General features: G+C 46.3%; 1 protein-coding gene across 4 annotated transcripts; it reads right to left on the bottom strand.

Annotated features, from left to right (window-relative positions):
• Positions 1-24,310: 24,310 nt before the first annotated feature.
• Positions 24,311-139,475, bottom strand: Fkbp5 (FKBP prolyl isomerase 5). Of its 4 annotated transcripts, XM_029471443.2 has the most exons (12): positions 139,357-139,475; positions 129,311-129,545; positions 64,804-64,929; positions 61,867-62,011; positions 54,742-54,884; positions 53,883-53,997; positions 41,017-41,173; positions 37,122-37,212; positions 36,324-36,407; positions 32,336-32,521; positions 27,899-28,138; positions 24,311-26,429 (listed from the first exon to the last, which is right to left on the bottom strand). In XM_029471443.2, the coding sequence occupies exons 3-12, from the start codon at positions 64,906-64,908 to the stop codon at positions 26,325-26,327; spliced, it is 1,371 nt and encodes a 456-aa protein (XP_029327303.1). In that variant the 5' UTR covers positions 64,909-64,929; positions 129,311-129,545; positions 139,357-139,475; the 3' UTR covers positions 24,311-26,324. The 4 variants fall into 4 exon arrangements, with proteins under 4 accessions (XP_029327303.1, XP_029327306.1, XP_021005468.1 ...); XM_029471446.2 differs by lacking the exons at positions 129,311-129,545; positions 139,357-139,475 and adding an exon at positions 120,790-120,811; XM_021149809.2 differs by lacking the exons at positions 129,311-129,545; positions 139,357-139,475 and adding an exon at positions 107,227-107,431.
• Between the last annotated feature and the right edge of the window lie 4,704 nt (positions 139,476-144,179).

Here is a 144,179-nt window from a genome sequence, read left to right as displayed (position 1 = left end):
GCCACCCTGACAGTGCTCCAATGCTCGGGAAGGCGCAGCCCACAGACAGGGAGATGAATCATGCAATCTGGTCATCGCCTCAGGCAGGGCTCCCTACACAGGCCATTTTAATCTAACATTAAAACAACATTAATGCTTCCCTCTGCTGGGGTTACAGGAGCAAGTGGCCATGCCCAGCTTCTAAGTAGGCGCTAGGATCCGAACTCAGGTCCTCATGTTTGAGCAGCAAGCCCTCTTACCCACTGAGTCAGCCCCAAGTCCTGAACTGGCTTTAATGACCTGAGGTCGCTGAACTGGCTGCTTGAGTCAGACACTATTGAGCCATGTCAGTTGGCCCCGGTATCCTCAGGCTTCCCTTCTTAGTGAAGCTTTGGCACGTGGCTCTCATACCTCCACCACAGGACTGATGGCGCAGCCACGCCCTGATCCTGTCATCACTCGAAACTGCCCCGCCCCTGCAATCACAATCCGCCCTCCATCCTTCTGAATGGCACCTCTTCCCATCCACCTTGTGCTGTCCCCAGCCACACCGCCTCTTTGACCTGCTTCAGACATCCTGCCCAGTGGCGCTTCCTGCCCAAGCACCTCATTTTGCCTCCAGACCAGGACCCATGGGTGCTGACTCACTAGGACTCAGTCCTCGCTCAGAGATAAGCAGGGACTCTGACAGAGCAGGAAGTTCTTGAGGACCATTCCCTAGGCTCTGGAGGAGGAGGCGTGGGTCTCCTGCTCTGGGGAATGCTGGGAGCAAGGTCGGCTCACATGCTGAAGGAGTGGGTCTCAGGGTGAGCATTTTGAGGAGATGGGATCACGAGAACCAGCTTGTCCGGCCGGAAATCGGCTAACTCCGTTTCTTTTTCCCACAAGATGACATCTGTAGCTGGACATGGACGCTTTGTGGGTTTTTCTTTCTTCCACCTTTCTCCACCCCTTCAGCCCCTTAACACTAGATAAGGAAAAAAAAAAAAAGATTTCTGAGTTCGAGGCCAGCCTGGTCTACAAAGTGAGTTCCAAGACAGCCTGGGCTATACAAAGTAACCCTGTCTCGAAAAACAAAACAAAACAAACAAACAAAAAAGGACAAGGGAAAGGCGACAATATTATCTTTTATCATTAGACACTTCCTGATGATTTGGGACGTCACGTTCTTTTTTTTTTTTTTTTTTTTTTTTTTTTTTTGGTTTTTCTAGACAGGGTTTCTCTGTATTGCCATGGTTGTCCTGGAACTCACTCTGTAGACCAGGCTGGCCTCGAACTCAGAAATCCACCTGCCTCTGCCTCCGGAGTGCTGGGATTAAAGGCGTGTGCCACCACGCCCGGCTGGGACGTCAAGTTCTTTGGGGGCAAGTTTGATCTTCATTTCTTCTCCTTGTTTCTTCTTTGCCCACAACTACTTAACAAATCGTGACCAACAGGTCATTCTTGGGGACCCTAGCACTTATCTACTTCCAGAGTCTTCCAGACTTCCAAATGTCACGCTTGCGGGAACTGTCCGCAGCTGGCAGAATCACGCCCTTGCTGGAGCATGAGGCAAATCATAGCTGCTGTGGACAGTCTGACGCAACCCCAGATCCCTATACCTGAGACTAGAACAAGAACATACTCTTCTAATATTCCTGTGTTTTTAAAGAAACCCAAATTCTCACTACAGACATCCACCAGGAGTCCCCACCAAAGATTAAACCGACAGGCTGCTTCCTATTAGATCTTCAGCCTATAAAATTGAGCCAAATAAAATGTTTTTCTTTATCAAGTTACCCAGCTTTGGACAATTTATTATACTAATAAAAGTAGACAAATACGGCTGGAGAGATGGATCAGCAGCTAAGAGGACTGACTGTTCTTCCAGAGGTCCTGAGTTCAATCCCCAGCAACCACATGGTGGCTCACAACCATGTGTAATGGGATCTGATGCCCTCCTATAGCGTGTCTGAAGACAGCGACAGTGGACTCACATACACAAAATAAATAAATAAATAGATCTTTTAAAAAATAGACAAATACACAGCTTCTTCTACAAAACTCTGGAACGTTCAGATAGGTGAGTCAGGGATTGAGATTCATGAGTCAGCTGCTTTCTGTCATCGATAGCAGACCTGAGCATTACTGCAGTAGACTCGATTGGAATCACGTTGAAGACCTTTAAAAACCAATGATATTTACCTAGCTCTGTGTGTGTGTGTGTGTATGTGTGTGTCCTGAGAGCCCGTGTACCACCTATGCATTCCAGGGCACAGCTTGTTCTCTCCCTCTACCACATGGGTCTCAGGATTTGAACTCAGGGCATCGGACTTAGTGGCAAGCCCCTTTACCTGCCGAGCCTTCTCGCTGGCCCAAGACTATCTTTCCTTTCCTTTTTTTTTTTTTTATTTTTTAAAGATTTATTTATTATATGTAAGTACACTATAGCTGTCTTCAGACACACCAGAAGAGGGTATCAGATCCCATTACAGATGGTTGTGAGCCACCATGTGGTTGTTGGGATTTGAACTCAGGACCCCTGGAAGAGCAGTCAGTGCGCTTAACTGCTGAGCCATCTCCCCAGCCCAAGACTATTTTTTCTTTAAACTCTTGTGATGTGTAGCATGCAAGCAAAAGGGCACACAAAAACCAACCAGCAAGTTCACACACAGGCATCGAGGGACCCCTTTGTCACATTATGAGAGTCTCTGTTCTCCCCTTCAAAGGGACCCTGAAACCTGACTCCCATCTGCCCCCTCAAACACGGGGTCCTAATTGTCTGTCTTGAATGATTAGATTAGTGAAATTGTGTGTTAATCTTTGTTTCATTTTAGTGTTTGGGACAGGGTCTCCTGTAGCTCAGGCTGGTCTCAAACCCACTCCATAGCTAAGGAAGACTGTGACCTCTGACCCTCCTGTTTCCACCTCCCCAGTTTGGGGGTTAGCACCATACATGTCCAGTTTTATGGGGTGAAGGTAATCATACCCAGGACTTTGTGAGAGAGTTTACCAGCTGAGCCAAATCCTCAATCTTGTGTGTGAGCGGTTTAGTTTTAATTTTAAAAGTGTTGTTTATTAGTTTTTGTTTGTTTTTGTTTTGTTTTGTTTTGAGACAGGGTTTCTCTGTGTAGCCCTGGCTGTCCTGGAACTCACTTTGTAGACCAGGCTGGCCTAGACCTCAGAAATCCACGTGTGTGCATAAGTTTCCGTGTTCCATGAATGTGCAGGTGTCCACAGAGGTTAGAGGGTGTCAGATCCCCTGGGACCGGAGCTACAGGCAGTTGGAAGCCACCTGATGTGGGTGCTGAGGACTGAACCCCTGCTTGGCAAGAGCCTCGCTCTCCTGCCTGCTGCGAGTCTCCCCAGCCCCATGGGTTACTTTTTTTTTTTGGTTTTTCGAGACAGGGTTTCTCTTTATAGCTCTGGCTGTCCTTGGAGCTCACTTTGTAGACCAGGCTGGCCTCGAACTCAGAAATCCGCCTGCCTCTGCCTCCCGAGTGCTGGGATTAAAGGCGTGCGCCACCACGCCCGGCTCATGGGTTACTTTTAACAAAGGCAAACTTGCTGGGCTTTTCATTTACGCTTGAGTTTGTGACTAGCCTGGGCTAAAAAAGTAAAGCCCCTGTCTTTAGAACAGGGAGAGGGTTGTTGGATGCTGTTCAGAAGGCACAGGCTGGAGAGGACCTGACCGTAGGACATGGAAGGTGACCAGCGTTGCTTCTGCTGTTCCTGCTGCAGGACTTGCTTCCACTCTGCCACCTTGTCCCACAGTGGGGGCTGGGCTGGGGCTCAGCTGGTAATGTACCTGCTGTAGGGGCAGGAGAACCCAAGTTTGGATCTCTGAGACTTACATAAAAGCTGAGCTTGGTGGCATGTGTAACATTATGGGTGGATGGAGGGCAGAGACGAGCAGATTCTACACCGTGCGGGTTGGCCAACATAGCCAAGTGGTTAGCGCTGGCTGGCAAGCAATTGAGGACACCTGGCATCGACCCCTGGTCTCTACATGTACAGATACACAAACTCTAACACAGCCTCTCCCATCAACATTCACATAGAAGATAAAATTAAAGGCCAGGTGTGGTAGCACACACTTCTAATCCCAGCACTTGGGAGGCAGAGGCAGGTGGATCTCTGTACATTCAAAATCAGGCCAGCCTGGTCTACACAGACAGTTCCAGAACAGTTACATGAGAGAAAGAAATCAAATATTTAAGAAACAAAGGTAGCTGAGTGTGGTGGTCAATATCTATGATCCCAGTAGCTGAGGCAGGAGGATTTCAAGTTCTAGGTCAGTTTGATTGCACTGTGTTATTCTGCTGGCACGCTGGAGTAGGAGCACCCCAGGCAGAACAGGACAAGTGACATCTCGGGGTTATTCACAGAAATAGACAAAATATCATAAAAGTTACACACACGCCGGGCAGTGGTGGCGCATGCCTCACATGCCTTTAATTCCAGCACTCGGGACGCAGAGGCAGGTGGATTTCTGAGTTCGAGGTCAGCCTGGTCTACAGAGTGAGTTCCAGGACAGCCAGGGCTATACAGAGAAACAAACAAACAAAAGTTACACACACACACACACATATATGTATGTTCGTGTCTTTGATTTGGGAGCTATGTGGTCTAAGGGGGGGGTGTCTAACCCCCAAATAACATTTACCACAACAGTAGCCCAGGCTGATCTTGAACTCACAACATAACTAAGGATGGCTTCCACCTCCTGGTTCTCCTGTTCCCACCTGTACGTTTATGTGGCTTTGGAGATGAAGCTGAGGCTTGTGTGTGTCGGGCAAGCACTTTGCCCACGGAGTCACGTGCTCAGCCACGGATTTACTCTTCCGTGGTTGTGGCAGTTTGCCTCATGGTCTTCCTGGTGGGGCAGAGGGGGAGAGGGGCTGCGCCACTTTTTGAAGGACCTCAATCTTCCAGGTCCCCCAAATAGACACCCCACCCCCAATCCCCGGCAGGAACGCTCCAATCTGGTCCAACATCTCTGAGTTACTCATCCCCCCTCAGTTTCCTGAGCGTGTTTGGAAAGGGGTCAGTGAGAGTCACCGTTCTAGAAAAAGCTATGCCCTCTAGTTTCCATGGGTCCCCGAAGAGACCCCTAATGCGTGTGGTTCTGTGGTTCTGTTGCAGAGGTCTGTAGATAAGTAGGGGTCACTGGGCTCCTGCTTCTCACAGCCCTGCCCCGTCCCCACCCTACCCCACCCCCTTGCAGTCTCCAGGACTAATCTCATTAAAGCTTTATCCTGGCTTACAAGGCCCATGGCAGCAACCTGCAGGCCTCCCTCTCTGCCCCTAATCCCCATCTGGCCCCCTCCCTGAGTCTTATCTGCCTCCCCATTCTCGGAATGAGGGAAGGACAGATGAGGATGGGTGAGGAGGGGGCTGGGGATGAGGTGAGGGGTGTGATGTCTTCTGTGATGTCTCCTCCACCTTCTTTGAGAAGAACACCCACCCCAGCTGGTGGCTGCTTCCTCTGCTCCTAACCCGGCCAGGAGAGCAGGGCATCCCCTTGTTCCAGGGCAGGACTCACCTTTCCCTCTGCCCCAAAGGTCTCAGCCTTTGCTCCACTCAAGCCTGTGCTGACCTGGGTCCTTGGGTGACCCGCCCCCCACCCCACCATCCAGTCCCACTTCTGAGGATTCTGTGTCCACACCTTGTCCCACCCCTGCCTCAGAAGAATTCTTTCTGCTGTGGCTTCATTTGCTCCTCCTATCCCCGCTAGTCCCCAGGGTCAGACATGGTGCTGACACCACCACGGGCAGGCACCTCCCCTTTAGATGGCTCTGCCCACTCTCCTGGAATCCTCCCCTGCAACCATCCTTCTCCGTATCCCCACTCTTGGCTTCCAGTGCTTTGAACCCTCACCTATTTGGGGTTTAGCCTGTTGGAGTTCAAAAGAACCCAAAACAACCAAAGCAGTCACAAGAGCCCAGTGAAGCAAGATCTGTATTTGAATTAGGCAGGACTGACTAACCAGGAATGACAGCACTGTCCCGGGAGCCGACCGTCTTTGAACATTCACCTTAGTATTCAAGCAGATGACAAAACCAAATTATCCTCAGGCCACTACTGCTCAATCACATCCGCAGAGCTGACTCAGCAACTGAAAGGCGACCCGAAGAGAAACTGTACAGCGTTTTGAAAGGCTGAAACCCCAAAACTTGGGGGAGTAAGGAGAGACTGTAGCATTGCCCAGTCACACTTTGATACGAGGTGACAGGGCCTTATCCGGGTCACCTGGCTTCAGGGTCCCCTCCTAGACTTCTGGGCATTCCTGAGAATGAAGGGCCATCTTCTGACCTGGTGTGAGGGAAAAGATAGCCGGGTTTCCTCTCTTGGACCTCGGATCTTTTTATACTCTCTCTAGAGCGCCCCAGAATGAAACTATCTTCAGCTGGCAGAATCACGCCCCTGCCAGAGCATGCACGAGGCAAATAATCTGCTATTGTGGGCAATCTGAGGCGACCATATATATATCCCACAGCTGGGATTCGAACAAAACACGGCTGCATAGCTGTCTTCGTTAGGGTTTTACTGCTGTGTACAGACACCATGACCAAGGCGACTCTTCTTATAAGGGCAACAGTTAACTGGGGCTGGCTTACAGGTCAGAGGTTCAGTCCAGTATCAAAGCAGAAGCATGGCAGCATCCAGGCAGGCATGGCACAGGAGGAGCTGAGAGTTCTACATCTTCATCTGAAGGCTGCTAGAAGACTGGCTTCCAGGCAGCTAGGGTGAGGGTCAGGGTCTTAAAGCCCATGCCCACAGTGACACACCTACTCTCACAAGGCCACACCTTCTAATAGTGCCACTTCCTGTGCTGAGCATATACAAACCATCACAATAGTATAACTGTTTTTTTTTTTTTTCAGATTTTATTTATTTATGTGAGTATACTGTAGCTGACTTCAGACACACCAGAAGAAGGCATCAGACCCCATTTCAGATGGCTGTGAGCCACCATGTGGTTGCTGGGAATTGAACTCAGGACCTCTGGAAGAACAGTAAGTGATCCTAACCTCTGAGCCATCTCTCCAGTCCTTTTTTTTTTTTTTTTTAAAGAAACCCAAACTCTCACTACATACACAGTTCTTCATCTGAGGTCTTGGGGCCACAAGATCCTAGCGAGCTGACTGGAATGCCTAGCGGCCCCTCATTCTACAGTCAACAATCCTTTTACACAGGGCCAACCTAGGTTTAAGTGGCTGGAAAAACAGACTTATCCCTGATAGGTTCTGCGATCAAGTCACAAATGGAAGGGGTGCACATGCAACAGAGTGGGGAGCGACTATGGCCAGCTTATTTAGCCACCTTCTATTACAGTAGCCTGTGTACTCCGAGGAGCTATGGCTTGGCTGATGAGTGTGACTTGGATCTAGTAATTCTGGTCAGGGGAGCTGAGATCCTACTGTGTCCCTGAGACAGCGTAGAGGAAGCCAGATTTGAAATGCATACCTGAAATTCTGGCACTGGGGAGTCTGAGGCAGGAGGATTGCTGTAAGCTGAAGATCAGCTTGGGCTATATAGTGAGTTCTAGGCCAGCCTGAGATATAGCATAACACAGAACTCAGGAGGCAGAGGAGGGGAGATCTTCAACTGTGGGGCCAGCCTGGTCTACAGAGTGAGTTCCAGGACAGTCAGGACTACATATTGAGATCACGTCTTGAAAACAAAACAAAAAACTGGGCAGTGGTGGCTCACGCCTTTAATCCCAGCACTTGGGAGGCAGAGGCAGGTGGATTTCTGAGTTAGAGGCCAGCCTGGTCTACAGAGTGAGTTCCAGGACAGCTAGGGTTACACAGAGAGACCCTGTCTCGAAAAACAAAAAACAAACAAACAAACAAACAAAAAAAACAAAAAAACAAAAAAAAAGAAAAAGAAAAAGAAAAAATTAAGAAAAAAGAAAAGAAAAGAAAAGACTCTCCCCGGGCTGGAGAGATGGCTCAGGTAAGAACACCGACTGCTCTTCCGAAGGTCCAGAGTTCAAATCCCAGCAACCACATGGTGGCTCACAACCATCTGTAACGAGATCTGGCGCCCTCTTCTGGGGTGTCTGAAGACAGCTACAGTGTACTTACATATAATAAATAAATAAATCTTTTTTAAAAAAAAAAAGACTGCTTTGAAACAAGCCAAAACACAAATGCCAAGCCCCAAACCAACAACCATACACACAGAAAAAAAAAAATCCAAGGAAGTTAAAAAGGAAAAAGTATAGTGTGAAGAGAGGCGGGGAGGATTTGTCACTTGCATGTCCCTTGCTCGTGGAATGTTCCAGAAGGCACCCAGCATTCGAGATTTGTGAAGGTTGCCCGGGGAGACGGCCCCGATGGCAGAGAGCCTCCTGTACTAACACGAGGATCTTAGCACCTCATAAAGAGCTGCGAGCAGAGGCCAGGGTGCGGGGCTCACCAGCCCAACTCTGAGTGCAAGGCTCCAGGTTCATTTAGTCACATGATGGTGTGTGACAGTGTGTGAGAAAGTATGTGTTTGTGTATGTGTGAGTGTATGAGTGTGTATGTGTGGTATGAGAGAGTGTATGAGTGTGTGTTAAGTGTGTGAGTATCTGAGTGTGAGTATATGTGTGTATGAGCATCTGTGTGTGTGTGACTGATTGTGTGTGTATGTGTGTGTATGAGTATATGTGTGTGTGTGTGTGTGTGTGTGTTTGTACGTGTAAGTGCATATGAGTATCTGTGTATGGGTGTGTGTGAGTGTGTATGTGTAGTATATGAGTGTATGTGTGTTTATGTGTGTGAGTATCTGTATGTGTAGTATATGAGTGTATGTGTGTTTATGTGTGTGAGTATCTGTATGTGGTGTGTGTGTGAGTGTGCGTGTAGGAATGTGTCTGAGTGTGTGTGAATGTATGTGTTTGTATGAGTGAGTATGAGTTTATGAATGTGTGTGAGTGTATGTGAGTATGCGTGTGTGCACACACAAGTCTTGCCCATTTTCCCAGCACAATCTTTTGAAAGCGGTGACCGCATCTCTCATCCCAGGACTGGGAGGCTGAGGCAGAGATCCAAAGGTTCCAGGTCGAAGCTGAGAGATTCTGTAGTGAACTCAGCCGGCTCTTCTAGAGGACCTGTGCTCTGTCCCCAGCACTTAAGTTGGGTGGCCTGTAACTTTAGCTCTGGGAGATTCAATACCCACCTCTGAGGATACCCGCATGTGTCACATGTGGCACACACAGAGACACATAAATAAAAATCAATGTTAAAAGAAATAGAGTTCTGGCTGAGCAGTGGTGGCACACGCCTTTAATCCCAGCACTTGGGAGGCAGAGGCAGGCGGATTTCTGAGTTCGAGGCCAGCCTGGTCTACAGAGTGAGTTCCAGGACAGCCAGGGCTACACAGAGAAACCTTGTCTTGAAAATTTAAAAAAGAAAAAAAGAAAAAGAAAGAAAGAAAGAAAGAAAGAAAGAAAGAAAGAAAGAAAGAAAGAAAGAAAGAAAGAAAGAAAGAAAGAAAACTTCTAGGTCATCCCCAGCTACAGAGAGAGTTTGAGGCCAGCCTGTTCTACATGAGACTCTGCCTTAAAACAGCAATAGGTAACCACTCCTAACTTCAGTTCTGTGGGATCTGGCGCCCTCTTCTGGCCTTCTTGGACACTTGTTTGCACATGATATACATATATACATTCAAACATACATACATACATACATACATACATACATACATACAGGCAAACACTCACACACACACAAAAGAAACCTAATAGCAACAAAGTTGAAGTTTTGGGGCCATCTCATTAAACTGTTTGGCTGGAGGCCTACTGGCCTCAAAACCAAACCGCACCTTCTACTGCACAAACACAGGGTATCCCCTTGTAGGCTCTGGACTTTACTCCCTGAGCCTGTGCTTTGCAGCTTTCTGAGAACATCTCCACACAGGGTTTTTGACTTTGAGCCTGAATATTTTATACTGTTTTTCTCCCTGTGGGCCGCAATGAACCCAAGGGCTCGCACACGCCAGGTAAATGCTCCACTGCAGAGTGCCCCATGGCCCTGAATTTCTGCATTTTATTTTTACTTTTAGCTGAAATTCTCAAGCACGTGTGTGGTATATACACGAGGTGCGGACATTTACCCACTCACGTCTGAGAATGCAGAGACCAGGGGATATTTGGGTGTCTTCCTCTATGTCTGCCACCTTCAGCCGCCAACACTGGGGTTACAGGGACATGCAGCTTAAAAAAAAACATTAAAAGAATTACTTTGAGGGGAGGCGTCCAATAGTGTGGGGTCCTAGGGATTGGACTTGAACTCATCTTACTGGCCCATGGCCACCTTTGTATTTTATCCCTCATGAAGCCAGGCTGGACTCACTTCCTCTGTGGATGGAGACAACCTTGGACTTCTCAATCCCTGCCTCCATCTCCCGGTGTGGGATTGTGGGGCTGTGATGCCACACCTGGCTCCAGAACGGTTTTGTAAATTACCTTTTCATTTTGGATTGCACGTTCCTAGCACATAGAGAACCCAGCCCTCTGCCTCCGCTCTCAGGTGCTGGGATTGGATTGCAGGTGCCACTGTGTCCAGCCTAGAGTTTTTGTTTGCATGAGACAGGGTTTCTCTCTGTAGACCTGGCTGTCCTGGAACTCACTCTGTAGACCAGGCTGGCCTCGAACTCAGAGATCCGCCTGCCTCTGCCTCCCAAGTGCTGGGATTAAAGGTGTGCGCCACCACGCTCGGCAGCCCAGAGCTTTTTTATAGTCTCTGGATATCCTGATATATATATGTATCTAATTTATTTTCTTTGTGTGCTTTGTCTGTCTATATGTATGTATGTATGCATGTACGTATGTGTAGCACATGTGTGCCTGATATAGTCATCAGATCCCCTGGAACTGGAATTATAGACAGTTATGAACTGCCATGCGGGTGCTGGGAATCAAACTTAGGTCTTCTGCAAGAACAAGTGCTCTTAACTACTGAGGAATTTCTTCAGTCCCCTCGTGGTATATTGTGGTGTATTTTTGATAGGCACATGATGACTATATATATACACAAACACACATATGTGTGTATGCATGTTATTTTACCTACATGTATATATGTGTACTATCTGCATGCCTGGTGCTCCCCACCACCACCATCCCCAGAGCCCAGAGAGGGGCATTGGGTCCTCTGGAACTAGAATTACAGACAGCCGTGAGCCACCTTGTGGGTGCTGGGAATCGAACCCAGGTCTTCTGGAAGAGCAGCTAACTTCTAATGGCTGAGCCACCTCTCCAGCTCCCAAGGTCTATTTCTAATAGGCACATGGCTAGCGTGGTACAGGCTACCCTTCCAGACCCCTGTGTAGCTGGACAGGCATAGCCTTGAAGTCTAAGCACTGAATGTGGGTCAAGGCGACTGTGCAGTTATTTGTAAGTTGCGCTGAGCGCGAGGCCGCTTGGCGGAGATCTTCCGGGTGACGCCCACCAGAGGGCAGCACTGAGTGTCTGCGGTGGAGACCCACATACCTGAAAGACTCTCTGGCCCTTCACAGAAAAAAGCGTTACCTGCTGACTTAACAGTTCTCTACCATCTTTCTGGGGTCCCCAGGGCGTGAAGCATCTCCCTTTTGGGTTCTTCATATATTACTTAATCCCCAGGCTGGCAGTGGCTGCTCCTCCCATCAAGAGCGCTTGCCGGCAACCGCAACACAATTACCGGCAGTGGTGAGGTGTCCACCCTGACCCAGACTGCTCTGCTCATCTGCATCTGAGTGCTTCAACCATCCCTGGACTCTACCAGTCACAGCCCTCTCCCCGCTGACCTGGTGCGCCTGCGTGCATGGTCTCTGTTCTCTGCTGCACGGAGATGCTCACTTCTACACGGGGGCAGTGCTTTGCACGTTGATCCAGCTCCTCACACCCTCACTCCATTGGGATTAAAAAAAACCGATCCCCTGTGTTTTGCGCTGGAGAGATGGCTCAGCTGTTAAGAGCACTGACCCAGCTTTGGTCTCTGTCACCCACGAAGCAACTATAACTCCAGGCTCAGGAGACCCTTTCCTTTTGCCTCCAAGGGCACCAGACACTTATGCAGTAAACAGACATACACGTAGGCACCCATATGTAGCCATGCATTTTTTTTGTTTGTTTGTTTTTGTTTTTCGAGACAGGGTTTCTCTGTGTAGCCCTGGCTGTCCTGGCACTCACTTTGTAGACCAGGCTGGCCTCGAACTCAGAAATCCGCCTGCCTCTGCCTCCGGAGTGCTGGGATTAAAGGCGTGCGCCACCACGCCCGGGCTGCCACGCATTGTTAATCCACTCTGAGTTCCCCGGGGGTGATCGCACTTCTTTTTTTTTTTTTTTTTTTTTTTAAGATTTATTTATTTATTATGTGTAAGTACACTGTAGTTGTCTTCAGACACTCCAGAAGAGGGGGTCAGATCTCCTTATGGATGGTTGTGAGCCACCATGTGGTTGCTGGGATTTGAACTCCCGACCTTGGGAAGAGCAGTTGGGTGCTCTTACCCACTGAGCCATCTCACCAGCCCCGTGATCACACTTCTTGACACCGCCAGACTTCTCTGGATTTGAGAATGAAACACACACACACACACACTTTATTATACCTTGACTAGCTCAATGGTTGGGCACTTCCAAACCTCCCAACAGCTAGCACACCCTCCCCTCCGGTATTCCAGGTTAACACTTTCTAAATCTCTATTTATCTTTGTGGCCCTGTTTCCTTCTGGGCAGCCCTCCCATGGGGCTGCTTTCCCTTTGCACCCACATTGCTGATTTCTCTCCTGCAGCTCTAAAATCTGATCTCTCTGCTTTCCCTCCATGGTGATCCTGCTTCTTCTCTCTTCTGCATTCCTTGCCCGGGAATCCTAAAAGCCCCCCTCTTTCCACCTGCCCTGGCCATTGCCTTCGGCTCTTTATTGGTTAATCAAAAACCAATGGGAGACAAGGACCCGCTGCGTCCAGACGTGCAGATTCCTATGTGATTTTGGAGCCAAATGAAGACAAAGCATTAGAAGCAATCCCAACATCCACACACATGAAATAAATACAATTAAAAATGAATAAAAGCTCTCTTGGGGCTGGAGAGAGGGCTCAGAGTTTAGTGGCCATTGTTTCTCTTGCAAAGAACCAAAATTTGCTTCCTAGCACCCACATCGGGTGACTCACAACCAAGCACTCCAGTGATCCAACATCTTCCTCAGGTCTACACTGGTGTGGCAGGAGCAGGTGCTGTGCGTACACACTCACACACACACACACACACACACACACACACACACACACACAGAGTTTTAAAATGGTCTCTTCCTCCAGTACTCTTTATTATTAACTGATCATCAACTATGCACAATAAATATATGTGAAAACAAAAACAAAATGTTCCTCATGTACACCAGACCACCACATACTACATCATGTATGCCGGGCAACCACATAGTCCATCCACTTGAGCAGACCTCTGCTCCCCTTCTGCCTCTGTGGCCCGGAGCCACCCACTCTTCAGGGTTCTGCCATTCTGACACCCGAGATTGGCTCACCTGCTCTTGAGCACTGCAATCGTATGTGGCCCATTCTACAGAGTATACTATTGAGCCTGTGTTCTTTCACACCAGAGAAATCTTGCATCTCAGGTGTTAGGTGTTGCACTCAGCACAGGAAGCACAGAGTGGTACGCATGCCAGTGTGGCTTTGTTTCTCCAGGCTGAGTATATTTTTAGTACTATTTATTTAGAGACGGGGTCTCACTATGTAGTCCTGGAATTTGCACTGTAAGCAGGCTGAACTTGAACTCAGTGCTGGGATTTAAGGCGAGAGCCACCATGCCAGGCTAGAAGGAGGTGTAGGATATAGTTTATAGCTGTTTTGCTGTTCACACCACTGTTCGTGCAGCTGTTCATACAGCTGTTCACCAGCTGTCCATGCAGCTGTCCAAGCAGCTGTTCATGCACCTGTTCATACAGCTGTCCAAGCAGCTGTCCACGCAGCTGTTCACGCAGCTGTCCATGCAGCTGTTCATACAGCTGTCCAAGCAGCTGTCCACGCAGCTGTCCATGCAGCTGTTCACGCAGCTGTCCATGCAGCTGTTCATACAGCTGTCCATGCAGCTGTCCATGCAGTGGTATCTTTTAAAATGCTTCTTAAAAAATAGTGCATCGGGGCTGGTGAGATGGCTCAGTGGGTAAGAGCACCCGACTGCTCTTCCAAAGGTCCAGAGTTCAAATCCCAGCAACCACATGGTGGCTCACAACCATCCGTAACGAGATCTGGCGCCCTCTTCTGGAGTGTCTGAAGACAGCTACAGTGTACTTACATATAATAAATAAATAAATCTTTAAAAAAAAATAGTGCATCTTAGTGTGTGTGTGAGCGTGCATGCATGTGTGCATACGTGTGCATGCGCTCCCATGCATGTGAAGGTCAGAAGACAACTTGCAGACTCCTTCTACCATGTGGGAAGCAGGGATCAAATACCCACTGGGTCACCCTGCCATCTCTTAGTAACTGGTATTTAGAGCGTTTGAAACCTTCTCTTCATGGGAGGAACGGGCAATGGGAAGTGTACTCCTACTGAGGTGTAACATTGCTGGCTCTACGGTGCCCATGGCATCGGTACCCGGTGCTATCCTTGTTAGTCAGCCCTGACTGACTGACTGATGCCCTTTGGCTGGTCTCCAAGACATGAGGTGTCCTCTGTCCACTGGTGGAATCCTTGGCTTTTCCATGCTGAGCCAAGCCCCTCATTTCAGCCCGAGCACTTCCTGGACCATGTCACCTCTCTTGTATGGCTCTCTGGGAGTTTCCCTTCAAATTGCTGTTCTCTGTGGTTGGCATGTCTGTGCCTGACCCCACAGGCATGACCTCCAAGCTGGGCCTCCCTCACTACAGGATGGACGACCTGCCAGGTAAGTTCTAGAACCAGGTCACTGGGGCAAGAGGCTGCAGGGCAGAGCTCAGCCTGGGGGAAAGGGAAGGCGCAAGGATCAACAGCAAATCCTCCAGGGCTGAGTTAGCTTCTATCCTCCCCCAACTGTTCCCTTCTCTTCCCTCACCTTTAGGGCAGGCCTGGGCCGGCCAGCAGGGTCCCTGCAGACCACAAAACCCATCCACCAAAATCCCGCTCAATCTTCAGCCCAGAGGGCTCCAGGTTCTGCCTCACCCTCTGCCCAACCTTTGCCCCTTTCTCACCCCCCCCAACATTGCTTCCTGTCTTGGGATTAAAGGCATGCACCCCACCCCCATGTCTGCCTTGACTTTTCTTTCTTTTCTTTTTTTTTTTTTTCCGAGACAGGGTTTCTCTGTGTAGTCCTTGATGTCCTGGAACTCACTCTGTAGACCATTCTGGCCTCGAACTCAGAAATCTGCTTGCCTCTGGGATTAAAGGCATGAAGGCATGTGCCACCACACGGGGCTGGATTTTCTTTTTTTTTTTTTTTTTGGTTTTTCGAGATAGGGTTTCTCTGTGTAGCCCTGGCTGTCCTGGCACTCACTTTGTAGACCAGGCTGGCCTCGAACTCAGAAATCCGCCTGCCTCTGCCTCCCGAGTGCTGGGATTAAAGGCGTGCGCCACCACGCCCGGCTTGGATTTTCTTTTTATAGTGATTTATTTTTGAGATGGGGTCTCAAGGCGAGCAGGCTCTAAGAAGCAATGTAGCTGAAGATGGCCACTGATTCTCCTGCCTCCACCTCCCGAGGATAGGGGTGGAAACCAGGGCTTTGTGCTTCCTGGTGGCACACTGAGAACTGAGCCACAGCCTCTGCCCTGTGTCAGGTTTTCCTCCAGAGCCCGCATCCCTGGAGGCTGATATTTATTTGTCTGTCTGTTTGTTTATGTGAATACTCTGTAGCTGTCTACAGACACACCAGAAGAGGGCATCAGACCTCTTGGCTGTGAGCCACCATGTGGGTGCTGGGATTTGAACTCAGGACCTCTGGAAGAGCAGTCGGTGCTCTTAACCGCTGAGCCATCTCTCCAGCACTATACAGCTTGAGTTTTAATTATGTAGGTGTGCGTGCCTCTGTGTGTTTCTGTGCAGGCAGATGCAGGTGCCCTCAGAGGCCGGAGTTATAGGTGCTTATGAGCCATGGGACCTAGGTGTTAGGACCTGAACTCCAGTCTTCTATAAGAGCCCTTGGCACTCAATGGCTGAGCCATTACCTCCAGCCCCTGCTGATTAAATCTTAAGGGACTGAGGCAGGCAGGATCTCAGATGCCTGCAATAATGGATAATATGGCCTGTGGAGACTTTGAGAACAAGAATCTCAATCAGCTGGGCTGGTTGGTTTTGTTTTCTTTCCTAAAGCCAGGTTCTGGTGCATCTCTGCCCTGTTGCCTTCCTGCACATGGCTGCAATGGTGTCCGAATTGAAGAGGGTGGCAGAGGTGACTCTGCATCTTCTCCGATGCTGCTCAGTGGCACCTTGCTGTGCTGAACCAAAGGGCCCAGGTTCCTTCCAGACTTTCACCCACATCCTAGCCAGTCACCAGAAGACGACGCAGCAGGCTTGCACACCGCGGCTTCCGTGGAGGGTGCTTACCTGGAATTTCGGGAAGCTGCCAGGCACGCAGGGGAGGGCAGGGAGGACTGAGCTGCAAGATACCTTAGAGCCCGGGCCTCACGTGGTGGCCACTGGTGGGCGCGCGCGTGCCGCTGCGGCAGAGGGCAGAGTGTGAAGCTGGTGGAACTGATCTCGCTGAAGGGCAGAGAGAGGTGGGGCCCCGCTTCCCTCCAGGTGGACAGTGGCTGAGGCTCCATTGACTTGGTGAAGCCTCACCAGCTGCCCAGAGGCTCATTGCTGGCAGCTGAAATCACCCTGGGAGCGGGTGGGGGTGGGGCACAGCCGCGCTTCTGAGACTCTGTGTTCCTGCATTAACTTGTTGAAGCTGACCCCATGTCTATGGCTGCCTGGGCCCTCCCTGCGGTTTCCGGAGCACGGAATCCTGGAGCAGAGGAGAGCTGCTGTAGGCAACCCATGACAGGGGAGGCAGGGTGAGCAGATGCTCCGAGAGAAACAAAGCCCTTTCCTGGTGTCCCCCAGCAAGGCCTTACGGTAATAAAACCCTCCTGCCCCCAGATCTTTTGCTAGGATCTAAACTCGATACAAAGGAGCAAATGATTTGATCACTGTTGAAATTCAGTTAAAAACACAAGGGGCCTGGAGAGATGGCTCAGAGGTTAAGAGCACTGACTGCTCTGTCCTGAGTTCAGTTCCCAGCAAGCATTTGGTGACTCACAACCATCCATAATGAGATCTGACACCCTCTTCTGGTGTGTCTGAAGACAGCTACAGTGTACTCATTAAATAAACCTTAAAAAATAAAATAAAAAACAACCCCCCCCAACCCAAAGGGGGGAAAGGAACACCAAAGACAGAAATTCAAATCCAGATGTACAGACAGAGACAGGAATAGAGCGATGGCTCATTAGCTAGGAGCTAGCTGGATGGTAGCAGCAGATGTACCCAAACAAACAAGGAAAACTATGCTCTGGCCCGTCACAGTGTCAGAAGGGGCAGAAAGGAGTAATAGAGAAATAGATTTATTTTTTTCTAAGATAGGGTTTCATGCAGCCCAGGGTGGTCTTGAAATTCTAACCCTCCTGCTTTCTTATCTGAAGGACTGGAACTTGCTACTATGTTTGGCTAACATTTTTTTTTTTTTTTTTTGATTGTTTGTTTGGTTTGGTTTGGTTTCTTCCAGACAGGGTTTCTCTGTGTGGCCCCAACTGTCCTGGAACTCACTAGACAGACCTGGCCTGGAATTCAGAGATCTGCCTACTTCTGACTCTGCAATGGGATTTAGAGCGGGGTGGTGGTGGTGCACGCCTTCAATCCCAGCACTTGGGGGCAGAGGCAGGTGGATTTCTGAGTTCGAGGCCAGCCTGGTCTACAGAGTGAGTTCCAGGACAGCCAGGGCTACACAGAGAAACCCTGTCTCTGAAAAACAAAAACAAAACAAAACAAAAAGAGCATGCACCATCATTCCATCATTGCCCCTCATGCCTGGCTATTGAAATTACATCGGTATGGGCTCAAATTATATCCTATTAAATTATGATGTTAAGGGTTGGAGAGATGGCTCAGCAGTTAGGAACACTGGCCGCTTTTTCAGAGGCCTTGAGTTCAATTCCCAGCAACCACATGGTGGCTCACAGGCATCTGTAATGGGATCTGATGTTCTCTTCTGGTGTGTCTGAAGACAGCTACAGTGTATTTACATATGTAAGATAAAAAAATCTTTAAAAAATTTAAGATGTTAAAAGATAAGGAAATTGGAATGACACACTGGGAAATATTTATGTTATGTAACACAAACTAAGGCGGTGGCCGAGAATGACAGACAGGGCAGAGCAGTGAGACAGAAAACGTGCAAACTGGAGTCGGGGAGCAGTTCAGTTGGCAGCGTAAGGCATGGATGTGGCATGCTGGGACCTGAACCTGGGCCTGCTGGAAGAGCAGCAAGCACTCTTGAAGGCTGAACCCAAGATCTCACCATGAAAAGACTCAGCGAGTAAGAGCACTGATCGCTCTTCTGAAGGTCCCGAGTTCAAATCCTAGCAACCACATGGTGGCTCACAACCATCCATAAGGAGATCTGACGCCCTCTTCTGGTGTGTCTGAAGACAGCTACAGTGTACTTATGTATAATAATAAATACATCTTTAAAAAAAAAGAAAAGAAAAAGAAATGGGTTAACCCATGAGAAAGATATTATTAGAAACACGTGTGCACACCAAGCCCCAAAATATAGGAAGCCAAGCTGGAGAATGCAAAGGTAAATGCGAGCTAGTTCATCAGTCAGGACAGAGGCTGCAAATACCATACGTCCACAAAGGAACCAGATAAGCCCGAGCCACAGGCACTGGAAACCCAGCCGACCTCACACGAGATTAATGCCACCCTGGGCCAGGGGGTGGACTCCCCAAGTTGTCCTCTGACCTCCACACGTCTGCTGACAGGCACTCCCACACATGTATACCTGCAAGCAATATAAAATGTGAAACTAAACGCTTTTTAAAATGCCAAGCAAAAACATGTACGCGATCTTCTTAAAAGCAGGACAGATTCTCGGGGGGGGGGGCGACCATATGTGGCCGCAGAAAGTCTCAATATATTTAAAATAACGTAAGTCAAACAAAGAATGTCCATGGTGTGCGCTCTCACCACAGTGGAATGAAATCAGATTAATAACAGAAGGGAGGCAGGCGGTTGGAAAAGGATACAAATATGTGGGAAGGAAGCCGACTCTTTAGCAAGCTGAGGGTCAAAGAAAAAATTATGAAGGAAATTAGAAAATACTTTGGGATGAATCAAGACAAAAAATGCAGCCTGGAGACACGGCTCATTGCTTGCAAGCACCAGCTGCTCTCGCAAAGGACGCGGGTTCAATTCCCAGCACCCATGTGGCATTTCACAACTGTCTGTGACTCCAGCTCTGGGGCATCTGACTCCCTTCTGCCCTCCACAGGCACTGGGTACACATGTGGTGCACAGACGTGGTGCACAGGCATACGTGTTAGCATTCTGTCTACACTCCACCCCACAGTTACCTGGCAATAACCAGGTAGGCCTGGCTCACTATAAAAGGGGCTGCTTGCCCCCTCCTCTCTCTTGTTCTCTTGTTTCTCTCTTGCCCTCTTAGGCGTTTCCCTCCTCTGCTCCCTTCCCTAGTCCCTTCCTCATCTGTCCATGTGTTCATGGCCGGCCTCTATTCTACTTCTCCCTATTACTCTTCTCTCCCTCTCTGCCTTTCTCTGCCTCTACTACCCTTTTAACTCCCCTCCCCATGCCCTGAATAAACCTTATTCTATACTATACCATCATGTGGCTGGTCACTCAGCTGGAAGGGATGCCTTGACATGGGCCGGAGGAGGCACCCCCTCCCCTATACCTCATCACATCTCCATAGAACATATTCCCCTCTCTCTTTATCTTTTTTTAAACACATCAATACGTGCAGTCAAAACAAAAATCACCATACCAATGCATATGTGCTGCAGCAAGCCAGAAGGGAAGTTAGAGCTGCTAAGTCTGTATTAAAAAGAGACAAGATCTTGGGGCTAGGGAACTGCTGGTCTGCGTACCTAAGTCTATCTGCAGAGATCTCTGGCCCGCAGCCACCATTGATGCGCTGCTGCTGCTGCTGCCCTGGCTGCTGCTGTTCTTCCCAGGCAGCACTACAGCAGCTCTTCTAAGACAGGTGCTCCCAGATGATGGAGTAACTCACACACACACACACACCTTTATTCCTCTGGATAGGATATTATGCACAGTTTTGGGGTGGGTTGGGGTCTGACAGCAGGGGCTTCCTATTGGCTTGGTCTGAGATATTAGGGATGCCTCATCTACATGTGGAAGGGTTTGGGGGTGCTGCCCCTATGTGACTGATGGCCATAATTCTCTCTATGGGTGGCTGTGACTATGTGACAGGGGCCTGATGTTGGGAGCAGGTGAAGCTCCTACTGTCCCTTCTGGGTCCCTGGAGCTTTAAGCCTAGCTCAACCTTACCAGACTTCCTCTCGCGGTCCACGGCCCCACAGGAAGATGGTTCAGCAGTGAAGAGCCGGTATTACTCTTTCAAAGGATCCAAATTCATTTCCCAAGCAAGCACACATGGCAGCTCACAACTGCCTGTAACCCCAGGGAATCTCATGCTCTGTTAGCCCCTGGGGACACCTGCACTCACTCGTGTGCAAGTGTGATCACGTGTGCGAGCGTTCTCTGTCTCTCTGTCTCTGGCAGCCTCTGGGATTTCAGGGAAGAAAGCTGTGCCTCCAAGGGCACAGGAAGTGCCTTTTTTTTTTTTTTTTTTTTTTTGGTTTTTCGAGACAGGGTTTCTCTGTATAGTCCTGGCTGTCCTGGAACTCACTCTGTAGATCAGGCTGGCCTCCAACTCAGAAATTCACCTGCCTCTGCCTTCCAAGTGCTGGGATTAAAGGCGTGCGCCACCACGCCCGGCTAGGAAGTGCCTTTTACACCAGGCAGCAGTATTTGCATTGAAGAAAACAGACAGGCTACTCATGTCCAATTGAAACTAACGAAAATACAGAAGTAAAGCACATCCTTGGGGACCTCCAAGCAAGATGGCTAGCTTGAGGAGCTGACTTGACAAGTTCTGGATTCAGGGTGAGAGGCTCTGTCTCCATGTATAAGCTGGGAACAAAGAAAAAGGCAGACATTTGACAGCAACGTCTAAGAGGCTTTTGTTTTATTTTGTTTTATTTTTCAGCAGCATGAACTGGACCGGAAGTGAACGGAGTGAATGAACCAGATCAACCTGAATGAACTGGAATGGTCTCGGGTGTCCAAGGACGTGAACAGGGAAGATTCACATTTTTATTTTAAAGATTTATTATTTCATTTATCTGCTTTTTTCTCTTTCCTTCCTTCTTTCTTTTCCTTCCTTCCTTTCTTCTTTTAACAATTTATTTGTTTAATGTTTGTAAGTACACTGTAGCTGTCTTCAGACACACCAGAAGAGGGCATTAGATCCCATTACAGATGGTTGTGAGCCTCCATGTGGTTGCTGGGAATTGAACTCAGGACCTCTGGAAGAGCAAACAGCCGGTGCTCTTAACAGCTGAGTCACCTTTCCAGCCCTGATGTGAACTTCTGATCTCTACTCCCAAGCACACCTGTGCAAATGCACCTCCACACCAGGCACACACACGTGTGCCAAAAAGAGAGATTATTTCTTAATTTCGAGTGCAAATGCAAAACCAAACTCAACCAAACTCAATGTATGAAGCCAAATGTGTGCTCTCTGTCCACACCAGGAGATGGAGCATCTGGCTGGGGTTCAGTACCCTATTTCCAGCAGTTCCCAACAACCATGTGCGTGTGTCTCCATTGGTTGGGGTAGTGTGGCTCGGCGATGCTTAACTGGTATGATTGTTGAGGGTAGATAGGTTTCATCTCATTATGCAAATTCTAAGCCCTTCGAGATGCCTCCCGAGAGAACCATGTGGTTTGGCAAACAGGAGGCAAAGTCTGGAGAGTGAAATTCAGACAAATGTGGAGACTGTCAAAAAGAACAGGGGAGATGGCTGGGCTGGGAAAGCTCCTACTTTACACTAGGGACCCGAGTTTGGATCCTCAGTATCCACGGCATAGTGGCACAGCCAGCTGGGTACAGAGGGCACCACATCTGGAACTGGGGAACTGGGGCTATGTAGACAGGTAGATCCCTGAACCCTATTGGCCAGACAGCCCAGCGAAATGGATGCGCTTTGGTTCAGTTGGAGAACTGGTCTGTTTGTCGGTTTATTTACTTATTGTATATGAGTACATTGTAGCTCTCTTCAGAGACAGCAGAAGAGGGCCTCAGATCCCATTACAAATGGTCGTGAGCCACCGTGTGTTTTCTGGGAATTGAACTCGGGTCCTCTGGAAGAGCAGCTAGTGCTCTTAACCGTTGCTGAGCCATCTCTCCAGCGCCCCCCAATCACATTCTTCAATCGAATTCTACTAGAGTTCTTCAACCCAACAGCTTTTCTGCATCTAAGGACCACCGCCCCTGAGGTGGTTTAAATGAGAATGGTCCCCACAGGCAAATACTTGGTCTCCAGTTGGTGGGACTGCTTGGGAAAGATTAGAAGATGTGGCTTGTTAGAGGTGTTCTTAGGAATGGGCTTCGAGGTTTGACAAACTCATGTTATTCCCAGATAGCTCTCTCTGACATTTCTTCCACTATGTCTTTGCCTGTCACCACGTACTCTTTAAGAAAAGAGAGATTATTTATTAATTATGTACACAATATTCTGCCTGCCTGCATATATGCCTTCATGCCAGAGGAGGACATCAGATCTCATTACAGATGGTTGTGAGTCACCATGTGGTTGCTGGGAATTGAACTCAGGACCTCTGGAAGAGCAGTCAGTGCTTTTAACCACTGAACCATCTCTCCAGCCCCCTACATGGGTTCTTAACTTTGAAACAGCAAGCTCCAAATAATCTTTTCCTTATATTATTACTTTGGTCATGGTGGGTTATCACAGCAATAAAACAGTGACTAAGGCCAGTCTGTTTAGCTTCTGAGATCAGTGGAGATTCAGTGGGTTTAGGGCATGATGACTGTAGACCTTTTTTTTTTTTTTTGGTTTTTCGAGACAGGGTTTCTCTGTGTAGCCCTGGCTGTCCTGAAACTCACTCTGTAGACCAGGCTGGCCTCGAACTCAGAAATCCGCCTGCCTCTGCCTCCCGAGTGCTGGGATTAAAGGCGTGCGCCACCAATGCCCGGCTCTTTTTTTCCTTTTTATACTATTTAATCAGGGGCTGCTCTTGCAGAGGATGTGGGTTCAGTTCCAAGAACCACACGGCAGCTTACAACCATCTTGTAACTCCAGTTCCATGGACTCTTCTACCTTCCCTGGGCACTACATGCACATGATGTATGTATATGCACGCAAACACCATACATATAGGGAGAATTTTGGTTTCTTAAAAAACCCAGGTATGTTATGTGACGATGTTGTGAGACAGGTGACTGCTTCACAGCTGCTGACTATGATTTGCCTCGTGTTCTTGCAGAGGCCTGGTTTTGCCGGCTGCAGACAGTTTCTGTGACCTCTGGGATTCTGGGAACTTCTCATAGGGTATAATTGCGGAGCTCTGAGAAGGGCTATCAGGTGGGAGTGCACTCTGCAGAGGAGGCTACTGCGTCTGTTGCTGCTGTGGCTTGTGATACGGCTGTGAGCAAAGAGACGAGAAGATCGGATATTCTGACAATGAAGTTTGGAGTTGACCCAAATCGATGCCCCTAATCAGCAAGAAGCAGTCTGAAAAGATCTATGCCCCCTTCCCCCTCTAACCTTCTTTCTCCCCTACCTGAGGTAGGGGGTTAGAAGGGTTCCATAGGAACTCAATAAAGCATCACAAAAAAGTGTGCATACACATAAAATAAAATCATAAAAAAATCAAGTGTTTAAGTCAAACCCAAACAATGGAGGGGTGGGAGAGGGGCAGCCCAGCAGTTAAGAGCACTTCCTGCTTTTCTTTTTTTTTTTTTTTTTTTTTTTTTTTGGTTTTTCGAGACAGGGTTTCTCTGTATAGCTCTGGCTGTCCTGGAACTCACTTTGTAGACCAGGCTGGCCTCGAACTCAGAAATCCGCCTGCCTCTGCCTCCCGAGTGCTGGGATTAAAGGCGTGCGCCACCACGCCCGGCTTCACTTCCTGCTTTTCAGAGGACTTGGGTTCAGTTCTCAACACCCACATCTGGCTAACAACTGTATCTTCATTTCAAGGAGATTCAAAGTCCCTTTCTGGTCCCCAAGGGCAGCTGGACACAAAACTCTAGCACACAGAGATAAAAGTAAACTTCAAAAATCAAATGAACAACAACAACAACAACAACAAAAAGCCATGAACAATGAAAAACCACTTTTTAAAAAATTTATTTAAGGAACACAAAATGCATCTAAATGATTTTTTGTTTTGTTTTGTTTTGAGACAGGGCCTCCCAGGTCACGGGATCAAGGGTGTGTGTCACCATTACTCCCAGCATCTAAGTGATTTTTTAAAAACCAAAATTTCAATGCATCATCTGCTTCCCCATCACTCTATCCAGTCTAAGGGTATTTGAAGACATCTTCTGATTTCCGTGTAAATTGTCTGAGATTACTGAATACAAGAGCATGTAAAATCCAGGGGTGCTGGGCACCTTCCATTTCTGGCTTGGAACCTTGACCATCCCCCCTTCCCATACCAGTCTCCTTGGCCCACAATACGCACTTGGGAGACAGCTGGAAAAAGAGCTTTCCGTAAAATCCTAACGTGTTAGGCTCAAATTCCAGCCCGGCCTCCCTGGCACTGCAAGGCTAGTGAAGAGAACTACAAACACTAGAGCGTTACACACACAGGCGGCTCATGCTCTGCACTTCCTGGTGAGACCAGGGCCCTCAAACATGGATGGGAAGAGGCGAAAGTGCCAGAGTGTGAGTTGCGAGGGCCCCAGTCACATCCCAGACTCTTTCACAACCCATCCCTCCTGCTTCGGGCAGAGCAGAACTGGAGCCTCAGAAGCGCTGTCCCGCAGGTGTGAAGGAAGGCTCTGACTCAATGCCTGACATGAGACTGTCTTACTACAGCCACACATCTTGAGCACAGTGGTCCTTAGGGCTGGAAGTGAGCTGTCCAGGCAGAGGTGCATGGGTCACTGGGTGTGGTGGGTGTGTCCCATAGGGGTTCCTTAGACTGTGGAGAAGCCAGCCACGCTCAATCATCACCTGTAGGACTAAAATCCAACTCCAAAACTATTTAAGATTTGCCCTAATTCAATGCCCACGTTTTGGAGACTTTGGCTTGATGCATGACACCGGAAGCCCGCAACCCTTACAGCTCCCACCAGAATACAGAGGCTGCGGTGCAGGATGAGGGATCTACCTCGCCTTAAGAGTAACTGCCCGTTTTAAGCCTCCTAGAGTTTGCCTTTCAAAACCCAAGCTAAAAAGTAAAAATTGAAAACTATTTTTGCATGATAGAGGAGTGTGAAGTTCCTTCCAAAAAGCAGCATACACGCTTACAAGTAGGTAACCATGATAAAAGAAAGAGCAACTCGTCAATCCTGGGTGGACATGGACGTCCGTCCACTCGAGTCTGGGACGGGAGCAAGCCTTAGGTTCTGCACAGCAAGGGTGCAGGTGGGATCACGAGGCTGAGCAGCTGCGCTGGGTGGGGATGGCTGAGCGCTAATATCGTCCTTGAGAGGGGCAGACAGCGGGAAAGATAAGCCATCTTCTGCCCACTCTCCACACCACAGAAACTCAGAGAGAAAGCTGTCACTAATGACGGGCGTTGGAGGAACGACAGAGTCTGTGGGACATGCTGGCTAGGACAGAAAGCCACACTCAAGAGTCTGAGAAAGGACTTGGAAGGCAGGCAAGGGGCCTGAGACCCAGCTGTGGACCAGGGAGCCCCTGGCTGTGGGCCTGTGTTCGTAGCAGGCCAGTCAGTCAGTGCTAAACAAATCTCATCACCCGCCCCTGCCATGCCCACCAATAGGAAAGCAGAGATCACTGAGTTTGTTTTATCAAGGGTTTCTGCAGTGTGACCCTAGTGCAGATGTAGAACCCACAGCAGCTGGGCCCTAGGTTCACAGGGACGCTGTGCTGGACACTGAAAGGTGACAAACTGAAATGGGCTGGACTGAGCTGCTGGCCTGGTCTCTTCACACTAGCGGCCTTCTCTGCTGTTTCCTGGCATGTCCCCCCCTCCCCCCGCCCCGCCCCGCAGCAGCAGGTGGTCATTTGGGAAGCTACTGGTATGCCATTTGCTTCCAGAATCACAGAGACTGTAACAAACCTTACACTAAACACTGTTCAGTCCTGAGTTGGGGGCGAGCCCAGTGAGGAGGGCCGAGTTCATTAGGACTCTCTTCCCTCCTTGGCGCGGCGTCATACATGGCCTTTGGCCTTTCCTTCTTCCATGGTCTGACTCTCGTGTTGTTTGACAGCGGCTCCTTCTACAGCCTTCTTGCTCCCAGCTTTGCTGGCTTCCTCCTGAGGTGAGAGGAGGAGAGGAGCTCAATCAAGCCCTGCCTTCCGAGATGGTCCATCAGGTCTACAGCAAGTGTGTACGCTTGGATCTGGGGTGCACATGGGCTAAGTAGGGGTGGCAGGCAATGAGGAGCTGCCTACCTCAGGCAGCTGCTGAGTAGCTCAAGTCCTTGAGCTACTCATAGCTGAAGATGGAGGACAGACCTGGGACCACAGGGTGGCCATGGGGCAGGAAGTTGACCTGTGTTCAGACACACCCACTTCTATGGAGGCTCCCGATGACAGCAGAGAATACACTAAAGGCCACCACAGGCACACCCGTTTCCAATCCAACCTGGACTTTACTAGGAAGTCTCCCCAGAGAAACAACACTGAAGGGCTTAGGGCTGTTGTCATTTTTTTCCAGACAGGGTTTCTCTGTGTGTGTAGACCTGGCTGGCCTCCCGTTCAGACAACTGCCTACCTTGTCCTCTGCTTCTCAGGCGCTGGGATCAAAGGTGTGCGCTCCCACTGCCTGGCTGCATTTATTTATTTTTAACTAATTAATTATTAGATATTTTCTTTATTTACATTTCAAATGTTATCGCCTTTCCTAGTTTCCCCTCTGAAAATTCCCTTATCCCTCTCCCCTCCCCCTGCTCCCCAACCCACCCAACTCCTATTCCTGGCCCTGGCATTCCCCTATACTGGGGCATAGAGCCTTCACAGGACCAAGGGTCTCTCCTTCCATTGATGACCCACTAGGCCATCCTCTGCTACATATGCAGCTAGAACCATGAGTCTCTCCGTGTGTTTTCTTTGATTGGTGGTTTAGTCTCAGGGAGCTCTGGGGGTACTGGTTAGTTCATATTGTTGTTCCTCCTAGGGGGCTGTAAACCCCTTCAGCTCCTTGGGTAGTTTCTCTAGCTCCTTCATTGGGGGCCCTGTGCTCCGTCTAATGGATGGCTGTGAGCATCCACTTCTGTATTAGTCAGGTACTGGCAGAGTCTCTCATGAGACAGCTATATCAGGCTCCTTGTCAGCGAGCTCTTGTTGGAATCTGCCATAGTAGGTTTGGTGGTTGTTTATGGGATGGATCCGCAAGTGGGGCAGTCTCTGGATGGTCATTCTTTCAGTCTCTGCTCCACACTTTGTCTCTGTAACTCCTTATTTATTTTTTTAAAAATAACAAGAGAATTTGGTTTGGTGGCAGATGCCTATAATCCTAACCCTCATCGCCAGAGGCAGGAGGATCTCTGAGATGAGCTAGCTGGGTCCACAAAGAGAAACCATTTTAAGAACAAAACAGAGAACAAGAAGAACACTGTTCCACCTCAGGAGTCAGCCCTCAGCTCTCAGGGACGTGTCAGGGCCTCCCACCTGTGTCTCTACCCACATGGAGTCCCTTCCTAAGTCTTATTTCTTCCAGCCCGGCTGTCCAACCTTGTCCCTAGGCTAGCGTCCTTACAAGCCTGGAGCTGTGGGCACACTACCTTTGCGTCCTGCTCTGCGAACTTCTTGAACATGTTGGCGTACACCCTGCGGTCCCGCTCGTTGTGCTCCTTCGCCTTCCTCTGGCACATGGAGATCTGCAGGCGCGCGGCCCTGTTCTGAGGATTGACTGCCAACACTTTCTCGAAGTCGCCCTTGGCCGACTCAAAGTCATTCATGAGCAGCTGGGCCTCGCCCCTTCTGTACAAGCCTTTCTCATTGGCACTGTCCAGTCCAAGGGCCTAAGAACAGAAGGACAGGTGGGTAGGTCACAGGTTGGAAGGGACAACTGCTGCTCCTGTCACCTCAGTGCTGAGGCAGCACAATCACATGGAGGTGAGCAGAACAAGGGTCACGCAACAATCAGACCACGGCCCACCCACTTGTCAGTATTTGAGTATAAAATGTCTCCAGCTCAGGGGTGAAGCTTGAGCCCCTGATGGTGCTGAGAGCTTTGACTGGAACCCACTCTGTAGACCAGGCTGGCGTTGAATTCAGAAATCCGCCTGCCTCTGCCTCCCAAGTGCTGGGATTAAAGGCGTGCGCCACCACGCCTAGCTCAGATGTTTACACTATGATTCGTAACAGTAGCAAAGTCAGTTATGAAGCAGCCATGAAATCATTGTATGGTGGGGGTCACCACAACGTGAGGAGCTGTATTAAAGGGTCTCAGCATTACAAGGTTGAGAACCACTTAGAGGAAGGTACCAGGAGTGTACCTTTTTTATTTTTTTCAAACAGGGTCTTACTATGTAGACCAGGCTGGCCTCTCACTCAGTGATCCACTTGTCCCTGCCATTGGAGTGCCTGGCCCTAGAGGTATGCTTTAAAAGGCACATCTTCTCCCTGGGTCTCTCTGCGTCCTGGGTTCTAGGAAGCAAGAGGTCTGCTCTGTTCTGTCCTTCTGCACCATTCTCTGCTCACAGCACCAGCCAGCCAAACCAGAATTGAATCCTTTGAACTAACTATAAGCCAAGCAGTCCCCACCCAGTGTGTGTGTGTGTGTGTGTGTGTGTGTGTGTGTGTGTGTGTTCGTGTGTAAGTAGGGCAGATATCCATCCATCTCTGATGTCATTCTTTAGGAGATGTCCACCTTGTTTTTTGAGACTAGGCTAACCCCTAACTAGCCTGGGGTTTGCTGAATAGGGTGGGCTGGCCACCTAGTGAGCCAACACTGATATTACCATCACGGGCAGCCTGGAATGTGTGTGTGTGTGTGTGTGTGTGTGTGTGTATTTTGTTGGCATATATCTCTGTGCACTGCTTAGAAAGGTAGTTGGATTCCCTGGAACTTGAGTACAGACGACTATAAGCCACTATGTGCCCTTAACCACTGAGCCAGCTTTCCAGCTCCTCATACAGCTTTAGTGGGCGCCAGAGACAAAGCTTGGGTCCTCACACTCGCACCACAGGCACTTTACCCTCCGAGTCATTTTTCTTAACCCCTCAAGTTTTAAATGTGCTCATCTCTAGCACTTCTAGTAATTTATCCTGTGGAAACACCCCAAAAGCATGTGTAGAGAAACACTGGATAGCCTTTCTTACAACTCTTAGAATTATTATGACCCTTATAATAAAACCAAGCCCTGAAAATCTTCCTGTGAGGATCAGTTAAGTAAAACTCCATGGTTCATAGAATGGATCTTTCTCTATTTAGTTTATATATATATTTTGTGTGTGTGTGTGTGTGTGTGTGTGTATGTGTGTGTTGTGTATTATACATGTATAAGATGCATCTGCGAGAGCGCACACACACACACACACACACACACACACACACACACACACACGCACGACAGGTATCTTCCCTTTTATTCTCTGCTTTATTTCTTTTGAACCTAGAGCTCACAATTTTCAAGTTTTCAGAGAGACTGGCAGCCAGCGAGCACTAGTGATCCTCTATCCTGATCCACTCAGTGCTCCCAGAGAGCCCTAGTGATCCTCTATCCTGATCCACTCAGTGCTCCCAGTGAGCCCTAGTGATCCTCCATCTTGATCCACTCAGTGCTCCCAGTGAGCCCTAATGATACTCTATCCTGATCCACTTAGTGCTCCCATTTTCTGTGGGTTAGGCCAGGCTTGTATGTTGAGTGCCAAGATCTGAACTCGGGCCCTATATACTTGCACAGTGAGTACTCTTTGCACAGTGAGCCTCTGAGCCACCTTTCCAGTCCTAAATCTACATATTTTAATTTAAGAATACATATGCAAAGTCTGGGGTTTATCTTAGCTTGCCTAGTATATACAAAATACTGAATTTTATCCCTATCTTTTTTCCTTTTTTTTTTTTTTTTTTTTTCGAGACAGGGTTTTTCTGTATAGCTCTGGCTGTCCTGGAACTCACTTTGTAGACCAGGCTGGCCTTGAACTCAGAAATCCGCCTGCCTCTGCCTCCCAAGTGCTGGGATTAAAGACGTGCGTCACCACGCCCGGCATATCCCTATCTTAAAAACAAACAGCTGGGCAGTGGGCAGAGGCAGAGGCAGGTGAATTTCTGAGTTTGTTCCAGGATAGCCAGGACTACACAGAGAAACCCTGTCTCAAAAAACTAACAACAAAACAAACAAACAAATAAACAAAACAAACCACCAACAGGAGGTGGAGGCAGGAGGACCAGAAGTTCAGCTACAAAGCAAGTCTTAAGTCAAATTGGGATATGAGAGTTTGACTGAAAAAAATAAAGCAGTTATTCTTCATTTGGAAAAACTAGGACTCTATAGAGAAGGATGCTCTGGGAGGGGAGTGAGACACTCAGTGGGAAGGGCACCTGCTGATGAGCTTCAGTGAGCTTGATCCTTCCGCATGGGGGAAGGAGAACTGACCCCAGGCCGCCCATGTGTGTACCATGTGCACACGCACACGCAGACAGCCTCTCCCACCATAGTAAATGTCTAAAGGATTGGAGAAGCCATTCCCGGGCTAAGACCATGGCTCTTGCAGAAGCCTCGAGTTCAGTTCCCAGCAGCCCAGCAACCTTATCATAGCTGCCTGGGACTCAAGCTCTAACAATCAGACTCCCTCCGCCGGACTCAGGGAGCACCTGCGCATACACACACACACACACCACATACAGATAACACACATGTATAAATATTTTAAAGATAAAGTAAATCTTTAAATGAGTGGCTTTGGGAGAGAAAGTTGATGGGAATTTTATAGCTGGGCTTTTTTTCTTTTTCTTTGTTTTTTCGAGTCAGGGTTTCTCTGTGTAGCCCTGGCTGTCCTCGAACTCAGAAATCTGCCTGCCTCTGCCTCCCAAGTGCTGGGATTAAAAGCATGAGCCACAACTGCCTGGATTTTTTTTTTTTGGATAGCTGGGCTTTCTTGTGTGCTTAAATTCTGAACTTTGTAACAGCTATATATTTAAAAAAAACAGCACAAACTTTAAAAAGCATAATTAACAATAATATTCCTCTCTCAAGGCAAAAATTTAGTCTAATGTGATAAAAACAAAATAAACAAGCCAACTAAACTCATATAAAATGTCTTTTCTGCCACTTTTTATCTATTTTTTGTTGTTTTTAAAAAATGTATTATTGTGCTAGAAAGATGGCGCAGCAGTTAAGAGCACTGACTGCTCTTCCAGGGATTCTGAGTTCAAGTCCCAGCAACCACATGATGGCTCAGAACCATCTGTAATGAGGTCTGCTGCCCTCTTCTGGTGGGCAGGTACAGCATCCTCATACACATAAAATCAATAAATCTCTAAAATAATATGTTATTATTACCTTTATGTATGCACATGTAATACTATGAAGAAGGGAAGAGGCCAGAGGACATATGACAAAGTTGCTCTTTCTTTCCCATGTAGGTCCTAGGAATCAAACTCCTGTCATCAGGCTTGAGAGCAAGTACCCTTACCAGCTGAGCTATCTTGACAATATTTATTTTTTGAGACAAGAACTCATGTAGCCCAGGCCAGCCTTGAACTCTCAATTCTTCTGTTTTGCCTCTCAAATGCTGAGACCATAGGCATTAACCATTGTGGTAAATGCTCTGAATAAGAATGCCCCCACCCCCAATAGGCTTATATATTTGAACACATCATCACCAGGGAATGGAACTGTTTCAAAGGATTAGAAGGATTAGAAATGAGGAAGTGTGGCGTCACTGGGGGTAGGCTGTATGGCTCAGTGGTAAAGTGTTTGCCTAGCAAGCACAGTGCCCTGGGTTCAATCCCCAGCCTTGCAAACAAAACAATAAAGAGGGAACCTCAAGGCTCTTTGTCTCCTCTCCCACAAAGGACCAGGGTAAGGAAGACCACAGATGAAGACTCTTATCAATTCTGTTAATGGCTTTATGTAAAATGCAGGATAAAAGTAGTGCACAGAAAGCCCCATCCTTTATGGCGTCCCAGCTCATGCTGACCACAGAGAAATAGCCTGAAGGGGGCAGAGGTGCCATACAGATAAACGGAGAGTGAAGTACGGCTCACCCACCTTGTTGCAGCACTCCACGACTTTGTTGTACTCTTGCAGCTTCAGGTAGCACATAGCCAGGTTCAGGAAGGCTGCGAGGAGGAACGACTCTGAGGCTTTGGACTCCTTCTCTGACAGGCCATATTCCATCTCCAGCCAGGACACTATCTTCCTGTACTGAATCACGGCCTGTGTGTACTTGCCTCCCTAGGAGAAAAAAGCCCCAAACAACTTGTATCCATCTGGAAAGGATGCAGTGAAGTGTGAGCGTGGCCTGCCTCAGCCGGGTGCTCACACGGAATAGTTCTGCACGTCAGCCCCACTCTATCTCCTGTCCCTCCCTAGTTCTGCAGAAGCTCTGCTGGCCTGTGAGGTGGTCTGGACCAGGGTAATGCCACCGCACGGCTGCTTCGGTGCTCTTTCAGCCTGGCAGCAGGAGGTTACACTGTTTGGAACCAACATTCCTCAGTCTTTCAAAAGGATGGTGAGCCATTTGGCTTATGGAAGAGGAGGTGACTTTCCTCTTTTCTCTTGGCATTCAGCACTGATAGTAAATATTGCAATATGGTAACTGGCAGTCCCCACACAGCAGGCCCGTCTAAAGCAGATTGTGCAAACGCTCCGCTCTCAGTAGCAGTGAAAGCAGCAGGCAGCACAGCAGAGCTGCAGTGCTGGGGTTCTACCCTGGCACCATGTGATTGTTAAGAGTGGGTGGGCCAGAGTGCCCTGTGCTGACCACGGCCATTGGTAGCACACAGTGTACATAACCCTAAAGAGCAAGCTTACCGTGTGAGAGACTGTCCTGCTCTTGTCTGGTCTAGCAGCTTCCTCCGCCGTACCAAGGCCTCATGCATACTAAGCAAGCACCATCCCTGCTCTATTTCCAGGCTGATGTTTTTATTTCACACAGAAAAGGCCTTGCTAAATTGACAAGTCTAGTGCCAAACTCAGTCTTCCTGCCTCAGCTCCCAGGCAGTGCTTCTCAGCCTTCCTAACACTGTGACCCCTTAAGACAGTTTTTCATAACCATAAAACTCCCAACCATAAAACGATTTTTGATGCTACTTCATAACTGTAATTTTGCTACTGTTATGAATCATAACGTAGACACCTGATATCTGATATGTGACCCCTGTGAGGCGCTGTTTCAGAGAAACCAGACTCTAGATATGGTCCTGCTGACTAATGAGTTCTGAGAGTTGTAAACACTGAATGCTGTACATAGCACATGCCCTAAACAACAAATTGTGGGGTGGAGACAGCGTGCTGACTACTGTAGGTACAGCTGCACCACAGAATGGCAGCTTGTAACAACACGAGTAAACCTGGAATATAGGTGACGGTTCTTTTCTGCACAGTAATTACAAGCTTGAATACAGAGGACCCTTCCTGTACGACTGTACAAGGGCAGCCAGACCTGACTGCACTTGGGAGAGGGAGCCATGACGCTGCAGAGCTCTTCCTATAACACTCCAGCTCTCAAGCACAATCAGCCAGCCGCGGCCACACTTCCTTCCCAAGGAGCACTAGGGGGCGCAAGATGCCCGCACACAGCAGAGCGTCCTTAGCCTTCCCTTGTGCAGTGACAGTGCAACCAGTGCCCGGGACAGTGACTTTCAGAACCGGATGAGGACAGTGCTTTCTGTGTCTCTGCATGAGTGTTTGGAGGTTGAAAGGATGTTTCAACGTCAGTCTAAATACCACATTCAGTCCCTCTCTGCCCACAGCTGAAGTGGGCCCGGCAGGTGAATAGATCATGCAGATGTTATGGGACACAGAACTGTAGTCCAGCCTGTCCCTACAGTCACCCACACTCTGCACACTGCACATGGCACACATCACGTCAGAAACTCTGGGAAGATGATGCTGGCCAGAGCAGCACAGCCAAAAGAAAGGCTCCTTAAACTTTGAAGGGAGAAGGGACAGCAGACAGAGGCAGTCCTCCAGCCTCTGAAGCAGGCAGCCTGACTAGCGGGGCGGGGGGGGGGCGGTGCCCTGCTCCTCACCTAGAATAGGAAGGTGCCTCCAGGAAGTGCTTGGTGAGACAAAATGTTCAGAGACATTCTGGGGTAAGTCTTAGGTCAGTGATTTTGAACCTTTCATTAATTTTTTTTCTCCAACAGACTGATGTTTTGAAAGATCCTGTCTATCAAATTACATGTTAAAAATAATGTGTTCCGTATGTGTGACTGGTGATCCAGATTTTATCCAGATTGGTCATTTTAGGGAAACATGTTGAAATATACTTATCACCCCTGAAAGGCTCCCTGCAACACAGGTGAGTAGCCTCAATGACATGGAAGGGACAGCTCCATCTCCAGATCCCTGCTCAGGGCTCCTATCGCCATCTGCTTGGCTGCCCATGAGTCATACGTTAGTTTATAACTTTGTTACAAATACACTCTGTCTCTGCCAGTGTTTCTTTTGAGGTGACTATGGCCCCACAGTTCTGCAGTCGTCCCACATGGTGTTCTTGTTCCAACCCTCTAATGTAAGTCAGCAGTAGATGTGACAGCATTTCTAAGTACAGAGGCTCATGAAGAGGCCTCAGGCCTCTGCTTTATAGTACTATAAAAAACCCAACAACAAACAAAACCCCCAACAATTGTGTTTAAAGAAAGAAAAAGCAAAGAAAACTTGGGTTCCCTCCAAGTCCTTTTTTTTTTTTGAGGCAGGGACTCACTGTATTGCCCTAGCTGTTTGGAATTTGCTCTGTAGGCCAGGCTGGCCTCAAACTCACATACATACACTTGCCTCCAGAGCCCTGTGCTTAAAGGTGTGCCAACAAAGCTGGCTTCTGGCTTGGGTCTCCACACTACAAGGCAGAGACAGGAGTCAGCCACTTGCACAGCATCACTTGGCCCAGCAGAAGACTGCCCGCTCTGAACACTCATTGAGAAGCCCTTCACTTGATGTGGAGACAGCGGGAATTTGGAAGTGGGCTGGCAAGCAATGGGCACAGCACTCCGAAATTTCACTTAATGAGTGTGGGTGTCAGCCCTGCGGGGATAAAGCACTGGTTCCTGGGTCCTGAGGACAGGGCTCTGGAGAAGCAGTAATTCCCCGGGGCAGCTGTAAGTGACATCATATCACTGTGGCTACCACAAGGCTCAGTGTTTTCTCTTCATCAGGTTCTTGGGAAGGCCGAGCCTGGTCATCCCTGGATGCTATACCATCCATGTCGGTCTGCAGGGCCTTTTTGGTACCCAGCCAGTATCATTAATGGCATCTTTATCTTGTTGCTCAGTTAATAGTGGTACTGATAAGTAATATATATTTCTTGATAAAACCTTAAATATTAAACATTTATTTTGAGGATATTTGCTGTGAAAGCTGCTGTTTTAATTTAAAGAGCAAAAATGTTTTAAGACATTTTTAAGATGTTTTTATTTTTTGTTTACTTATTTTATGTATGAGTACTCTGCACAAGCGCACGTGCATGTCAGAAGAGAGCATCAGATCCCTGTACAGATGGCTGTGAGCCGCCATGTAGGTGCTGGGAATTTAACTCAGAACCTCTGGAAAAGCAGCCAATGCTCTTAACTGCTGAGCCATCTCTCCAACCTAAAAAATTTTTCAATTGAAAATTGTAATTAAAACAATCAGGAGGAGGCTTGCCTTCATTGCAATTGCACAGAAACAGGCACAGCACGGTGACCTGAGAGAGGTCATCCAAAGTGACCTGAGGACCTGCAAGTCCTTTCCTGTCTCACCCGTCAGGGGAGCGGGCTGGAGCCCGCCCCTGTGAACTCTGACCTGTGACACACACACTCAGTGAGCCAGATCTGGTCCACCTCGCCTGCTCCTGAGGAAGCTCCACCTGCTCACAGCACACAGAGCACACAGAAGAGGCCCTGCATGACCTCCTGCACACGACCTCACTCTGCTCACTAACCCTCCTACAGAGCACAGCAGGCCTATAAGAACTGAGGGGGTGGCTCAGCACAGGGTGTTGATGGATACTGGGTAGGTATCCCCACATGGAAAGGACTTAGAGAGACTCACACACCTTGAAGTACACAGTTCCCTTCTCTTTCACGATGGCAGCCTGCGCCAGCTTTTCTTTGGTGTCCATCTCCCAGGATTCTTTGGCCTGTGTAGAGATTTGTGGCGTCAGTTAGCTGAGGAGAGGAGGAAACGCAGCAGCTCATGCCTGGGGGACAAACAGCAGCGGTCTCTACGAGACCCCAGCAACTGTGGGCCGCTGCCGGGATACCGGCAGGCCAATGCACTGGTGTTCCACTAAGAGCACGTGCCACAGCAAGCTGTGCTCTGACCCGTGTTGTCCAAGGAACACAAGCATGGAGCACTCTCACAGACTGCATTTTGAGGGTGACAAAGCAAGCCTCTCTCCCTAGAGACATTGGGATTGTAACCTGGAGCCCCAGCGGAGGCCTCTTTGTAACTCCCGTGGAGTGTGCAATTCCTTCAGCACTGAAAGGCTGCACCCCAACTCCCCTAAGGAGCTGCTTGGCAGTACGTGAACTTTTTTGTCCTCAACTCAGGAAAAAAGAACAAAAAGAAAAAGCCTAGGAGCAAATACAGGAACAAGCCTTGGATTCTACCCACAAGTGAAAGAAAAAAAAAGGCTAACACACAGTAAAAAATAAGAACACCAGCTCCTCTCCTGCATCAGCTGTGTTGTGTCAGCTTCCCATGCTCGCAGCAGAAGTGTGGGGGACAAGAGTCACGGATGAAGACAAGCAAGCACAGAAATAAACACTCTGTAGCCAAGCCATCTACCGCACCGTTCCCGCACAGGATGAGAAGACCCCACCATGGCTTTAGAGAAGTTGGGTTTGCTCACCTTCTCGAAGCTCTTAAGGGTGACCTCGTACATAAGCTCAGCATTGGGGTCAATGCCAAACTTAGGCTTCCCGGCTTCTCCAAAACCATAGCTGAAACGGAGAGGAAAAAACAAGACTCAGGAGGACTGGTATACTTTGATTTTCTGAGGTGTGGAATCCCTGCTGTGGTTTCCTGAGACCTGCTGCATCGTGTTCTCGTAGCACGTGTTCTCCTAGCGCAGGCGCACAATTCCTGTACTCCCTGGGACAGTGTGCTTAGCATTCTGTTCAATATCGATGCCTGGTTTTAGACTTTATTCTTTTCTGTTTGGTTACAAGGACTTTTTTCTTTAAGCTTTATGAGCAGAAAGGACAGAAGAGTCCATTACTATAATTATTATAGTAGTAAAAATCACTATAATTCCATCTGAATACTTTTAACAGTTTTTGCTATTTTATTACAATTGTGTTTGCTGTTCTGTTACAGTTTCGTACTTGTATATAGCATTTCTCATTTTACCCCAGCTCCCTCACCACTCCCTCCCCCACAGGAACCCTTTCCCACCTTAAAGCTTTTCACTTTAAGGAAGGGTCAACTTCCAAGAGTACTACCTCCAATCAGAAAAGCTGCAGGGGGCAACACATTAGCCAAGACAACTGCTCTCGTGTTCCTAAAGTCTGTGGCATTAAAGACTTTAAAAGGCACATGTGCATGGTGGCACGCATCTTTGATCCCAGCACTTGGGGGACAGAGGCAGATAGATGGATCTCTGTGAGTTCAAGGCCAGCCTGGTCTACAAAGTGAGTTCCAGGACAGCCAGGGCTATACAGAGAAACCCTGTCTCGGAAAAAAAGAAAGAAAGAAAGAAAGAAAGAAAGAAAGAAAGAAAGAAAGAAAGAGAAAAGAAAAGAAAAGAAAAGAAAAGAAAAGAAAAGAAAAGAAAAGAAAAGAAAAGAAAAGAAAAGAAAAGGCGCAGCTGGAGCAGAGGCACACAGAGCTGGGGAAGAACTGGGTGTGGCAGCCTTAACACCGTGCAGAGGGCATCACTCCCAAAGGGAGCAATGCCCAGTGGCAATGTTGGAAATGTAGCCAGGTTTTCTCCCTGGAGTATGTGTGAGTGTGTGTGTGTTGCCTGTGGTAAATAAGGACTGTTCCTCTCTTCGCTGCAAAGGAGGCATACAGATGGGTACTTCTCAAGTCTGTTGCTGAGAGCATGCTATGATTGGCAGTCTTTACCAGGGAGGAAAGAATATGATAGATGAACTGGCATCACTCTGGAACCATGTCACTTACGTGGATTGATTTTTAACCCTTCTTTGTCAGAGGAACATTAAGCAATGCCTAGAGTTGCTATTGGATGGCAGGTAGGAGTCAGACATATTACTGCACACCTTATGGGACAAGGACAACCCTCTTCTGCCACAACTGGGATCCACCACAAAACATCCATAGTACTGAGGGCATGAAAACCTGTCTAAAAGAAGCTGGAGAGATGGGTCAGTTGTTAAGAGCAGACTGCTCTTCCAGAGGTCCTGAGTTCAATTCCCAGCAACCACACGGTGGCTCACAACCATCAGAAATGGAAGTCCAGAGTCAAGGCCTCTGAACGGCAGCTGCCTTGGAAGGAAGATACACTAAGGGCGTGGAGGGACAGCTAGCCCTGCAGAACACAGCATCGTGAATGCCTTCGCCAGCTACTTCTTACAGATGAGAAAGCTGAGGCCAGAGACATGTGCTTTCTGAGAGATGATATAGAGGCAGAACCACATTGAGACCTTCCTGTCCTAAGATAACTAAGGCTGACACACACAGTTCCTGACACACACTGACCACTCTCAACAGCCTATGGTTTGTCTGGGACGGTTACAAAACAGGTATAAAGAAAAAGGAAGGAAAAAGTTAGTTATCTATACTTAGCCTACATAGAAATCAGTCACAATATTTAATTATCTATTTGAGGAGAACAGCAAATTTTTAAAAATTGAGAAAAAAAATCTGAGGGTGCAATGTCTCACCCTTGCCACAATATTTTAAAGAACACTACCAAGAAAAGATAGTGTTCCAGTGAGAGAGGAACTTGAATGCTTTATTAGTTTCTTATGAAAACGCCCTGCCAAGGAGTCCACAGATGTCAAGGTGGGGGTGAGGTTTGGGGGAGGGTACAAGGGAAATGCAGAAGACACTGAGTACCAATTCCATCTGCATTTTATAGCAACCCAGACTCGGTGGACTCTGACTAGGACAAGCCAATCTGCAGAGGGATGCTCTACCTACATGGGCAGTGTGACGCACACACATGGAGACAGTATGGAGAGCATTGCATAGAATGTATTGGCAGAACTCCATGTACCGGCAAACGCCCTGGAGATGTACTAACATATGCACTCACACCCCCACCCCCAATGAGGGGAGGAACCCCTTTATACACAACGTAGGAGAACTTGACGTTCTTTTTATGCCTGAAAAGATTTGAAAACTACCATTTGTGTTCCAGATATTTCTATTTTCTTGTGGTCTAAGGGGAAAATGAATGAAAGCCATTGCTAAGGCAGTAACAGCTAATGGGCAGGGTGGGGCGGTGTGCTAAGTGATCTGCCTTATTACTCCATGTGGGCCTCTGCAATTTTGCAAGGCTTGGGGGAGTTAAGTGACTTGCCCAGGTGCCACCACTGGTAGGCTGCAGAGAGTCGTTCAGCCAGGAACTGTATACCTGCAGAGAACTAGCTGCACTAATAAACAGAGGCACTTTGATTCACTCTGCTGTTAAGTTAGGTAAGTCTGCTCTCCAAAGCATCTACCAGCAAGGTTAAGACTTAGATCTGGGCTATGTGTTTCTGAATGCTCAGACTTTACAGAGCCATCTTTAAAGAACTGAACTGTAAGACCATACCTGAGATACCTAAGTGTAGAGCTACTATAATTTTGGAATGGTAGATTAATCATAATCAGAGAACTTTAATCCCAGCACTTGGGAGCCAGAAGGAGGTGGATCTCTGTGAGTTCAAGGCCAGCTTGGTCTACATACTGAGTTTTAGGGCAGTCAGGGCTACATAGTAAGAATACATCTCAAAAACAAATGAACATGAAACAGATTAGTGACTGTAGGTTATGAAGAACCTACTCTGTAAGGGGAAAAGCTCTTTCAATAAAAATGAAATAGCTTCATTGGAGAGTGAATTACAACAAAACCCCTCCAAGGCAAGAGACAGGACAAAAGCACTGTGTTCCCTTTGGTGAGGGCAGCCCACAGAGTCTCAGTCTTAGCAGTGGCAACAAGCAGATGCGATTGCACACAGGCAGCACTCCTGCATCCTCAGGGGCCCATTTCTCAAGATAGAAGAGATGAATTTATGGTATAATTTTAGATCTAAAAATAATAGGAAGCATGTTTTCACAGGAGACTGTCATGCCGGAGGTTCTAAGCTTGGCAGTGCTAATGGCTATCCTTATGACGGGAAAAAGTTAGGCAAAAATGAGTCATCTCCGCTGCCTTTAGATCCAGGAAGAACAAGCTGGCTCTTTCTTCCTTCAGGGACTCCATAGAAGAACGTGGCATGGAGTCAAGTGGTAGTAAATCATGCACTACTGCAGTTCCCAAAACCCTCGCTGAATTCAGAGAAAAGCGGAGCAGGAGAGCCACAGGATCGAGTCAATCTTTGCTGATGTGGCATCCTGGCAGCTGAACAAATCAAAACCAAGGCTACACTGATAGTCCTGTTCTTAGATACACTCCAGCTGAGCCAACTCACTCGCAAACTTCTATGGTGGTGTGAGGCCCCAAGTTTCACCCAACTCAATGCAATGGCTTCCCTGCACCAACAAGGCACTGAGAGAGTGAGAACGAGAGTGAGTGAGTGAGCAGTCCTTGGTCTTCAGACAGCCGCACTGCACTGAAACGGGCACTCACGTCTTACCGTGGTCCAAGATATAGAATACACTGTTCTTCTCTCTGCATCTTCACCAAGGCTTTGTCAATCCCAATCGGAATGTCGTGGTCTTCTCCTTCCCCAACAATGAACACCACGTCTCGGCAATCAAACGTCCTTCCACCACAGCAGCCTTCCAGGTGGACTGAGGGTGAGGACACAGGACAGTCACAAGCCACCCCTCAGCACTGCCTGCCAAGTGACTGGCCCATAGTGCAGTAACACTACTTCCTCTGCAGTTCATAAGACACACACTGTCTTCTGGAAGCTTTGCCCACCTAGTCTGAAAGTTTAAGAACAAAAGTTTTTCCATTTTAAGTTAAATGTATACTTATTTTCTTATCTTTGACACAGAGTCAAGATATGCTGGCTCATTTAAACACACCGTTAGGAGAATGCCATGTATCTAGTATTGAATACATACAATGGCTTAACCATCTGTGACAGTATTTTGGTTTGAGATGCTTGGGCAAAAGTACATAAACAAGAAATAAAGCCTAGGACTCCATGGTAGCTCTCCAATACTGTACACATGTTAGATGAAGGTCTCCATGCTAGCTCTCCAATACTGCATACATGTTAGATGAAGGTCACATGCTCTTTCTACATAGCAGCTCAGGCTGGCCTGAAACTCTTCTTGCCCCTGTATTCCAAGCGCATTAGTACTATAGGCAGGTACCACATCTTGCTCCAGTTCTCTTGTGTGGTCATGGAGACTCCAGGGCTTGTGTAATAAGGCTATCACTCAAGTACTGAGTGACCCCCAGCTCAACTACTTGTAATACTAATGCTACATGCCTTTTCTTTTCTTTTTTTTTTTTTGGTTTTGTTTTTTGAGACAGGGTTTCTCTGTGTAGCCTTGGCTGTCCTGGAACTCACTTTGTAGACCAGGCTGGCCTCGAACTCAGAAATCCGCCTGCCTCTGCGTCCCGAGTGCTGGGATTAAAGGCCTGTGCAACCACGCCCGGCTGCTACGTGCCTTTTCAATTAGGCCTTTTACTCAGTAAGAAAAGCGGATGGCTTGTGAGACAGTTGGATAGGCGCCATGATCTCTCTCTGACAAGAAGAGTAGTTTCTACCTCAAATCTAGTAATTTCCTAAGATATTTCTTGACAAGGCCGCTTAACTTATTTTGGGCCAGTAATTTGCCTTAGTCTTGAGAAACCACCTTCTCTTAAACATTAGTTCCATGTCCTGTGGCTACTATCATCTTCCAAGCAAGCCAATTACAACTTACTCCACTTTTACTATCTGATCTCAACAGTCTGTTAAAAGCCCTCAAAGTCTATGACTCTGTTTCGTCCTGGAAACTAGCTTCAAAGCTAATTCCACATTAATTAATCATCTGATCAGATCACCATTAGTCTAGGCCTGAGAAATGAGAGAAAATTTGGAAGATAAACAGCTGCAAGCTATACATCAGGACCTCAGAGTCACACTAAAGCTAGGAAAGACACCATCTTGGCTGCTCTTACTGCTGTCAAGTCAAATCCTAAGTCAGTTCCTACGAGACAAAGGCTACAGCAGCCTAGCTCTCAGATGCCGCCTACTGCCTCTTGTTTTATAGCCATACTCATTTATATGATGGCTTCTATATATTATATTAACTTTTGGAATGTTCTAGATAAAACAGCTAACTTACAGACCCGCCCCCCTTTTTAGTGCACATACAACATAGGAAAAATAAAAAACAAAACCAAGGCAGGCTGCATACAGCACAGAGGCACCCAGGTGGGTGGCAGCAGATGCAGTCAACAGCATCTTCTAGTTTAAACAAAGAATTAACCATATTGTAAAGTGTGAGCATCAGAGGCTTGGGCACACCCTGAGGCTTATGGGGTTCTCTGTGGAGAAGAGGTGGTGTCTCCTGGTTCTTAGGTAAGGTGTCTAAGCTGAGCTTGACTCAGGCCTGTAGGCCCAGGTCTTCAGACAGCTATAGCCTACCTAAGGATGAGAGGTAAACAGAGAGGCAGGGAAAGAGGTATAGCTTGGTGCTAGGGACCTGCCTAACAGGTACAGAGCCTGAGCTCCGTCCCAACAACCATAATAAATATACATGGAAGAACCAATCAAACAAAACTATAAGTTCATGTCACTATAGTTTTAAAATTTGTCCAAATAACTGAATTTAGACTAATGGATGGTGCTGTCCGTGAGTGCAGGAACTCCTGCCAAGCCACGGAAGAACCTCTTTAGTGCTGAGATTTATCAGTCTGGGCACTCCCAACTTAACAGACTTTTGAGGGAAGAGAATTGAGGTCTACTGTCACACCATCACCTTCCTCCCTACAATGGAGTGCCTTTAGCGCGTTGGAAATTATAACTACATTTGTTGTGGCTTTTGGTTGATCAAATCTGAATGTGTTTTCAAAACAGGAAATCCAGAGACTTCTGCAAAGGATCCCCAATCAGTTTCCTCGACTGATTTGCAGAGTGGAATGTCTCACCTCTATGTACAAGCTTATCTACATAATATATAAAAGTGTAATTAAAAATCTTAAGTGAGGGGGGGCTGTTGCGGTAAATATCTCTAACCCAAATATGCCCCGGCAATGGAAACACAACTCAATTAATATGAATACATGATGTGTGCCTAGATTGGGCAGATCTACTGCTACACTGCCATCTTCTCCATCTAAGAGACCCCTTAGAACTTGCGGTTTCTCCAGACCATGTGCTTCTACTCCGCTTTTCTTCTTTTTTCTCCTCCTCTGCATCCTCTCTCTCTTCCATTTTCTCCTTCTTCTCTTCTCACCTTCCTCTCCACCTTCCCTTTTATCTGCCCAATCATCAGCTCTCCTTTATTTTACAAATTAAGGTGGGAAGCAGGTTTACAGGAAATCACCTGAGTGCTGACTCATTCCTTGTTCTAAACTACTCACAGGAGAACAGAATTATCAAATATAATTAGCCCCAGGGCTATCCACAACAAGGGGCTGGAGAGATGGCTCAGCAGACTGACTGACTGCTCTTCCAGAGGTCCTGAGTTCAATTCCCAGCAACCACATGGTGGTTCACAACCATCTGTAATGGGATCCCATGCCCTCTTCTGGTGTGTCTGAAAACAGCTGCATATAATAAATAAATCTTAAAAAAAAAGACCTAAGTGAGATTCCCACAGTCTGTAAATCATTTCAGACATTCTTTTTCCGTGTGCTAAGCATTGCTGTGTGCAGGAAAGATGAATGAATGTCAGAAGAAAGCAAAAAGTAACCAGAAAGCCAGGGTGTGACAAAGGCAGGGCAGGAAGGCAATTGCTGGGGCTGGAGACAGCTCAGTGGGGAAGAGAACCTGCTGCTTATGCCACAGACCTGGGGTTCCATTCCTAGCATCTGTATGGAAGCCAGTAACTGTAATAACTGTCTGTACCTCCAGCTCCTGGGGTCTAATGCCCTCTTTGGCTTCCATGGGCACTGCATGGATACATACAGACAAAAAAAGGTATACACATAAAATCTAAAAAGGAAAAAAAAAAGGTTTTATTAATTTACATATGTGTGTGTTTGACTATATACTATGTATGTATAGGTGCCTACAGAGGTCAGAAGAGGGCATCAGAACCTTAGAACATGGAGTTACATGGATTTTTTAAGTTGTCCAATTGTGTCTGGAAGATCAGCAGCTAGCCCAAGGCTGCCTGCCTCCACCTGATGTCCCAATCTTATTACCTGGGCGTCAGTGGTAGAAGAGGAAAATCATTTCCCCTCACACTACGTGCACACTTACATACATAATAATACAAATTAGAAATCTTAGGTGACATCCCTGATAAGCTTCTCCTCACACATACATGCATACACCACTTCTCCTCACACATACATGCATACACCACTTCTCCTCACACATACATGCATACACCACTTTTTTCCTCACACATACATGCATACATCACTTCAGGACATGATGGAATGTTAAGTCAGGAAAAATGAAGGGTCAGAGCTGGTAAACACAGCCCATGATTGTCTCCATGCACATGGAGAAAGGTCACCACAGGCTGGATTGTTTGGCTTCTGAACACTGGTGTGACAAGTCCTGCAAGGTTGCTGACAAGAGCTCGCAGCAGCAGGGCCCTGGCAGGCCTCTACACAGTAAGGACTTGCTCTGAGCTGATCTTTGCGGAGGCGCCCAGTTCCTAGTAATCCCACTTCCTCTGCTCTGTCTCTGGAAGACCTGTGGGTGCTTTTGACTTTGTATTCCATAGCACAAATACTCACTTCATAAATATTTAATACAAGCCACCATGACTCACTTGGGAGCTCAGCCTCTAGGGCTCAGGAGGTCTGCTGCTAATCTCATCCAGCATGATTTACAGGAAGCAAATGATCTACAATGCTCTCCAAGTGAACACAAGTGCACACAGGAGGCTTTTTCTTAGGGTTTTTTTTTTTTTTTTTCTTTTTGGTAAAGAGAAACAAACAAGTTTAAAAGTGGCAATATTTTCTCTTGACTTAAAAGTCTATGTAACCTGCAAGGGGGGTACTCCAACAAACCCCACAAAGTCAAACCAAACCAAATTAGCCAAGTTCAGCTGCGCAATCCAGAGTGTAACCACATCAAGTGAGTCTGGTCACTGCAGACATCACTTAAACTGAAGCTCTGACTTATTGTTCTCTTACTGCCCTAGAGCAATTTTGTTTTGAAGAGCACAGAACACCCTGTTCTGAATGTGGCTGGCACATGAACTCGGTGTGCTGACAGCAATTTGTTCTCCGATTAAAATGGGGGTGGGGAACACACAGCAGTAACAAAAACTGGAATGTGAGAACCCCAAAACTACACAGCTTGTATTTCAGGAAGCAAAACTGAGGAAGAGGCTGCAACTTTTTTAAAAAGTGCTGTAAAAGCCCCAGCCTAAGATGTGAGCTTGGTGAGTGTCTGCTTTCCCTTTTCTAATTATAGTAGCTGGTGTCTGATAGCTCTGCACTCGTCCCCAGTGACTGGGTGATGGGCTCTGAACGGCAGTGTTGTAATGGCATCACTACTAGGAAAGACTGGTCATCTGGCTAGCAGAACCCAGGGTGGGACCAGTCAATGACACCGGGCAAGGGTTCCCAGGAGAGTGGATGTTATTACGCCCCACGAAGGCAAGCCGGGACTCTTCTAAAGCAGCGAGGTACATTAACCACTGACCACAAGGACATCGTTCCTGTCAGGCAGGCATGGTGCGGTGCTCAGATTCCCCCCATACAGCCTCCCTTCCTGCTCTAACTCAGGGGAAGGATGCACTGCGAGCCAGACCCTAGCCCAGGGCGGGCACGGGCCCTGACTACTGGAATGGCTTTTATGATCTTAACTGCTCTTCCTTTTACAACAGCATAGGACTTGAGCACACCTCGACACTAGCCAGTGTCATTCTGCCACCTAACAACTCTCTCTGCCTGTGGTCTCTCCACCTTTGGTGAGATGACCCTGGCTAGCCTGAAACTGCTAGCAGAAGCGAAGCATTCCAAAGCTAAGTGTAGTGGCATCTGGCAGGCAGAGGCAAGAGGATCCCAGCCCGTTTGAGAGCAGCTAGGGCTTCAGAAAGAGTTGGGAGGTTGAGAGCTACCTGGTGAGACCTGTTCTCAAGCAAACACATAGAACAGCAACAACAACAGGGAGTTTTAAGTACTGAGGAGCTTGGTGATAGGACTCGGGGTAGAGTGCTTATTCCGCACTCTTAAAGCATGAGGTATGAGTCTCAGACCCACACAAAGTAAATAACTAAGAATTTAGAGTGGGCATAGTGGCACGGGCACTTTGGGGGATTATCACTCAACTCAAGAGGCAGAGAGAGGCAAGAGGACCAGTATTTCAAGGCCAGCCTTAGTGACAGGAGACCTTGTCTCTGAAGAACACAAAGGGGCTGGACAGATGGCTTGGCTGTTGGCTGTTAGCACTTGTTGCTCTTGTAGAAAGGGCCTGGGTTCAGTTCCTAGCAGTCACAAGTGGCTCACAACTACCCATCACTCCAGTTCCAGTGGATAGGATGCCCTCTTCTGCCCTCCTCAGGCACCAGTCATACATATGGTACACAGACATACACGCAGGTAAAACATGCATAAGCATACAACCAATTTTTTTTTTAATTGTAAAAGAGAAAAAAGAAGACAGGCGCTACATTAAAGCATTTGAACAGAGCTGGCATTCATTCATCTGTTCATAGGCAAGCAGTGCATTACGTGTGGGTGTGGAGATGAACTCAGGGAACAACATACATTAGTAGGGACGTGCCCTCCAATGAACACTTTAGGATCCCTGTAAGAATGCACTTTTGTCCCACACAGTTGTCAAGTACAAGGAAGAGTCCCAGCAGGCCAGCCCAGAACTCCACACTGCCTTTGTATGCATGCTGCAACACTCAGCACACAGCTCAGGACCCCTAAATAAGTACTTACTTAATGACTAATCTGAAAACAGAGGAAACACTGGCAATTTACACCAATTTATAGGATTTTTCCTTTCTGAATCTATCAGTCAACATCCTTATTTATTTACTTATTTATTTACTTTTGGTTTCTTGAGACAGGGTTTCTCTGTATAGTCCTTCCTGTCCTGGAACGCCCTCTGTAAACCAGGTTAGCCTCAAATTTGTGATCCAGCAGCCTCTGCTTCTGAGCGCTGGGCCGAAATGTGTGCACTACCACACTGGCTTTTGTTTTGTTTGTCCAGTACTCTGATTTTAACAAGCTCCAGGAGGCTGTCAATGCAGCACTGATCCAGAGCTTTTATCCTGTACGAAATCCTAAAATGAATACTTCATTAGTGGCTTGGTTTTTTGTTTATTTGTTTTGTTTTGCTTTCTTTCTTAAAAAAAAAAAAAGACTATTTTCTATTATGATTCACTCTACCTTAAGACCTGGAGATACTTTCTAGAAAAAGGAGCTATCTACCTCTAAAACACCTGAAAAGAATATACTGCTATTTTCTGAGACACAATGAAATAGTTTTAAAAACCTGTGATTTTGCTGGGCAGTGGTGTCACACACCTTTAATCCCAGTGTTCAGGAGGCGGAGGTGGAGGCAGAGGCGGAGGCATCTCTGTGAGTTTGAGGACAGCTGGTTTACAGAGTGAGTTCCAGGATGGCCAGGGCTATACACAGGAACCTTGTCTTAAAACAAAACAAAACCAAACCTAAGTTAAAAAGCAAAGAAAATCCTGTGCTTTCTTCCTGTGGTCATTTGCTAGCCATCACTCAATGTTTGAAAGGCATGTGAACAACACACAGCTCACTCATACGTTAGCATGAACATACATGAAGCCTTTACTCTATTTTCAATTTTAGATATGTTTTTCTTACTTCATGTACAAGGAATAAATAGCCTGACCATGTTGACATTCTGAGTCCTGGTTCCTTTGGCAGCTGTCATGCATTCATCCATGCATTCATCCATGCATCCATCCATGCATGCATGTCATGTGAAGGCCAGTGGTTGATGCTGGGTACTTTCCTCAGTGGTTCTCCACCTTTTGTTTGAGACAGGGTTTCTCTGTGTAGCCCTGGCTGTTCCTGGAACTCACTCTGTAGATCAGGCTGGCCTCAAACTCACAGAGCTCCACCTGCCTCTGCCTCCCAAGTGCTGGCATTAAAGATGGATGCCACTATGCTAGGCTCTACCTTGTTTTTTTTAAAACAGGGTCTGTCACAGGACCTAAAATTTATTGATTTGACTAGACTGGATGGCCAATGAACTCCAAAGGTCTCTCTCCCCTGTTCTACCACCCCACCCCAAGTCAGCTTTAAACAAAGACCGTGTGTGCAGTCAGTGTATGTGTATGTGCACATATGTACAGATGCCTTAGGGGCCTAAGAGGGCATCAGATGTCCTGCAACTGGAGTTGTGGTTGTGTGTCACCCAACATGGGTGTCAGGCATTGGGCTCCAGCCCTCAAGTGTTCTTTTGCTGGCCTGGATATTTTTCTAGCAAATTCTACTATATTTTGTAAGAATTTAGCAATTTCATCAGAGTATAACTGAATGAAAAGCTACTTCTTCCTGCTTGTCACTGTCACCTGCCCTTTCTAAGTCTTAACACACTTTTCTGCTCTGCATACTTTCTGTCTGTGACTAATGAGATGAACCCTTATTTTCCTCCTTCCTTATTCTTCTTCATCCCCACTTCTTGCCTTGCTCCCTTGCCCACTGCTCAGATCACCAGTCTGGACTAGAGGACCTGCCCGCGCACTCCTCTCCTCTTACTCTGGAGGTCAATGGTTTTTTTGTTGTTGTTGTTGTTGTTTTTTTGGTTTTTAGAGACAGGGTTTCTCTGTATAGCCCTGGCTGTCCTGGAACTCACTTTGTAGACCAGGCTGGCCTCGAACTCAGAAATCCACCTGCCTCTGCCTCCCAAGTGCTGGGATTAAAGGCGTAAGTCAATTTCCAGACTTATCCTCCCCAATTTCAGAAGTATGGATGGGTTTTTGGTTTTGTTAGTTCTGAATTGTCTCTTAAACTACTTCTGAGTTTTCTGTTCATCTCCCTTACACCTTCTCATACTTGCTGACCAATGCTCACCATCTGCACACATACACCTAAAGATGTTCAAATGACTGCAGCTACCTGTCACTGATATCTAAGCAGGCCACATGACAGTCCATTCCCAACAGGGTGACTGTGAAGGATATAGGTGCAGGTTCCTTATGTATTATTAGGCAGCTATACATAAAAGGTTGGGGATGCCCTGCCTTACTGTTGATGTATGGAAAAGATTCCTTTTAGAGAAAGAACCCTTCACAACATTACTATTGTGGGGTGCTGCCACGCCCAGTACATAATTAAGAATTTCCAAGACACTGCATACTCCTCTGCTCTGCAGTCTACCTCTGACTCCTGTAGCCTCTGAGGATCCCTGCTGCACTCTAGAACTAGGCTTTAGCTTTTGAGCAGAGATCACAGTGAGATAGACCCTCAGGCAGTCCATTTTCAGACCTTGGCTGCATACTTGAGTCACTGGGGAGTTTAAAAACTATTTGCCTCTGCCAGTTTCTCCCCTGAGACGTATTTAATGGGTTGGAGGCTTGGGCACTGAGATCGTCCCCACTAGCCAAGACTGAGAGTTCCCGCAGTAGAGGCTTCCTGGTGCGGCTGGCTGCCCCATATTGCTTTATAGCAGGTCTGCTGATTGCCCCAGAGCCTGCTGTGGCTCCCTTGCAGCGCTGACTGCGAGCTTGGAGTTCTGCCAGAGCTGGTTGGGAAGAACGGTATGTGCCTCTGCAGAGGTCTTCTCAACACCTGCGTTGAGTTAGATTTACAGAATCCGGTTTCCGTCTACTTTATGTATTTCATAAGTTCATGTTTCTAATCCATCTCTCTCTGTCTCTCTCTTCTTTTTATTTTTTGAGACAGGGTCTCACTATGTAGCTCTAGCTACCCTGGAACTCGCTAGTAGACCAGGCTGGCCTTGAACTCACAGAGGTCCTCCTACTGCTGCCTCCAGAGTGCTAGGTTCTAAGGTGTGTACCACCACGACCTTCTCTTTTTACAGAGTAAATCTCTCCCTTCTCCACCTATATCACGGTATCAGGTTAGGAGGTGAGAGGGAAGAGAAATTCCCAGAACAGGAACCTGGAGATTATAGGAACCTGGAGATTACAGTTGGAGCTGCACCACGCACTGCAGCTACATTCAAATGAAGCAGAAAAGCCTGGGGCAAAGGAGCCCACAAGCCTTTGCTCCCATAGTCAGTTCCCATCACCAACACTAACAAGCTGAAACCCAAAATACAAGGTTATACCAGAGGGATGGGGGCTACTCAGAGCCCTACTTCAGGGCAATAGGACTGCCCATGACAGCAAAGCTTTCAAGTTGCAATGCAGCCAGGGCTAGCACCTAAGCTCAAGTGTGAAGACTAAAGCGTCAGTCACCATAATCACCCTAACCCTCAGCACACACTGATTCTCTATACGATGGAAAAAGGACAACACTGAAATACAAACGACAAGACAGTCATTTTATCTGGCAAGAAAAAGCACAGGAGAACCCATGACTGATTTGTAAGAGTGAGAATTCTGATAAGAGTAAATAGCACACTGTTTTGAGAAAAAGATAATTTTCAAATATAAAAGCAGCACAGAAGATTATGATGTAGCAGGCCTTCCATGTAGCCCACTCACTCAGAACAAAGCCTACCACTAATAAGATATAAAATCAAAATGAAGACTGTCACTAGAGACAAATTAACCAAGGATTAGGTGTAGGAAATGAAGAGTCAAGAACTTCTTCCTTAGATCCAGGTAAAGGAAGCAAAACAAGTTATGTAAACACAGCAGAGAGGGTTAGAAGGGAAAGCCCATTGTATAAGAGGGACCCCTGCCTGTGCCACAACTATCACAACTCAAACAGGAAAAATCAGCCCCATTTATACACAAGAAAGCTAGATGCTCAAGGGTGTTAAAGTTGTCTGAAGATGTAAGTTAGGCAATAATTGCAAGATTCAATAGTTGAGACTAAGACCTCCAAAGTCCCTATGTACCCCATGTCTTACCATCCACTGTACCTAGACACTCTTAGGTGTTTAGCAGAACGTGTGGCCTGATGCAGTCTAGGACTGCAGACATAAACACACTGTGGCTGTATGGGAAAGAGAAGTTCCAGATGAGGGAAGGAGAACAAACTTGTGGTGCTGTACGACACCGTGTGTACTCACGGCTTTTAAGAAGTTGTTATGTGCATGGGTCGTTTGCTTGCGTGTATGTCTATGGACCACATGTGTGCCTGTTGCCCTCAGAGGCCAGAACAGGGCTTGAGATTCCCTGGGAGTGGAGTTATAGACAATTGTGGGCTGCCATGTACAAGCTGAGAACTGAACCTATGTCCTCTGAGAAAGCAAGCAGTGCTTTTACCTGCTATGCCTAGTATTCATGTTTTAAATACAAACGTGGGGCTAGTGAGATGGCTTAGTGGTTAAAAGCACTGACTGCTCTTCTGAAGGTTCTGAGTTCAAATCCCAGCAACCACATGGTGGCTCACAATCATCTGTAATGAGGTCTGATGCCCTCTTCTGGAGTGTCTGAAGACAGCTACAGTGTACTTACATATAATAATAAATAAATCTTTAAATACAAATGTGTCTGACACAGAGATCCATGTAGATGCAGATGTCTATACTTTGGAAGCTTCCTACCAAGCCATCTGCTAAGATGCTCTAGGAACATGAAGTCCCGTCACACACACACATGAGCATGCGACACTGTTTCTAGATGCTATTTTCCAGTGGAAGGGAACAGAGCTCGTTGGAAACTGCATGATCCCAGAACATCTCACAGCACCATAAAGTGAGGAAGACAAAGCAAAAACAGTTAAGGATTCTCAACAACAACAAAGCACAGGCAGCTATGTGGTAAACCCCCGGGAAGGAAGGCGTTCCAGCCAGTCAACACTGGGGCAATCTGAGCAGCAAGGGAAAGCATCTTATGGGAGGGGACAATACCCCTAGGTAATTGGTGACAAAGTAAAAGTCTGAATCAACACAGGGAAGAGAGACAGATCTTCCTTGCAGTGGAATTCCAACTAATGAATGTAAAATGAGAAAGTTACCACTAATCACACAGGACAGTGGTAACTGCTGTCCAGAAACCTCACCAGTGCATGCACTGTGGACAATGTGGAGAAACTAGGGGCTTCCCAGCATTCCGTTTCTGAAGCACTCAGCACTCACAACAAAGAATAACTTGACAAAAGAGAAACATGGGAGGCTCTACTCTAGCCCTGCAGTCATCAGTGCCAAGTCACCACGTGCCTCTTGACAGGGATGGTGATGATGGTGGTGATGATGATAATGATGAGCTAAAGAGGGCATAGCGCCACGCACAGGGCATTTTCTAATAGCTCAATCTAGTCCTTGCGGGCATAAGACAAAAACTATGGGATTCTCTAGCAAACAGAAAGTTGTCTTCAAAAATGTCAAAGTCGCTGGGCAATGGTGACACACGCCTTTAATCCCAGCACTCAGGAGGCAGAGGCAGGCGGATTTCTGAGTTCGAGGCCAGCCTGGTCTACAAAGTGAGTTCCAGGACAGCCAGGGCTACACAGAGAAACCCTGTCTTGAAAAACAAACAAACAACAGCAAAAAAGTGTCAAAGTCACAGGAAACAAAGATGGAAGACTAATTCATTGGAATAGAATAAAGCCATGAGGGCTAAATGCAGCTCCAGGTTTTGAATTTGTATCCAGACTAGAAAAGAAGTTAGTATGGTAACGAGAGTGGGACCGGGGATGGCCCTATTAACTTCCTGGTCTCAACAAATGCCCTGTCTCAAAAACTAAATCAAAACAAAACAAGTTGTTATGAATCACTGACTCTGGAGGAGTTCCCATAGCACAGGAAAAACCCTGGTGTATAGACTTGAATTTTTCATAATAAAAGATGAAAACATGTTATGAGTAAGCTTTTAAGTGGCTGTGTCACAGCTGTCTCTAGCCCTTACGACTTTCATAAGCATGACACCCAATGTGGGTTTTTGGGGCTCGCAGAGCCTTTGAAACCAAGAAGTCCAGCACAGCCTCAGTCTTGGAAGAAGTGAGGGCACAGGAGAGGCCCAGAGGTCCAGAGCCAGCCTTAGACCCCAATTTCCTGCTCCTGGCTGAGATCTTCTTTGCTTAGAACAAATCCTGAATGACATGTTACCTATAACACTGCAACTGCTATATTCGTAACTGTTCGCAATAAGAAAATAACTAAACCCAAACTAATTTTGTTAGACTTGTGTTATAAAATATTGGTCTAAATATTATATACATGCTAAAATCAAGAAAATCGTTCTAGTTGTTTTAGATAGATTTTCCTCTTCTTCTAGACAGTTTAATGACTGTTTTTCTTAGAAGCATGTCTCCTTCCTCAGGGAAGGCTGGCTCCCAGCAGCACTCACTACTCACCTTTGACCGTTGCTCCTTCGTTTGGGTTTGAGTATCCCTCGCCTTTCCGTTTGATTCTACGGATAACGCCTGAATCTTCAAATAAATCCTCACCTTTGAAATCAAGGAGCTCAATCTAGAATGGAAAAGATGAAAGCCAGTTTAACAGTTATTTTATAAAACTTTAAGCTACATCTTTATCTATACAGCTTAGATAAGGGACATGAGAGTGCTGTACTCTGCAGTTCTTGGAAGGAACTCCGTGTAATGACACCGTCTAGGACTGCATCCTGTGGGCTGCCGTGCAAAGACAGACAGGAAATAGTAGGACAACTGCCTTGTGGGCAAAAGGCCAGAAGGACAAGGTGCTGGCGCAGAACAGTCTTGGCTGACTCTGAGGACACCCACTTCCCACCCCAGATTTGTGACCTTGCCACCTTAAGATTTAAGAAACTGGCCTTCAACTGACTTGAGAAGTGCTTTCACCATGTTAGATAAAGATCCAGTTTGGCCAATTATGTGTAATTAATTCAGCGCAGTAAACAATGAACCAGGACTCCCGGCTCCTGACGGCCATGAGGAGACAGTCGGAAGCCTTCACAGCTTTACACTCCCCACCACCATTCCCAGCCTGTCGGGGTACACACGACTGATTTCCTCTACTCACCACAACTTTTACTTCCACATCTGCGACTTCTGTTTGTTTGGATATGCCCACTTTGTGCCAGACACATTTCTAAGAAAGCACTGGCACACCCCCTGGATGTGTGGGAAACAATTCAAGAAGCCAAGCTCCAAAATAAATAAGCTGGAGCAGGCTCCCAGCGGCCAGCTCAGCTCCATGTCATGGCCGCACATGCACAGCATTACAAATACTTGCCTCAAAAAAGAGAGTTGCGTTCGATGGAATTTTTTGGAGGTGGCCAGCCGAGCCATAAGCATATTCTGGTTTACATAATAAATGGCAGATCTCGCCTTTCTTCATAGTAGACACCCCAATGTCCCAGGCTTTGATAACCTGGCCTAAGAGAAAACAAGAAAACAAAAACAAAAACCAAATCTGTCAAAGAAAATCTTCAAACAAACCCCAGATCTGCCAAATCATAACAACTGTAAATTTGGGAAGTTTCCTTTCTTGCCAACTTGAGAAACTCAGCTTTGCTGCTCTCCTATGGTCCTGGAGCAGGTAACCTGCTCAGCGTCAATATTTACAAGCCTTTGTTCTGAAAGTTTAAGTCAGCCTCATAGTGCAGCACAAGGTGGCCTAGAACTCTGAATTCTGGCAGGTGGTGTCTGGGTCTAGGACTCCTGGATGACAGACAGGTGTGTGCACCATGCTTGAGTAATACTCTTATCATGTGCAGCATGAACTATGTCTCATTTAGGGGCTGGAGACATGGCTCAGTGGTGGAGAGCACTGGCCACTCTTCCCGAGGACCTAGGTTCAGTTCCCAGCAACCACCTGGCAGTTCACAGCTGTCTGTAACTTCAGTTCTAGGGGATTGATCCCAGCACTTGGGAGGCAGAGGTGGGTAGATCAAGGCCAGCCTGGTCCACATAGAGAGCGCCAAGACAGCCAGGACTACATAGTGAGACCCTGTCTTGAAAAACCTAAACAAAACAATACAAACCGACACACCAATAAATGGCAGCATATCATCATTCAATTCTGAACTCCTTTTCATTTAATAGATTCACTTTCTTTCTTGATTACTAAAGGGAGGATTATGCAGTGTAGGGGTTCAAAGTACCAGATTCCAACCTTAGGTTTGCTTTGCAAACCTGTGAAAGTTTAATCTGTTTCCTGACCTAGACAACATAATAACAGCCCCCATCCCAAATGCACGGCACAGTATATACACACACAGAGTCTGGTATTTAGTACAGTTCAATAGAGAAAAGCTGCTGCCTTCACAGTCACCACCACATATAAGTCCCTCTCTTTTGGCCTTTTGAGACAAGGTCTTATTACACAGTCCAGCTAGTCTCAACTCATAATCTTCTGCCTCATCTTCAGAAATGAGCCAGCGCTCGCTCCTCTGTCTCACTCCTTATGGTGTGCATGCGTGATGGATGTATGGCCTGTGTATGACGTGTGCCTGTGCCCTGGTGCACATGTGGAGGTCACCAGAAGACAACTTGGTAGAGTTGGTTTCTCCTTCCATCGTCACATGGCTCCAGGGGTCATGGCTGAGGTCACCGAGCTACCTTACCAGCCCCGTCTATTTGACTCTTCTTTTAAAATGGACTACTTTACTTATTGTGTGTGTGCATGTGACAGTCACAAGAACTGGTAGGAAATGATACTTTAATATAAAAGTACACCCTTCTCTTGTCCCTTCCAGGAGCCTGTAGTGCACAAGTGCTGCTGCAGAAGGGCCTGGCATCGTTACTGCTGTCATTATTGAGACAATCTTATGTGCTCCAAGGCTGACCTCCAATTCCTTTGTCGCCAAGGCCAACCCTGACCTCCTTCTCCTTTGCTCTCCCCCGTCTCCCCTTCTAGTACTGGAATTATAGGTGGGGACCACCTTACCAGTTCCCCGATCAAATTTCTGAAAAGCAACACCAAGAAAACATTGAAACATAGAGAACACCATTTGAAAACTTCTGAATCCTTGCAACCAAGGAAATTGTCAATTTCCTGGTTAATTTCCTTTAAATTATACACATAATTTTTGTTTGTTATATTTTAAACCTTTACACGCCTATTCTTAGAACTGAGATGATTCATTATTTGGCTCTGTAGCTTCTCAACATAGTTTACGTTATAAAAGCCCCTTTCTTGACTTTGTCTGAACACGTGCTCTTTATTAACCACAGTATTCCAGCTCTAGTCCAGGTCGCTGCTTTCCTGTGCTACCATCAAAGTCCAGCGAACAATCGTGTGTCTAACATTCTTTGTATAGTGAAAGCCTGTAACTGATAGGACCAGGTCTGGCTAGTACATTAATTTAAACTGAAAGCGAGGAATCATGCAAAACAACATATACCTCATTTTAAAATTTAAAATATTGCCAGCTTATTAATTCATAGTATGTTATTGGCCAAGGCTCTGTCAGTGAGTATGGTCAATCCTGGTTACAGAAAAACTCCTTTAATGTGGAACAAGATCCGAACAATGCAGGTGATCAATATGCAGGCTCTCCTGGTGACGGGCTCTGAAGGCCACCTACTTTAACTGTTTATCCACCTCTCACTCAATGGCATTTCAAGAATGCTTTTAGCACTGCTCGTAACAAGTCTCTATGAGTATCCTACAAGTCTCTCAGACAGCTCCTCTTCCTTTTTACCATTAATCTTGATGTTTTCTAAGTCTACTGAAACAAAATATTTGGAAAAAGTATACGTGGGTAGTTAGGTTAAAGACTCTTCCTAAGAGAAATAAAGTATAGTCCTTGGCCATGGCCAGGTGCTGACACTCGCTACGGGCTCCATTGTCTGGGGCGAGCCTGGGCTCGGAGCAAGGCCACGTCAGTCTCTCACTGCACACAGTCAAGCTTATAAAACACCAACAGCAGACAAGGTCACTGCATAACCATCAGAAACTCAGACAAAACAAGAACACTTCAAAATTTCATCTAAGCTTGGATAAAAGATAAGGTCACTGTGCACCCTACAAAATATCAAAGAGCCCCCTCTCCTGGCTGCTCTGGGCAACTGTTGCACCTCACCATAGATTAATACTGTCTCACTCTGCCCTAGGCACAAATCTTCATTCTCCAGCACAGGATTACTCAATATCCTTTCTACTCCAGAGCAAACTTCTGCTTCTTCAGAACTCTCCCAGACCACACGAGAGGCCACAACACTACCAACAGGAGGATCTGTGAGTTTGATGCCAGCCTGGTCTACAGAGTAAGTTCCAGGACAGCCAGGGCTACACAGAGAAACCTTGTTTCAAAAACCAAAGGAGGAGTGCGAGGCGAAGACTTGCGTAATAATCCACCATGTGGCCATATCACATTTTGTTTCAGTCAGGTGCTGAAGAACACTTGAGTTGCTTCACCTTTGGATCACCGTGGCCAACACTTGCTGTGAGTGTGTGTATAAACACGAGACCCTTTACACAGTTCTTTTTCATCACCATCCAGAAGTGGACTGCTGGATCATAGCTGAGTCTTGTGTTTAAATTCATTTTTCTCTAACTTTTTATTTATTTATTTATTCTTATTTTATGTGCATCAGTGTTTTGCCTGCTTGGTGGTTGCTGGGGATTAAAACTGGGGTCCTGAGGGAAGCAGCCTGTGTTTTTAGCTGCTGAGCCGTCTCTCCAGCTCTAATATTTCTTTTGTGTTTCTTTTGAGACAGGGTTTCTCTGTGTAGCCTTGGCTGTCCTGGAACTCAGAGATCCTCCTGCCTCTGCCTCTGCCTCCCAAGTGGAGGATTAAAGGCGTGCGCCACCATCAACAAGCTTCAGTACTTTTAATAAGTGTATTAAGTGTGATGTAAAATGTCTTTTAGGTTTAGTATTATGAGAAAGTATAACACTTCTTTTAAAGTACACATTAACTTCACAATTTCATCAAGCAAGAACATGCATTCTGAGTCTATAAATCCTACAAACAACAATACAATACATCACTGCAAAAAGGAAAGCAGCTGGTGTGAGCAGGCTTCGGCTGTTCTTAGACCTGGACTGGACTGTTTCACACCTTGGGAATGACGAAACTTCAGGAACACAACCTGGGGTGTGAGTCCTGGCTGACTCACTGTGCACAAGTGAGCAGACACTGTGACCCTCTGTACCTCTGCCTCCTCAGGTACAAACAAAATACTTTCAAGCTGTCAGACTCTAAACATACTCAGAGTTTAAATGTAAGCATATATTTAAAAGCTGTATACTCAGTAATTTTCAGCAAGGGAGATAAGAGACATCCTTAGAAAAGGAAAACTGGACATTGAAGTTTTCTATCTCCAAGAATGATGGAGATAGACAGCAACTTGAAGAAAGGACTTCTGTTTCATTTAGTACTTCACAATCAAGGAAGGGTGCTTTAGAGAAAAAAAATCAATTTGGACAATGGCACCACAAACAAAAGTAACATAAGCACAGGAGGAAACTCTCCTGTTTCTATCCTGGGACACAGTCCACTGTGCTAACAACCAGGTCTTAGACTGATTCCGTTTCTCTTTCCCAACTTCCTCAGACAAAAAAAAAAAGACTGGCTAAGCATTGTTTCAAAAGGTTTATATGACTGCTCAGTAAGGAGAGTTACGACACAAGAAGTTACAATCGTTTTTACTGTGACTGCAGTAAAAACTTTCAAGCCACCCGTAATCTTTTGCTGTAACAACAATAACACCCAGGTGTGCACTATGCTGGGCTGATGTACATAGTGGTGTGTGCTATCTTCACCCAACACTGCACAGCGGTTGGTAGTAAGAGCAGTCATTTACAGTGTAGGGGATGAGCTCAGAGTCAGTATAGGAAGGCAGTGGGCACACAGCAGGGGGAGGGGCAGTGCTCCACTGTATGTGTGTTTTTTCAATAAAGTTTTTATAGTCAGGCTCATAATAGTCCTATTTAAAATACTAAAATCGGGGCTGGCGAGATGGCTCAGTGGGTAAGAGCACCCGACTGCTCTTCCGAAGGTCCAGAGTTCAAATCCCAGCAACCACATGGTGGCTCACAACCATCCGTACTGAGATCTGACACCCTCTTCTGGTGCATCTGAAGACAGCTACAGTGTACTTACATATAATAAATAAATAAATAAATAAATCTTTAAAAATAAAATAAAATAAAATACTAAAATCAGGCCAGGTGTGGTGTTGCTATCTTTAGCTCCGGCACTCAGGAGATACAGGCAGGTAGGTCTCTTTTGAGTTCAAGGCCAGCCTACTCTACATCGTGAGTTCCAAGATAGGCAGGGCACACAGAGAAGACTATATCTTAAAACAAAACAAAACACTGAAGTCATAGTAGAATCCCAAAATTAGCCTGGAGCGTCTCTTTGGAATATCTCTATATACTCCTTTGGGAGACAAATACTATAAGGGACTAGAGAGCTCAAGAGACAGTATTTATACTACTTCCTTTTTAAAATTTTTTATTTATTTATTTATTTATTTTAAGATTTTATTTATTTATTATATGTAAGTACACTGTATCTGTCTTCAGATCTCATTAAGGATGGTTGTGAGCCACCATGTGGTTGCTGGGAATTGAACTCAGGACCTCTGGAAGAGTAGTCAGTGCTCTTAACTGCTGAGCCATCTCTCCAGCCCCCCCCCCTTTTTTTTATTTTGATGAAGCAGCAACTGTTATAATATTAATATAAAATCTAAATGGCCTAGCTAATTTTTTTTCTCTTTTCCTCAGACAGGGTCTTGCTGTGAAGTACAACACAGCTTTGAACTTGGCTCTCTCCTTTGCCTCTGTGGTGGCTAGTTTATATCAACTTGAGGAGAGCACTCAACAGGAAAATGCATCCGTAAATCTAGCTGTAGGCATTTTCTTAATTAGTGGTTAATTGGGGAGGACCATTGTGGATGCTGCCATCCCTGGGCTAGTGATCCTGGGTTCTATAAGAAAGCTGGCTGAGCAGCCATGAGGAGCAAGCCAGTAAGCAGCACTCCTCCCTGACCTCTGCATCAGCTCCTGCCTGCAGCTTCCTGCCCTGTTTGAGTTCCTGTCCTGACTTCTTTCAATGATGAACAGTGCTGTGGAAGTGTAAGCCAAATAAACCTTTTCCTCCCCAACTTGCCTTGGGTCATGGTGTTTCATCACAGCAATAGAAACCCTAACTAGGACACCTCCCAACTGCTGAGATGATAGGTGTGTGCCATTAGGCTGGCTTATGTTTCTCTGTTCTGTGGTCAACTGAACACCTCTGTGCTTCTGACCCCACTGCCTCCAATCTGCCAAGTGCTGGCATTACAGACGGAGACTGCACCTGAGGCTCAAACTCACTCAGTGGATGCCAGGGAAGCACTCTAACTACAGAACACCACCCCAGTCAGTCCTTAGCTGTCATTTTTAATTTTACAAAAGTGAAATGTTTGACTTAATATAAGCCAAGAGGAAGTCATTTGCTTGCTTCTGACTGAAGATGTAGAAAAGAACAAACTCACAAGGACCTGGGAAAAGGCAGGAGGGCAGCGTCACAGAATTCTTAGGTGACTATCAAAAGTGGACGAGAGGTTCAGCAGGTCATCTGCATCAAAGGGCTTCTCACACTGTATTCCGCTACAGCACTGGTCTAGCCTGAATGGACTGCTTGTCCACACTTGACGACGGTGTATGTATTGCACTGGTCCCTGGGAAAATACTGGCTAATTGAGTTAGGCAGACACTCTAACAGTGGCGAACCTCACTGTCCAGAAGTCAAGTCAGACTCATTAGTACCCACCGCTCTCACAGAGAAGTCTTAGGGCTCAGGAAGCTGTTAAGCATGGGACAGCCACAAATATTTTAAAACTGGTTTTCCACCTGAAGCTGCAACGATAACAACGTCTGTCGGGTGTTTTCCTTGAAGTGACAGGTTTATCTCATTCTCCTTCAGGAAATACCTCTCAAGTCTGAACAGTCATCGTCTGCCTTTGCAAGGAAGAATGGTGTTCACGGCAACACTGAGCTAGCTCAGTTCCCAACTGAAAGTGCAGCAGGCTTCCTGACGGCGTGGGAGCACAGAAGGGCTGTGCTCAGGACCCCAGCGCCTCCTGGCAGCCGCACTGTGTGTAATAATGTGCCGACTTTGGAAGCACTGAGATGACAGCCAACAGGAGAGGCAGTGACAACACAATGGGCTCCAGAGATGACTGTCACTGATGCCCACGAGGGTCCCTGCAGTTTGTGCCTCTGCAGATTTTAGGTTGCCAGTGTGAGCGTCAGCAAGTGAAAATGGCATCACCTTCACACTGCTACAGAAAGAAGTGACACTATGGTCCCAAAAGGACCACAGAGACACCTAGGGATCCATGGACCATGTTTGCCATGTTTATTGTGGCATATAAAAACAGAATCAAACCTAAACAAACCCTGAAAATATTGTCCTCTTACCTTGGCCAAGGCTAAAGGCAAATGGCTTCTTTCTGTCATGACTGGAATCAAACTTCTTTCCATCTGACAACATCCCTTTGTAGTGGACATAAACTTTGTCACCAAACATTGGGGCCTCGTCACTAGTCCCCACTCTTTTGACAATCTGAAAGACAAACATAAGAAAAAAAATGTAAAGCTTTGTACTTGTAAAAGGATACAAAGGCCACAAGGGCTACTCCCCGGCATCCAGACAGATGGGCAGATTCACCGCCATTCCTCACGGCTTTCTTTGTCCTGCTCTCAGAAAAGTGTCTTTCACTAACCCTTTGTGTTATGACTATTATTACAGCTCACCACAATATTTAGTCTCTCAAAATAGAAAGCCAGAGCAAGGCAAAAGGATCACTGCGGAGACAGCCTGGTCTACACAGTAAGTTCCAGGCCAGCTAGATAATCCTATGAAACCCTATCTCCACCAAGGTAAAACAGAATTAGCCAGTAAACCTCACTTGGTTGGTTGAAAGTCAAGATGCTAAAATCTCTCAAAACACAGATTCATGAGCAGGCAAAGGTACACAAACTGAACTAGCCAAAGGACTGCTGGACTTCTTAAACAGCAAAGAGTCAAGGTGGCATATTTACTTTCCTCCTTTGCTAAAGATAGGCTCCAAATGCTCTGCTATATGCTCTGATGTAACAGTTTAAACATCCATTATTTGAATAATCTGTAAAATATAGACTTAGACGATACCAAGTAGCTTGTTTTCTAGTAAAGAAAAATGAAAAGGGAAAAAAAGAAGAAAAGAACTTCAAAATGAAAAATATTTATCCACTGTAAAATCCAGACTACTTCTTTTATTCTTGGCAGAGCAAGATTCTAATGCAGTTGGTCAATTCTTGGAAAAGAAAATGTAACCCAGGCGTGTGGTGGTGCAATTCGGTCTGTCAATCATCTGTGCCAGTGGGACCATTTCAGTGGTGCAGAAGACAGCAGCTAACATGTGATAGTGACCTCTTATGTGTGTGTCTATCTTCCCAGCAAGATGAAACTTGTGCTTAAATTTTAACTTGCCTCAAAGATAAAAGTCTAATTTTAATTTATATGAAAAATGTAAAACCAACTTATACTTTATTATTATTATTATTATTATTATTACTACTACTACTACTATACATTTTATAAACAGAAACCTTAACCCAGAGAGGCTGACAAATCTCCGGGCCACAGCTGTGAAACATACTGACTCTTTACCAAAGGCCCTGAGGTGACTTGAAGGTTCTAGACAGTAACAGGTGTCATAACCTAAAGAGCTTCAAACCACACAGTTATAATAAGCCTAACTGTTGTTGTTCTTAGACTTACTCCCTAGGACAAAGGAGACTATAGCGTACTGCCTATCCGAGAGCTCTGAGCAGGCTTAGCAGCGATGGAAGGATACTGTGGTCTGAGTGAGGGTTGAATATGACCTGTCTGCTTGAAAGCTTACACTGGATCAACTGCTACCAGGACAGTGCTGGGATATGAGGCCTTTAGGAGGGAAGTTAGGTGGAATCAAGGTCTTGCCTCTGTGAACTCCCTGTGGAGGGACCAGGCTCACCGCACAAGTTGTACAAAGCTGTCCACGCCTCCTTGTGCCTCTCAGATCTTCCTGCCTGCCTGCCTGTCTGCCTGCCTTCTGCTTTCACTCTACAGTGAGTCCTTACTAGAAGCAAAGTGATGCAGGAATGCCCTGTTCCTGGACTTCTCAGACTATAGCACTGTGAGCCTCAATAAACTTTTCCCTCATGAATCACTCAGTACTTGGTTACAGAATACACAGGGTCTGAGGACCTGGGAGGCCAGTTCTCTGAACACAGCACACTGAAAAAGATGAGGTAAGAGATGCTGCGGACAGCCTGAAGAATCTCCACTGTCTTGAGAAGCTTCCAGGCTAAGAAGCTGCAGGAAAAAGAGATCTCAATGGACTGACAGCACAGAGCAAGGTAAGAGGAATACATGGAGATTCAGAACAGAACCACAGGCGAGAACCTGGCCCATCCTGGGGACACAATCCTGTAATCCCAACTACTCAGGAGACTAAGGGAGGAGGATGGCAGGTTCAAGACCTGCCTGGGTTACACTGTAATTCAAGACCAGCCTGGCAACTTAGTGAGACCCTAGGAACCATACCCAGTCCCACCATCATCAAAAGGTACTATCTCATAACACTATTGCTAAGATGCAAATTTAAAAAATGTCTATGGAGCTGGTTCAAGGAGACTCCGAGCTTAGATTCCTTAGACCCATGTAAAACCATAATCAGGACAGAGTGTGTCTCCAACCCCAGTGCTGGAGGACAGAGACAAATGGATCCCAGAGGCTTGCTGGCTACCCAGTCTTACTCAAACAGGCTTCCTTCTAGGTTTGGTGAAAGACTCTGTCTCACAGAGAAATAAGGTAGAAAAGTGATTGAGGAAGATATCCTGACAGAGGAGCAAGTATACATGCATATGTGTACACAAATACATCACACACACACTTTAAATAAACAGGAAAGATGATCCAAATATATATTGTGTGTCCTTACATCATGACACATAGAAAGAGTACTTGTATATAAAAACTAAGCCCTCTCCTTTTTCTCTACAGACTCTTGCAGTCACTGCCTAGCTTTAGCACACTAAGATGGCGCATTCAAACTGCAGTCTATGTGCACCCTCTGAAACAAGGACGGATTCTTTTGAGGGAAAGCAGAACTGGAACTTGTTCTGCAGGGCCTAAGATGTGAGTTAATTTACATAGCCCAGCCGAAGCTGCACCACCTATAATCTGAGATTACGCCCAGCTATGAAGCTGGATGGGAAGTGAGCTGTAGTGTTTGCTACTTAACCCTATCCCGTCCACAAGACAGGCTGCATAAAGCACCCACAAGCTCCCACACAGAGACCTCCCTGCTTCACACTCTGTGGCCTTACCTTTAATACTCCTCTGTCTTTCTTCGTAGTGATGTCTTCACCCTGCTCAGTCACGGTGGCTGCCGGGTTCTCTCCATTCTTACTGGTGCCCTCATCAGTAGTCATTGTCCTTTGTAAGAGGAAGACCTGCCAAGAAAAAGACATTTCCTTCAATCAGAGTATCACGCCTTAACATACCTGAAAAGTCCCTGAGAACTAAGCTCACATAAGACTAATAGAGTTAAAACACAGAAACAATAACAAAAGCATTTGCTGTGGGCATGCATTGATGCCATCAGACAAGGAAACAAAGCATCACCCACTTCCTCAATTTCCCGTCTAGTCACGGTCCTAGATGAGAGCAGTATAAGTCAGGCCTGCCGGTAATTATATTCCTTAACAGGACAACACAGGGAGAAGCTGCCCTCTCAGAACCATAAAACAAGTCTCCTACAGCCATATTGTTGAGAGAGAACAGAGGCCTCTGGTGTTCTGCCACTTCACTGGTCAAACCGACCAGCTCCCTTTCCATAACCAGCCACACCCATTTGATTACTCTCTCTTCTTTCTCTCACGAGCCAGATCCACAATGCCCATGCAAGTTGTTTTGCTATTATACCCTTCCTTAGCTCTTCTCAGCTGGATGTGGACATTTATGAAGCACTCCTGGTAGATAAAGGGTCTTGTAGAACACGGGGTGTGTGCTTTGCATATTACAGTCTTCAGCAGGGAACTCTGGAGGGTTGCCTTTTGCTCCTACTTCAGGCACTCTAAACCGTTACTCAGAGCAGTGTACTCAGAATACAAACTCTGCTTCACAGAGATCCATGTCCTGAACTCAATGTGTCGACTGGCCTGGCCTCGAACTAACAGATCCACCTGTCTGCCTCCTGAGTGCTGTTACCTGACCTTCTCTCCAAGCCAATCTGCATATCAGTGATCAATAGGCTAAACGAAACACACTTGTCTACTGCCGGGATTATCTTATACTGCTCCTTGACTGAGCAGGGAAATGAAGAATTAATAACAATGCCAATTACTTTCTGAATCAGGTTCTTATGTAGCCCAGGCTGGCTTCAAACTGGACATTTCTCTCTCCTCAGCGTTCCGAGTACTGAGGTTAAGGACATTATCCAAACCGGCTAACTATGGGCCGCTTCTAAAGCTATTCCACACTAGGGTAAGAACAGACTCCAGGCTCAGTCAAGTCACCTTCTGGGCCCTCTGCTTACAGTCAAAACCAAACACAAAACAACTTCCAGTATTGTAAAGAACCCGCTTTACTGATAGAACTGAGAATTGGGCAACTAAAATATGAGTGTTTTAACTCATTTCCAAACAAGCTAAGTTTTCTTCAGGTTGAGCAGTTTGTTGTGCTGAAAGATTTTCAAAGAGAGCAGTACAACCCCAGGGCCCAGCCCCTGTGTGGATTTCCTAGCACAGTTTATACCAGAATAAAAGGTCCACATGTTTGGCTCAGGGTAGGGGAAAGCCTAGAACAAGCTGTTCTCAAACAAACAACTAAAGTTAAGTACCTAGCTCAGCACAATGCTGGACTAGATAATCAGGGAAACTAGACCAGGAGGCCGACCCCAGCTTCTAGGACTTGCTGACACATATCGATCGGGTGCATGAGCTTATAGGAAGCGCTTAAACATCTGGAGGGAGCTGCTCATTGACTTATCCTTGGGAAAGGTTCTGTAGGTTTTCAGAGACACGTGGGCCTCTAGCAACAGAACAAGACGGAAGCACTAAGCACATTAAAACTACTAGGTGAAAAGTTCTTGAGAAATATTCACCAACACCACCCCAAAGATTACCCACCAGAAAAGGTGAAAGGGCCTTCCCAACAAAGCAATATAAACCTTTAGCAGGTGATGTATACCATAACTAAAGAGTAAGTGGTGAGCCCACAAGGGGGGGGGTGGTGGTGGACCAACTGAGCAGCAGCAATGCTTTCTGAATACACACTGGCCCCAAACCCAAACAAAAATAAATTCACAAGGAATCCATGGTGTGCTGGCAGTGCTGGCCATGCCACAGTGTGGAACTCGGCTGAGCACACACATGCAATTCAACATGCATGCCACTGCATCATGCAATGCTAAATGGCGCTGTTCACAGCCCCTCAGCTTACACCAAAGGCTATTGTGAGCTACGCAGTGTTTCTGCTGCATGCACACACAACGGTTTCTGCTCTTATAGAAACACCATGGTTTAGGGACATACAACAAGGACCTAATATTTCCTACTGCCATCTCTCTGCAGGTAATATCAAAACACAGTCTATCTTTGGACTCAACTGTACTAGACAAACGAGCATATCCATCTTTTGGTATGCATATTTGCTTATCTCGAATAAATGGTAAAAATATCTGCACAGCAAAGATTGTTTTAAAATAAACTATGACTTATTATCAATAAATGTTCTCCTTGTATGTCTATTTTATATGCCCACATGTCTGGGATTGCTTAGGAATTTCTTGGGCAAAAAGAAGACATGAGTAGGAACATTTAAGAAACTGGATCTAGGGCTGGGTGTGGTGGCGCACGCCTCTAATCCCAGCACTTGGGAGGCAGAGGCAGGCAGATTTCTGAGTTTGAGGCCAGCCTAGTCACAGGAAAAACCCTGTCTCAAAAACTCCAAGGGTGTGGAAGCGGCTGATCTAATAGCTATCCTTCTAACAGGCACTGTGCACCATAACCAAACCTGTGACAGCAGCAATTAGACAAACTGCCTCATGGCGATGTAAGGGAAGGTGGACTTCATCTATGTGCTATTTCTTCCAAAAATACTTAATGGGAAAGCTGGAGAGATGACTCCATGGTTAAGAGCATGCAGAGAACTGATGTTTGATACCCAGCACCCACATGGAGGCTCACGACTGTCTGTTACACAGTTCTAGAAGATCTGATACCTTCTTCTGCCCTCTGTATGCAGATGATTCGAAGACATCCATGCAGACAACACAAAATTAATTTTTAAAAAAGAGAAAAAACAGTTTTTTTCAGCCAGGCCCATGCTGGTGACAGCAGCATATGCTGCCTGCAATACGAGCGAGCACTCAGGAGGTGGAGGCAGGAGGATCAGGGGTGAGCATTAACCTCAGCTACACAAGACCCTCTCTACACCCGTACAAGTAAAACTATAAGACTTCAACAGGCTGTATTCATAGGTATACACACACACACACACACACACACACGCCCAAGTGTATGAATGCACACACATGTAACAATAATCAACAAATAAGAAGGCACAAATTTGAGAAGGTGATATGGGAGGAATTAAAGGAGAAATGATGTAAAATCAGTATTCATATATTAAATTCTCAAAAGATAAATAAATTAAAAATAAAGATGAAGAAAAGAACAACTTGGCTTGCTATTCATGTAAGTCTTAACTCCCTTCAACCCATTTGCCGCTTCTGCTTAAGTGTCAACTTGACCAAGGAACATCATCAACTTAAGGATGCGAGCGTGCAGATCTGAGACTGACTTGGAACAGTACGGCCGAGCCCACAGTAAGAGAAGTACCGGGAATCTGGAAAACCAGAAAACAACCTTTTTTTTTTTTTCCAGGTTCAAAGCCATTTAAATCTCAAGGAATAAAGAAATAAACTAAGTTGGTCAGTGGTCCTGCACACCTTTAATCCCAGCACTTGGTTGGCAGAGGCAGGCAGATTTCTGTGAGTTCTAGTGCAACCTGGTCTACAGAGCAAGTTCTAAGACAGCCATGGCTAGACACAGAGAAACTATTTTGAAAAAAAAAAAAACAAAAACTAAGCAGCCAAACAAAGAAAATACAAACAAATAAACAAACAAAAACCAAAGCAACTCCCTTCCCAAATCCTTTAATTTTCTAAACATTTCCCCTTAATTTCTTGTAGGTCACTAGAAGTATAAATTCTTATAAATAAACAAACAAAATAAGTAGCCTTTTTGCTTTATGGTATTATATAAAAAAGACAATTCTTAAAAAGCTTTAGGACAAACTAGGGAGATGTCAGTATTTTTCTAACAGAGTCTTGTTTCCTCTGGTCACTTTTACCTAAGGCTATTACTAACCCATGAGAAAATGTACTGTACTGCACCAGCTAAGGGAGGGAAATTGCACCCCAGTGCTCCAGAAAGGGAACACCCAGTGCTCCTGTTATGGACATGGCAGAGAGGCACTCACCCTCCAAAGTGCCAGTCGGCGATGACCCAAGACACAACAGAGAAGACACGAGAAGACAGTGTCTCATCAACAGGTGCTGACAACTTCAGGTAACGACGGTCTCTCACGTGAGAAGCTACCCTGAGCTTTGCAGAGTCTGTGCATATGTCCGGTGCTTTTCTTACTCCACGGTGTCCCATCAGACATCCCTAGCTTCTTTGTTAGAAGCACTGAGGAACCACAGCAAGTGTTTCTAAGCCCCACCAACTCCTGGCCTTGTTGTCTATAGCTTTCAGCTCCACACAACAGAAAAGACACAGCAAAGAAGCACCCCTCAACCTCAGAACACAGGGCCTGCTAAGTGGACCTCAATTCTGACATTTTCTTATAAGAATGCACTGGAAAATCCTCATTAAATTTCAACCTCTGACCTCTCTCAGACATTCCAACCTAGAGCTAGAGATAGTAATAGTTATTTATTGGCAGACAAGAAATACACTTTAAAAAAGAAAAAAAAAAGAGCTAACTACACAGGTAGAGGAAACAACTACACAGCTCCGTGAAATTACACACTACAATTATTCAGCTACTTTTCCCAAAGAAATGTCTTTCTTCTATATTGGTGGGATTGGACAGACAGACAGACACACACACACACAATCTCTCAATATATATATATATATATATATATATATATATATATATACACATACATATTCATGCAGAAAATGACAAGATGTTTCACATCAACTGTGACCAGGTAAAGGGAAAGAAACACTGTAAGAGATTCCAGTTTCTACCCATCAGAATGGATATCATGGGAAAATAAGAGTGTAAGTGTTGGGATTCTACGGTAATTGCTCAGTGTCAAAGCACAAGCTGAACATGTGAGGACCCGAGTTTGCAGCCCAGTGCAGTGGTGCATGTTGGGTGAGGGTAGCAGGGGCTGACACAGAAGGATCTTAGGGGCTTGCTGGCCATACAGTCTAGAGTTGGTGCAGGATTGGAGAGATGGCTTAGCGAGTCAAAGCGCTTGCTACACATGCCTGAGATCTGGAGTTTGATCCCTGGATTCCACATGGAAGGAAAGAGCCATATCCTAAAAGTATCCTCTGGCCTCCTCACAAACGCTGTGGCGTATACATGCATTCACACCAGTCATAAATAAAATACGAAGACATTTTACAACACTGGATGCTGACCCCAGGCCTGTACACAAGTGCAGACACATGCCAACACATACACGTGTATACAACACATACAGAGTCAAACTCAGAATCAAAGTAGGTTAAAGGTTACTAGGGGGTGTTGTAAGGTACAGAGTTTCTGTTTGGGGTGATGAAAAGAATGACCGGTGATGGTTTCACAATATTGGGAGGGAGTGTACTTAATGCCACTTAGGAACATTTAAATGTCTAAAGCAGTGTATTTTATCATACACATATGCATGTATACTTTTATAAGAAGTGAAAAATCAACAGAAACAGCTTGATCAGACAGATGCATCGGAGCGGCCAGCCAGCCGAGGGCAGTCAGCCAGCTGGAGTCACCATCCCGAGTCCCAAGTCCCTCTGAGGTCTTCCTCCCTTCCTCAGTTGCAGTGTCCTTCCTCGATCCTCAGCTGGATTTCTGGGAGTGATTCCATCAGCCTCTCAGCCAAGGGCTCTGAGAGGTCCAGTAAGGTGACAGTTTAAGAAAGAGGCTCTGCCACCTCACAGCCTAAAACTACTCAGTCTAGTCTTCAATATACACAATGCTTTGGAGGACTCATTCTTCATTCACTCGCCTTGGATGTAAGGTGATGTGGCTCCATCTGTCACTCCTTTGTCTGTCAGTCACACTTGTGAGGGCTGACCTGCTGAGCTGGCTGGCAAGGGAAGCAGCCTCCCTTTCCCTCGCAGTTCCATGTCCTCCACAGCAGAGTTGAGCAACACAGGACTGTTCTCCTGGGAAGGGATAAAGTAGCTGCGCTCCTTGCCTAGAAACCCCAACACATTCTCACAGTGCAGGTTTGCTTTGCTGGGGCGGTTTAGCCAGATGAATTATTGTTGCCTCATTTCCTATTTTGTTTTGAGATAGGGTCTCTCTATGTAGCGTAGGCTGTCCTAGAACTCACAGAGATCCTCCTGCCTCTGATTCCTGAGCAGTAGGATTAAAGGTGTGCGTCACCGTTTTGGTCTGAATGATTAAGTAAGCAGGAGGCACAGGGTTGTATTGCTAGCAAAACAAAAAAACCATAGAAAATATTACACTACCCAGTGATAACACTATGCGATAAAGCAGAACCTGAATCAAGTATTTTACCTCTTAATATTTTACCCTACTGGGCTTTAAGCAGGTTGAAGCTTTCGCTTCTCAAGGTTATACTACAAAAGCTGTTTTGTGCAGTGAAGGGACATGACAAGCTCATGTCCAGTAAGTCTGTAAAACTCCTAAGAGTCCAGAAAACAACAACAAAAGGTAGGCATGCAGCACTGATTGTGAGAAGTCGGGGAATAGAAAGCAGACGAGATCAATGGATCCAACAGAGAAGCAAACCACTTCCCTGGTGTCAGCTGATGCCTCTCCGTGGCAGTGCCCTGACCATGGAGTAGAGCATGACAAGTGCAGCGCTAGACTTGGGGTTCACTAGAGAACTCAGGGGCCAAGAGCAGGACCTATGTTGGGTCCCATAGACCAGACCAGTCAGGTTCCTCTTGCTCCTAGTGTGGCTCCTGTATTTTCCCTATGGAAAGTACAAAAGTATTTTTGCTTCTCAGAATTACAGTAAGCAGAGAGGTACCCAGGTGTTATCGTCTTCCCTCAGCCCCGATGGGTCTCCCATCCTTAGGTCTCCCTGCACAGACACTGCAGTAATCTGGCCCTCTGCCCTGAAGTCTGGTTGGAGAGATGTCAGACCTGTCTTACCGTTCAGGTTTCTTAGTAATTTTTGAACATTGCCAGCATTAGGATCACCCACAGAGCTTTTAAAATGCTGTAGGTGCCTGACTCCAACCAGAGGGCCAGGATGAGTCAGCACCCAGGCACCAGGAGTCAGAGCACATTGCACGGTCTCCCAAGCAGCAGATGTGGCTGGAGCCACCGCTTCTCTCCTTTCCATCACCGCTCTACGTTGGGAGAGATTTTTGTTGATGGAATTTCTAGGTCATTATTTGGTCAGCAGCTATGGCCAATATTTTTAGTGTGTTACCTTTTAAACATTAGTAGTGTTTTTCACTACTATATTATATCTTTTATTATGTGATTGCTCACTTCCCTGAGTACTTTGTCTGTAATTTTGTGACTATAACTTCAAACTTTTCTGCAGATACCTCTTAGAGTAAGAGAGGACATTTCTGAAGAATGAGTATTTGGCTAAAGGTTGTTTTGAAACGACGGACATGAAGTGCTGAGTCTGCGTGTTCGCTAGTGTCTTTCAGAGGCACGGGGCAACAGTAAAGATTGGGAGAGAGAGAATGGCAGTGTGTCCTGAGTTTCAAAGTGAAGCAGAAGAGGGGTCGATAGAGATGCCAAGGTGACAGGTGGAAAGTCTGACGTTTGCAGCTGGGTTTAGAGGGAAACATGAAATGCTTTGGCAGAGGGAAGGAAAGGTTTAAGTGTACAAAGAACCAGTCATGCTTCACTTCATAAGGGAAACCACCAGAGGGAATGAAAAGTCTCTATCAGAAAGGGAAACGCACAGGTCTCCCTGTTAATCAAATATCCACAGGCTGCATAATGTAGAGCTAAATTAACAGTGTGGCTAAATCAAAATGTTTCTTTTAAAAAATATGCTCTTATTTTAAAAAATGATTTTATTTTATATGCATAGGTGTTTGCCTGATGTATATATGCATACCAGATGCATACCTGGTGCCTACAAAGGCCAGAGAAGGGTATAAGATCCTCTAAGACTGGAGTTACAGATAGTTGTGGGCACTAGGAACCGAACCTGGATCCTTTGAAAGAGCAGTCAGTGCTCTCAATTATTGAGCAATCTCTCCAGGCACAAATAAAACCAATTCCTCAAGTGAAAGATCATGAAAGTGCAAACATCTGGCAATGCGTACTATAGGAATGTCACAGCTGTGGAAAAGATGAGCTAAATCTATGTCCAGTTGAAGATTATTTTACCTCTAACAGTAAAAACACGTAAGTTACCTAACTAGGGAAGAAATCTGTAAATGTTTATTCAAAAAGAACACTGTTGCTTTCATTAAAGTGCATTACGAAGAATGCCATTATCCAGCGTGTCCCTATGGCCTGAGTGAGATGACTTGGCCCCCTAGACACTAAAGAGGTACGGATGAGAAGGCATGCATCAGAATGTGTCATTATGACTGCAGTTGACACAGTTTGTACCTGATTACAACTGCACAGGCTGACACCTAAATGTCAAATGTCTGTTCTCATTACCATCTCCCCCTTAGGATTAAGACAGCTACAAACCCCATTTGCCTGGAACAAGTGAAACATTACCCATTGCAGATAAACAACCTTGTAATACTGACAAGCAAAACAAACAAAAACTAGAAAGCTGCCAAACCGCCCCCACCCCATACACTAATACACAGGGTTTCTCTGTACATAGCCCTGGATGTCCTGGAACTCACTATGTAGAATAGGCTGGCCTCAAATTCACCAGAGATCTGCCTGCTTTAAAGGGATGTGTGCCAGACACCAGGCACCAACAAATCCTCTTAGAAAAGATAATGGCACATGTAGATCAATTTGTGCCATGATTCTGTTTTTGGAAGAAATGTGTATGTATTTGCTTATATGTATTCTAAAATGTCTGCAAAGATCCTCAGCAGGCAGAGCCCCACTACACTGGTAAGACAGATGAGAAGCACTGAGAACAAGACTGGCAGCTACACAGAGAAACCCTGTCTCAAAACCAAACCAACCCAAACCCAAATCACAGCCGGTTTACGAATGGGGAAGGAGGGGATCCTGCTCCGGACGGCATAGATGTGCTGGTCGGGACAGTTGCCAGGAGTCTGGTCTCCCTCCACCATGGGCCCAGGGAACACCTGCAGAGCCTTCTTGCTAGCCTAACTTAGCCTCAGCAGTGCCTTCCAAAGACAAAGGGAACTCCAGCTGGGACGTGTGGAGCAAGAGGTGCTCTCAAAATATATGGAAAGAAAAGTCTTGCTAACAGTTATATATTAGGAAGTTTAATGGTAATTAAGATAAAAATATTGTCCCAACTACTACGTAAGTCAGACTAGTTCTCGAATGAACCTCTTCGTTTTGGTGCTAGGGGCTGAACATAGGGTCTGTGCGTGCTAGCAGCACTGCCCGCACTACACCGAGCTTGTTCTCAGACCATCATGCCCAGGCTGCACTGCTGGCTGCTAGTACTTTCTGCAGCATGAATGGAACACTGCTGCTGAAGAAGCCAAGCACCCACTGCACTGATGTCACTGCTCTCCTACCCTCCACCTCCACCCGGTCACGTACCCCTGGCACTCACCTGACAGGTGAGGCAGGCAGTCCAGTCACTAACAAACTCCACAGAGCTCCCCACAAGTCACAAGCCCCCAGCTTAAAGGTGCATCTGGTAGGCATAGCTGTAAATGCTGTAGAGAGATGAGTACTCTCAGTGCTCTCCTTCCTAACTCAAACTTCCTTCAGGGCTAGAGAGATGACTGCATGGTTAGCAGCACTGGCTGCTCTTCCAGAGGGCCCGGATCCAATCCCAAGCACCCATCTGGAACTCCAGGTCTAGGGGATCCTTCCACCTTTCCTGGCCATCTGGGGTCTCAGGGATGCCCTGGTTTACATGCAGGAAAAATATCCACTCACATAAAATTACAAAACTCCACTTGCCTATTATTTATTTATTTTTGAGATGTTTAAGTCCCTGGAAGGGACTCCAGTAAACATCTGTGCTGCTTTAGGCACTGTTCTAGAAAATGTGTCTTCATAAAAATACACTTGGTAAGGGCCGAGACAAAGGAATGAATCTATAACTTTAGGCCATATTGTTGTTTGGGTTTGTTTTATTTTGTTTTAAATTGGATTTATTTATTTCATGTATGTGAGTACACTGTCACTGTCTTCAGACACACCAGAAGAGGGCATCAGATCCCATTACAGATGGTTGTGAGCCATCATGTGGGAATTGAACTCAGGACCTCTGGAAGAGCGGTCAATACTCTTAACCACTGAGCTATCTCTCCAGCCCTGGTTTTGTTTTTGAGACAGTTTCACTATGTAGTAGTCCTGGATGTTGTAGAACTTGCTAATTTAACCTCAAGTTCTGAGAGTAGCCTGCCTCTGCCTCCCAAGTGCTGTGATTAAAAGAATGTGCTACCATACCACACCTGGCTCCATGTTCTTAATCTTGAGAAAAAAAAGGGTGGGGGTACAGGGAACTTTGGGGATAGCATTTGAAATGTAAATAAAGAAAATATCTAATAAAAGAAAAATCAAATGTCTACTTGGTACTAGAGTGGTAGATTATTAACCTGAGGTGACTCATTAACGCCTAATAATTTAGTTCCAAGTCTACAGTGGTTTCTAAGAACAGACCAACAGAAGCCAGTAAATAAATACCCCACAGTGTTGAACGTGTTGTTTTTTTCTTTTCTTAAATCTCCACCCCTTGGTTTAAGTGAAGGACATATAAGCAGTACTTGACATGACATTTTCAAAAGTAGTCAGAACAAAGACAATAAGATACCAGGCAGTATGCAGAACCAGGGTTAAGGGGCAGTGACACAGAGATGACGTCTCTAAATTAAACATGAAAAAACTCTGCTGTACACACTCCTAACTTAAAATTAAAAACAAGGTTTGTTTCTCCTCAGGAGTGGTAACTAAAACGCCTGGGCATAATGAAGCATGGAGGTCTGAGGTGCACTGGAAGCACATCTGTGTATTCACAGCACACAGCAAACCTTCTACCTACCTTCTAACTAGTCTAACAGCAAAGAGTCAACAACAGAGTACAACCGGTACACATTAACCAGCAGTTGAAGGAAGGATGGTGAGTTGGGAGATGAGGAAGGAACCTGGAACCAAGGCTTTATGTACTATCATTTCCCTGGGCAGGAGCACTGTCTGCTCCAACAGAGGACCCACACACCATCATCTGTAATGATTGTGCTCAGGCATACATGCAGCGAAACATACATACACATAAATAAAATACTGCATTCCCTTGTAACTTACAACTGACTCATTATAACATTTCAACATATACCAAGCAGATGTTAAAAACAGAGCTGCCTTGTGTTGTGTGGTTTTTTTTTTTTTTTTTTTTTTTGGTTTTTCGAGACAGGGTTTCTCTGTATAGCCCTGGCTGTCCTGGAACTCATTTTGTAGACCAGGCTGGCCTCGAACTCAGAAATCCACCTGCCTCTGCCTCCCAAGTGCTGGGATTAAAGGCGTGCGCCACCATGCCCGGCTTTGTGTTGTTTCTTAAGGAACCTCCGAGCAGGAACAGCATTCTGTAACAAGGTGAAGACAAAAAGGACGAGTTCCTTAGAGCATAAAGAGCACACTAATGAATGCTTCCTGAGTTAGCTCTAAAAATAAATCCCCTGGACTTTAAAGAGAAATTACAGCAAAATTTAATGTGTAACATCTGTTTTGGAGTTTGTATACCTTTTTAATTTCTGGAGACTTGAAGGTTTGTGAGCACCTGGAATAAATCAGTTTCTAAAATAGCATTATGGGCTGTGAGCGGTGAGTCTTCCTAATGTGAAAAGAACAAAAGCCTTGCTCACCTTGAACGCCCATTGTGAAAGCAGGAGGCTGAGCAGCCAGAAGGCACAGACCCTCATCTGCAGGCATCAACATTACATTTCTCCAGCTATGAATTGCAAGGGTTTAGACTGAAGTCACACACTGGCTGTAAGACTTTATATTTAGAATACCTTAATGAATAAATCTATGTCTTTATAGCAAGTCAGATTTGAAAGCTGGAAAGAGAAAATTTCCCAAGGAATAAAAAGTTCTGTTAGTATTACAGAGCTCGCCTTTCCACTCTAGCCCTCTGGACAAAGAGTTAATTCTGAGCTGCCTCAGACAGGGCCCTAGTTTTCTGTAGCTGCTGTAACACGTGACTACAGACTCACAGGCTGCAACCATGGACATTTATAACCCTGCAGTTCTGAAGGTGAGGCATGGAGAAGCAGCAGGGCAAGTGGGGTGTACTCTGCCTGTGGACGGGGAGGAGGCTGCTCCCTGGCCTTCTCCCTACAAGGTCTCTGCAGTGCTGGAGGCGGTTCCCTTCCTCCATCCTCAAATGTTGCATGTCTCTGTTCTTTCCTACATCAATTTTACCTGTTACTGTGTATTCTTGTGTGCATGCCTGTGGAGACTGGAAGTGGACAGATGGCAGGAGCCTTCCTGAGTTGCTCTCCATCTTATTTCTTAGGACATTGTCTCACTAAATCTACACCTGGAAGATGTGGCCAGACTGGACACCAAGGCTCCTTCATCCCATACTTGGGGTTCTCCTTTTGTTCTGTCCTTTCTTTCTCTCCATCATCCAGTTGGAAAACCATGTTCTAATCTGACAGATAAGTAAAATCTAACATTGCTCTGAAAATGCCTTCAGCATGTCAGAGAACATACTGGGGTACTTACTTCATTTGCCTTCCTCTTCCTCCTTTTTTTAAAATTTATTTTTATACTTATTTATTTATTTATTTTTGGTTTTTCAAAACAGCATTTCTCTGTGTAACCCTGAACTCACTTTGTAGATCAGGCTGGTTTTGAGCTCACAGAGATGGACCTGTCTCTGTCTCTCAAGTACTGGAAATCAAAGGTGTGTACTACTACACCCGGCTACCTGGCTTTTTAATTCCATAACACATTAAAACTGCAAGAAAATAATATGCACAGCACACTTTCTTTGTCCTCGAGAATCACTGAAAAGTTCTCTCTAAAATGACAGTAAGGCTTTGAAACTGTGAGCAGCACGCTATAAATGCTGAAGACTGTGCAGGCATCATGTTCCTTAGCAGACAGTGCACAAATGCACAGTGACTTCCACAGACTCTAACATACACTACGTAAGGTGTGCTCTCCCCACCCATAAAGCTGCCACGATGCTCCAGATAATGAATAAACGCATCGTCCACAAAGCTCTCCGCACGTTCACTTAGAATTCCTTCTTTCCCAGCTCAGGACTCCAGGCAGTCTCTGATCTGCTTGCTGTGTGGCTTAGGCTGCCTACTTTCAAGCTCCATTGACTCCTGTCTCGTCTCTTATGCAGGAGTGTCACAACTAGTCCCACTGTTTTCTTTTATTTACTTTACTTCACAAAAATTTGCTGCATCCAAAGCTACAAAGATTTTCTTCCAAAATTTTCACTCATTTGTGTTTTACAGCTAGTTCTATCTATGATCGCCCGGGCTGGCTTTTGAGAGCCCATGCGAGTCTTTGTGCTCACAGATGCAGTAGAGGAACCCAGACTGTTATGTTGTTGTTAAGGGTTGTTCCTGCAAGGGAAAGAATGCAAAACCCATTTTCTACCCAGAAGACTGCAGTGCATTTGCTTTCTAGGCTGATGACCTCTGTCTATCGGTGGGGCTGTTAGCACTCGTGGACACCCTCATGAACTTGTCTTCTCAGTTAGTTAGAGGACCTCACTTCATGGAAGGTGGCACATGTACTTTAGAAAGAGCTTCAACGTAGTCGCACCTGATCAGTGCTTAGTCTGGTCCCCAGAGATCTAATTATGCTCTGTTATCCACGTGGGGTTGAATTAATCATCATAAGAATAATGTTCACCAGATTGTGCTATGCTTAAATAAGCCTAAAATAAACCTCTCGGGGTCAGACTCCCCAAATCTGAACCAATGTGTGCTACTGAGCCATCCTGCACCAAACTGCCTTGCTTCCCGAGGCTCTTTCCTCTTTCCTGCCCTCTGCTGGTGGGATTAGTCCTCAAGGGTTAAAGAATCTAGTGCTGTTTGGCAACCAGGAATTACTCATATCTCACAACTGAGACGATTAAAGTACAACCATGTATGGCTGATACGTTTTCTAATATGATTATTGCTCCTGCTCACAAGGGTAAACCACCTCAGATGTCTTTAATAATCTGTTAAACATCTCCTTTCTAGGACTCTCACTACAACTAAACTTTTATTGGCTGGGCAGTGGTGGTGCAGGCCTTTAATCCCAGCACTCTGGAGGGAGAGGCAGGCAGATCTCTGTGAGTTTGAGGCCAGCCTAGGTCAAGTCAAGGACAGCCAGGGCTACACAGAGAAATCTTGTCAAAAAAAAAAAAGCAAGACAAAAACAAACAAAAAATAAAAATTTGAGATTGGTCTTACTTATTAACAATAACACTTTAAGGATTTTTGCAATTTATGGGATATTAATTATGTTCCTGGAGTCCCCTGTAACCCACAGGAGGAAGCTACTGTGGAATGATGACATCAAATATGTAAGCAATAATTTTTTTAAAAGGCGGTATATACACCCACATAGCAATATACATAGTATAAACACAGATTATTTTTTAAATTAGGAAGATCAATTTGCTCCACAACTTTTGTTTGTGAAAAGACATAAAAGATTTTAAGGGTTTATTTATCATTTTCTGTATGTTAGTTTGCTTAACTGTATGTCTGTGAACTGTGTGTATGCCTGGTGGCTGCAGGTCAGACTCCAAGGCTGCAATTATGGACAGTTGAAGCCACCATGTACATACACTATGTTCGCTCGTTCATTCTTCGTTCCTTCTTTTCCTTCCTTCCTTCCTTTCTTCCTTCCTTCCTTCCTCTTCTTCCTCCACCTTTCTTCTTCTTTGCTTTTTTGAGACAGGGTTTCTCTGTGCATTCCTGGCTGTCCTGAAACTCATTCTGGAGACCAGGCTGGCCTCAAACTTAGTGATCTGCCTGCCTCTGCCTCCCCAGTGCTGGGATTAAAGATGTGTGTCACCAGAGCCTGGTACACTATGCTCTTAAGGGTTATTATTTCTACTTTTTTAAAATTTGCAATCTATTCAAGTTTGAAATTATGATAATGTTGGCATCACACCACGAGTTAAGAAATACTCTCTCGCTGGGCTGTGGTGTTCAGGATGTTCACTGCTTCTGAAGTAAGCTTTGGTCTCTTAACTCATTGTCTACTTGTTTGTGTAGAGTAACTCATAATATCATCTTCTTCTTAAAATGTGTGCTCTGAGCCTTTGTTACTTTCACTCCAAGCAGAAATGTGCATCCTCTCCCTCCTTGCTCACTCAGGCTGGAGCTTCACAGACATGTCCCATTGGCAGTTTCCGAGCCACAGCTTTTTATTTCATTGGCTTGTGCTATTTTTCTGTGTTGTTGTTTTTACTGACTTATGCTTTTGTCTTTGACCTGTTTCTTCTGTTTAGTTTTTGTTTTTCACTCTCTAGTTTCTTTCTTTTAAGAAAAGAATTATTTACTTATTGTATGTACCATTTGTATACTGCAGCTGTCTTCAGACACACCAGAAGAGGGCATCAGATCTCATTAAGGATGGTCGTGAGCCCCCATGTGTGGCTGGGATTTGAGCTCAGGACCTCTGGAAGAGCAGTCAGTGCTCTCACCTGTGAGCCGTCTCCAGCCACACTCTCTGGTTTCTTAAGAGTCTGGTACAAAGCCGGGCGTGGTGGCGCACGCCTTTAATCCCAGCACTCGGGAGGCAGAGGCAGGCGGATTTCTGAGTTCGAGGCCAGCCTGGTCTACAAAGTGAGTTCCAGGACAGCCAGGGCTACACAGAGAAACCCGGTCTCGAAAAACCAAAAAGAGTCTGGTACAGACACTGTTTATCACCTACTCTTTTGGATTTCTCCTTTGGGTATTTCTAGAAACTATAAACCATTTGGATGACTTAGTTATTAAAATTGTTTTCTAAATTCAAGGATTTTTTTTTTCTAACCTTTGATTTTCTTGGAAGTGTGTTTATGATTTTTCCAGGTATCTTTCACCATTTTTTTTTTTTAAGACAGACTCTTACTATTTAGCTTTTTGGCTGGCCTCAAACTCTAAGATCTACTTGCCTCTTGCCTCCCAAAGTGCTGGTTTAAAGGTGTGCACCACTATACCTAGTGTTTTTGTTTTGTTTTTCTCCATTTTATTTTACACATATGGGTGTTTTGCCTGCATGTATATCTGTGTATCACATGTGTACCTAGTGTTCTCAGAGACTGGAAGATCTCCTGGCACTGGAATTACAGATGGTTATGAGCCACCATGTGGTTGCTGGGAATTGAACCCAGGTCCTCTGGAAGGCTCATCTTAACTGATGAGCCACTCCCCACTGCCCAGCACTGATTTTATTTTTCTCTTGAGACAGGTTCTCATTATGTAGCTCTGGCTGTGCTGGAACTCACCATGTAGACCAAGATGGCCTGGAAACTCACCCAGATCTGCTTGCCTCTGCCTCCCAAGTGCTAGTATTAAAGGCGTGGCCACTGTGCCCAGACTCAGCTTTACTTTTTAATTCCTTTTGGTCTGAATAAAATTTGAGTATTAAGTCACACAAATCCTTGACACTATCTTAGACTAAAAATATGGTCTCTTTTAGTCAGTATCTTTATTTTCAGTATGTGAACTGAAAATAAAGTATATTTGGCTTATAATGGATAGGATATCATACAACTGTCAATTCAGGAAGAAATTGGCTGACACTGTAAGTCTTCTAAATCGCCTCTGATGTATACCCAACCTGGGGAAACAGGGAGGTCATCTTCTGTGCTATCAGCTAATAAGAAAGAGGTGGTAGCTGAAGACCCCATTCTTCAGCTTATCACATTCTGATTCATGTATTTTGAAGTTCTACTTATAGGTACTTAAATATTTCAAACAAATACTTAGGACTGATGACCCCCTTTAATATGAGGTCTTTGTTCTTGATGATCTTTTTGTTGTTATTGTTTTTTACATTTATGTGCAATTATATGTGCATGTGAGTGTTGGCAGAAGCCAGAAGAGATCATCAGCTAGGGCAAAGGTGGGTGGAGAGCCGCCCAGTATGGGTGCTGGGAACTGAACTCAGCTTACCTGGAAGAGCAGTAAGTACTTTTAACTATTAAGCCATTTCTTTAGCTCCTCATATTGGTAATCTTGTTGGCTCTAAAATCTAATCTGTGTAAAATCAGTACAATTATTTCAGTTTTCTTAAACAGTATTAGCATGGAGTATCCTTTTGTCTTATGTTCTTATTCATACAACACAGTTAATTTCTTCTAGGTAGCCCATAACAAGTTATTGTTCAACTTGTAAGGCTGCCTTTTAACTGAATATTTTTAGGCCATTTATATTTAATGTGGCCGCTAATATTGTTTATATGTGAATCTACCTTCTTAATGTGTATCTCCTCTCCTATTAATCACATCTTTTTTATATTTCCTCCCTTTTCTTGCCAAATTTAGAAACTCCTGGCTTTTTGGGTTTTGTTGTTTGTTGTTTTGTTTCTTGCCTTCAGAGTTTTCTGTAATCCCCTTTCTCTTCAAAACTGTAATTATATACACATTATATCTTCATGATTGTCCCATAGCTAAATGATTCCTTTTTCCCAGGCCTTTAAAAAAAAGAACAAAAACAAACAAACCGGGAAAAAAAAAATCTCTAAGTTTACTCTGGATAATCTGCACTGCTAAGACATTAAGTTTTCTTATCTTCCTCCTGCACTGTTTGGGCTGCCCCTACTCCCATACTGTGAGCTATTACACTCACCCTCTGTAGGTTTCACTCCAATGAACCGTATTCAACGCTCTCAACCTTTCCTGTACTTTCTTAAACAAATGGATTATAGTTATAACAACTTCAGTGTATACTAATTTCATCATCAGTCATTTCTGGGTCTGTTGCTATTGACTAATTTTTCCCGTTTCTGGGCAAGCCTGATATATTTCACCAGAGGCTAACTGAATTTGGCCCTGGTGAGGGATAGGTATTTTTGCATTCCTCTAGATGTGAAACTTTGTCCTAGTTAAGTTACCTAGAAACAATCTGATCCTTTCCAGGCTTGTTTTGGAACTTTGTTGGGAGGATAGAAGTCTTCAGTGGAGGGCTGCATTCGCCCACCATTAAGGCAATTGCTTCTAAGTACTCTCCCTGATGTTCTGTGACTTATAAGGCTTTCCTATTCGGGTGGCAGAACTCAAAAACATTTTTTGACACAGAATCTTGTTGCTGAGTAGCCCAGGTTGGCTTTGAATTCACCTCTGCTTCCTTAGTGCTGAGATGACAGGCATTTGCCACTATACCTGGCTCTGAAAAGAAAGACACAGGGCTTTCTTTCCCTTTAACCTTTTGGGTGGTTGTTTCTCTGATGGAGTGGTTTCTACACAACTCAGTAGAGCTCATCTGAAGAGCAAATGAGATTCTGGCGTTCCTTCCCCCCACCTACACCCCCGTGGAGCTCCTTCCTTTCAAAGGCCATCTGTCTGCCCTCCCTGGACTCCAGCAGACAAGAACTCTGGGAGTCAGATGGGATAATTAAGGCTTTACCTGCTGGTTTCTATTTCCTCAGAGATCACTTTCCCCTTGCGGTCAGCTTTCTGGTGTGTCAAGCTGTTGCCTCACATATTTTGTCTAGGGATTTCTGTTTGCTTTGTGACTATAGCCAACAGAGTCAACCAGAAGTGCAAGGCCACAGACTCCATTTTTAAGCCAGAAAAAGATATGGCTAGGACAGGACAGTGGCACTTCCACCGTGTAAAGTCTTACACGATAGGCCCTGCTGGGCAAATCTCAGTGCTCTCAGATTTGAAAGTTTTCCCCCAGGACACTATAAAGTCTACTACGTTAACTGATAATAAAATAAAATCTTTCTTCCAAAATGTCAGGTATTTTTATTTTAAAATGCTTATTAAAACTGTGACATTGGGAATCTAGATAACTGAAGCATCATATTTTGTTTTTTTTTCTGTCTTTTGGCTTTTTGAGATAAGGTCTCACTGTACATCCTGGCTGGCATCACATTCTGAGTGACACTTTGCCTCTCGGGTGCTAAGATAACAGGAGTACAACATCACACCTAGCTCTTTTTATTTATTTATTTTTGTTTTGTTTTCAAGACAGGAGTTCTCTGTGTAGCCCTAGATGTCCTAGAGTTGACTCTGTAGCCCAGGCTGGCCTCGAACTCAGAAATCCGCCTGCCTCAGCCTCCCAAGTGCTGGGTTTAAAGGTGTGCGCCACCACGCCCAGCTCAGACACTGCTTTTACTTTGATCTTTAATATATGTAAGAAATGGTTGTAGAAAGAACAAAAATTGATTTTTCTATTCCAAAGAACCATTACTAATTATAATTTTAAGATTCTTAAACATGGAGTTAAAAAATAAAAGCTCTATTTTATGTTGCTTGAGACAGCTGTGTCATGCTACATATAGTTCAGAGTAGAACTGGAGCTGTCCATCCTCCTGCCCCAGCCTCCTGAGTGCTAGAACTAGAAGTGTGTGCACCACCCAGGCAGCAGCTGCTCATGAATCAACTGAAAAGCATAGAGGAAAGCAAAGCATGCCAAGTCCTGGGACTGTATAGGCTAGCTTTGGTTGGGACTGTATAGGCTAGCTTTGGTTGGGACTGTATAGGCTAGCTTTGGTTGGGACTGTATAGGCTAGCTTTGGTTGGGACGGTATAGGCTAGCTTTGGTTGGGACGGTATAGGCTAGCTTTGGTTGGGACGGTATAGGCTAGCTTTGGTTGGGACTGTATAGGCTAGCTTTGGTTGGGACTGTATAGGCTAGCTTTGGTTGCTGTTAATGCTAACAGAGTTTAACAGAACTTTAAGTTTAGATTCTATTCTACAGAAAACTTCAAATATTTGCCTAATATATACAAAATCTATGGATTATTTTAGAATGTTGAGTTTTTAAATTCCATTGGGACTGGGCTCCACGATTCTGCATTTTGGTTGGTTATGGTTTTCTGTAGTAGTCTCCTAAGAGACGTTCCCTTGATGGGTGGTGATGTACTTATCTGTGAGCAGATGTTTAGATTAGTGTTAGGGATGTTCATGTAGTAACACAACAGCTGTAGGTTTTCCTCCAATAAGCATGATTTCCCCAATACTGAGTATCTAGCCAGGTTTCCAGTACCAGACATAGTGTCCCTCTTGTTAAGCAGGTCTCGGGTCCAATTAGAGAGCTACTACTTTTTTTTTTTTTTTTTTTTTTTAGTTTATAGGTTTTTTTTTTAAAAGATTTATTTATTTATTTTATTTATTTATACACTGTAGCTGTCTTAAGACACACCAGAAGAGGGCATCAGATCTCATTACGGGTGGTTGTGAGCCACCATGTGGTTGCTGGGATTTGAACTTTGGACCTTCGGAAGAGCAGTCGGGTGCTCTTACCCACTGAGCCATCTCGCCAGCCCGAGAGCTACTACTTACTGACAAGTATGCACAACACTACCGCACTCCTAAGGTTACTGTGCCACGATGGTCACTGATGTTGGTTCATAGGCTTCAAAGCTGGGTAGGACTTTGTTGGTTGCCTCTCACTATCAACAACTCAAAGGAGGGCCCCTCATGTAAACTATTAGGGTTTTGTTAAGTTGTCTTTAGCTTTTAGAGGAAGTACTGTTAGCACACTGTGTATCTTCTTTCCTGAGATGTCTGCTCAAAAAAGTTTCTTTTGCACTGAGTGGTGGCAGTACACACCTTTAATCCCAGCACTCGAGAGGCAGAAACCTCTGGACTTCTGTGAGTTTGAGACCAGACTGGTCTATATAGTAAATTCCAGGACAGCCCAGTCTACATAGAGAAAACACACACACCCCTACCTTCTTAGGGAGGGGTATATTTTTCAACTGTGTAATATTCTTACTGTTTTTGGTGGTGTCAATGATGCTAATGGTTGATGCTATACAATCAAACTATTGAATTGTACTAGTTCTTTGTTTATTACAGATTTTTTCACTATAGTTTTTACAGCTGATTTACAGCTTGCACTCTTTCTTTGCTTAGAGTTTTTGTTTTAAACTAGGTATGGCAGTTCCTGTCTGCAATCCCAGCACTGGGGAGGCAGAGACAAGAGGCTTGCTGTGAATTCAAGGCTAGATTGGACTACAGAGTGAGGTCATCTCCAAATCCCAAAAGAGGGACAGAAGAGACCCGAGCAGCACCCTCACTCCCTAGCTCCTGCACTGTGTTCAACTACTGTTCCAAACAAGGAAAACTACATCAAAAAAGAAAACAAGGTTCTCTCTTCCTACCATTCCATTTTCTTTTTTTTTTTTTTTTTTTTTTTTTTTGGTTTTTCGAGACAGGGTTTCTCTGTGTAGCCCTGGCTGTCCTGGAACTCACTTTGTAGACCAGGCTGGCCTCGAACTCAGAAATCCGCCTGCCTCTGCCTCCCGAGTGCTGGGATTAAAGGCATGCGCCACCACGCCCGGCTCCTACCATTTTCATACCAAATCTTAGTGTGTAGTATACAACTGGAATATTTAAGTGTGACAGTTGTCCTCACAACCACAGTTTTAAATGGCTACGTTGTATCTTACTGAGTCTTCCTCCAACTGGCCACAGAGCAACTAGCACCAGCTAAGTTCACTGTGTTACAAAAGTTAGCAAGCTGATTCTAAAATTCAGAGAGCTACCTAAAGGATTCAAAATAACTCAAATTACCCTGAAAAAAACAAAACTGCAAGATTCAGGGACCTCACTTTTAATTGACACTTAGGACAAAACATACTGAAGACAGTGTGGCCAATGCTTAAGACAAAGAGTACTCAAGTGTGGTCTGCTATTAGGACACACCCAGGAACTGAGGGACCATGAGGACTGAGAGCCAAGAATATTAATACATTCTCATTAATCTGCTTTCAGGAAAGGTACCGTGAAACTGGAGGTAGAAAAGAACACTTCCCACTAAGCAGTGCAGGGCAACTCTACCTTCACATATAAAGATTGTAACTGGATACCTGGCTTCAGGTTACATACATAAGACATAAAACTAAATCAGGGTGGCAGTACACACTAGAAACCCCATCACTCATTAGGCTGAGACAGGAGGATCACAATTTTAAGACCAGCTGGGCTACATAACAAGAACTTGTCTCAAAAATCAAGCGAAGGGGGCTGATGGGGAGGTTGCTCAATACATTAAGGACTTGCCTCACAGGCATGAGGGTCTTTGTTAGCAGCGATTTCAGAATTTCATATGGAAACTAAAAGCAAGTCATGGGGGGGGGGGAGTCTGTAGGGCAGAGGGCTCAGTGTAAGATCACCACAGTAAAGTACTTCAGAGGGAAAACACAGCAAGCAGTTACAGGCGGTAACAGCAGGGTGGGCTTTCCAGTCAGCACAGGTGTAGTGAGAATAGTTAGGGCAGGTGGAGGACACATGACACTCCAAGATCACCATCTGCTAGAGCAGAAAGGGACTGGGGAGGGATGGCTAGATGACAAGAGCAGTACAGACTCTCCAAAACCAAGCCAGTGACCGAAGCAGGCAGAGGGGAGGGCTTCCTGCAGGCCAGCAGCATACAGGAAGATGCAAAGACATGAATCACCAATGACCCATCCAGGAACTGCTTGTGATCCAATTTGGCTAAAGTGAAGGGTACATGTGGGAAAGACGCAGACGATGCTAAATAAATAGGCACAAACTTGACTGAAGGACCTTGTGTACCAGAATACAGCATTTGAACTTTATTCCAAAGGAAATGGGAACTGAAGCATTTGTAAGGAAAGTGACAATCAGACTGGCTTAAAACAACTTACTCTGGCAACCCTCCAACGGCTTCCCATCACAAACTGCACGGCGTCCAAAGCCCTCCACCGATCACTGGCCGACCTCTGCTTGAGTGCTCAGCAAAGCCCGAGTCCCTTGTGCCCTCCCCAGGGCTCTGCACCTGTCGGCCCCTCTACTAGGAACTTCACAGTGCGCTCTCTCATATTCTCCTAACTCTTCGTGAGGGGCTTTCTCTGCTGTTACTCTGAGAGAGCAAGAAATTACTGTACTTGGCTCCACCATTCGTCTCCTCCACAAACTACAGGGCACACACACACCCTGGGCTGCACACTGCTGTCCCACCTGAGGAGAATATAGGTCCACAGCTGAGTCTCTCAGTGACTCCAGATGCTGGAACTTCCTCCATACAGACAAAGTAAGGAATGGCGAAGGCCCTGAGGCACAGATGATTAGCTAGGGAAGAGCAGAGACCCCGAATCTGTCCATGAATGAAACTTTGCATATTCACCAAAACATAGTACTTTATATTTGTGATGAGAATGCAAGCATGGCAAGGTGTTCTGAAGGGCAAATTTGCCAATATCTACAAAAAGTTTAATATCCTTTAGCCCAGCAACATCATGTCCAGAAAACTGACTGCAGAGATTCTCAGAAACAAGCATCTGGTGGCACACAATCCTAGGAGAAGAAAGAAATGCCTTTGTGTATATGTGAGTGGATTTGGGTGTGTGCACACAGGCATGTGTGGGCCAGAGGTGAATGTGGGGTGTCAGCATTCTCTTTGAGGCATCTCTCACTGAACATAGCTATGTTCTGAGTTCTGCTAGGCGGACTGGCTAGCAAGCTCCAGGGATCCACACCATGTACATGAATTTTCACAAGGACGCCAGGGATCCAAACTCAGGATCCCATGGTTGCACAGCAAGCATTTTACTGAGTCATCTCAGCAATCACAGGGGAAAAAAAATAACAAACTATTACTGTAAATCTCAACAATGAAACATTATGCAGCAGTTAAAAATAAGGAGCTGGGCATGGAGGCACACGCCTTTAATCCCAGCACTTGGGAGGCACAGGCAGGCGGATTTCTGAGTTCGAGGCCAGTCTGGTCTACAAACTGAGTTCCAGGACAACCAGGGATATACAGAGAAACCCTGTCTCAAAAAACAAAAAAACAAACAAACAAACAAAAAAAGGAAACAGTTATAAAGCTATTGATGAGGAAAGATGTTTAAGAATGACATTAAAGAAAAAAGGCAACTTATAGAACAGAACCTACCTTTCCTGAGGGTCAAGAATATAGTTCAGTGATAGAGCACTTGCTGAGCACACACAAGACCTTTGGCCTGACCACTATTATCACAGAATAATATACATACTTGCATTAAAGTACTGCTTTGAAAACAACAACAACAACAACAACAAAACCATACATATTTGTAAGTGCAGAGAAAATATTTAAGAAATACACAAAACCATTCTAAATCACAGGATTCAATGGAAAACAAAACAAAATGAAAAACAAGACATTTATATATATATATATATTTTTTTTTAATATGTAAACAGCCACATCTTAAAAAACAATCCACCAGTTAAATTTTAATTCTCAGGACTGGAGAGATGGCACTGTGGCTAAGAGCACAGGCTGTTCTCCCAGGGGTTCCAGGTTCAATTCTCAGCAACCCCCATGGCAGCTCCCAGCTATCTGTAACTCCAGTTCCAGGAGACCTGACACCCTCACACAGACATACATGTGGTCAAAACACCAATGCACATTAAATAAAAACAAATAAACTACATTAAAAAATAAAATAAATTAAAAACATTTTAATTGTCACTAATGAGGGAAAAGACTGAGTATACGAAGGTACTTTAGATGAACATAATTGGTCTTGACCTGACCCCACAGTGTGGAAAATGTGAATTATTGCAAGTATTTAATCAGAAACTCGTCATTCATAAGTATTTATGGAACACTCACTCTGCTTGAGGATTCCAACAAAGTGGTGAACAAGAAGCACCTATTCCCTGCTCCCAAAGAGCTCACGGGGGGGGGGGGGGGGGCTTTTGGTCCCCGCTTCCCCTGTTAAGAACTACTGGTTATAAATCTGTTTTCATTCTATTATGCTGATGGCTTTTACTAAAATACATATTAGCTAGCAGAATCAGCAGACTAAACAGAAATAAAAGATTTGTAAGTTTTAATCTGTTTCTTTCATGAGTAATTTTCCACCCTTTGGTTTTCTAACAGTCTTGCTACATAGCCTAAATGGGCCACATGATGCTGCGTCTGCCTCCCAAGTGCTGAGATTTAAAGTATGCGGTTGTTCTTGAAGAGACACCTCCCTGCAATGGGAGATCAGCTACCGCATAAAGTGCAACATCTTCCCACCACATCAGCTCCCTGTCAACCCAGGGCCCAGTCCCTTCTACTAGAAAGGACACTCCAGAGCCCCTTAGGAAAGCACTATTTCTCACCTCCCGGACCCATCTTTTCTAGTCAGGGCCTTCAATCCTCTTGGTCACTAGAGTAGTTTAGAGACAAACATAAATAACCCTAACAGATCCAAAGCAAACTCAGTCCTGACAAGAGCAGCTTCAACTGAGCTGTGGAAACAATGACTCCAACACAGCCGACGTTCCTCAAAGGTCCACGGGAAGACAAAGCTCATTTACTGGAACACTTAAGTATTCTGTGTGACTGATCCCACAATTTACCACTTTTGTTAAAATATACCACAGTGAGATAGGTGTGGAGGCACGCCCCTATAATTCTGGCACTCTAGAGACAAAGGTAGGAGGACCAAGAGTTTCAGGCCAGCCTGGGCTACTTAGCCTCAAAACAAAAGAATAATGCATTTGCATGTACATATAACAATGAACAAGAAAAACTGCAGTATTAGAAACTTCCCCCTCTAAAGCTGGCAGTGGTGGTGCACACCGTTAATTCCAGCACTTCGGAGGCAGAGGTAGAGGCAGGCAGATCTCTGTGAGTTCAAGGCCAGCCTGGTCTATGTAGTGAGTTTCAGGACAGCCAGGGCTCTGTAGAGAGAGCTTGTCTCAAAAAAATAGAATTCTACAGACTTTGTGCATCTCCTACAATACTACAGTAATTAGAAAATATTTGGGACACAGCTAACCTTTAAGATAATATTGATAATCTTAACACTAAGAAAACTATTAAGTATATTAATAAAATGGAGAAAAATATAATCCAACATAAAAAGATATAATGTGACCATCAGGACTTGCTGAGTGAAACAGGACATCATGTAAGACAGGAGGCTCCTGTTCCTTAGAACCAAACTAAAACTAATTCTTTTTTCTTTTTCTTTTCTTTTTTTTTTTTTTTTGTTTGTTTGGGCTTTTTGTTTTTGTTTTTGTTTTTTCAAGACAGGGTTTCTCTGTACATCCCTGGCTGTCCTGGAACTCACTTTGTAGACCAGGCTGGCCTCGAACTCAGAAATCCGCCTGCCTCTGCCTCCCAAGTGCTGGGATTTCAGGCGTGCACCACGACGCCCGGCCTAAAACTAATTTTTTTTTTAAAAGATTTATTTATTTATTTATTATATGTAAGTACACTGTAGCTGTCTTCAGACACACCAGAAGAGGGCATCAGATCTCATTACGGGTGGTTGTGAGCCACCATGTGGTTGCTGGGATTTGAACTTCGGACCTTTGGAAGAGCAGTCGGTGCTCTTACCCACTGAGCTATCTCACCAGCCCCTAAAACTAATTCTTAAAGACAAAATATCCTCGAACAATTCACTGAGCTGCCGGTTGTGCTGAGCTGCCGGCTGTGCCGCTTCCTGCAAGAGTAAGCAGAGCATATGTCATCTGCTCCATGATTTCTCTCCGCTGCACAACCGACACTGCCTCAAGCACGACTGCATCCAGTATCATGTTTAAGCATCTGGGGTACGGTTGTCAGAATCCTCAATGGCCATCTCTAAACACATCAGAACAAGTTTCAGTCTTGAAATGATCATGGACTTCAGTAGCTAAGCACTATATATATATATATACATATATATATATATATATATATATATATATATATATATATATTCTCCACATACTCTAAACACAATACATTTCCTGAACTTTTAGCTTTCAGTTTCCTGTTCGTCAATGCCTTCAACTCCAGAGGCAATCCATAAACACACCCCAGCCAGGGAATTTCCACTTTTGACAACAGTGGACATGAATTTAATTTGATCAAATATAACTACAGCAGTAAAAACAGCAACAGCAGAAGTTTAGTCATTTATAAAGGAGGAGATAGGAAGTTCATTTCTTGAATATGGATTTGGCTTTATAACCCAGGACTTTAAGTGTTTCTCTAGTGAAAATCTGATAAGTTTCTTTCTCAGACACTGACCCTGAAAACCCACCCAGTTTCCCCTTTCTCACTTGCTTGCCAGGAAGCCTGGAGCTAAAATGATTGTTCAAACACACACTGTCTCACCTTATTGCTGTTGAATTTTTCTCCCTTCCCATTCTCTCATCCTGTTCATTACTTCTCAAGTAATTTATATTCATTTTCCTTTGTTTTAATTATCTTTGCCTTTTAAGTTTTTAATTACCAAATCCTTTTCAATAAGTTACAAAATTAAGAGAAAATTCATGACTAAAAGTTCTTATCTTCAAATCACTGTGTATTTATTAACCCATTTAATCCAGAATAGGTTCTAAAATGAATCTTTATTTTCCTATTTAAAAGTTAATAATTCCATATAATTATGATTGGCTTTTAGAAAAGCCTCACACTTCTAATCCCAGCACCCGGGAGGCAGAGGCAGGCGGATTTCTGAGTTTGAGGCCAGCCTGGTCTACAGAGTGAGTTCCAGGACAGCCAGGGCTGCACAGGGTTTCCCTTTGTGTCTGGTATGAGAGTCTCAGGATTAATTATTATTAACTATTAAAAGCAACATAAGAATGAAGCTAACAAAAACTGTTACTATATAAATTTAGAAGGCTAAAAAGAAAAACTGGAAGAAAGAAAGAAAGAAGAGAGAGAGAGAGAGAGAGAGAGAGAAAGGAAGGAAGGAAGGAAGGAAGGAAGGAAGGAAGGAAGGAAGGAAGGAAGGGAGATGAAGTGAAGAAAAAGAAGTCAAAGTATAGTCCATAAGAGACAGGATACCCACGAATGAAGACATGGGTAGAACTGTGTACAATTGTAGGCTATACGATTCAATCTCAAGGGTGCTTAATAAAGAAAAGAATCAGTATCTTAGTAAGACTGAATGTGGTGCAGAAGCCTCCTCTTCTGGAAAGAATCTGAGGCCCTGCCGTGGTCTGAGGCATCTCTCTGTAACCCAGGTCGTTTTCTTTCTCTAACCGTGAGAAAGAATAGGGAACACAAACAACTGCCAATTGCAAAATGATTTCATGGTAAAATTATGCTTATAGTGACTAAGAAGTATTGTTTGCTACACTACGCACATTTTCTTTCAAAATGCAAACCGAGTGTCTCACTTAAGTTAAAACAATACATTTCAAGGGAGAACAGCCTGTGAATCGGGTGGCTGGAATCTGGCTCTGATAAAGGAAGGGGACATCTCTTGGGCAACTGGCACAGCTAGACACAAAGCAGCCCAGACCCTTGTCACAGAAGAAACCGAGGCTTAAGTACAGTCCGTGCCATTCTGCCTGAGCCTAGGGTGGTCAGATGTAACTCGACAGTACAGCTCCTCATGCTGGCACCAGCACATATGTGCAGCTCTGAGGGCATGTGTTCTACCACAACAAGACAGTTTACTGAGAAAGACAGAGAACATTGAGGCTTAAAGCACACATAAATGACAACTTCAAAAACTAAAAAGGAACTGAATTTTTTTTACCTCAAAAAACTGATTTTGTACCAATTCCCAAAAGTTGTCCTCTGCCCTCCACAGGTGAGCCACAACATAGCGTATGCACACTCACCCACACACTAAATACAAGTTTAATTTTAAATAAAAGACCAGTGCTGCTCAGTGAAGTACACAACCGTGACCTTCTCATAATGGGTGAATTGCTACCATGCAGTTCCTGATAGGAAACCACTTTCTACCTCGATTTTGAAAAGCGGCAGAATTGGTGCTACTATAATTCCACCCAGATGGCCGAGAACCACAGCAATGAAAACAAGCCAGCCCTGTCCAGTCCTGAGATGCATAAGCCATGCAGTAATCAGCGGTGGCTCATGAACCTGAGGCTCTCTCCTCCAGTCTCAGCTTCCATGTCTGTAAAACATCGCAACTGGAGAGAATGGCTTCCTCCCTTTCCTTCCCCTTCTGGCTGGTCCCTTCCACTGTGGGGCTGGGACTTAAAATCTAGGCTGTCGAGAGGACAGGGAGGAAACCAGTCATAAAAACCCATCAAACTTTTGAGACAAAATATAAGGGTTATATAAACAACTGAAAATATAAAGAAAAAGAGAAAGCCAAAAACAAATGGACAAATTAAAGATGCATAAAAGTTCACTACAGACAGCCATCAGCTTCACAGTTGAAATTAGTTTTAAAGTTTCAAGTGGTTTTGTTTGTTTTTGAAACTGGGTCTCACAATACAGTAGTTCCTGCTAGCCTCAAACGCAGAGCCTACTACTACCTCTTCAACATTGGGATTAAAGATGTGACACACACCTTTAAAGATTTGTTTATGTGCATGTGTGCCTGCATACATTTATCTGTGCATTAGGTGCATGCCTGGTGCCCGTGGAAGCCAGAAGATAGCATTGGATCTCCTGTAACTGGAGTTACAGGTGGTTGTGAGCTGCTATGTGGCTGCTGGGAATTGGGTGGAGCCTCTGCAAGAAAAACGGGTGATTACTGAGCTATCTCTCCAGCAGTTTTGTTTATCTATTTTGGTTTTGGGGGACAGTGTTTTACTATGACTGAGCAGGGCCAACTCCCTCTGTGCCCTTTGTCTGAAGTTTTGAATTTTTGTTTGCTTGTTGTTTTCCGAGACAGGGTTTCTCTGTGTAGCACTGGCTGCCCTAGAACTGGCCCTGTAGACCAGGCTGGCCTCGAACTCACAGAGATCCCCGTGCCTTTGCCTCCTGAATGCTGGGATCAGGGGTCTACACCACCACTGCTTTGGTTATTTATAAATCAGGAAGACAGTGAGCAATGTCAGACGCTGACTCACAAGTGTGGTCTTGACTACTCAAGATCTTTTGACAAAGAGTGCAAGAGCTCTTTTCATGTGTGCTAGTTACTATGTCACTACTGTGAGAAAAGCCTGACAAAGCCAAGGAAAAAGGGCTTATTCTGCTTGAAGGTCAAGGGTGCAGCTCATCATGGAGGCTGAGGCGTAACAGCACGAGCATAGGGCTGCTGGCTGCACTGTATGTATCCAGTCAGAAACTGGAGAGGCATGATGCTGGTGCTGACCACATTAGGGTGAGTCTTCCCACCTCAAATTAACCTGACCTGGATGTCCCTGCAGGCACACCTAGGGGCATGTTTCTCCAAGGACTGTAGACCCTGTCCAGTTAATAACTGATGCCAAGCCCCGAATCAGCCTTCCTCAGCACACATGGGAAGGATGCCATGCTCCCAGTGGGTGTCACCTGATCACTCCATCCACTTCAAACACCAAGGCCTCTCCTGTCTTCCCACTTGGTGTTCCACCTCAAGTGCATTCTTCCCTCGTTCTGATGGTGCTGGAGACAATGCTCTGAACATCTCAGCTGTATAAACTCACCTCATTTTCAGTAACTTCAGAGGGAAGGAAGAGCAGACTCAACCGCCCGCCAACCTGTTAACTAGGCCTGCAGCGTTCCGGTCAAGTCCTGACACTTCTTTAAGTTGCTGTCTTCTTGGCAATTATTCCTGCCTCTTCACCTCTGAAGAAATCTGCCAGTTACACTGGGATCTGGGCTGCTATTTATCTTGTGTGCATATATGCTCTCCTTTCTGAGAGGACAGTGTCTTGTTTTATAACATTACTTAGAACACAATGGAAGGTGAAACACCAGACCTCAGCGGTGCTTACTAATGCAAACTGCTGGAGTTTGTGAGTCCTAAGGACAGAGCCCTGACCAAAGCACTCGGCAGCTGTTGTCTCATTTAGCCCTGGAACCACTGGCAGCTGTTCATTCATTTTGCCCCTGAATCTTACAGATAAAGAAACTGAGCCCAGGAAACGAACATTTCGCCCAGTGTCTTGTCTCATTGCAAGTGTTAATGACGAGATTCAGATTCCAGCAGTACAATTAAGAATCTCTACCAGGGTGGGGCATGGTCAAGCTCCGACATCGGGCTGCTTGGCTAGCATGCACAGAGGCTTAAGTTCTGTCCCAGCAGCACATAAAACTGAGCATGGTAACAAACACCTGTAATCCCAACACCTGGGAGGTGGAAGCAGGAGGCTCAGAAGTTCGGCTACAGGGCGAGGTCAAGTTCAGCACAGGCTATATAAAAACATCTCTAAAAAAAAAAGTGTGTGTGACATTAAATCTATGTATTAGTCTCTTTATTCCCAGCCAGCCACAAAACACCATGAAGGAAGTCTGTCCCAATCAGTGTCAACCTGTGAGACAACACTTCTGAATGCTGAACAGTTCAAACAAACAAACAAGAGGTAGAGAGACTGCTTCCATTAAACTCACAGTTGATGAAGATGTCAGGACTGGTAGGGCATGGGGGTGCAGATCTATAAACTGTAACTCAAACTCTTAAGTAATATCACTGGCAGAATCCATACGATTTTAATACAGTTCAGATGCAAAGCCATCTTGGTTTAAATATTATTACTGACCCTTGTAAGTTATGGGCCTAGAAGTTTAGAAGTAGAGCACATTAACTAGCCGCACAAGGCCCAGAGTTTAATCTCATTAGAGCTTAACAATGCTCACTAAAGGCAACTTTTCAAAGCACTCTGGAGATTCAGGTCAGAGGATCAAGAATCTGCAGACACTTTCGGCTAAAGAGGGAGACCCCAGCTCCAAGAGCAAAATACAAGACAAGGCTTCTCTGGAAGGGAAGAAAATTCCGTTATGTATTTACTTCATAAGCAAGTCTTAATTTTTATATGGATAAGTTTGTAACAGATAGGGATACTTTTGCTTGTTAATCAAACATGTTAATCAAACTAGGACTAGTGGAAATCAAAGGAAAATATTAAAAGGAGGCATTAAGTCAGAAACAAAGGAATTTAGTGAGTCACCAGCTTTTAAGAAACAGTCAAAAATGACCAGTAAGAATAATGGGGTTGGCTGGGCGTGGTGGCGCATGCCTGTAATCCCAGCACTTGGGAGGCAGAGACAGGCGGATTTCTGAGTTCGAGGCCAGCCTGATCTACAGAATGAGTTCCAGGACAACCAGAGCTACAGAGAGAAACCCTGTCTCAAAAACAAAAACAAAACAAAACAAAAGAATAATGGAGTCATTAATAGCTAAAGAGGCAGCCAACGAGAACTGCTCTGGCTGGAAGGGGAAAGGGTGGGGATGCCGCTGAGGGCAGCTACAGAGATGCTAGTCCACATGTCCACGTCCAAAGCCCAGCACGGCCTTGGACATGGGAAGGTGTGTCAGGACGGCACAACTGAGATGTTCGATTTTGTTTCTGAGTACACACATGTATGGCATGTGACACCCACAGGTAGGTGACTTCCTTGATTGCTTTCCACATTAAATAGAGGCAGGGTCTCTCAGGTGAACCCAGAGTTCACTGATTCGGCTAGTCCAGCCACCCAGCTTAGTCTTAGGATTGTATGCCGGCCTTCCAAGTACTGAATTACAGGTGGGCTGCCATGCCACCCAGCTTGTATGTGACACTGGGGATCAGAACTCCAGTCTTCATGCTCGCATGACAACCGCTTTACCCACTGAACCATCTTCTCAGCCCCCAGTGTCTAGAGTTTCAGTGATGAATGGTACATTTAGATAGCTACTAACACTAAAGATAATCTAAGGCTCCAGGTGGACAGCTGGTTAGACTAAGTAACATAAAAATAATGTACTAAGAAGCATAAAAATCAATCTTTGTTTTCTAATCGATAACCCAAGAAAAAAAGCTAAAGACAAAACAGTCTCACAGTTCCCACATGTCCAAAGCCAGATCTGTGATGTACAGCATACTCCCTTCTTTTATAACAAAAATCTAGCACACCAATACTACCACTATTTTACCATATGTGTACAAAGTTAACACGTTTTAAATATTGTTAAAGTTCAGTAATGTGTGCATTTACATCTGACTGGGACTGTGCTCATTGTGCGCTGGCACCCTCAGAGGTCAGGTGTTTGCAGGCTGCTCGGCACAGGTGCTGCTGGGAAGCCATCTCTGGTCCTCTGGGAGAAGTATGTGCTCTAATTGCTGAGCCAGATCTCAAGCCATAGAACTTAACAAATTTTAAAGACTTAACTTATTTACTTTATGGGCTTATGCCTGAGCCTATGTCTATGTACCATGTGTGCATTGCTCATGGTGGCCAGAAGAAGGCACCAGATCCCCTGGAACTGGAGTTACAGACAGTTGTGAGCCACCATGTGGTTGCTGGGAACTGAACTCTGCAAGAGCAATCAGAGCTCTTAACTGACTCCTGAGCCATCTTTCCATTACAAATTTATGAAGTTTTAAAAGCACCCAGAAGGCTGAGTCAAGATCACAAGTTTAAAGCCAATCTGGGCTAAAACATGAGACTTTCATCTCAAAAACAGCTAAACCAACCTAAATAAAACAAAAGGATCATCAATCAAAATGTCACTGAGCAATGAATGACTCTGGAGAACGGGCATGTGAAGCTCACTACAGTCCTCTCTCCAGCTGTACATATGTGGATGACGTATAACAAAACAAGACAGGGCTGGTGTAACCCACTGCTATTTTTAAAATTCTACCTCTAGTTAAGGCTGACAAAACCAAATTCTAGCAGACTGGACTAGGTGAATCACTACAGTGGTATTATAACACTTGCCTAATGTAAGAAAGACCTTGAATTTAATCCTTAGCACAGGAAATATAAAATTCTAACACATTTCTAAAACCTAAAGAAAATTACTATACATAAACAGTCTGCTGCTTCAGAGAATCATGAACATGTTCTTAAGGAAAAAATGTCATCCCTTTGTCTGCGCTGACAGCAGACAACTATCACCTTCTGTCTAATGTACCTTTGAGTCTGTTGAAAATACATAAAACCAGGCCGGGCGTGGTGGCGCACGCCCTTAATCCCAGCACTCAGGCAGAGGCAGGCGGATTTCTGAGTTCGAGGTCTACAAAGTGAGTTCCAGGACAGCCAGGACTATACAGAGAAACCCTGTCTCGAAAAAAAAAAAAAAAAAAAAAAAAAAAGAAAATACATAAAACCAAATAACTATATGGTTTTGATTAATAAAGATGAAATACATATTTCCATGGATATCAGTGGTTAATCTATTGAAGCTTCTGGTTAGCCCTTGTATTACTTTAGTATCTCCTCATCTAGGAAACAACCAAAACTTTGATACAGGTGTTTAAAAAAATAAACTAATACCTATAAACTACAGCTAATCTTAATTGCAATGAACACATACTGAAAACCATACAAAACACTATGAGGGGAAATGTTTTAACCCACAACTTAAACAGGCTTAGTTTCAGTCAGTTGGGCAAGGCTATGGAGAGAGACACAACTCACTCGGACCAATGTCCTAAGTGCTTGTGTGCTTTGTAGACACCAAGCTCACCTCCCTCGGACAGAGAGGCTTTCTGGCCTCCTCTTGCTTGGTCTAGTGTCCAGAACACTGCAGTAGGCACACATCTGTGCAGAACCTAGCACACTGTAGGTGTACTGCTCTTTCGTAAGAATGAACACTACCTGCAATCTCAGGAGAGTTACTGCTAGGTATCACCCCGGGGTGGCACGAACAGGAGAATAAAATACAGCAGCCCTCCTCACTGCACTTAAACTTTGATCATCTCTGGATCAGGTTTCTTCCAACAAACACAAGAAACTTCAGTGAAAAGCAAATGACAGACACAGAGACACTGACAGACAGTTGTCTGCTTTCTTTCACGGTCATGAATGGGTCAGCTAATGTTAGTCCCCCCGCCCGCCCGCCCCAGGTAAGACCATCTCTCACTTTCAACACATTTTAAAGCTTTCTTTCCTTCTCTAAAACTACAGTTGACATGCCATACAACGCACAGCTTAGTAAGGCGGAACACATGGAAGCAATTAGGAAATTTGGACAAATCCTTAATATTAATCTTGCAGTTTTTCTGGAAGTTAAAAATGAAAGAGAGGCTGGGAGGTGGCTCCGTGGGTAAAGTGCTTGCTGTGGAAGCATGAGGAGCACAGCTCGATCCCCAGCACTGATGTAAGTGCCGGGTGTGGTGATGCAGGCCTTAACCACCTGTCTGAGAGTGCAGACAGCCCAGCCAGTCTCCAGGTTCAGTGAGAGGAGACCCTGTCTCAAAAACTAAGGCTGATGAGCAACAGTGAAAGAATGCTGACTTCTGGCCTACACACACACGAGCAGGGAAACCTAAACCTGCACAAGTGCACACATTCACACCAAAAATAAGAAAAATCACATTACCTAAAAAATTTTCATCATCCAAGCAAGCTGTAGAATATTTCTATTGTTCCAGAAAGGTCCTCTGAACCCCTCCTGTGAACCACAGCCCTACCTAGAAGCAATCCTCATTTCTACCATGTCTTGGTTTTGCCTGTTCCTGTGTTTTTCATAAAATAAGTATTGTGTCTAGCGTCTCCTGAAACTATTTCTGAGTTCCCTCTGTTCTGCCGTGGGAATCAGCAGTTTATTTCTATTGCAGAGGAGCTGCTATGAACATCCTGTACCAGCCTCTTCCTGAACATATACTTTGTTCGTCTCAGTACAGCCTGCTTCACTGAAAAGGAAAAAAAGGGAGAGAGCTCCACGTTTAAATAAACTAGAATAACTAAACACACACAGCAATTATCTGTGTGCATATTCATGCATGCATATTCATATACATACACTTATGTAGTTATATGTAACATAGATGATAATCTGGTATTTATATATAACATATGTGTGTTTATATATGAACCTAAAATTATTTTGTGAAAAATTATTTTATGTGTATGAGTGATTTGTCTGTCTGTAAATATACCAGGTGCCCACAGAGGTTATAAGAAGGTATCAAATCCTCTGGAACTGGAGTTATAGGTTATAAGCCACCATTATTGATGCTGAAGCCAAACCTGGGTCCTCTACAAGAGCAGTAACCATTTTTTTAAATTAATTAATCTGTTTTTTGTTTGTTTGTTTAATGCAGGAGTACTCTGTCTGCATGTACACCTACATTCAAGAAGATAGCATCAAATCCCTTTTATAGATGGCTGTGAGCAACCACGTGGTTGCTGCGAATTGACCTCAGAATCTCTAGAAAAGCAGCCAATGTTCTTAACTGCCAAGCCCCATCCTGCCAGCCTTTTCTCCCCCAATGTGTGTGTGTATGTATTTATGTATTGCAATGAGTATTCTTTTAAAGATTTATTTATTTTTTATTTATCTGAGTATACTGTCACTGTCTTCAGACACACCAGAAGAGGGCATTGGATCCCATTATGGATGGTTGTGAGCCACCATGTGGTTGTTGGGAATTGAACTCAGGACCTCTGGCAGAGCAGTCAGTGCTCTTAACCACTGAACCATCTAACCATTGAGCTATCTCTCCAGCCCGCCATGAGTATTCTTAACCATTCCCACACAAAAAATAATTCTGGAGGAAGTTCCTGGGGTCCCAGTGGAGCTAGCCCTAAGATAGGAAGGTGAGCACCTCAGCCTTTCTAATCTTCATCCTACTTAGGCGCACAGAAGAGAGAGAGCGCTCTCTCCCACTTACACTGCTGTTACACGCCAGTGAAGCAAACACGTCCTCACGAATCTCTTCCCAAAACAAATACTGACTGGGGTCTTACCATCTACTACATAATATTTTTACACTAAAGACAAAACCCTAAATCTGCTGAAGATTACAAGACTTTTATTGTATTACATTGTCAAAAATACACGTGGAAATAATTTTACCCATTAATAAGTAACATAGATAAAGAATATTCCATGCTTATTCAAATGTATATTGATAATGACTCCATCTTGGGGCTGGAGAGATGGCTCAGAGCACTGACTGCTCTTCCAGAGGTCCTTATGTATAATAATAAATAAATCTTAAAAAAAAAAAAACCACAAAACTAAACAAACAAAAACCCCTCCATCTCTAAGGTATTTTTCTCCCATCCAAAAAGTAGCTCACTACAACATTAAACCCATGATAAGGAGATATTTTGACTCAATTTCTACTGTTTAATTTCAAGTGACAATAGAGAAAAGACTTCATTTTCAAGGACATCAACATTAAGAAACACAAATCTATTTTTTTTTAAATAAAAAGATTCCACTTCATCACTCAAACTTAAGCCAACTCTCCAAATCTTTGGCGCTCCTCCAACATGACTGAGTGTTAAAGGTGAAGAGTGAGCGTCTTACTGGCTTCTTTAGAGAACTCACTTGCCACTACAATCCCCATTATAGCAGTGTTCTTAACCACTCACCCATCTCATTTTTACTATGCTTAGCCAAAGAAAAATAGGATACTACCACCTTCAAGCTTGAATTCACTAATTTGTTTCTCTTTTAAAACAAATCTGAGCCGGGCATGGTGGCTCACGCCTTTAATCCCAGCACTCGAGAGGCAGAGGCAGGCGGATTTCTGAGTTCAAGGCCAGCCTGGTCTACAAAGTGAGTTCCAGGACAGCCAGGGCTATACAGAGAAACCCTGTCTCAAAAAAAAACCAAACAAACAAACAAACAAAAAATTTCCTTCCAAACCAAGGATAAAAAACCAGACATGCCAAATGTGTAGCCCTACACTCCCTCTGGTGGTCCATTACTCACATTAATCCAGTGTTTCCTAGAAGACCTGCAGTAAACACTAATGTAGGCACACACTGGTGGGTTTCGTTAGTGGTACTGTTTTGGGACAGGGCCTACTATGGACCTACTGCACATGGCCTTAACTCCATATGTGCATCTGGCTGCTTCTGCCTCCTGGGGGTTGGGATTAAAAAGGCATATACCACCACAGCCAAAATCAGTTCTCTTTAACAAACTGTAAGAAGTACTAATTGTTTTGAATAGTGGAAATTTAGTGCTCTATCTAAATATTACTATACTATTCTTAGTAATCTATCAGGTATAACTGCTAGAAACCTGTTAATTCATGTGCTCTCTAATAATTTTATTTAGCCTGTCTCCTTGACAGAACTGGCTTTTAGACAAAGTAAACATCTTATTTGCAAATTAACTCACACATAAGCAGTTCTTGTTCTAATCAATACTTACAGGACCTACAGATCATTATCCATCCAGTCCTCCGGGCAAATCGATTCAATGCTTTAAATGTTTAAGGAGGCACATGTGGCAATGCAGTGGATTTAAAATGCACTAGAGGGGACTGAAGAGACGGCTTGGTGGCTGGGAGCACCAGCTATTCTTCCCAAGGACCCAAGATCAGTACCCAGTGCCCACATGGCAGCCAGCTCCCAACAGTCTGTAATTCTAGTTCTAGAGGGTCCAACCGTCTCACAGACATGTACACAGGCAAAGCACTAGTGCACATGAAATAGAAATAGATTTAAAAACACAAAAAACGGTAAAGGGCTGGCACTGTAACTAAATGGTAGATCAGTGCATAGGCCCTGAACTCAATCCCCAGGGTAGCAAAGATTTAAAAAAAAAAAAAAAAACTTTAAAATGTACTGCAGAGAATTTCAGAAATATAAAATAACAAAAAAGTCTAATTACTGATTGGTTAGCTTAGAAAGCTCAAAATCTTGAGAATTACAAAATGGAGACATTTGCACAGTGTGCATGAATTACAGAACTTAGAGTGTCCAAACCAGGAGGATCTGAGGGAATCACAGCCCGGAGAGCAGGTTCTTAGTGTCACTTAAGGGCACAGCACTCAACTCAGCGCTCACAGGCCCTGGGTTCAATCCTAGGATAGAAAAAACAGAAGAAGGGAGGAAGGGAGGGGGAGGGGAGGAGAAAAGGAAGACAGGGAGGAGGGAAGAGCAGAGTAAAGAAATTTCCGGGCAATGTCTAGACTCAAAAGGAGCTGCACTTGAGGGTAAGTGCCCTAGCAGCAGCAACAGCCCAATCTTTCTGTGTGTATACAAGAAGTGATTTGTGCTTAATTCTGACAGAAAAATGAGGCTGGTAACTAACTCTATTATGGGGTTACCACAGACAGACAAAGTAAACAAGCACCAGTAATTAAAATACCTGAAAACTCAGCTTTAAAATGGGCTTTCAATCAAAGGTACTTCCTAGTTCAAGCGCACACCACGTGCCTTTGTGTAGCTACATGCAATGACCTATGAAGAGCCGGGAGATGGCTGGGCATCAGGGTCAGGCTTTGGTTCCCAGCACTCACACTTCAGCTCCTGACCTTCCGTGTCCTCTTCTGGCCTCCGCTGCTGCCAGCACCATGCACATAAATGGCATGTGTGCATGTACAGACATACATTCTGGCAAGATACCCAAATGCATAAATAAATCTTAAAAACAAAAAATTTAAAAGTAATAAACGTATGGCATTTGGCACATTTATGCAGCACCATAGGATAAAAGATTATAAACCCTCCAATTTCATGCAGTCGTACACTAAAGTAGAATTAAATCATCTAAAGCAATGAAAGTCCCTTTGGTAGGGTGAGCCAGCTCTGCATGGGGAAGAGCCCCTCCATCAGCTTTCAGGTATCAGGGCTTTCAGCAGACTGGAGCTCTACAAAGCACACCACAGGGTGTTCCTACTGTGTATTCCTAAGCTGAATCCCCTTTAGGAACTAACAACACAATACATGTTCTTTTCCAATCCAAAAATAAAGAAAATTCTCAAAATTAACTAACAACTCATCCCAAATTCTAGGCTTTTCATGTTTAAGTGATTTAAACTGTCTTTAAAAAGAAATGCTGGCTGGTGATATTGCTCAGCAGATAAAAGAACCTGCCAATAAACTAAGCCACCTGAAGCCGGGCGTGGTGGCGCACGCCTTTAATCCCAGCACTCGGGAGGCAGAGGCAGGCGGATTTCTGAGTTCGAGGCCAGCCTGGTCTACAAAGTGAGTTCCAGGACAGCCAAGGCTACACAGAGAAACCCTGTCTCGAAAAAAACCAAAAAAAAAAAAAAAAAAAAAACTAAGCCACCTGAATTTGAAGTCCAGGACTTACACAGGGCAAGAAGAAAAAAAACCCCGAAGTTGTCCTCTGACAACCACACCAGTGCCAAGTACTCTCACAAACGACAGATAGAGCTATCTATCACAGAGGATAGATAGATGGATATAAAAACTAAAAAGTAAATAGAGAAACATCCTTTTGTGAAATGTTGGAATGACAAAAGCCCCCACTGATGAACTTTTGTTTTAAAACAACTTGCAGAAAATATTCCTAGATTAATTTTAAATGATCTCAAGTGGCTGGACAGTGGTGGCGCACGCTTTTAATCTCAGGCACTGGGAGGCAGAGGCAGTTGGATCTCTGAGTTCGGAGGCCAGCATGGTCTACAGAGTGAATTCCAGGACAGCCAGAGCTACACAGGGAAACCCTGTCTCAAAATAAATAATAAATAAATAAATAAATAAATAAATAAATAAAGTAAAAAAATAAAAATAATCTCAAGTGGTCCCAACTCATAGCTAGCTCAAACTAGCTAGATGAATAAAATGATTGTTCAATTAATTAGTGTAATTAAATAAAAACGAACTGTGCTCTGAAGTTCAACATTTCTGAAGTATAGATTGCACCCAAGGCAGTTGCCACACAAGACACATCAGAAGGAAAACAAAGGGGAAGAAAGCTAAACACACAGTGCTTCTAACAAACAACGAGTGTCATTATTAACCTTTGCATTTAAAATAGTTAAGCCGGGTATGGTGGCACGCCTTTAATCCCAGCACTCGGAAGGCAGAGGCAGGCTTATTTCTGAGTTCGAGGCCAGCCTGGTCTAGTTCCAGGACAGCCAGGGCTACACAGAAAAACCCTGTCTCGAAAAACCAAAATAAAATAAATAAATAAATAAATAGTTAAAATACACCATTTCTGTAGAACTCCAAAGCGAAAGCTGTGTGGAGAGTGTTAGGTTATAGAAATTTATCCGTGCTTTAATTGAATAGTAAACTCCGGATAACAAAGGAATAAAACTTTGATGTTTCAACTATCAAACAAAACAAAAAAATACCCGCCCCCAAAAGTCAGGCAAATGAGGATCAGCTGGGAGAGTAACAGAAAACGGTTAAGATTTTTTTCCAAGTCATTTCTTGAATTGATTGAGACACCAAGAGGAAAAGCTACAATTTTTTAACAACATTTAAAGCTAACAGCAAGAAGTGGGGAGTAAGAGACAAAATGCTTAACCCAAACACACCTTAACTTTTCCCTTGTCCACAGCCCTAAGAAAATAGGATGACAATAGAAATAAACACTCTCTCCTTCCCCTAAAGGAAGCAAAGAAAGTGCCTATTCAACACCCTGGTCCGCCGGAATACACACTCCTGAAAGAAGAAGGAAAAAAAAAAAAATCCCCAAACCACCAGCTCCCAACTACCGCATGCAGAATTTACTGAATGGCGGCCAAGCGCTGTACACCCTGTCCCGAGCCCCGCCGAGGGCTGTCCCAAGTTCTGCACGCTCTGCTTACGATCTGTACCTTCCAACGCTTTCGCCATGGCTGCAGACACCAATTATTTAAAAAATGAGGCGCAAGCGCTCCACCTGGATCATCCACAGGGGAAGATGAGGAGGAAGATGGTCATAATGCAACGCGCTCCCTTAGATTCATCACCCCCACCCCCACCCCCACCCCCACCCCGACACACACACACACACACACACACACACACACACACACACACACACAAAATACTGGGTTTGGAGTCATGGACTATGGCCGGAACAGGAGTGGTGATGCCGCTGGGGCGAAGGGAATGAAGATTCCTAAAATAACTTTTATTTCCTTAGTATTATTGAAAGCGGGGGTGAGAGATGAGGATGTGTATCGGAGCCGGTGGTGTTTGTGTTGTGTACACATGGAGGTCAGAGGACAACTCGCGGTTGGAGTCGGTTCCCCTACCACCATGTCGGTTCCCGGGATCGAACCCAGGTCGCCACGCTTGGCTGCAAGCGCCTGTACCCGCTCAGCCACCTCCGAGACAACTTTTAATTAGCCCTTCCTCCTCAGTACCTCCGAGGCCCTCCGGTCACCTGCCTGCCCGGTGCGAGCCGGCTCGGGAGCGGCAGGTGAGGGCGGTGCCCGGCCGGCACGCCCATCGCGCGGCCCCGCGGACGCGGCGGAGCACTCCGTTATCCGCGGGGCTTGCAGGGCTCCGGAAGGCCAAGTTTCCTCTGCGTCCGGAGGGCGGCGTGGCGGAGCGACACGGGGTTCCCCGGACCTGTGGGCTGCGCGGGAAACAAAAGCCGCGCGCAGGCGAGCGAGCCGCCGCCGCGCTGAGGGAGACGCTGGAGAGGAGCGCCGGCCGCTCCGCCTCCCACGCGGGGCCCAGGCCTCCCGCGCGTCCCGTCCACGCCATCCCGGGGAAGCCGCGCGAGGGGCGGCAGAAGCGGGACCGCGAGCACGGGGCTGGCTCCGGGGTCCGCCGCGTGCGCGCGCCCTATTCCCGCGGCCATGGCGCCCGTACCTGTCGCCGCGTCCGCCGCCGCCGCGTCCCTCGCTCCGCGTCTCTCCGCCGCCGCGCGCGCCGCTCAGCCCGCCCAGCAGGCCGCCGCTCCGTCCGCACGCTCGGTCGCTCAGCCGCGCGCCGGACACCGCCGCCGGAGACTGGCAGCGCCCGCAAGCCGGCTAGTGCGCCGGGCAGCGCCCGCCGTCGTCCCGCCCCCGCCGGCCGCAGGACCCACCTCCCATAGGGCCACGGGGCTGCCAATCCGCCCCCAAAAGGCGCGCGGGCTATCGCTCCGCCCGTCCCGATTGGTGGCCGTGCACTGTCTATGCAAATGAGGCTCCGCCCCGTTCGTTTGCATCCCCGCCTCTTCACCGCTGCCCACGTGTCTGGCCCTTGCCCTTTGTGGGGGCCGGAGAAGAGGGATGGAGGAAGCTGACTGACACCTCGCCTCGTCGTCCACTGCCTCCAGACTAAATACTGACCAGACAAGCGTCTGCCTTGCCTGTCTGTCCACCCAGCCTGCCCTTCACGAGCTGCAGAGGTCGGGCCATGCTGACCCCGGAAAATAACCTCATGAACTTAAAGATGCTCCTTAGAGACTGGGAAAATTCGATGTAACACCTAGCACCTCTCTCTCTGGACACCCAGTGGGCGTCAAGACGCTTTCCCTTTGGGTTTCTGCCTCTCCAACACAGCAAGCAGCCCAGGTGATGTGGTCAAAAAGGAACCCAAAGGATAGCTGTTGAGCTAGGTCAGCTTTGAGATGGCACCCCCTCCCCCAACCACTTGCCACGACTGGGTGACTCCTATAGACGCTCAGGAGCTGCACCTGGGGACTTGAGCTTTTTTTTTTTTTTTTTTTTTTTTTTTTTTTTTTTTTTTTAGATTTATTTATTATATATAAGTACACTGTAGCTGTCTTCAGACACTCCAGAAGAGGGCGCCAGATCTCGTTGTGGATGGTTGTGAGCCACCATGTGGTTGCTGGGATTTGAACTCTGAACCTTCGGAAGAGCAGTCGGGTGCTCTTACCCACTGAGCCATCTCACCAGCCCGGGGACTTGAGCTTTAACTGTTCAGTTTTTTAAGAAGATTTTTAGAAGAACGTTTATGATGAGTGTTTCGCCTGCTGTGTGTGTGTGTGTGTGTGTTTACCATGTGAGTGCAGAACCCAACAAAGGTCAGAAGAGGGCATCGGATCCCCTGTCACTGGAGTTGGAAGCATCCCAGCCTCTGGGAGAACAACTGCTCATAACAGCTAGGGGATCTCCCCAGACCCTTGGTTTGTTTGTTTTTGAGAGGAGGAGAAATTATAAAAGTCCCAATTACCTATGGAATATTTTGTAGCCACAGGAAAATTCCATGTTTCCTGGTTCCATGTCTGCTTTTATTTTAGTTTTGGTTTTTTGTTTTGTTTTTTAAGATTTATTTATTTATTATTATATCCAAGTACACTGTAGCTGTCTTTCAGACTCACCAGAAGAGGGCGTCAGATTTCATTTCAGGTGGTTGTGAGCCACTAAGTGGTTGCTGGGATTTGAACTCAGGATCTCTGTAAGAGCAGTCAGAGCTCTTAACCGCTGAGCCTTCTCTCCAGCCCCTAGTTTTGGTTTCTTTTGTCTTCTCTCACTTTAAAACTTATGAAGATACATGTCACCATGTATAGTGATATATATCGATGTCTATATGATATATATGATATATATCAATGTCTATCACCCACATGTCATTCCTTCCCTATCCTCAAAGACCCCTACAGAAAAGACAAAACTGATATAAAAGATACCCCACCCACCCACTCCTCTTGGACAGGGGTCCTTCTCAGTTGCTTGTCTTTCCTCAGTGATTGGAAACCTCCCTTAACCAGCCTCCAGGGAGTGGCCGCATGAATTCAACAACACGCTGTGGGTGGCAACTGTTCTGTTCGCTAATGCCAGTCGGTTAAGCATCTACTTTGCTTACTGAAAGCAAGAGGTATGTGTGGGGGAGAGTACATGGAGGTGAGAAGGCAACTGTACCAGTTCCCACAGCCTCCAAGCTAACAGACAAGGACAGCCACACCTCAGAAATGTTCCGGGGATTGTGGCACATGTCCACAGAGGAGGAGGAAGGGCTCTTACCAGGGAAGAGAACCAGCATCCCCCTTCCGGAGGCTTCACGAAGAGCTCACATCGAACCCACTCTTTGAAGATGGAAAAAGGCTTTGGCCAGACCAAGAGCTGTGGATAAGGGCCAATCATGGACTCCGCACCACGTGGCAAGGGATAGTAGCACTTGAGCTCATGAGGCCCGCAGACCTGGAATGGCATGAGGAAGTGATCGAACAGCTAGTGGCAGTGTGGGCCAATCAGCAGGGCTGTGTGGACTTGTCACAAGTTCTGAGACGAGACTCTCCCCGGAGGACTGGGGGGGGGGGGGGGGGGGGAGGGAAGAAAATCCCAGGAGACAGCCAGGCTGTGTTGTAAGGCACCACCAGGAATATCAACAGGGGCTGTAGATACAGCTGTAGGCTTCCCCCCCTTCTAGGCCCGACTAGTGGGGAGTCTGTGGGGAACAGTCAGTTCTTCAGTTTTGACTACAACCTAGCTAGCTCCACCCACTCCTCCAGAAAAACCACTCTGGCCACCAAATCCACCTTCCCCCCCCCCCAGCATTTCCCCTAAGCATTGATGCCCTTAGAATACAAAGACACCTGGCTGTGGGGAGAGGGGCCCTGACCTACCACAAGGAGCAGTTCTTTGTAGGTCCCCGTCATCACGGCTGGCTTCGTGGGTGTGTCACCTTCCTCAGTGACACACACTGAGAAAGGCCCCATGCTCTGTTTAAAGTGCTGCAGTGGTCATCTTGACATAGGAAGCTTTCAACAAGGGGCTCTGTGTGTTCTTTTTTGCACCGACTGTTGCAAATTACACAGCCACTGCTTAGAGTCTTTTTGTGCCCAGGTTTGCCTGTGATAGAATTCAAACCACATCTCCATCTTAAAGCACTTGGTGTCTGAAGAGTTTGTTCCCACAGCATGGGTAACTCGATGCTCACAGCTGTAATGTGACATTGATTTTTTTTTTTTTTTTTTTTTTTTTGGCTCTTGCTTATTCATTGAGGGAGCTGCAGATTGGGGGCCAGTGAGATGGCTCAGCAGGTAAGGGGTCTGCGGCCAAGCCTGGCGACCTGAATTTGATCCCTGGATTTCATATAATGAAAGAAGAGAAAGAACTCTCGAAAATTGGCCTCTGACCTCCATAAACTCACCATATGGGACACCCATCACCCCCCAAACACACACACACACTTCATACACACACTCCGTACACACAAAGAAATAAGAGAAAGACAGACACAGAGAGCAGCACACTGGAACCTTCTCCAGGAGGCCTGGCTAGGAGTTGGGCAGAGGTTATATTCAAACCTAGCCCAGTCAAACCCTCCTTCTTCCCAGCACAGATCCCTAGCTTGAGAGGAGAACCTTTTCCCAAGGCAGCAGTGCACATGGAGGAGTCGGAACCCGTGGCGAACTCGGTCTCTGCCATGGCATGGCTACCCTTTTAAATGGTTTGTCCTCCATGTTGTAAAGGTCTTAATCATAGCTTGTGTGATTGCTCTCCCCTTCTCCCTCCCTCCCTCCCCTCCTCCTCCCCTTCCCCCCTCCCTCCCCTTCCCCCCTCCCTCCCCTTCCCCCCTCCCCCCCTCCCCTCCTCCTCCCCTTTCCCCCTTACTCTCTCCCTTCCCCTCCCTGCTTCTGGGACTCCAGTTAAAGCACAGGGTTAATCTCCCTACACCCCTTTTCTCCTGTGCTTTCTGTCTTTTCTCCTCTCTTGCCTTTCTCTGTTTCAGCTCACAAATCCCCTTTCTAGTTTTGTGGGAATTTTTTTTGGCCGGGTCAGGGGTAGGGCAGTCAAGGTCTCACTGTTTAGGACAGGCTAGACAAAAACCCATGGCCCTCTTTTTTAAAAAGATTTTTTTAGATTCATTTATTTTAGTATATATATATATATATATATATATATATACATTACATCACATATATATTATTCCACAGGATAAAATATATATTATTGTAGATATGTGTGTGTATATATGTACATTTAGTATGTGTATGTATATATATTAGTGTATATAAAATACACTAAAAATATACATGTATGTATACATATGCATATATATGTTTTATTTGCATCTATTCCTATGTACCACATGCATACCTGGTGCCCACAAAAAGTCAGAAGAAGTCATGGGATCCTCCAGAACTGGAATTGTATGCAGTCACGGACCGCTGTGTGGATGCTGGGAACCAAACCCAGGTTCTCTGAACCCCTGAACTATCTCTCCAACCCTGTATTTACTGTTTTTAAGGTTGCTACTTAATGTAGGTGTCTGGAGTTGGTGGCCCATGAATACAGGTACCCGTAGAACCCAGAAGAGACCATGGAATCCTCTGGGGCTGGAGTTGGAGGTAGTTCTATGCTGGACACAGGTGCAGCGAACCAAATTCAGATCCGCAGGTCAAGCAGTTCATGCTGTCAACTGCTCAGACATCTCTCTTGGTCCCATGATGCTCCTTTTAATTTTTATTACATGCATACTTGTGTGTGGGTGTGTGGGTGTGCCATGGTGTGTGTGCACTTGGCAATCAGAGGCCACTATAGGGAGTTCTCTCCTTCTACCATGTGGGTCCTGGGGTTCAAACTCTGCTAGTTAGGCTCAACAACTCCTTACCCACTGAGCCACCTCTCCAGCCGCTGTCAGAGGTTTGTTCTGGTGTTGTTTGTTTGCTTTTGATTTTGTTTCTTTTTATTAAATGACACAGCTTTTAAAGCCTCAGCCCAAGACTAGAAGTTTTTTTCATGATATATTGCTTCTTAGCAAACTAACCCCAAATTTTAAAAAATACTCCAGTGGTCTTCCTAAAGGGCCAAATAGAAATATTTTAAGCTTAAAAACCATATATCTTTATCACACTGCGTCAACTGCAATTGTAGCCAAGACTACATGTAAATGAACAATCGCATGGCTGTGTTTGAATAAAACTTTATTTATAAAAACAGCCAAAGGGGGCTGGCAAGATGACTCAGCGGGTAAGAGAGCCCTGACTGCTCTTCCAAAGGTCCTGAGTTCAAATCCCAGCAACCACATGGTGGCTCACAACCACCCATAATGAAAGCTGATGTGCCCTAGTCTAGTGCGTCTGAAGACAGCTACAGTGTAGTTATGTATAATAATAAATAAATCTAAAAAAAAAAAAAAAAAAAAAAAAAAAAACAGCCAAAGGTATCTATGGAAGCCCAGAGCTAACAGCACAAAAATGAAAGACTGGGTGCAAGCCAAGTGAAGGAGCACAGGATAAGGATGTCCAATCTGGACACTTTTAACCTTTACTTTGTTTTGAGGGGACAGATGTTCATGCAATTCAGGCTGGCCTCAGACTTGCTGTGTAGAGGAAGACGACCTTAAGTTCCTGGTCCTCTAGCCTCCCAAGTGTCATCATCATCATGCCTGGTTAGCCATGTCTGTTTCATATTGGACGGAATGTTCTAGTCAGGGCAGTTAAGCAAGAAACACATAAAGAGGGATAGAGACTAAAAGGCAAAAGCAAGGCTAAACCTGGGCCGGTGTCCCAACCTGCAGGCTTTTGGCCTGACTGGGGTGAAGGGAAATGAAAAGACGCGCATACAAGCTGGAACGAGCTGGGGCCGAGTGAGCGGGAGGCAGAGCGAGCAAGGGGCAAAACGAGCGGGAGAAAGGAAAGGGGGACATAAATAAATATAAATCTAAAAAGAAAAGAAAAGGACATACATACATACATACATACATACATACATACATACCAGCTGGAGTGGGGCGGTCCGTGCGCGCTGACAGACATGCAGCAGCAGCCCAGAAACTCGTGTTCATTATATACAGCTGAATGAGGCTTATTATACACAGCTGGTTTGCTATTGACAGCTGAGCAAGGAGATGTGCTCTCTGGGGGAAGGGGCGGGGGGTGGGGGGAGGGAGAAGGCTGTGGTTGATGCTTTCTGCACATGCACAGTCAACATTGGGACTTTAACCAGGGGAAGGCTTTACCAATCCCTTGGGTCTGAGGCCCCAGGGTCCTTTCTATGAGTGTGCTTATTGTCATTAATATACGTTCGTGCAGGTCTGCCAAACAGACTGTGTGTGACCGTGCGGGTCACTGAGCAGAAGGCCTGTCTGCTATGCACAGAGCCCTGAGTTTGCTTCACGGCATTGAATAAATCAGGTGTGGTGGCACTCGTCTGTAATACCAGGACTAGGGAGTAGTAGAGCCGGAAGGATTGGAAGTTCAAGGTCATCCTGGGCTATTCAGTAAGTTAAAGCCAGTCTGAGTTATTTCCATAAAAGAAGTGAAAGGAAGGAAGAAGCAGGGACGGGGAAGAAGGGTGTAGAAAGATACTCTCTTTTTCCATCTATATGATATTCCGTGCACCATGAATCAAACAAGTACTGGAATGGATAAACTCAACAAAGCCTCAGGCTACAAACTCAGTAACGACCAGCAGTTGTAGTTCTGTATCCCTGAATCAAATAACCCAGAGTGAAATTTAAGATTTTTTTAAACTCTCATTTATGATGCATACATAAATAAATAAATAACATTTTGTGTAGTTGCATGGGACTCCAGACCTCATCCGCCCACATACTCTTTACCAGCTCAGCCAAACCCTAAAAATGCATGCAACAGAGGAAGTCGAAAACTTTTTCCATGAACACAAAGGATTGTCAAAAGACATCGGAGACCTAGAGGGTGATACTACAGCGATAGAAGTCCTGCCTTATGGGGACCAAGTTCTGTGCTGCATCCCCAAGAGCGTGTATACACACACACACACAACACACACTCACACACACACATACACACACACACAACACAATACACAACACACACACAAACACATACACAGACATACATACACAACATACACACATATACACACACACAACACACACACAACACACACATACACACAACACAATACACAACACACAAACACATAAACAGACATACATACACAACACACACACATATACACACACAACACATATACATACACTCACACACACATACATACTCACACACAACACACACACACACATACACTCTGAACAAATAAGCAAAATGTTAGTGTTGCTAGGATGACCACAGTGATGGTTCACAGATGTAAACATCCCTAAAGACCATTTAATTCTATAGGAATTGGACCTCCAATTAACAGGGCATCAACTCTGCCACTCCAGTCTGGTTAAAGCAGACAGGGTTCAAGGGACAGGAGTAAACAGGGTGACAGTACTCGAACACGGGTCTCATCAGGGGAATCCAGTAACCACCTAGCGCAGTCTAACCTATCTCTTTATGACTCTGTGGCTCATTGTCCCAAGGCCCAGTATTTCGATACCAGGTTGAACCTGAGACCCACAGTTTCCACGTTTGAACCTGACCAAGATCAAAGCAAGTCATCTCAAGTGACATTCATCATTCACTGCGGACATCTAGTGTGAAGAAGCAACTACCAGGGGAATCGGCCACCTCCACCGCTCCGCACTGTGACACAGTGACTAGCTGGGTTTCTTTGGCTATGACCCAGTACCCAACAAGAAGCAACCTAAGGGAGGAAGGATTTCCTTTGGTCCACGGTTACAAAGGAGAGTGGGTCCAGTTCATACTCAAACAAGTGGTTTGTCAGGTTCTCTAGGCTGGAAAAACCAAGAAGATTCAAGGCCCTCCACCCTGCCTCTGATATGAAGAGCCTCTCTCATGAGCCAGCGCTCTGTTACCAAAGCCAGCCCAAGTGCTGCGCTCATCTCTGGGAAAGTTGCTTGCTTAGAGACATGCAGTTAGCTTTGAATTTCAGATAACCAGCATGTAATTTCTTAGCATAGATATGTCCCAAATCTCGCATGAGTATTTTTATGCTAAAAAATAAGTTGTCTTTCTGAAATTCAGATTTAACTGGGAAATTCATACACACACAAGAAAGTACCTTTGTTGGCATGAGAGGCAGAGGAGAATTTAGACTGTATTTAACCTAAGATAATCTCTGTGAACTTCGAATTTTCACAAAGTTGGTCCCGTAATCCCTTACTATCTCATTAGGACCTGAACTTGGGTCCTCTGTAAGAGCAACAAGGACTTGTAACCCCAGACATACCTCTCCAGCTCTAAAATACTGGCAGTTTATACATGCTCGTGCCGAACTATTTTAGTAATGATGGTAGCTCAGGAAACTCACAAACCTTAGCAAGATTCAGGATGCTCAGAAAGTCTCAGGATTCATACATAGGTCTGGTCTCCAAGGCAGAAAAAGCCTTAGGCAATCTCTGCAGAGAGTAGACTCTACAATCCTGTGAGTAACCCCAAAACACTTGTGGGGTTAGCAGGCCACACTTCAGTGAAGTATTTGTTTGTGTCTCTACAGCAAAAGTCGTACAAGCATATCTTCCACCATTCATGACCCTTGACAGTCTTTGGAGACTACTGCAAGCCCAGTAGTGGTATGGTAATATTAGTAATATGGTAAGTTACCATTCATTCTGTGAAATATAAATATGTAGAAGTGAAGAAAACTGAAAAAGAACAACAGAGTGCTGCCAGATGGTAAAGTGTACTGCAGGACAGTCACTAACACAGGCTAGAGCAGACATGTAAAGCAAACCTATGTTTTGGAGCTAGAGAGCTGGCTCAGTGGTTAAGAGCACTGGCTGCTCTTCAAGGGGACCAAGGTTTAATTCCCAGCACCCACACGGCAGCTCACAAGTGTGTGTAACTAGAAATCCAGGGGATCCAACACCCTCTTCTGATCTCCTCAGGCACATGGTGCACAGACATACGCACAGGCAAAACATCCATACACTTAAGACAAAGATAAATAAATTGTTTAAAATACACATATATGTATTTTATCCCATATGTTGGGTGTGGCGGGACGTACCTTTAATGCCTGTACTGAGGAAGCAGAGGCAGGTGGATAGATCTCTTTGAGTTCCAGGCCAGCCTGGTCTACACAGTGAGATCCAAGCCAGCCTGGTCTACACAGTGAGTTCCAGGCTAGCCAATACTACACAATGAGACACTGTCTCAAAAACAAACAAACAAACAAAAAACTACAGTTTAATAGAAAATATAGACATAGCCCTAATTTGCCTATACACATTTCGGAACAATATCAAGAACAGGTGTGTATTCGGCAGGCGACGTTGGGAAAGCTGATTAGCTTTTGGGGAGTGAGGTGAAGAAAGCCAGATCCTTATCTTACTTCTGGGAACTGAACTCAGGTCCTCTGCAAGAGCAGTGCACACCTTGAACCTCCGTGCCATCTTTCCAGCCCAAAGATTTTTTTTTTTTTTAAGACAGGGTTTCTCTGTGTAGCCCTGGCTGTCCTGACACTCACTCTGTAGATCAGGCTGGCCTCAAACTCACAGATCTGCTTACCTCTGCCTCCCAAATGCTGGAATTAAAGGTATGTGCCACCACCACCCACCTTATTCTTATATTAAATTTTATGTGTGTGTGTGTCACATGTGTTTGTCATATGCCTGTGACATACAAGTGTGGGCATGTAAACGTGAATGCAGGTACCCAATTACGCCACAAGTGTTGGATCCCCTGGAACTGGTGTCACAGGCAGTTATGAACTCTCCAGTGTGGGGGTCTATGAACTCAGCTCAGGTCCTCCCCTTCCTAAACGCCCTCCAATCCCCACCCCCACACAAACTCCAGACTAGGACTAGAGAGATGGCTCCCGTTGGTAAAGTGCTTGATTTTGATCCCCGGAATTCATGTTTAAAAGAGCTGAGCACAGTGTAAGATTGAAATCTCAGTGCCGAGCAGGCAGAGACAGTCAGATTTCTGGGACTTACTGGCACTACGTTGCTTGGTGAATCCCAGCCCAGTGAGAGCCCCTGTCTCCAGAACACTAGGACTGGAGTGCCAAGGGGTAAGAATCCCCAACTAAAACCACACACAAATGCATAGATACCCAACCCACACACGCCCCAAATTCTTAGAAACATCAGTCAATCATTAAAACACTTAAAAGACATTTAAGCTGACTCATAAAAACAGAAACATAAACCATACGCCCTGCGTTTATCAGAATGATATCCTTTTCCTACCTAAGGCTGCCAATGTTTTGTAACGCGGCACATGGTCAGGGTGTGGGAAAGATATTATTGGTGAGTAGAGATTGATGGAACTTCTTCAAAGAGATGTTTGGCAATAAGTAACACAGTCTTTGGCCTAGCGCTTCCCCTTCTGAGAAGTCACCCAGCAGAAATTGTCCCCTGGTGCCAAGGAAGGGATATGCAGCATATAGCCTATTGCAGTATCACAAGGTCCACCACCTGCTTAAGTAAAAGATGGCACCTTTCTCTGTGGAGTTCTATAGGATGTGTGAGTGTGTGTGTGTGTGTGTGTGTGTGTGTGTGTGTGTGTGTGGTGGGGTGGACAGAGACAGAGAGAGACAGAGAGAGTGAGACAGAGACAGAGACAGGGGAGAGACAGAGAGACTCACATACCCCAGGCTGGCCTTGAATGCAATTTATAGTCAAGGATGACCCTGAACACCTGACCCTCTTGCCTCTACCCTAAGTGCTGGAGTTTCAGGATCACACCATCACCATCACATCCAGAGGAGGAGACAGTAATGGCAATGGCTTCTCCCCTGCCACCTTCTTTTTCTAATATATATATATTAGAACTGGAGTTACAGACGCTTGTAAGTCACCATGTGGGTACTGAGTAACTAGGATCATCTAGAAGCATATCTTTTCACCCTGAGCCATCGCTCCAGCCCCTTCTTTTTCTTTTCAATGAAGTAAATTTCCATGTAATGTAGAAAAAAATCCTATTCACCCTCCATTATTCATTTTCCTCTTCCCCTAATGGTTTCATAGGTATGTGGTTACCTGGAAAAGGGATACATTTGCCAGCCTCCCTTGCAGCTAGATATGAGCTCATCTCTGGGCTAATGAGAGGAGAAAAGATGTTCAAAGATTTTACAAAGAGAGGGTTGGGTGGGAGAGAGGCTACCTTCTCAGAGGCAAAAGGGGAGTGGGAGCCTGAAGGGAGCAGCATTTGGGATGTAATTAATTAGTTAATTAATTAACTAATTAAAAATGAAAGAGAGGCTTACATCGCTTTCTTCTCACCTTTCTGCTAGATAAATGCAGATGCAATGGCAGGAGCCCAGATACCACACAGGATCATGAGGTCAAAGTGCTTGTTGAAGACAGCAAAGACAAAGGCAGGGAGACTCTGGGTCTCTGATCATTGTAGAGTCCTGTGTGAATGCTTACCTCTGGACATCACTGGACAGAGATGGGAAAGTCTAATTTTGATATTATTTTATACTTTCTGTCACTTGCACCCAAACCTGTTTCTACCCACTCACCCTACCCCACCTGGGGGAATTTTTTTTTTTTTGATTAATGATTGACATGGAAGGACCCAGCCCACTGTGGGTGGTGCCATCCCCTAGGCAGATGGTCTTATATGGTTTAAGAAAGCAAGCTGAACAAGCCATGAGGAGCAAGCCAGTCAGCAGCACCCTTCTACAGTCTTTGCCTTATCTCCTGCCTCCTGGTCCCTGCCTTGCATTTCTGCCCTGATGTCTCTTCATGAAGCTGTGGTTGGGATAGGCAAGCTATATACACCATTTCCTATTCAATCTGGTTTTGGTTCCGGTGTTTTATCACAACAATAGAAAGCAAACTAAAGTTGGGTGTGCTGATGCATGCCTTTAAGCCCAGCACTGGGGAGGCAGAGGCAGGTGGTTCTCTGTGAGTTTGAGGCCAGCCTAGTCTATAAAGTGAGTTCTAAGACAGCCAGGACTACATAATTCAGACCTCTTTTTCATTTTTCCTCAGCCTCCTGAGGAAATTACAGATTGCAGGCATGCACCATCATGTTGGATGAGTTGGTAGGTTTTTGTTGTTATTGTTATTTGTTTGTTTAAGGTTTATTTTGATTTCTTGTGTATGAGTGCGTACTTACAGGTCTATATGCACACCCAACAGATGCAGTGCCCTTGGAGGCTGTCAGGTCCTAGAATCTGTAAGCCACCATATGGGTGCTAGGAATCAAACCCCGGTCCTCTAGAAGAGCAGCTGGTGTTCCTAACTGCTGAGCCATCTCTTCATTTTTAACTTTGATCATTTGGTGGACCTATGGTTGGCTTTCTCTCCTGTCTTGTTCCATGTGCTTTTAGCCACAAGAGATAGCAAAACCTGGTAAATCTAGGTCATGTCTTGAATATTTCTGCTTTGATGCTTCATGTGCCATGGCTGGGACTCTTAAGATCAATGCCCTGAGTGCCTACTAGGACATCTCTGTCAGCAGATACCAAGCACTTGTTGGCATAAAGAAATCAAACCGGTTGATTTTGTTTGTGGAACTGATGTTCCCACAGGGCTGAAAGAGTAACTTGATAAGAAGTGTAATCCAGGCCAACCTGGGCTACGAAACAAGACCTTGTCTCAAAGAACAAACAAATGGGAATTCTAGGAAATGCTCGGTGAGTGAGGAGAAGGAGGAGGAGAAGGGACAGAAAAGCCTGCAGGGATGGTGAGCAAGGTGTACTCCAGTGAGAGATTGCCACACACCCATTTCAGGTCACTCTGTGTGGCTGCATACTCAAAAGCATGGGGAGAGAGAGAGAGAGAGAGAGAGAGAGAGAGAGAGAGAGAGAGAGAGAGAGAGAGAGAGAGAGAGAGAGCAGACAGACACATTGAGAGAACACACAGTACATACTCCTTTTATCTAAAATTTTAGAAATATAACTCCAGAGGCTATGAGATAGTTCAGCAGAGCTAAAGGCCCTAGGTACTCAGTGATGTATAAACCTAGTGATGTCATCCATAAAATCCAAATAAAGACAGAAGAAAAGCCTTGACTCTACAGAGTTGTCTCCCGACCTCCCCTCATGGGGCAGTGGCACGAGTGGCTGTGTTCTCGGATGTGCACAAACACACACACACACACATGCCTAACACACACACATATGCCTAACACACATGTGGCTGCACACATACACACACACATGCCTAACACACGTGTGGCTGCACATACACACATGTCTGACACATGTATCACTGCACACACACATACATACACATGCCTAACACATGTGTGGCTGTGGCTGCACACACACATACATACACATATGCCTAACACACGTGTGGCTGCACACACACACATGCCTAACATACACACATATGCCTAACACACGTGTGGCTGCACATACACACACACATACACATGCCTAACATATGTGTGACTGTGGCTGTGCATACACACACACTCACACACATACCTAACACACACAATACAGCAGCAATAAATACAGAGCTAATTCTCGGTGGCAGAAAAGAGACTGGGGTGGCTCAGACCAAGCACAAACTGGTTGGAGAAAAATCAAAGAAAGGTTTGGAATGAAGGCCCTGATCTGTATGTAGGGTGGCAGAGCAGTGTTAAGTAGACAAACACATTTGTCAAAAGGCATCAAACTGGGGATGAAGAGATGACTCAGCAATTAAGAACACCTGCCCAGCACCTACGGGGTGACTCACCCTCAGCAGTTCCAGTTCTAGGGCGTCCAAGGCCGCCTTCTGACTTGCAGTACCTACAGAGGCCAGAAGAAGATGTCACGTCCCTTGGAACTGGTTCTAAGACAGTTGTGAGCAGCCATGTTGGGGCTAGGAACTGAACTCAAGTCCTTTGCAAGAGCAGCCAGTGTTCTCAATCAGTGAGCCTTCTCTCCAGCCCCCCCCCCCTCTGGATTTGCTTATAAATTCTTTTTTTTTTAAAAAACCAGTTCACTTGGGTTTTTTGGGGGGGTGGGTTGTTTTCTTCTTTCATTTAACCTCTTCCCCAAATGGCATTAGGCCAGTCCCCACAGATGTCTAACTTCTGCTCTGCAACTGACATCCTGGTCCCCAACCTCTCTCCATCTTCCAGGGATCCAAGTAGATCCAAGTATGGCCTTTGTTTTTTAAATTGAGATTTATTTTATTCTTAAGTATGCACATGAACATGTGTGTATAATATCTGAAGAGGGTATGAGATCCCCTGGAGATGGAATTTCAGGTGGTTCAGAACCACAATACATGGGTTTTGGAACCAAACTCTGGTCCTTTGCAAGGGCAGTCCACCGAAGCATCTCTGAGGAGCATCTCCACTGAACACCTCTCCAGCTGTGAGGCATCACTTTGGGAGGAAAAAAAAAAAAAAACTTGCAAAGTCGAAAGAAGAATGCTGTGATTGCTGTGATTGGACTTGAAATGTCCCCCACTTGGTTCCCAAATAATGGGGCTAATTTGGAAAGTCAAGGAACCATTAAGTGTTAGAGCCTCAGTGGAGAAAGAGAGCCACTGACTGACGGCAAGACCTGAGGTTTTTTTTTTTTTTTTTTTTTTTTTGGTTTTTCGAGACAGGGTTTCTCTGTGTAGCCCTGGCTGTCCTGGAACTCACTTTGTAGACCAGGCTGGCCTCGAACTCAGAAATTCGCCTGCCTCTGCCTCCCGAGTGCTGGGACTAAAGGCGTGCGCCACCACGCCCGGCAACCTGAGGTTTTTTTAAGCCCTGTTTAACTTCCTTCCACTTGGCTTGGTGATGGAGATACAATGTGACCAGCTGCCTCACTGTCCTGCTGAAATGACTTCCCTATAGTGATAGACTGTATCTCTTCCAACTGTGAGCCAGGGCACCCCGGGTCTCCCCTAAATTGCTTCTTGTCAGGCACGTGGTCACAGTAATGAGAAAAGAAACCCAACAACCAAGCCCGGTGTGGTGGCCCACGCCTTTAATCCCAGCACTCGGGAGGCAGAGGCAGGCGGATTTCTGAGTTCAAGGCCAGCCTGGTCTACAAAGTGAGTTCCAGGACAGCCAGGGCTACAGAGAAAACCTGTCTCGAAAAACCAAAAAAAAAAAAAAGAAACCCAATAACCAGTACAAAGGGAAGATGAAGGGACAGTGAAGTGGCTCAGCAGATAAGTGTGCTTGTCACTAAGCCTGATGACCTGAAACCAATTCCTGACACCCACATGGACATTCCTGACTCCTGTGTGTTGTCCTCTGACCACACACATACATGCATATGCTCGTATAAGTGAGTAACAATGTGAAAGTAAAACCAAAGGGTGGGCTGGAGAGATGGCTCAGCAGTTAAGGTTAAGAGCACTGACTGCTCTTCCGAAGGTCGTGAGTTCAAATCCCAGCAACCACATGGTGGCTCACAACCATCTGTAATGAGATCTGGCGCTCTCTTCTGGTGTGTCTGAAGACTGCTACAGTGTACTTAGATATACTAATAAATAAATCTTAAAAAAAAAAAAAAAACAGAAACAAAAACAAAGGGCAAGATGGGGGTGGGGCTAGGGTGGGGGAGGGGTGAAACTTGTCTCTGAAAGAGAGCATCCATAGTCTTGTGGCGGTTCCCTAAGAGGCAGCTGGTTGAACCTGACACTGGCCCAGCACCCAGGCTCTGTTTTGCTTTCTTTCTTTGTAATGCTGAGAATTAGGTTCAGAGCTAGCTAATGCTTTACTGCCAAGCTGCAGCCCTGTACACGGTTGCCCAGGCTGGCCCCACAAGCATCTACCTTTCCACCTTAGCTTCTTGAGTGGCTCTGAGCCATAGGCTCTGTTGCTTCGCCTGCAACAACAGGTCCAATTTATATCCCACCCCAGCTGAGTTTACAGAGATTTTCATTTTTCTCTAGCTAGACAAAGTCCTCGAAGTCACAGAGCAACTAACAGGTATTTCCTACGCCAGAGAAAAGGAGAACCAAGCTAGGCATGATAGTGTATGCTCCTCATCCCAGCATGTGGGAGACAGAGGCATACAGATGTGTGTGAGTTCCAGCCTAGCCTGGTCTACACAGAGAGTTCACCCCGGCCTGGTTTACATAGAGTGTTCCAGACCAACCAAACCTGCGTAGTGAGACCCTGCCTTGAAAGAGACCAAAAAAGAATATCATCTCCAACAACCGTCTCCATAGGTAGATGCCTACTCCTTGTGGCCAGTAGGGAAACGGAGGCACAAGGCAGTTAAACGAGTTGCCTAACCAGGGAGTGGCAGAGCCACTGCGGACGCTTTAAGCCTCTCACAGGGAGTGAGAGCATAGTGCAGGTCAGTACATTCTCCAGCCTGGTGGGTTGCCACTCAAGCTTGTTCCAGGTTTAAACTCAGATACGGGGTAGCTGAGAACAAATGTGTAAAGAAAATCAGCCATGTGCCTAGAACCATAGGGTCAGGACAGGAGAGATGGCTCAGCCCTTGAGAGCACTGGCTGCTCCTTTAGAGGACCTGGGTTTGGTTCCCCGCACTCACATGGCAGCTCTCAACCATCTCTAACTACAGTTCCAAGGGATCCGACACTTTCTTTTCTTTTCTTTTTAAAATTTATTCAGTTTATTTATATGAGTACATTGTAGCTGTCTTTAGACATCCAGACGACATCAGATCCCCTTACAGATGATTGTGAGCCACCATGTGGTTGCTGGGAATTGAACTCAGGACCTCTGGAAGTGCAGTCAGTGCTCTTAACCACTGAGTCATCTCTCCAGACCCTTTCTTCGGGCTTTCTTCAGGTTCCAAAGACACTGTATGCATGTGGTGCACATACATACATACAACCCATACATACACACAAACACCCATACAATAAAATAAAGGAATCTTTCAAAAAACAAAACTCCATCAAACAAAACAACCCATCTACATATTCCCCAAGGTGGGAGAGAAGGTTATGTCAATCCCTACTGCTTCCCATGTACTGGACATGATCCCAGTCCCCAAGTCCCCCAGCCTCCCTGCCTCCCTGCCTCCCTGCCTCCCTGCCTCCCTGCCTCCCTGCCTCCCTGCCTCCCTGCCTCCCTGCCTGCCCTGCTTCCCTGCCTCCCAGTCCCCCAGCCTCCCTGGCTTCCTGGCTTCTCACATCCTCTCTCCCCCTGCCTTCCCGTGCTGCCTTTCCTACTACCCAGTGTTTGTGGGTCCAAACATGTGTGGGGCCTCCCTGCCCTTCTTCCTTCCCTTAATCATCCACATCTTCCAAGAGTCAGCCAAGCCCTCACCCACGCCAGCAGCCCTCACAGACAGCCCTGGAGGACATGACTGTCCCTGGCCCAGGCCCTGAGATGTGATGTGCCAAAGGCCACGCCTCCGTGGGTCTGTCTCCCTGGGGCTGTAACCACAGAGACCAGTCAGGAGTAGCTACCACTTATCACCAGGGAAATGGGTCATTAGGAGGTCGATTTTTCTTCCTTCTTTCGGTTTGTTTTTGAGATAGGATTTTGTGGTGCTACATGGTGCTGGCTGACCTCTCTTTTACAGGGTTTCTCCTGCTTTGCCTGCCAAGTGTCGCAATGATGGGCAAACACCCCACCTGCAAGCCCTAGCAACAAGGCCATCTCTCTTGACCAACTAGAAGAAAACTTAGGTTTGAGACTCTTTTGAATCCCATTCAAAAACCAGGAGGAGCTAGGTGTGGTGGCACTTGCCTGTCATCCAACTTTTGGGTTATCCTTGGCTATATGTCAAGTTCAATTCCAGCCTGTGCTACACAAGACTCTGTCACTAGATAGATAGATAGATAGATAGATAGATAGATAGATACAGATAGATACAGATAGATCATGGGATTTTACTCTCAAACTTTTATCTCTCTTAAATATGCTATGGTCAATAAAAAAATTAGTTTTGTTGACAGGGTGGCGATGGTGCACTTTGATCCCAGCACTTGAGAGGCAGAGGTAAGCAGATCTCTGTGAACTGGAGGCCAGCCTGGTCTACAGAGTGAGTTCTAGAAGAGCCAGGGCTACACAGAGAAACCCTGTCCCAGAAAAAAAAAGGGGGGGCGGTTGTCCAGAGAGAAATCTGACATAAATAAAAACGAACCATACTTTCTCATTCCACTAAATCTGAATAATTGTACTCATTCGTTTATTACCAGTCAACCGGAGGCGTCTAAAGCCACTGCAGTCAGGGGGTGCTCCGTCTGTGGGGGAGGGGTTAACGGATGGGCCTTCCTACTGGACCACTGGCTCTGATCAGTGGGGGTGGGGCGATGGACAAGATAGACTGTGGCTTCTGTCACTGCTTTTGTGACACCAGGGATGGAACAGGTGGCTTGGTGAATGCTTAGCCAGCTGCTCTTCCTCTGTCACAAGACTTTGGCTTTTTTTTTTAATGCGTATTTGTATGTGGCGTGTGCATGTGTGTGCATTCGTGTGTGAGTGTGTGCCTGCATGTGTGTGTGCATGTGTGCAAGTGCACATGTATGTGTTTACATGTGTGTGCATATATGTGTTTCTGCATGGGTTTGTGTTTGTGTGCACATACATGTGTTTGCGTGCATGTTTGTGTGTATGTGTACATGTGTGTGTTTGCATGTGTGTGCGTGTGTGTGTGCCTATATGTGTGTTCAGATGCCTGTGGAGGGTCAGAGGTTGATGATCTGTGTCTTCCTCAATCGCTCCTTACCTTGTGTGATGAGGCGCCTAAGTCTCCTGTAGATCCCAGAGCTGCCAGTCAGCTGCTTTAGCCAGAGCTTCCTCTGAGCATCCCTACCTCAAACTCCCCAGGTCTAGGTTTACAGCTGGGCCCCAGGGGCCTAGAGTTTACACAAGCATTGACTCTCACCCTCCTCACCTTTGGAAGCAAGTGCTCTACCAACTGAGCAACCTGCCCAGCACCACCCACTACTGTTTCCTTTCTGGCTTTTGTTTTGTTTTGTTTTGAGGCAGGGTCTTTGTGTGGTGTAGTCTGGCCTGAGACACTCAGCTTTCTTGTCTCAACTGGGGTTCTATAGAAGGATGACAAAGTGTCTGTCACTGAGTGTGACTCTGAGGCTCCACTAGAGTCTTGTAACTGCCACCGTCTCCATCCCGCCAGCCCCGGGCACACGCTCTGGGCACAGTGTCCACAGCTGAACAAGAATGAATCAACTCCAAACTTCCTCCCTGTTTGGCCCTTCAGATCTGGTAGGTTTGTGTCCCCTCTCCCTGGGTGGCCACGGGTTAAGGCCACAATGCCTGGAGGAGTCAGAGAGAGAGCATCCACCCGCGTAAAGCAGTAGGCACCGTGTTTCATAACCAGAACCCGGTCCTCTCTAAGAGGCCCCTCCAGCAAGAGTCCAGGCCTAGTGTAATCCCAGCACACAGAAAGTAGAGGCAGAAGATAAGGAGTTTCAGGGACACGGAGCCAGCAGATAGCTCAGCAGGGAAAGAAGGTTGCTGGCCAGCATGGTGGTCTGAGCTCAGTCTCCAAGACCTCAGAGGTGGTAGAAGAGAACCAGCTCCCACGGGTTGTCCTTTGACCTACACTTGCACACAGTAGCATGTGGTGACACAATGCACTCCCCCCCACACACACACCCCACAAACACATAAGTGAAACGAAGGTTTTTCATCTGTTTTGGGAACATAATCCGAATGCCAGGCCACGACACCTGAACTGTGACAACCGGTAAACCACAGGCTTGGAGAGAGCAGGTGACAGTCCCTGAGAATGGCTCCAAGCATAAGTTTTTGTTGAATCAAAGATCGGACACAAGTTGTCCCTCCAAGGTGAGGGAGTCAAAGAAGCAGAGCTACAGAGATGCCCTGAGAGCCACACCCCAGCCCCACCCAGTTCCACAATCCTCTTATGAGCACACCTCAGTACCCACCTGCCCACACTCATACAAAACTAAATTAATTAATTTTTTTAAAGGTCATAACTTCAGGCAAAGACGTGCTAACCCAGTCTCTGCTCAGGCCTCTGCCTCAGCTGAAGCAGAGAAAAAGTTGTCTTTCAACACGGAAGCTACAAATCTGTAATTCCAGCACTCAGTGGGGTAGAGGTGAGAGGGTCAGAAGGCAAGGTCATCCTGGCTACAGAGCTAATTTGCATTCTGGCTGAGCTAAATGAAGCCAGTTTCACAGCAACGAAGCCAACCTGTATGCACAAAGCAGGGTAGGACAGTGAAGCAATGTGACTGGAAGGAACTGGAGAGATGGCCCAGCAGCTCAGCCCATTGGCTGAAAGAATCCAGGTTCAGTTCTCAGAACATACATGGTGGTTCACAACCACCTCATGACTCAAGTTCAAGGGAATTCAAAACACCCTCTTCTCACCTTCTCAACCCCAGACCTGTGTGTGGTACACATTTGTGCACTCAGGCAAAACATAACAAAAACAGAAGTCTAATAAGAAAAAAAACAAGGGATGGAGAGATAGCTCACAACCAAAAAAATAAGAAAAAACGAGAGCTCAGCATTAGTACATTGGTCCTGCAAACCACAGTGCCTTAGAGACTTCTGTGTACTGAAAGGACAGAGTCCTTACCCAGCTGCTTACCTGCCCTCCCTCTCTCTGTAGCCCCATTCCTGCCTGCCACTCAAGCAGGGTGCCCCAAGGTGAACCCCCAGCACTGGATGCTTCCTCTACTTCACACTAGACACAAGGAGAAAGAACATAAATGATACCGGATGGCTATGAACCCAGTCAGTCAGGGGCAAGCGGGGCTCTGTGCTGGCAGGTTCCTGAGTTCCCTTCATGGTACAGGTGAGAACCCGGAGGCTAGGGGGGAACAGCCGTGCTCTAGATTATCAGGAAGGGTGTGAAGAGTGAAACCCCATGGACATGTGTGTCCATGTGCTCCTGTATGTGTATGTATGCGTTTGATGTGTGTGTGTGGGGGGGGGGGATACTGCATGCTCATGTAAATATGTCGGTGTCTCTGCTTATGCCTGTGTATCTGTGAGTATAAGGGTGATACCCTCTAACTGGTACACGGGAAACATTTTTGTAAACTGGTTGGTGTGTTGTCAGACAGGCAAGAGGGTGTGGGCTTGGGTGAGGCTGTGGGAGCCATATTTGGTTTTGCTGTTGCTGTTGCTGTTGCTGTTTGAGACAGTCTCATGGTATATTGGGCCTCTTGTCTCCTGAGGATTAAAGGCATACACCACTAGGCCTGACATAGAAGCGGTGCATTTTGTTGTTGTGTTTATGCTTTTTTGGTGTGTGTGTGTGTTTGTGTGTGTGTGCCAGAGATGGACATTAAGTGGCAATGGTTACCCACCTTTTTTTTGTTTTGTTTTGTTTTGTTTTTTGAGACAAGGTTTCTCTGTGTTTCCCTGGCTGTCCTGGAACTCACTCTGTAGACCAGGCTGGCCTCGAACTCAGAAATTCGCCTGCCTCTGCCTCCTGAGTGCTGGGATTAAAGGCGTGGGCCACCATGCCCAGCGGTTACCCACCTTTATTTTTTGAGACAGACAGAGTCTCTCACTAAACCTGAAGCAAACTGACTCAACAAGGTTGTCCAGGCAATGGCCTTTGTGGGTCCCCCCACCCTGCCTCTCCTGTCTCCCCAGTATTGGTATTGCAGACACACAGCACCACCACCATGCCTAGCTTTTAAAGTGGGTTCTGGGGATCCTACTCACTGAGCCATCTGCCCAGCACTTGGGAGGGACAGGGTTTCAAGTAGCTCAGGCTGGCTTCAACCTCACTAGGTAGCCAAGGCCAACCTGGAAAGCCTGCTTCTCAGGGCCTGGAATTACAGGTGTGTGTCACCACACCCAGCTCCTGTGTTTGTTGAGGGATACGGTCTCCCTGGGTGTCTGTGACTGTCTTCTTCCTGGGGCCCTTCTCAAAGCATGCAGCTTTGCCCAAAGTGCCCCAGGACTCCAGGCTGACGCTCAGACCTGGCTGCTTGCTGCTCAGTGGGAAGGTGTGAAATCAATCCCAGCATTCCAGGGGGCAGACATAACTCAAGCAAAGGAGCTAGGGGCAGGGAAAAGGAAATCTGACAAGAGTTGAGGGTCAAAGACCGCTTCCTTCTTGTTCGCTGGAGACCACTGCCCCGGGGAGAGAAAGCGCGTGAGAACCCTAGAGCCGGAAGTGAGGGCTCCCGACTCCAGGTCAATGCTCTCTCTTCCCTTCCAGGGCCTTGCAGGAGACAAAGCCCAGAGAAGAAGCACTGCTGTGTGTGCCTAGAGTGTTCAAGGGAGTCTCCCTCCCCTGCCTCCCTTTGCCCGCAGCTCACTGTTTCTTCCTAAACCGCCTCTCTGGGGCCTCATCTGGAGATGAGATTAGAGCCCTCTTCTCACCTGGGAATGCCAACTCTGATGTCACAGCCAGTAGAATGTTTCTCAGTCATCCTCTGGTCCCCCGCAGCTGGCGGGAGTTATGGCACAGGGCGGCCGCAGTTTCAGATCTGTGTTTTAGAGAGAGGGCAGGGAGCACCGAGGTCCCCTCTGGACCCTCTCCCGCCTCTTTAGTAAGCTCAGTTCTCTCCTCTCCAGACAGGACAAAAGGATGGGGGAAGCCCAGAATCCTAAGGACCTTGAAAGGGAAGAGGAAAAGAAATCAGCTCACCACAAAGCCCCCACTTCTGCCTGACCCTGGCTGGATGGCCTTGAGAAAGTCTTGGCCTTGCCACCCCCTACCCCCACCTCACCCCACTCCCGACTCCCCGCTAAGCTTGGTGAGGGGTTCTAGGAGGGGGAGGGGCTGCTGTCTCACTAGGGACCGACAGCTAGGAAAAGAGCCACGCTGACCCTCTTCCTCACCCAGCCCCCTTCACTCAAGGCTTCTCTGGGTCTAATCTCAAGGCTGACTCCCACTTCCTGTGGTGTCCAAGTTAAAGTAAGTCCCTAGTGGAGGCCTTTCTACCTGTTACTGTCCACGGGCTGGAGATAGGGCTAAACTGCCTAGCATGCATGAATGCTCCGGTTCTATCCCCAGCACCTTAAAAGCTGGGCATGGTGGTGCATGCCTGGAACCCTAGCACTGGGGTGGGTGGAGACAGCAAGATCTTCAAGGCCAGCCTCAAAAGTTAATTTTGGCTGTGCTTGGTGGGGCACACGTCATATCACTGAGGAGGCAGAGACGGATGAGTTCAAGGCCAGCCAGGACTACACAGAGAAAGCAATCTAAAAATTCTACAACCACCGCCATCTTGCTGTCCGCTCCCCTCTCCAGTAATAGCAGCTAAATGTATTTGGGTTTTTTTTTTTAAGGATTTATTTTTAAAAAAGGAAAAATAGCTGGGCGATGGTAGTGCAATGCCTTTAGTCCCAGCAAGTGGGAGGCAGAGGCAGGTGGATCTCTGTGAGTTCAAAGTCAGCCTGGTTTACAGATCGAGTTCCAGGACAGCCAAGGCTGTTACATAGAAAGACCGTATCTCAAAAAACAAAAATAAATAAATTAAATAACAACAACAATAATAATAATGGAAACAAATAATGAAAATAATTTTGGGTTTTCTTTTAAATTTGTTTTGTTTTTCTCTGTGTAGCAGCACTGGCTGTCCTGGACTCAATTTGTAGACCAGGCTTGTCTCAACATCACAGAGATCAGCCTGCCTCTGACTCCAGAGTGCTAGGATTAAAGGCATGTACCACCATGCCCAGCCAAAAATGATTGTTTTATGTGTGTGTGGGGGGGGGGGGCACCTGTCTGTCATGTACATGGGAACCCACAAAGGACAGGAAAGCCTGTGCTCTCTGGAGCTGGACTTACAGGCCTGTGGTACTGGGAACCACACCCAAGTCCTATGGAAAGGGAATACAGACTCTGAACTCCTGAGCCATCCCTTCGGCCCTCTTTTTAGTGTGAATGTGTTGTGCACACAAGTGAGTGTCCAGATTGTATCTATCAGGTGTGTCTATCAATTTTACACTTTCTTTTTTTTTTTTACTTTATTTATTTATTTATTTATTATATGTAAGTACACTGTAGCTGTCTTCAGACACTCCAGAAGAGAGCATCAGATTTCGTTACAGATGGTTGTGAGCCACCATGTGGTTGCTGGGATTTGAACTCAGAACCTTTGGAAGAGCAGTTGGTGCTCTTAACCACTGAGCCATCTCTCCAGCCCCCAATTTTACACTTTCTTTGTTGAGACAGGATCTCTCTCTGAACACGATGAGCTTGGGTCAGGCTAGGCTGGTTAGCCAGTAATTGCCTGGGATCCACCCCTGATATTGGGCTCACACAGATCTGAGCTCTGGAGATTTGAACTCAGGTTGTCTTGCTTTCAGAGTAAGCACACAAACCTGCTAAGCATCTCCTCAGGCTCAGCTATAATTTGTGTGTGTCTGTGTCTGTGTTTATTATGTGAGTGTGTGGTGTGTGAGTGTATATATGTGTGGTATGTGTGAATGTGTGTCATGTGTTTGAGTGTGTACATGAGTGTATGTGGTGTATGTATACGGTCTGTGTGTGTATGGTGTGTATAGTATGTGAATGTGTGCATGAGTGTGAGTGCATATATGTATGCTGTGTGTATGAGTGTATGTTATGTGAGTGTATGTGGCATGCGTGAGTGTCCTGTATTTGTTGAGTATGAGCGTATGAGTGTGTGTGGTATGTGTGTGAGTGTGTGATCTGTGTGTATAGTGTGTGCTGTGTGTGTGTGCATGGGTGTGTATGTGTGTTTGTGAGTCCTGTGTGTAGTGTGTGTGTTTGTGTGTGTGTGTGAGTCCTGTGTGTGTATGGTGTGTGTGAGTGTGCATGTGTGTGGGTTTGTGAGTGTATGTGTATATAGGAGTATTGTGTGTTTTCAAGGACTTGTGATGTGTGTGGTATGTGTATGTACTGTGTGTGAGAGTGTGTGCATGGGTGTATATGCATGTCTGAGTCCTGTGTGGTGGTGGTGGTGCTGTGTGGTGTGGGGGAGAATCTGTGTGTGTGTGTGTGTGAGTCCTGTGTATAGTGTGTGTGCATGGGTGTATATACATGTCTGAGTCATGTGTGTGTGCGTGTGTCTGTGAGTCCTGTGTGGTGTGGAGGGGGGCCTGTGTGGTGTGTGGGAGAGAGTGTGTGTGTGGTCTGTGTGTGTATAGTGTGTGTAGTATATGAGTGTGCATGAGTGTACTTATGTGTGATATGTGTGTATGGATGTGTATGTGTATGTGAGTTCTATGTATGTGTGTGAGTCCTATGTGTAGTCTGTGTGTGTGAGTATGTATGAGTGTATGTATGTGTGCTGTGTGTGCATGGGTATGTATGTGTATGTGTGAATCCTCTGTGTGTGTGTGTTTTTGCATTGTATGTCCATGCAACAATATACAGATCAGAGGAGAACCTTTAGAGTCAGTTCTCCCATGCCACCATTTGGGTCTCAGAACCGAGTCAAGCCATCAAGCTGGGCAGCAAGTACCTTTACCAACTGAGCTAGCTACCTCACCAGCCCCAGCAAAATGTAATTTTTAAAAATTTCTGTAAAAGGCTGGGTGTGGTGGCTCACACCTTTGATCTTATCACTCAAGAGTCAGGGGCAGACAAATCACTATTTCTGCCTGGCTAGTCTGTCTACACAGCAGCTTCCAGGCCAGTCAGGGCTAGTGAAGACCCTATATCAAAAAAAAAAAAAAAAAAAAAAAAACCAAAAAACAAAAAAGAAGACCATAAAATCAGCCTCTGTGGAAACTCCTAGAAGTCCCTGACAATAACCCAGTGGTCCGTTGGGCCTCCAGTTCCTAACGCTGAGGACTCTGACTCCACACTACATCTCCTTTGCTCCCCAAATTTATGAGACACAGAGACAGACCAGGAATGAGGTAGAACTTCCCCATCCGTGCAGTGCAGCCCCACGTCTGCCTGCCACTCCGGGTCCTGAGAATTAACTGCAAAGCAGAATGCACCGGTTTCCTCTTCCTAGGAGGGGCTTTCCCAGCCGGTCTCCTCGGGCCAGTCTAGGGCTGGGGGTTTAGGAAGTGGCGTCCAGTGAAAATCAAGAAGAAAAGTGCCTTTCTCGAATCCCCGAGCCGATCAGATCCGCCCCCCAGCAGCGAAGGACAGAATGGTGTTCTGCTTGAGACCTGGGGGCGCGGGAAAGGGTGGAGAGCCTGCTGAGGCTCTGTGACCCTGACAGGGCCAGAATCCCCCAGTTGCAACTGGTCCTCTCAGGGTGCCTGGGAGGGGCCCCAGTATCTGTGAGCCAGTGTGCTGTGGTGACTGTGCCTCTCAGCAGCAAGGGCAGGAAGCAGGAGAAGTCAGGACATCGGAGGGAAGAGGTCTCTGTCCTAACTGCAGCTGGAAGGGCCAGAGTCTCGTATTCCACGAGGTCCCCACCTCTTCTCCGAAACACTTGGACCCTGAAGCTCAAGCCAAGCTCTGGATGTTGGGGAGCTACCCCCTTGCCCCTTGAAGGCTTTTGGCGCACACCCAGCAGGGGGCTGGGGGTGTTCGCCTCACAATCCAGGTTCCTGTCTGGCTTCTGCTCTACCCAAAGAGATGGCAGGTCCTCAAGGGCGGGTGTGGTCGAGTGGGCAAGGAATTTCCCTGGAAACGGGAAGTACAAGATGTGTCAGTGTGGGATCCCAACTGAGCAAACCGAGGCGGAGGGGAGCCGGGAATGGGGAGGGGAGGGGGAAAGAGGAGAGCGACGGGGAGGGGAGGAGGATGGTAGAGATGGAGGGGTGGGAACAGGGAGGGAAGTGGGGGGATTGGGAAGGAGAGGAGAGGATCAGAGAGGAAGGAAGAAATGGAGGAGAGAGTAGAGGGAGGAGAAAGGGGGGGATAAAAGGGAAGGTGGGGGAGACGACGGGAGAGGAGGAGGATGGGAAGAGGGAGAAAAGAGGGGAGAGGGGAGGAAAAAGAAGAGGGGAGGGGAAGACGAGAAGCGAGGAAGGAAAAGGAGAGGTGGGGAGGGGAGGCTTTAATGGATCCTGTCTCTTGTATCTTGGGTTTTCAGGTCCCTGGAACTGGTCTGCCTTTGATCTCCACATTGAAACGTGACAAAGCTTTGATTGTCCCAGCCCTGTGTGAAATGATCTTCTCCTAAATCCCACCCCACCCCCACCCCCGGGCAAGCCCCTGGATGACCCTTTTTCCCTTAACTGTCAGATGATGAAAAAGCAGGCTTAGGACTGTGACAGGTGAGACAGAGCCTGGGAGACTGGGGGGAGGGGGGCGGGGGGGGGTCAGGGACTGTGTATTCAGGGGACAAAGAGACAAAGTTTCAGAGACTAAACCTGCTTAGCTAATTCAGGACAGCTGAGTGTTGCTCCTGATACTTGGTACCAAAAAAAAAAAAAAAATTGACTTTATAGTCACAAGTTATGATTGATGGATGGATTTTGAGATGAGGTTTCACTATGTACCCCCAGCTGCCCGGACACTCACTATGGAGACCAGGCTAACCTTACACGCTCACAGAGTTCTGTTTGCTTTTGCCTCCTGAGTGATAGGATTAAGGCGTGGTGTCACCACACCCAACCTCCAGTTGTGATTCTTGGCCAGAGGTCTTCAGCCACTCTGAGCCTCAGTTTCCATCTCTACAAAATGGGTCCCCTTATCTTTTCATCATGTCCTGGAGAATGGTGTGTTTCACTTGCCAAGCTCCTTCATGCCTTGGGGGAAGCACCTTGGAGGAGCCGTGCTGCTGCTTTTGTGGGGAGAACTGGCCCTCCAGATGTTCCCTGGAACTGCTGGTTTCTCTGCTGGGCGGGTACACCCGGACTCTCAGCAACCTCCCTGTTCATTTCTCTCTCACACATCTGATCCCACATTATCTGCTAATTTGTTTCATTTGCCTGCTTGTTTATGGCCCTAACCACCCAGGATGTAAGTTTCTTGAGAGCAGAGCCAGCCCAGGGCAGCACTAAGCGTTTGCTGGGCATCAGATGGATGACCTCTGAGCTCTTTCGAATGAATGAACAGCCAGGCTTGCAAAGGACATTAGATTTAAGTGACTGATTCTCCCACAGGCCTCCCTGAGCCAAAGGGCAGTAAATGTTCCTTAATAGAGGCCTGCAGAACACTCTGGGCCTGGCCCTCACCCAGCCCTGAAGCTCCCCGGGTACAGGGAGCCGTGAGGCTGTCTGAGCTTCCGGCTGCTCCAGGATAAAGGTCAGCCCTTTGCTGGAACACAAGGTACTGCACCGTCTGGGCCTGCCTGCCTCTGGCCTCATCCCCCTGGCCTCCTCAACCTGCACTCTGTGTCCAGCCAGACCAAACAGTGCCTGCTGCCTGCCGGAGAGCACAGGACTGCTTCACACCCTGTGTCCCTTGTACCTGGAACAGTTTGCACTGTGCTGTGCCTAGCCAGCTCTCTGCAGACCTGAAGAAGATTAACTTTCTCCAAAGAGCCCTGCCAGAACCTTCTGCTCTGGTCACACCCAGGTCCCCAAGTTCCCAAGGCCTTAGGATATGGTTTTATGTATTTGCATGTTATCCAGAGGCCTTAAGGAGAATGAACTGAACAACCAGTATCTATGCCTCTAGGGGAGTTGCTCTCAACCGGTGAGTCGAGACCCACTTGGAAGTCAAAGGACACTTTCATAGAGGTCACATATCAGATATCCTGCATGCCAGATATTTACATTATGATTCATAGCAGTAGAAAAATTAGTTATGAAATAGCAACAAAAATAACTTTATGGTGGGGGGAATCATCAGAACACGAGGAGCTGTATTGAAAGGTCATCACTCTAGGAAGATTGAGAACCACTGCTCTGGGCAAGGCACAATGCCAATTGCACACAGTAGGGTGCTTAATAAAGACAGCTTTTTGAGTCTGGGTCCCAGGGCATATGTTAGGCAATGAATAAGTGCCCTTTGAATTCATGAGCCTGACACTTGCAGAAAAGTCCAGGGAAAGATAATCTGTACTGGGGGAACCTGGGAGGGATAAAGTTAGTTCTTGGGAAATGAGCTAGGCTAATGACCCACATGGTGGACAGAGAGAACTGATTCCCTCTGACTGCCAATGTGAGTGTGGTGCATATGTTCTTACACACACACACACACACACACACACGTAAATAAACAAAATGTAATATTCTGTGTAAACAGAACTCTGGGTAAGCAAGGGTAGGAAAAAGAGGAAGAATGAACTTAGAGGAAGAAAAAGCTGCCCAGAACACAGTGTCCCCCAGAGAGCCACTGAGGACAGGAAGCCAGAAACCAGCACAGAACAGCCTCACTCTGCTATTTGGTGTCTCTGCTCCATCTGCTTTGGTAGCAGAGAGAAGCCTGAGCAGGCACTGTGGAGCTGTGACCCTCTCCTCCTCTCCTGGGGTGGTAGGGCTCTGTGAGAGGCCACACATCGCCGGATATAGGACATCCTGGAAGTTTCTTCATCCCCCTGCTCAGAAGAGCCCTGTGACAGGAAGCAAGGCACCTCGACCTTGGGTGACCACTGCAGCGTTCCCAAGCAGCAGGGTGGCTGCTGGTCCTCCTCAGAGGAGACTCAGGCTCATGCTAAGTTTGGATAGACCTGGGACACTGATAGCCAGGGACATTGCCTAGATTCTTCCCAAAGCCCTGTTGTGGACAGTGGTAAGAAAGGCCCATGCTCCTGTGAGCTGGGCAAGGTGACATAACCCTGTCTTCCCAGAACTCAGAAGACAGAGGCAGGTGGATCAAGTGTTCATGGTCATTGTCAGCTGCACAGAGAATTTAAGGCTAGCCTGAGCTATGTAAGTCATATCAGCCCATTTGTCTCTAGGTAAGTTGTTACAGGCAGACCAAATATCCCAAGCTGGGGGCCATGACAGGGAAGTCTGACACTCCAAATCTACTAGTGGTATCACAGGGACCTTGCAAATAGATTTTAGCCTGTCCCGTGGGCCAGTGTCTGTCGCCAATGGTGTTTGTAATCCCACTGCTTAGGAGGCTGGGACAGGAGGGTCATGAACTCAAGGCTAGCCTGGGATATATAGCAAGGTCGTGTCTATAAATGAAACGTGATGTTCCAGTTTGCAGCTCTGCTGGGGACTGTGAGTCCTGATAATGAAAGGCTGGGGTGGATCCCTGCCCTCCCCAGGGCCCTATCTCTGCCTGTGCCCTGTGGCTGGCAGGGGACATCTGTCATACTTGAACAGTCAAGCTTTAAGGTGTCCACCCCTCTGGTCCAGCTGGGCTCAGATGCAGCTGAAGTGCAAGAAACAAATACAGACAATGAATGGGTTCAGGAAAGGGGTCAACCACAGCCTCAGAGATGCTGTGGCGAGGAGGGGAGAGGCGGGGGGGGGGGGGGAACAGAGACACAGACAGACACAGAGAGAAAGACAGAGAGACAGAGAGTGACAGAGATGACATAGAGAGAGACAGAGACACACACACAGAGACAGACAGAGAGAGAACTACAGAGAGACAGAGAAAGAGATACAGAGAGAAAGACAATGACACAGAGAGGTACACAAAGAGAGACAGACTGACAGAGACAGAGTGAGACAGAGAGAGACAGATGACACACAGAGAGAGACAGAGAGACAGAGAGAGACACATAGAGAGAGAGAAACAGAAAGACAGAGAGAGAGAAAGGCAGAGAGACAGAGAAAGACAGAGACAGAAACAGAGAGGGACAGAGAAACAGACAGAGTGAATATGAACTGGGGGCTTCCTGAACCCTTCTGGAGTTTGCCTTCCCCCTCTAAGGTAAACTCCCTGGGCTCTCCACCACTCCATAGACTGTGGGGACCAGGGACTGAAGGCTGACTCTCTGAGCTATGGGGACACAGCTGGGAGATGGGCAGATGAGAGCCAGTGCTGGACAGCAGGATGCCACCGCTGGAGAAGAAGTATAAATAAGAAACAGCCAGGGTGGGACTGGACAGAGGCCATTTGAAACACACGGTACATTCCGGCCCCAGGGTAACACACTGTACCAAGCTTCCTAAGAGGTGGGAACATGGCAGACAGCGCTGTGGGAAGGCATCAGGGGAGGAGCCTCCTCCTCCCCCAACTTCTCCCTCAGATCGGGCACCCCAGAGAAAGACCCTGTCCCTTTGGTGGCCACAGGAACCCTACCATAGTTCCTCTCCCAGTTCCAGATAGGGGCTTGGGTGTGGGATGAAGGTGGGAGAGGGTGGGCTGCCACCACAGCCCAGGTGACATGGGGGGCAGGGAGGTAGCAAGCATTCTTCAAACAGGGACTCACAGAGCCATAGCATGAGAGAGCTGCAAGGGAGGTGACAGAGGAAGTGCCTCGTCCAAGGTCACACAGCCAGCCGTTCAGGGGGTGGGACAGAGCTATCCAGTGCTGGGCAGTGCTGGGCACTCTTGGGTGTAGGATGTGGGTGTGGCAGGCCAGGGAACAGGCAGTGCCCAAGGACTGAGGTGGGGAGCCCACATTCAAGGCTGCCCCACCACAATTTGCTTGGCCTTGAGTGGGCGAGGCTTGGGTGCTGTCCCCTTTCTAACCCTTCCCTCAAAACTCCCCCTGAAATAGCAGAGCTAATACATGGGAAATATTTAGCATGAAGACTAGGGCGGATGTCAACTAAAATGAGTCACCTCCACCCCTCCCCATTCTCCTCCCCCCACCCCTCCACACACTCATACTCACACACAAAACCCAGGGCATAGAACTTTCTGGGAGGTCTCTCTGTGGTTGATACACACTTTTTAGGTGCTGGCCACCTGTTGTTTTGGGTCCCCATGTGGTCACTCGAGGTTTGTTTGTCACTTCAACTGGCTTACAACAATGCCCCAAAGGTATTTTGTTGAACAGCAGCCTCAGTGTTAGACTTGGCCTGGGAGAGATGAGTTGGGCTGAGGTTAGGGGTATGAATGAGGAGGCCTTAAGAAAAACGTCGGCTTTGTTTCAGCTTCAAGGGTCTTCTAATCTGGTTAGAACTGGCTGAGTGAACGGATAGCTACAACAGGGGACAGACCCCAGGCTGCTGAGCATCAGGTTGCTGCAAAGGAAGTTGGGTGTGGGGAGAGAAGGGGGTTCAGGGTTTAGTTGGTGCGTCCTATTCTAGGGCAAGAGGGATGAGGAGAGCGAAGGCAGGCACCACCCTGACAGACAGTGCACAGAAACTGGAGGTATGGGAAGAAGAGAGAAGATAGGGCCTTAGGAATGATGTCTGTGCCTATGAATCTAGAGAGAGGGGGCTGGCTCAAGGGTTGAGAGTGATCGATGCTCTTGCAGATGACCTGAGTTCGGTTCCCAGTGCCCACACTAGGTGGCTGACCACTACCTGGATCCCCAGCTCCTGGGGATTTGATGCCCTCTTCTGGACTCCAAACTCTGTGTGTGTGTGTCCCCGCGTGCGTGCTCTCTCTCTCTCTCTCTCTCTCTCTCTCTCTCTCTCTCTCTCTCTCTCTCTCACACACACACACACACACACACACACACACAACACACACACACAAATTAAAAATAAGATAGATATTAAAAAAAGAAAGTATGTCTCACTTTTCATGACCTCCTTAGCGGGACCACCCCAGAGCGTTCCATGTGTAGCCGCTCAGGCTCGGCACACAGTCCTCTCTTTGGAGAGGAGCCAGCACTTGATGTTGTCTTTGCAGATCGGGCTGAGAGAAATAAATGATGGCTCTCAGTAACACACCAGTGTTTGGGGGCTGGACAATAGGCAGAGCCTTTGGGGTCCTCTTGCGCCGCCCTGCCCCGGCTCTACCACTCCCACTAGGCGCTCCCTCCTCTTAGCATCCTGCCAGGGGCTTCCCAAGCTTTCCAAAAAAGCTGGGCTTGCTTGCGGGCTCCGGGAATCCCTGGAGTCTCCGTGCTCCCGAAGTCTGTGACGGATCAAGGGGGGGTGGGGGTGAGGAAAGGGAAGGATGCTTAAATTGACCCCCTCAAAGCGGGCTTCTGTTGTCACGTGACCACATTCCAGGTCTCCCAAGTCTGGGTCTGGCGTGCTTCCAACTGTCCTTCTGCAGCACCAAGACTAAGCATTTGTATGGAAGGAGGGTGGGGGCTCTCAACACCTGCCCCAGCCCCCAACTGTCCTCATATTCTATAAATCCGGGGGTAGGGGATGCACCCAGCCAGGGAATCTGGAGAGGCGTGGGTGCTCCGAGGCTGGCGAGTGCTCAGGGCTGCTGGGGCCCACCCTACAGGGGTGCCTTCTGAGAGTCCCCGCGGCCACGGGAGGCTGCGCCACAGCGCAAGCCGCGAGCACAAACAGGGCGAGGAGGCTGGTGTGAGCGCCTGGGCCCGCTGCCAGCGCGCTGGGGCTGGAACACAATGTCCCGGGCGAGAGCAGGCGGGCGGGCGGGCGGGCGGGCGAGCGTGAGGGAGAACAGCCTGACTCAGCAGCTGGGTAAGTGGGTGTGCTCGCCCGCTCCCCAGATCAACCGCTCCTGCAGCCTGCGGTCAGCAGCCGGCTCCGCACTGGGAGGGAGGGCGAGGCGCTGCAAGACCGCCACATGGTCGGGTACGAGACCTCCTCACCCCTCCAAGAAGCCATCTCCCGACCCTCCGGGTCGGAGCACCGTAGGCTCAGCTCACCTGGGACCGGAGTACCCTCCTCACTGTACCCACGCATGGGGAGAACCACGGAGATGCCGGCTACAGGCCTCTTGGCTCCTCCAAGCCCCACCCACTCTGGGACGCCTCTGGAGGTCTCAAGAGTGGCTTGTGACTGTTAGTTGCAGGGAAAGCAGTTTGCTTTGGGGTTTGGTGGGTAAGGGTACCAAGGAAGAGCATCCTAGAAGAATTAAGAGAGAGTTCTGCCCCGTCCTCGTTTGACCCAGAGTGTTGTGTCTCTTCCGGTCCCCCTCCTTTCAAAACCACTGGGGCCCTGAAGATTTCCTCCCTGGAGGGAGGGAGGGAGGGAGAAGCAGGTGGCGTGGTCCTCTGAAGCCTGAGACTCTGCTTTTTCTGTAGTCTCCACCCTCCCACCTGAAGCCACAGCAAAGGCCCCAGAAGCTGGCCACCCAGCCACAAAATTCCTCCTTCCCGCTTGCTGATTCTTGTGGTCCGGTGGGGCCATTGACAATGAGGCAAAAGGCCAGAGGAGGGTGGTTCCTAGGGAGGAGGGGCTGTTCAGTACTCTAGTCTCCTGGGGTGTCTTCAAGGTACCCCTAGGGACACCCTGTGCCTGGAGAGTGCCAGGCTGGCAGGAAGGGGCTCTGTTCTCTGCTGGATTCCGGGAAAGGTTTTGGCAGACAGCACGCGCCTGGGTTCCAGGGCCTTCCAGGCTGAAGTTTAGGGGAGGGACCCTAGGCTGCTGAAGTATCTCACCTGGGCCTACTGTTCCCAGACCATCTGATTGCGCCATCCCCAAACTCTGTAGCTGCGGATGAGGCCAACATGGGTCCAGGCTAGGGACCACCTTTCAGCACAATACACATTTCAGCCGACCCTCGCCAAATCATCTGGGAGAGACTTAGCCCCCTTAAACCCCAAACAGCAGCTATCCCAACTGACAACCACAGGTCTGTCCCTGGTGCCCATGTTTGCTGGTGTCAGTGAAACTCTGACCTGGACACGCTCAGAAGGCAGAGGAGCTGGCAATGTCCTCCCCATCTTTGGTTCCCTACCAAACATTTGCCTTCCCATGACCTACAAGTGACCAACTGACCATGTTCCTAGCCCAGGCACATCCCCATTGCCCACTGAGGCCCAATCCCCCAAACTCCCTACAGTGGTAGGCTAATTTTTAGGGGGCTGTGGATTAAATCTAAGGTCTTACTGTACGAGGCAGGCAGTTTACCACTGAACAAAATCTTTACTTTTAATTTTTTTGGTTGTTTTTATTTTTGTTTGTTTGTTTGTTTTCCGAGACAGGGTTTCTCTGTAGAGCCCTGGCTGTCCTGGAACTCACTCTGTAGACCAGGCTGGCCTCGAAAATCTCCCTGACTCTGCCTCCCAAGTGCTGGGATTAAAGGCATGTGCCACCACTGCCTGGCTACTTATAATTTTTAAAAATTAAATTGCTGGGTGTTCCCAGTCTCCACTCCTCTAACACCAGCACTGCCTCTCGCTTACTTGCCAAGGAAGAAGGGGGATAAGCCAAGAGGTGCCCCCTGTGGTAAAGCCCCCAAGAAACAGCCTCCTACAAAAGCTACTCCCAAGAGTGTGCCCTCTACTGGAGGGGTGAAGAATGTCATCATTACAGGCCTGGTTGATATCTGGAGCTGGTCGGAAGCAAGTGAAGCCTATCTGGTTGGCCTTTTTAAAGACACCCACCTGTGTGCTATCCATGTCAAACTTGTAACAATTGTGCCAAGAGAGAGCCAGGTGGTGTGCTGTATATGCAGAGAACATGCTTAAGAGTCCAATATGGGGCTGGTGAGATGGCTCAGTGGGTAAGAGCACCCGACTGCTCTTCCGAAGGTCCGGAGTTCAAATCCCAGCAACCACATGGTGGCTCACAACCATCCATAATGAGATCTGACTCCCTCTTCTGAAGACAGCTACAGTGTACTTACATATAATAAATAAATAAATCTTAAAAAAAAAAAAGAGTCCAATATGGCTGGGTAGTGGTGGCGCACGCCTTTAATCCCAGCAATCGGGAGGCAGAGGTAGGCAGATTTCTAACGAGGCCATCCTGGTCTACAGAGTGAGTTCCAGGACAGCCAGGGCTACACAGAGAAACCCTGTCTCGAAAAAACAAAAAAAAAAAAAAAAAAAAGGTCCAATATGAGAGGAAACATTTCCTTCTCAAAACCATATGTATTGTTTCCTCTTCTTTCTTTATCGGTAGCTCTGAATGTTACACATCTCCCTATGAGGTCAAAGGGCACCTAAGGATATGACTGCAGGTGGAGAAACAGGGGACAAAAATCAGGTGTCGGCAGCTTCTCCACTCTTAGTTCTGTGTGAATTTTGATGTAAAGAGTTAACACAAGCAAAATGTTTCAGCGAACACATTTTTGTCATCAGGTTTGGTGGCCAGTGTTTTCCCTGTTGAGCTGGCTCATCTTGCTGACTCCCGTTGGTTAACTTGTATGTAACTGTTCTCTCTGATGTCAGCGTTGGATCTGTCACCAAACATCAGGTTCTCCACTCCACTTTTGCTTCATTTGTTCTTTTTATTTTATTTTATTTATTTACTTATTTATTTTGAGACAGGGTTTCTCTGTGTAGCCCTGGCTGTCCTAGAACTCACTCTGTAGACCAGGCTGGCCTCGAACTCAGAAATCCACCTGCCTCTGCCTCCCAAGTGCTGGGATTGATTAAAGGCGTGCGCCACCACGCCCGGCTCTTTTTTTTTTTTTTCATTACTTTTCCCAGTCCCTTCTCTCCAGCACCATAGATGCCACCTTTGGCCCAAATGGTCCTGCTTCCTAACCCAGGCTTTTCCTGGCTCCTCCCAAACACCATTTACTGTGTATGTTATCACCTTCAGCCAAACACACTGGGTACACTGAGTACTACCCTGTGTGTTCCCAGAGCAAAGGCTGGGGGTTTATCCTTGTCAATTCCAGCCTACAGGACTGAGCACAGCCCTGCCGCACTGTGAGAGGACATCAGATGTTCTCAAGTGACCCAGCCACCCATTTGATTCAACAATTCCCCTCACCTTCCTCTTACTCTCCCTCTCCTCAGTTGGTATGTTCAGTCCCACCCAGCGTAGCACCTCCCTGATGCTCTCCCAGGTCGTCTTCTTTAAACATGTACTGTGTACCTATTTAGTGAGTGTGGATGCAGGTGTAACATGGCTGAAGGTGGGTGTCACAAGACAAGTTACAGAAATCGATTCTTTTTGCCATGTGGGTCCCCAAGACATCAGATTTAGCAGCAAGCACCTTTACCCACTGGAGCTGTCTTGCTGGCCCTTTGTCCCTATTTCTCACTCACCTCAGACTCCTCAGAGGTTGGAGGAAGGAGAAAGGTACCCTCAGGGAGTTTGTGCTAAGCTTCAAACACTTGGGGGCACAGAGTGAAAAGATAGCAGCTGCTGACATACCTGCTCCTGTGATACAGCGCCACAGTCAGGGGCAGAAGGCACGGGGGAGGGGCTGTGGACATGAATAAATTGGTACAATGCTTGCCAAACATGAAGAAACATGAAGGAGACCCCGGGTCCCTCCATCCATGAGGTGGGGGTGGGGGTGTGAGGTACACACCTGTAATTCCAGCATTCCAGAGATAGAGGCAGGAAGATCAGATGTTTAAGGTTATTCTTGGCTAAATAGAAAATTTGAGTGGTGGCGCACGCCTTTAATCCCAGCACTCGGGACGCAGAGGCAGGTGGATTTCTGAGTTCCAGGCCAGCCTGGTCTACAGAGTGAGTTCCAGGACAGCCAAGGCTACACAGAGAAACC

This window comes from Mus caroli, unplaced genomic scaffold, assembly GCF_978045245.1.
Source record: "Mus caroli unplaced genomic scaffold, Mus_caroli_1 scaffold_18, whole genome shotgun sequence".
In the NCBI taxonomy this organism is placed as follows: domain Eukaryota; kingdom Metazoa; phylum Chordata; class Mammalia; order Rodentia; family Muridae; genus Mus; species Mus caroli.
The sequence above is the reverse complement of the archived record's forward strand: the minus strand, read 5'-3'. Positions and strand labels throughout refer to the sequence as shown.

Excerpts from the sequence above, each read along its gene's own strand:
- Fkbp5 (XM_029471443.2), bottom strand. The coding sequence starts at position 64,908 with ATGACTACTGATGAGGGCACCAGTAAGAATGGAGAGAACCCGGCAGCC. Across the intron at positions 53,998-54,741 it reads ACGCAACTCTCTTTTTTGAG|ATTGAGCTCCTTGATTTCAA; the intron begins GCAAGTATTTGT and ends TTTCCATTCTAG. Across the intron at positions 37,213-41,016 it reads ATTCTATATCTTGGACCACG|CTATGGTTTTGGAGAAGCCG; the intron begins GTAAGACGTGAG and ends TCTCCGTTTCAG.